At 39.0% G+C, this 143,679-nt stretch overlaps 8 protein-coding genes and 6 long non-coding RNA genes across 18 annotated transcripts in view; 5 read left to right on the forward strand and 9 right to left on the reverse strand.

Moving 5' to 3' along the window:
• Window positions 1-10,772: 10,772 nt before the first annotated feature.
• On the reverse strand, window positions 10,773-16,465 carry LOC131319335 (uncharacterized). The gene is made up of 7 exons (XM_058349541.1): window positions 16,388-16,465; window positions 16,282-16,299; window positions 16,083-16,196; window positions 15,951-15,981; window positions 14,172-14,484; window positions 11,224-11,596; window positions 10,773-11,147 (listed from the first exon to the last, which is right to left on the reverse strand). The coding sequence occupies exons 1-7, from the start codon at window positions 16,463-16,465 to the stop codon at window positions 11,136-11,138; spliced, it is 939 nt and encodes a 312-aa protein (XP_058205524.1). The 3' UTR covers window positions 10,773-11,135.
• A 1,331-nt stretch (window positions 16,466-17,796) lies between these two features.
• On the reverse strand, window positions 17,797-20,040 carry LOC131320758 (uncharacterized). The gene is made up of 2 exons (XR_009198334.1): window positions 18,245-20,040; window positions 17,797-18,084 (listed from the first exon to the last, which is right to left on the reverse strand). It is a non-coding gene; the product is annotated as an uncharacterized LOC131320758 (long non-coding RNA).
• A 13,951-nt stretch (window positions 20,041-33,991) lies between these two features.
• Window positions 33,992-55,916, forward strand: LOC131320759 (early nodule-specific protein 2-like). Its single transcript, XM_058351607.1, has 21 exons — window positions 33,992-34,080; window positions 35,421-35,485; window positions 35,640-35,738; window positions 36,828-36,944; window positions 38,276-38,374; window positions 40,255-40,371; window positions 42,173-42,275; window positions 44,072-44,166; window positions 45,977-46,075; window positions 47,867-47,965; window positions 52,174-52,247; window positions 52,480-52,549; window positions 53,505-53,557; window positions 53,664-53,721; window positions 53,810-53,861; window positions 54,498-54,546; window positions 54,653-54,710; window positions 54,800-54,854; window positions 55,335-55,383; window positions 55,485-55,536; window positions 55,652-55,916. Exons 2-21 carry the CDS (start codon window positions 35,453-35,455, stop codon window positions 55,754-55,756), a joined length of 1,536 nt encoding a protein of 511 aa, XP_058207590.1. The 5' UTR covers window positions 33,992-34,080; window positions 35,421-35,452; the 3' UTR covers window positions 55,757-55,916.
• Window positions 55,917-62,731: 6,815 nt separating this feature from the next.
• LOC131320760 (PKS-NRPS hybrid synthetase cheA-like) lies at window positions 62,732-63,923 on the forward strand. The gene is made up of 2 exons (XM_058351608.1): window positions 62,732-62,975; window positions 63,054-63,923. Exons 1-2 carry the CDS (start codon window positions 62,973-62,975, stop codon window positions 63,615-63,617), a joined length of 567 nt encoding a protein of 188 aa, XP_058207591.1. The 5' UTR covers window positions 62,732-62,972; the 3' UTR covers window positions 63,618-63,923.
• On the forward strand, window positions 63,711-65,081 carry LOC131319346 (PKS-NRPS hybrid synthetase cheA-like). Its single transcript, XM_058349552.1, has 2 exons — window positions 63,711-64,240; window positions 64,364-65,081. Exons 1-2 carry the CDS (start codon window positions 63,711-63,713, stop codon window positions 65,079-65,081), a joined length of 1,248 nt encoding a protein of 415 aa, XP_058205535.1.
• A 94-nt stretch (window positions 65,082-65,175) lies between these two features.
• LOC131320762 (uncharacterized) lies at window positions 65,176-69,146 on the reverse strand. The gene is made up of 2 exons (XR_009198336.1): window positions 68,111-69,146; window positions 65,176-65,443 (listed from the first exon to the last, which is right to left on the reverse strand). It is a non-coding gene; the product is annotated as an uncharacterized LOC131320762 (long non-coding RNA).
• An 857-nt stretch (window positions 69,147-70,003) lies between these two features.
• On the reverse strand, window positions 70,004-73,351 carry LOC131320761 (uncharacterized). The gene is made up of 2 exons (XR_009198335.1): window positions 72,936-73,351; window positions 70,004-70,268 (listed from the first exon to the last, which is right to left on the reverse strand). It is a non-coding gene; the product is annotated as an uncharacterized LOC131320761 (long non-coding RNA).
• A 2,744-nt stretch (window positions 73,352-76,095) lies between these two features.
• Window positions 76,096-76,498, reverse strand: LOC131320763 (uncharacterized). Its single transcript, XR_009198337.1, has 2 exons — window positions 76,309-76,498; window positions 76,096-76,153 (listed from the first exon to the last, which is right to left on the reverse strand). It is a non-coding gene; the product is annotated as an uncharacterized LOC131320763 (long non-coding RNA).
• A 4,517-nt stretch (window positions 76,499-81,015) lies between these two features.
• On the reverse strand, window positions 81,016-87,852 carry LOC131320764 (chaperone protein ClpB1-like). Of its 2 annotated transcripts, none has more exons than XM_058351610.1 (13): window positions 87,687-87,852; window positions 87,220-87,352; window positions 86,674-86,900; window positions 86,301-86,579; window positions 85,862-86,190; window positions 85,384-85,747; window positions 85,055-85,258; window positions 83,200-83,613; window positions 82,717-83,090; window positions 82,345-82,621; window positions 82,008-82,196; window positions 81,710-81,837; window positions 81,016-81,365 (listed from the first exon to the last, which is right to left on the reverse strand). In XM_058351610.1, exons 2-12 carry the CDS (start codon window positions 87,338-87,340, stop codon window positions 81,718-81,720), a joined length of 2,898 nt encoding a protein of 965 aa, XP_058207593.1. In that variant the 5' UTR covers window positions 87,341-87,352; window positions 87,687-87,852; the 3' UTR covers window positions 81,016-81,365; window positions 81,710-81,717. The 2 variants fall into 2 exon arrangements, with proteins under 2 accessions (XP_058207593.1, XP_058207594.1); XM_058351611.1 differs by lacking the exon at window positions 87,687-87,852 and having other exon boundaries at window positions 85,384-85,425; window positions 85,456-85,747.
• A 6,821-nt stretch (window positions 87,853-94,673) lies between these two features.
• On the forward strand, window positions 94,674-99,819 carry LOC131320765 (uncharacterized). Of its 2 annotated transcripts, XR_009198338.1 has the most exons (3): window positions 94,675-95,173; window positions 98,481-99,072; window positions 99,160-99,819. XR_009198338.1 is itself a non-coding variant. In XM_058351612.1 (2 exons), exons 1-2 carry the CDS (start codon window positions 94,804-94,806, stop codon window positions 98,846-98,848), a joined length of 738 nt encoding a protein of 245 aa, XP_058207595.1. In that variant the 5' UTR covers window positions 94,674-94,803; the 3' UTR covers window positions 98,849-99,177. The 2 variants fall into 2 exon arrangements, 1 of the variants encoding a protein (XP_058207595.1); XM_058351612.1 differs by having other exon boundaries at window positions 94,674-95,173; window positions 98,481-99,177.
• On the reverse strand, window positions 99,238-106,403 carry LOC131320767 (protein EMSY-LIKE 3-like). Its single transcript, XM_058351614.1, has 10 exons — window positions 106,169-106,403; window positions 103,912-104,114; window positions 103,722-103,831; window positions 103,399-103,642; window positions 103,131-103,325; window positions 102,597-102,665; window positions 100,650-100,850; window positions 100,014-100,082; window positions 99,871-99,934; window positions 99,238-99,488 (listed from the first exon to the last, which is right to left on the reverse strand). The coding sequence occupies exons 1-10, from the start codon at window positions 106,197-106,199 to the stop codon at window positions 99,409-99,411; spliced, it is 1,266 nt and encodes a 421-aa protein (XP_058207597.1). The 5' UTR covers window positions 106,200-106,403; the 3' UTR covers window positions 99,238-99,408.
• A 15,022-nt stretch (window positions 106,404-121,425) lies between these two features.
• LOC131320769 (uncharacterized) lies at window positions 121,426-126,862 on the reverse strand. Of its 2 annotated transcripts, none has more exons than XR_009198342.1 (4): window positions 126,362-126,862; window positions 125,611-125,855; window positions 123,550-123,670; window positions 121,426-122,357 (listed from the first exon to the last, which is right to left on the reverse strand). It is a non-coding gene; the product is annotated as an uncharacterized LOC131320769 (long non-coding RNA). The 2 variants fall into 2 exon arrangements; XR_009198341.1 differs by lacking the exon at window positions 121,426-122,357 and adding an exon at window positions 122,631-123,212 and having other exon boundaries at window positions 126,362-126,859.
• Window positions 126,863-131,747: 4,885 nt separating this feature from the next.
• On the reverse strand, window positions 131,748-138,264 carry LOC131320768 (uncharacterized). Of its 2 annotated transcripts, none has more exons than XR_009198340.1 (3): window positions 137,977-138,264; window positions 133,507-133,782; window positions 131,748-133,366 (listed from the first exon to the last, which is right to left on the reverse strand). It is a non-coding gene; the product is annotated as an uncharacterized LOC131320768 (long non-coding RNA). The 2 variants fall into 2 exon arrangements; XR_009198339.1 differs by having other exon boundaries at window positions 133,507-134,160.
• Window positions 138,265-141,880: 3,616 nt separating this feature from the next.
• The window catches only part of LOC131320766 (uncharacterized), a 5,690-nt gene continuing 3,891 nt past the window's right edge, over window positions 141,881-143,679 (forward strand). Inside the window, exon 1 of the mRNA XM_058351613.1 lies at window positions 141,881-142,055. Within this exon, the coding sequence (XP_058207596.1) occupies window positions 141,881-142,055 (175 nt within the window). The remainder of the gene's footprint in view (window positions 142,056-143,679) is intronic.

A 143,679-nucleotide genomic window follows, 5' to 3' on the forward strand; every position in this document is an offset into this window, starting at 1 on the left:
CGAAAATTGCCAAGTGCATACTGTAATCATCTTTTTTCATTTTCCAAGTACAGAATCATGTAGTTACAAGTGATGAAGTGCCATTGACTAAAATGAGACTAAAATTAGAGTGCCCAATATTACATTCCGAAATAACAAGGCAATAAGTAGATTTTCAAACAATTCCTAAAGGCCCAATCTAAAAAGTAGACTTTCAAACAATCCCTAACCCAATAGCTAGCGCCCATCGATTATGCAATCACTCATCATTGTCTTCCGGAACAAGGGTGACGTCGTGTTTGGACTCTACCCGCTGTGCACAAAGATGGTAGATGCAACGGGGCTTCTTCTTGTGGAAAAAGTGACTCATCCCACACACTTTGTGGTAAGTGTGCTTACAACCCTCCACGATCATGTAACCAGCTCCATCGAGTGGGTCAATCAAAATGTGGCAACTTGGGCACACTCCTGGGGTGGGGGGTCCTGGGGACGAGGGTTGAGGAGGTCTGGGAGGAAGGGGTGGAGGAGAGTCGATGAACCCAGGAACCAAGTCGGGAATCGTTAAGTCCTTAACATCCAAGACTCTCCCACGGCAAACAGAGCACCCATTACTGAATCCCTGTCGCCTCTCATAAGCAATGCAAGAGTGGTGAAATGAGTGAAAACAAGGAACAAGACTTGAAATTTTTTCACCAAAATCGAAGTCATCCTTGCATATGGGACATGGTGAATCAACCAAACACTGAATGTTCTGGTGGGCTCTGTGAGACGCCATACCTACATGGAAGAAAATCATCAATGGATTTTGAGCATCAAGAAAGAGAGATAGAGACAGAGATAGAGATAGAGATAGAGAGAGAGAGAGTACCTGAGCTGTAAGTGCCTGAGCTGTGAGCAATGTGAGCAAAACGCCGCTGAGCACTACAATGGCAGACTGTAAGCAAAATGCCGCTGAGCACTACAATGGCAGACTTTAAATTACAGAGATGGCAGACTTTTAGGGAGAGGAGAGAGAAAGAGCGCGAGCGAGCTCTCACAGGGGAGAAACTTTTATGTATCACCGGTATACATGGGTTTGGTATCCCTTCGGAAAGTTTCTAATTTTTTGGTCAATTTTCGATTACATTTGGATGATCGGATCCGTTCATTTTATATAATTCGGCGAGAACCTTGATCATACAAAAAATCGTGTTTATCGGATTTTCATAAATATATGATCGGCATATGTGAAAATTGAAGAGAACCAAAATTGGTTTCGATTCAGTGTGTTTTTGGACCCAATTTTGGTTTTTTTGTAATTTTCACGTGTGCTGATCAATTATTTACTAAAGTCCGATGAAAGCAATTTTTTACATGATTACGGATCTTGTCAAACTCTACATAATGAACGAAGCCGATCATCCAAATGTGATAAAAAAATGGTCAAAAAATTAAAAATTCACCGGAAGAGATACCACCCGCACTTGTATACCGGGGATACAAATATAATTATAACATGAAATTTGTTTGAGAATAAATTCCCTCCGCCCGGAAATGTGGCATTTCCTCCAAACCAATAACCCACTGCCACGTCATCAAAAGTATAAATCCAATAGAAAATGACGTGCTGTGCTTAACTTGAGCGAACCCTTGGGCTAGACTGGATGTGGTATGAGTTTTGAGTGTAGTATTTATGAAGAAGATAAGATAGTAAGGATCCGTTTGGATGCAAGGAAAGAATTGGGGTATTAGTTAATAATGAGGTAAGATAGTATGAGGTATTAGTTAATAAAGAATGACCCACAAGATAGTAGAAGTATTAAATAGTGATTGGTTCGAATGAGGTATTAGAAAATGAGGATTAAATAATACTTAGTTTTGATAAGGGATAAATTGGGGATATAAGAAATGGTAGATGATATAAAAAGCTATCAAATAACTATTTTGCCATTGTGCAGTGTTAAGTTAGATTATTCATTATGATAAATATAAAATTATAAAAATTAATTACTTTTTCATAATTAAGCAATAATAATTTAATTCAACAATAAATTAAATAATTTAATAAGTAAAAAAATTAAAATTCATTTTTGTAATTTTTTTTAATAATTTCGTGTGTTTTTAAGTGTGGATGGATGGAGTTGTATGGAACACATGGACGCAGGATTGTAGTGCCCCAAAACTGTGTTGTTTTGGGGCTGCAAGGGATTGAGAGAAAAAAAAACTGCAAGGCTTGGTTTGGGGAAAGTTGAGCAAAAAAAATTAAGTGTTTCAAATTTCAATCATTTTGAATCGGTAATAAGATTTTATTTTTTTATCATTTAATTCTAAAGGGTCATAATTAAATTTTAACTATAGGGCTCTCGTTAATGAGTCCTAAGAAAGTCGTAAGACCAAATATCTATTAGGGCTAACTAACAAGAGCTCTGGAGCCAAAAATTAATTATGACCCTTAAGAATAAAATGATCAGAGACATAGTATCTTCGTATTGGTTTAAACGGATTGAAAATTAGAACATTAATTTTTTAATTATATTTTTTAATATATAAACTCTCCTAATATATAAAATCTCTAAAGACGTTGAAAAATTAATATATAAATTGTCTAAAGAGGTTGAAAAATTAATTGTTCCAATTTTCAATCGGTTTGAATCAGTGCGAAGATACTATTTCTCTAATCATTTTATCCTAAATGATTATAATTAATTTGTGGCTTTAGGGCTCTCGTTGGTTAGCCCTAAGAGATATTTGGTTTTACGACTTTCATAGGACTAATCAACGAGACCCCTATAGTCAAAATTTAATTATGACCATTTAGGATAAAATGATCAGAAAACTAAAATCTTTCCACCGGTTCAAACGGATTGAAATTTGAAACACTTAATTTTGCGTGCGAGAAGCAATTTTCCTCCGAAACTCACATGGCAGCAATTTTCCAATAATGGGTTGTTGTGGCACGTGGGTAATTCTTGAAACCTTTTGTTTGGATTGCAATTTGAAAAGTTTTTTGAAAAAAAGTAGGGGTAATGAGTGGAGAGAGATAGAGAGAGAAATGTTAAAAGTAGGAAGAATCTAGGAGGAATCTAGGGGAAATTTTTTGAAAAATTCTTTTTAAGTTGCAATGAGAACAAGGCAGGCTTGGAGGAGTAACCCAAGTTAAGCACAGCACATGATTTTCCATTAGGTTTGTACTTTTGATGACGTGGCAGAGAGTTATTAGTTTGGAGTTATAGGCCACATTTCCTCCCCTGGCGGAGGGAATTTATTCTCAATTTGTTTACACAGGGGGTATAAATTCCATGCACCCCTATGAGTGGGTTCCATTGACAGTTTATCGCAATAATCTGAATCATACATTTTGTATGATTCGCAAAGTAGTGTATGTATGCATAAAATCAGCTTGACCCAAAATCAATAGGTATATCAAAATTTAAATTTTATAAAATCAATAGCCTGAATCATTTTAATTTAAAAACTATTGACAGAATTCAAGCCATCAATTTTGTAAAACAATATTTAATTATTGATATACCTATCTATATTGGTTCAAGTTGATTTTTTGCTTATATATATATATTCACTACTCTGCAAGTTCTACAAAATGAACGATTTAAATTATTGCGATAAATTGTTGATGGGATCCACACATTGCAGGGGTGCAAGTTTATCTCACTGTACAAAATGAGTAATATGCTACGTGATTCGTCTGTGCCGATTTTTTTTTTTTTATCCGTGCCCGTTAATAGGGCTGTAAATGAACTGCCGTTTGCGTGAACAATTCAAGACTCGGTGCGGTCAAGACTTATTCGAATTCGATTCGTCAACTAAGCAAACCGAACAGGCTCGTTTCATAATGAGCGAACATGAACCTAGAACCTCGTTTCAATGTAGAATAATGAAAATTTTAGAACTTGTACAAAAAAAAAGTTTACAACTACTAAAAACTTTTTTCTGTATATGTTTTTTTTTATCATTCTGTAGATGTATGAATTTATTTTATGTACACATATAAATTTTATTTGCAAGTTTAGATTTGTATTAAAGTATAAATATATAATATCATTGGCTCGTTAAGGATCGTGAACAAGCTTGAGTTTGACTCAAATCTAGGCAAGTTCTGTACGAGATATTAAATGGACGGACCGAAAGGACTATATAAAACCTTTGATTTTTGCATATTAACATGGTGCGTTGATCTCCTTTGATTTTTGCATATTTTATATTGACACGGTCTGTTGATCTATTTTGTGTTTAATTTTGTCGGCCCGTTCATCTATTTTGTATAATCTGAAACTTTAATATATATTTTATTACATTTAGAGAAAATGCTAGGTCGGTCCTAAATTTTGAGTTTATAGTCCACGAAATCCCATGCACTATATGTGTAATGCTTTATAGATTCCGTGGGTCCTTCCCGAAAAACACCCACGCGCTCTACCCAATCTTGCACTCATTTAATGCACACATGCATGCTGACACGAAGTTGTAACTTCTCTCTCTCTCTCTCTCTCTCTCTCATGCATGTGTCACTTCTGTCTTCTGACTACTCCTATAAAGCGTGCCCAGCCTCTGCAATGGAAAAGTGCAAAGATGGTTTAACATTTTGCGAGTTCGTTTTAACTCTCGGCACAGTTTTCAGTAATTTTTCTTTTTTAAAAAAAGAACCCACAGTACTCGGGAAAAAGGCTATTTTGATGCCTTTACACATGGGGTCTCAGGTCCCGTTCCAGAACACCTTCTTAAAAAATAAGTATTTGTTTCACATTTTCAAACTCAAAAATAATGTACATGAAAAATAATTTTTCAATATTTTTTACACCGTATTAAAGATCTCAATGAGATCTATCAAACAAGATTCATATTCATAGGAAAATAATTTGAGTAAGCACATAATTTTTGAATTTGAAATTACCTTCTTAAAAAATAAATAATTATTTTACTTTCCGGAACGGAGCCTCAGTTAGCTGTGGTGGGGATGACCTAGTGGGGCCCTATTTCAGTGTAAACAAAAACAAGTTTCAAAGAGAGGACAGAGAGAGGGTGACGTGTAGAGAGAGAGAGAGAGAGTGAGTTACGGGGAGGGGAGGGGGTCAAAAACAGAAAGTCTGAGCATCTCGACCGAATTCCCGATGCTGTGCCGGGGCCACTCCGGCCTCAAGACGGCTGATCGGATCCGACCAAAAATTCTAAAAAAAAACCCCTCGATTTTTGTATACAAATGTATTTTTTTGTATACAAATGTTTACAAAAAAAATGGAGTGTTTGGATCGGTCACTTATACACATCGGATGCTATTTATTCTCACGTAAGCCCATTTGTTTTTTTTTTATAGAATTTTTGGTCCGATCCGATCAGACGTCCGATAACTGGAGTGGCCCTCGCGTGGCGTCGAAAATTCGGTCGGGAATTCCCCGGTCAGGAACTGTAGTCTGACTCGGTCAAAAAAGAGAGAAATGGATAGAAGGGAGAGTGGAATGACGCGCCAAGAGTGGGAAAGAGAGGCGCGTGTTCCAAAGGACCTAGTCAGCTATGAAAATTTGGGATTATGCGCCTAGGACTCCACTCGGCTACAATTCTGTTAGGGGGGACCGGCTGGGAACACGCGCCTCTCTTTCCCACAATTCTGTGATTCAATCCCAAATTTTCATAGCTGATTAGGTTCTTTGGAACACGCGCCTCTTTTTTCCACTCTTAGCGCGTCATTCCACTCTCCCTTCTATCCATTTCTCTCTTTTTTTACCCCCTCTCCCTCCCTGTCTCCCTCTCTCTCTCTCTACACGTCACCCTCTCTCTGTCCTCTCTTTTTTTTTTATTTTGATCCGCCTCTCTGTCCTCTCTTTGAAACTTGTTTTTGTTTACACTGAAATAGGGCCCCAGTGTAAAGGCATCAAAATAGCCTTTTTACCCGAGCACTGTGGGTTCTTTGTTTTTTTTGCACCACAGACCTTAAAATGCATTATGAAATGAACAATATTAAATTGGGAATTTACATTATTAAATACTGTTAATTAGCACTGATTTGATTAACATTGTTAATTAACAGTGCTAATTTTTTTTTTACACATAATTTTTTATTTAATATTAGTCTTATTTGATACATCTTGCCGAGTATATTAAAAATATAAATTTTATAAAAGCAGATGTTTTATAAAAAAAGTTAAAAGACATTATTAGATTCAAAAATTCTAACTCCACACCCACACTTACAATAGGAATGGGTCTCACACACATTAAATGTATAGCATGTGTGGGTAACATTTCTATTACGAGTGAGGATGTGTGAAGGTAGTGATTGTATTACAGTAGAATTTAAAAGAGAGATAGAGGGGGAAAATGACGCATGAAAGAGAGAAAGTAGTCGCAGACATTTCTTAATGATAGGTGTTTTTTGCTTTGTTTAGTTTACATTTTAGAATTATTTTTGAGAGTTAGAATCACAATGAATGAAAAGAGATAGAGAGAAAAATTTTGATAAAAATTGTGCCCAGAATTAAAAGAACTCGGAAAATGTTAAACCATCTTTGCACTTTTCCATTGCAGAGGCTGGGCACGCTTTATAAAAGTAGTCAGAAGACAGAAGTAACACATGCATGAGAGAGAGAGAGTAGTCAGAAGACAGAAGTAACACATGCATGAGAGAGAGAGAGAGAGAGAGAGAGAGAAGTTACAACTTTGTGTCAGCATGCATGTGTGCATTAAATGAGTGCAAGATTGGGTAGAGCGCGTGGGTGTTTTTCGCGAAGGACCCACAGGATCTATAAAGCATTACACATACGGTCTCGTATGTCCGGCTAATGGGTGTTATATTGCACCCCTTAACCTCGTAATCAGATTTGTACTTTAGTCCTTATGTGGGATCATTGGCTTTGCTGGCACGTTCTTTCTTTGTGCGTACCAATGCAAGTGTCAGTCGGAAATGAGTGTATAGCAAACATATATAAAAAGACAATACTGCCCCTAGATTCTTTTTAAAGTAAATTTTGCTCGGCAAATAGTTTTTACGGTTCTACCGATGTAACTGACAACTGTATGTGTTACCTCCTTCTTTACTTTCTTTTTCTTTTCTTTTTGCTTTTTTGTTTTTTCTGAAGGGGTTAGAAGTTAAGGTAAAAAAAAATTATATTTGATTTTTTTTCTGAAAGGGCTGTTTTGGGTTGTTTCAAAAGGATACTATGGGAAATGATTTTGCCACTCCCCTTTCCGTTAACACCACTCTTGTAAGTATATTTCTGCACCAAAAATACACTTGTAAAGAAGTGACGTTAACAAAGAAGAGAGTGGCAAAATCAGCAACCTATACTATTTGACAAATTCTGAAACAACCATTTTAGAAAAAGCAAAAAAAATTCATTTGTCAGTTACATAGGTCAAGGAAATAATATTTTTGTCGATTACATGGGTAGAGTAAAAAGCCAAAAATAATTTTTTTTACGGTCCAACTATCTAGCGCCACCATGCGCTGGTTAATTATGCAACACTCTAGACTTTTTTTTATTCTTCAGATACAAGACAATCATCAAAGGAGATGTACTTTCCAGTCCCCAACTTTGTGTAAAAAAGATTTTTTAAATTTTTTTGTCTTTCTTCAAAATAATGAGTTTCGATCGTAACTTTTTACTTTTTCAATTTCTCTCATCAAGATGAATTAATAAGTCAAAAAAATTTGATACAAAACTAACTAATGTGAATTTTTTTTGAATAAAGACACAAAAGAAGAAGTCATCTTTACTTTTTATATATAGACAATTAACAATTGAAATATGCAAAAATTTAGAGTGTAAAACTCTAGAAATGATTTTCACACTGTTTATATTTTCTTTTTTCTTCTTTTAGCAAAAAAATACATGCACTTTTAACAATAAAAAAATAATAAAAGTTTGAATATCAAAAATAGGGATGTGAAAATCATCACACCCCTAAAATTCAGTCACAATTATATAAAATTCACATTGAAAAATTAAAATTTTAGTTTTAAATAATTTTATATTCAATATAGATCTCATTTAGAAGATTTATACGAGTAGAGTTGAGTATATAATTTGTGTAAAAAATGAATATGTCTAATAGTTATAAACATTTTTAGAACAAAAATAAAAAATGAGATACACAAAAGTGAGGAAGAGAGAGAAACGGAAAGGGGAGAGAGAGAGAGTGAGTAAAAGTAATGAGGTGGGAATTGGGAATAAGAAGAAGGGTACAAATGTCATTTCGGTGCACATGGTAAAAGTAATGCTGCACACTCTGCCAAGTTGACTTTCTTAGCAAAAAGGTCGCAAAGCTAGCGCGTGAGGTACACAAACCGGTGCCATATTGCGGTAGTTAGCATTTGCTTTACACATATAGCGCATGGAATTTCCTGGACTATAAACTCAAAATTTAGGACCGGCCTGGCATTTTCTCTATTTTATTTGAATTGTAAGGATTTGGGCGCATTGGCTGCGAAGTTTTAAAAATGGGCTCTACGGCTCTTTTCAGGCAGACCAAAATCCCCCAATCGAACCGGGTACAAGATTGTGTCTTTATTCTACAAACCATCCCGTTCTTATGAATTGTCATATACGTGACCGAATCAAATACGAGAGAAGGATTAGGTGGAACATCAGCTATGGTTGATCGGAGCCCGTTTTCAGATGCTTTAGACCGACTGCCAAAGAAGAAAGAGTACTGAGGTTTTTATTTATTTATTTATTTGCAAAGAGAACTGAGGTTGAGAGGAGTTGAGGGAGAACGAGAAAAATGAGTTGCAGTGGAAAGGGATCTAATATTATGTACTGGGAATCCAATTTATATTTTGGGACTTTTCCGAGTACATTACGAACGATCCAATCAATTAATGTTTTAGAGTTCATTGAGAATATCAATCACGGCCACGGTCACGTTCATGGCATATCACTTTGATATCATTTCGGATTGCATATATCTCAAAACAAATTAGTTCACCAGATTTCAGTCATTATGTTTCAAAATAATAGTACTCCGTATCAAGTCTAGTACATGAAAATGGGTTATTCTCAAGAGGGTCCCTTCCATAATTTGTTAGCAGTCAATGGTTGAAGGGAGTGAGAGAGTATGAAAAGTGAATTGTTAAATTAGAGAGAACGTCAGAGCTAGCTCTTGAGGGTAAAACTGACTTGGTGACATATTTGTCGCGTCCCTACAAAAACCAATCGTGACATTAGCGCCTCCCTTAATTTAAAGGTCCGTTATTTCCGAGTACATTACGAACGATCCAATCAATTAATGTTTTAGAGTTCATTGAGAACATCAATCACGGCCACGGTCACCTTCATGGCATATCAGGTTGACATCATTTCGGATTGCATATATCTCAAAACAAATTAGTTCACCAGATTTCAGTCATTATGTTTCAAAATAATAGTACTCCGTATCAAGTCTAGAACATGAAAATGGGTTATTCTCAAGAGGGTCCCTTCCATAATTTGTTAGCAGTCGATGGTTGAATGGAGTGAGAGAGTATGAAAAGTGAATTGTTAAATTAGAGAGAACGTCAGAGCTAGCTCTTGAGGGTAAAACTGACCTTCAAAAACCAATCGTGACATTAGCGCCTCCCTTAATTTAAAGGTCCGTTATTTCCGAGTACATTACGAACGATCCAATCAATTAATGTTTTAGAGTTTATTGAGAACATCAATCACGGCCACGGTCACCTTCATGGCATATCAGGTTGACATCATTTCGGATTGCATATATCTCAAAACAAATTAGTTCACCAGATTTCAGTCATTATGTTTCAAAATAATAGTACTCCGTATCAAGTCTAGAACATGAAAATGGGTTATTCTCAAGAGGGTCCCTTCCATAATTTGTTAGCAGTCGATGGTTGAATGGAGTGAGAGAGTATGAAAAGTGAATTGTTAAATTAGAGAGAACATCAGAGCTAGCTCTTGAGGGTAAAACTGACCTGGTGACATATTTGTCGCGTCCCTTCAAAAACCAATCGTGACATTAGCGCCTCCCTTAATTTAAAGGTCCTTAACGGATGTATATATGTCATGTTTATATATGTGCCTCACATAGAATACATTTATGTATACATATCAATCGCAATTACGTATTTGTCTATGTATACCTAGTACGTACATAAGTATTATTTTCAGCAGGGCCCATTCGTTTTAACCACGGATTAGTTAACAATGGAATCCATAATAGATTTGCTAATGAACACATGCCGATATATTCCAAGAAAATATAACAGTAGTTAAACACAATATATTCAAGCTATGCAAGCTGCGCATTCAACATAAGAAACAAAAATAAGGTACAAATTAGAGAATAGAAGACGAGAGGAATGTAAGCAATCAGAAAGCATGCATTCATAACAACTCTTCTTCTCCGAAGGAATGCCTTCTTCTAGTACCAGGGCGGTTAGGAAATCTGGAAGATGGTGAGGTTTTTGCTGAGACCAAGATTAACTTTGTCAGCCGTTGTATTCTGCCCAACAAAGCAGCTTTTGCTTCTTCTTCCTGCTCCAACATCAATTGCAGCTTGACTTGACCATCTTCTAGCTTTAGAGATACTAGGCTTTTAGAAACGTGCGTCGGTCATGTTCGTTGGTCTAATAATTGAATGTATCTAGCGTTGTAATACATGTATCTAATATTTGTATTAAGCTATATGCCTGAGAACAAGAACCTTTTCTAGCACAAATGAGGACATAATCAACACCCACCCGAGTGGCGTTACAACTTTCTCAATAAAACTACTGAAGAGTACATAATCCAAAAGTATGCTCATGTCCTGCTGAAAGGTGTGTGCCGTCTTGCTCACACAAGGATTTCGTGCCTGTGAGTCTGTTGAAAATTACTACATATATTTGACAAGGTTTAAACATTCACCTAAACTACCAAACACCATTTCAATTCCCAATAAATTAAATGTGAGTTTCAGGTAAAATTATGTGAATTGGAATACTTCCGCGCAAAGTTGTGTAAACACCAAAAGAATCAGGGCCCCAATTGGCTCTACAGTTGCACTACACACAACACGAAACCACAACGGCAAGTAGAACCATCTCTATAACTTCAACGTCCATCAATATAGCTCTCTCGGGACCATGTCTATAGCCCCTTGCATAAATTCAACATACAGATGTGTAGAACAGCAGAGCAAGTTTTCAAAGCCTAGAATAGTATTTTCCATGTCTCTATCTCTGTGATTCAACACGTCAACTGACAAAAACACAATTTTGAATCTCAAAAGGCAGTAACTACAACGTGATAAAAGTAGTGGAAAAAGTCATCTTACACTTTCCAAGAACAAACCATTTAACTGATCAGTTGCAGTGCAATTATTCATTTGATCAGCAAATACACATGCAATCATGTGCCAACGCATGCAGACAATACTGTGATTCAAGGAAATGAGTAACATACTTATCACGGCTGAACAACCGGAGAAGAAAGAAAATGAATTACAAGAACAAGAACACAGTACTGCAGTGGGTACCTTCAGTAGAGGAAATTTTAAGGATAATACATCGATCATCATCCTGGTTTCATTTGTATTCGGTGCAAAAGCCAAATACTCATTCTTGACCGCCAATAACTCCAAAACTTGAACTAAAGTAGAGGAAATTTCAACTTGTCCCACCTCAACAAACATCTCCTTTTGAATGTAACTGCCCATAATTTTCGTAAGACAACTATGTTAATCACTTACCACAGAGCCATAAAAGCAGGAAATTTACATATTGATTCAAATAAATGGTCTGTTCCCTAATACCTAAAGGTTTTAGAGTAAATACAGAATACTTTTCAAACATTCTCAGACATTAAGGCCTGAGGCTCAAATTGACACCTCTTTAACAGATACGGAGTAAAACAAATTCACAAACATAGAAGTGTCACTACACACAAGCCATATATAATAGCTTAAGCTTTAGGTGTGCACTTTTTAAGACCGCATTTAGAAAGCAATTATGTTGATATTCTTCTTCTATCCTTTTCTTTCACCCAAATCCTTAATTTGGTGGCTTAGCAAAACCCAGGAAAAAAATTCAATGGAAATCTCTTACATCCTAGTTCTGCAACTTCGGATGTCCCGAAATGCATATCCACTTTGAAAAGTCAAAGCACAAAACTCCTTTACTTTTGCACCGTTCTCTCTTACAAATGGTCATGAATAATTTATATGAGGGGACAAAGGGGAGATATCAGAAATCAATACCTTCTAATTTGAGTTACAGTGCAATAAATTCATGTCCCCTTAAAAAAATGAACAGACATAATAACATTCTGGGACAAAGCGAATGCAATATACATATATACATATCAATTTCTGGGCCAGAAAACAAAAGCCTCCATAAATCTCGACCAAAGACAAGTAGGAAAGTTTGCATTTCTCTCATTAACTTCATCATTAAAGCAACAACTGCTTAAGAAATCTGAAGGAAAAAAAAATCAACAACATGGACTTTTGAAATAGGGCAATAGATACATACGGCTGTGCTGGATGAAGTTGTGTATTAACTTGGGTCCTTACAACAATTAGCATGAGCATTACAACAGTTGGAAGCACTATCTGCCAGCACAGAAACAAATAGAACAATTTGGTGCCATAGCATCTAAGAAAACTGACATATAAAAAATTACAATTCATCAACCAACTTCCATGTAAAATCATCTAACATGACACAAGAAACAAGAAGTTGGTGCAGGAGATGTGATGATCAAATCAAGTAAATATACTCTAGCAGTTTTTCTTTTCATAAGTAGCACAATAAACAACACATACGCATTTTTTAAATATCTCAATCAAACCCAAATATAAAGAGAGAGAAAAATCGACGAGTGTAATTGCCTGGCCACATAGTAACTTGTTTGGTTTATTGATGACAATAGTTTAAGGGAAGTAACCATTTTCTTTGGCAAGTTTTCATGTTCTTTTGCTTCCTGGTTATACTATTGTCAAGTCCAATTGTACAAAGCCTGTAAATATAACTACAAACTAATCTAGGATCAAGCTGGAAGACAATTGCAACTACTAAATGACACAAACCATAAGTCTCGGCCAAGCCTTTAGGGCGGCAATGGGTGCGCAGAGAAAACCTAGAATAGATAATATCGAGTCCTCTAACTGAGAATGGCTAGGCCAGGAACTTGATTGTCAGTCAAACAATTTCTCTATTAAGACATGGATAATGCATAGTGTGTTAGTTGCAGGATCCTCCTAGTGACATGATTCTCTGTTAAGATATTATCGTGGTCCAAACGCGTTGTACAATAAAATTTCGTGATCCAAACAATTTCTCTATTAAGATATTATCATGATCCAAACGCCTCCTAAGAAAATGCAAAACTAAGATGTAGACAACCACATAAGAATGGAACCCAATACAATGCATAGCATCATTAAACGAATGCAATAATAAAATAGACTCTGCTAATACCTTCCTCGCTGTACCGGACAAACGATGGTGCACAATGTCATCCAACCATGCACTCAGCTGGAAATTATAATTCCACTCCACGACATAACCCAAGGATAAAATATCTTGACTCCAGCATATTTGTGAACGAAACTTCTTCTTTTTTTCAGTTTTTTTTTTTTTTTTTTGTATTGTATTCAAGATGGCATGTTCCCCTACTTTCTGAGAAGGCTACATCCTCTGCATTCCCATTTGCATCAAGAATTGAATAGACTCTACCATGGGTATTGAAATGGTCATCTTCTTCCTTGCCGAAAACCTTACAAATGGTGTAGAAAGAACCATGAATCTATCAGTACAAAAATCACATTATTTGTAACTGTGCAAAATAAATTCAATCAATTAAAAGATCACTCACTATCTTCAGACAACCATAAGAATGAGAAGGTGTTTGTACCTCGCCATCGGAATGATACAAACGAAAAATGAGACCCAACCGTGAATCCACACAAAAATAGAATCAGGAAACACAGAACTGATAAAACAACAGATGCAAAGAGAACAGAATTAGCAAACACAGAACTGATAAAAAAAAAAAACACATCAAAACCTTTGTCCACTTATAATACACGAACACATCAAAACTCTAAAAGAATTCCTGGTTTCACATCACTAAAAGAAACGAAATCTCATTAGGGCACCAAAATAGGGCAAACCCCTGTGGGGATTTGAAGTTTTAGATCTACAAATCTATGAAACCACACTTTTTACAGATGCATATAATATATATATTATCTATATATTGAAGAGTAAACGATTATTATACCTTTCGTCGCCGAGGAACAAGGCCCTGTCTCCATTTTCAGTATCCCAGCACCGAACGACCCTGAGGTTTCGCGGGGGCCACAGTAACGCAACCAGCCGGTCATCGCCGATGAGCGGGCGGAAGCGGACATTTAGTTTCTTAGCTTTCCGATTGGCAGCCTCCTCCTCTTTCTTTTTTCCTTCTCTTCGTTTCAGGAGTTGAACAATGAAGGTGGAGAGAGAGAGAAGGAGGAGACGAACAGCTGTTGGGAGACAGCTACACGCGACCTGCCATAGATGAGAAGGTAGAAAGACAAAAATGACCCCAGACAAAACTTAAAATACCGGACGGATAAAGACAAAATAGTGTAGCTTTATTGGGGACACATACGGAATTGTTGAAAAGTCCGAAAACCCAAATTAGTAATTTGGAAATTCACCAAACAGTGTCCTGTCCCTACCACAAAACAGGCGAAAAGACACAAATGCCCCTGTCCATTTTACTGGAGCCTCTCCCACCCAGGGACCCAATTGGAAAATCATGCAAAAATTGGCCCGCCAGGAAATTGAATTCTTCCCTCTATTACTCCGGAGGTTGAAAAGGAACATACAGGGTCAACTCATGCATTTCTATCAGGTAACCAAGAGGGAAGAAGCATGCACAAATGTACAGTTTACAGTTTACAGAGTACAGTCTACTTATTCAAATCACATGATATAATTGACAATAGAGAGGGAAATATTGAGGCAAACAAACGCTAAACACGTGAAAGCAAATGTTAATAACATAGGCTAGCTGAAAATCAAGGATCTACCTCATCTAAGCTATCAAAACCACAAGTGAAAAGAACTGCATGAAATAAATAAATAAGAAGTGGCTAAACTAAAGAAAGAAAAAACCAATGCACATTCCTAATTGGTTAATGATTAGAAAGAATCCTACAGAAAAAGGTAAACATCAGCACGGTATGGGGAGGAAGGTTCAACAGCTAACAAAGTAGCTGGGCAGTCAGAGACTCAGAATTGGTTTAGTCAAGAGGATTTATACCATGATTCTTTATATATTTAACCACCAGTTTGGCAGGCAAAAAAATGATTGCCAAATCTAGAATCCCTTGTTTAGTGTACACCACGGGATTGCAAAACTAAATGCTAAGATTAAAGAATCTTCCCACCCAAGAACTTCAGATTAAATTTGACAAAGAAAGTATGGAGACCACATCTTGTGAGATCAAGATAAAAGATCCGTCTATTGCGCCACTTTATTAGAAGGCTGCCGAGGTTGGGTAGAATGTGTGAAACAGGAAACTAAAGTGAACTATCACCTTATGCAAAAGAACTATAGCAGAGAAGCAGCATTTTCCAACCACAGTGATGGCTAGAGATCTGCATTGACTAATTACTTGCATTATTTCTATTTAGCCAAGAATAGAATCAAGACATTCTCCTTTTCAGGGCTTTCACTCCTCCATCTAGATCCCAGACTTGTGGAAAGTTAAAGGTGCCTTTCCTAAGAATATACTTCAGGCCCTGTTACCTCTATCTTCACAAAGAAAGAGAGGCAGTAATCACTTGTAACTGAAGTCTTACTTACAATATTATATCCATTTTCCCACTTCTTTGGTTATTAGCTAATTTTATAATTTTTCTCCAAGGGCAGCCGCGAGCCATTCAAGCATGAATATATGTTGCCACAGACTCATTCAAAAACAAAAGAACAAAGCTCAAGCTTATTATAAGATATTACAAGGGTATATCAAGATGATGTATCAACATCAGGAGTTGAGTACCTAAATGGTACCTGCCAAAGAGAGAGAGTACCTAAATGGTACCTGCCAAAGAGAGGGAGAGGGAGAGGGCTTACTGATACACGTCGATGACCACTTAACGAAGATTGCATTAGCCTAGTCAATTTAGAGTCCCTCTATGGTACATGAGTAGCCCTCCTGTCTGTCAACTTTGATATAACCTGAGCCAACATCAGTTCACTGAGTCCGGTCTGCGAAATGCAAATACAGAAACCACTAGAAATCACATGGTTCTGCCTCTGCAAAGGCATTTAATGACATAGAACTGATAGAAGTCACAAGTCACCAATGATCATGTAAAAAAAATGTAGAGTCGTAGACTACAACATTGGGCGGGATAATCTGTTGCAGTCATTCATGTAAAAGATATTCAAACAAAAACAGAAGTAATAGGGCCGAGATACATTGATCAGACAACTCAACTGAATACGACGCCCCAATATAGTTTCAATTTCATAATCTCGCACTTGACGAAATGAAGTCTTACACCTTGATGGTAGTCACTCATTGAGACAACAAAAGGGTTCCATTTGAAATAACTTCAATACGAATCCAGGGAAAAAAAAAAAAAAAAAAAGACTTCTGAGTTCTAATTTTACAGGTAGAAAATAATAGGACAAAAATAGTCATCATTCTTGATAGTAGATCCAAAATAATAGTTCTTTCCAGACAATTAAAACATGCACAAAATGGCATATATAGGATCCAAAGAAAAGTATGCATCTGTTTTCTGAATCAAATCTCACAATTCATAAAGAAGATAAGAGACATGGATGTTTTTTTTTATTATTGAACTTCTTGACTCAGAAAACCAGACTAATTTTGGTGAACAAGTAAACTACCCAGACCTTTTGCTATTGTTATGTCACCAATTGTCTAAGAAGCTTAAGCTATTAGCAAAGGGCCCAAAATTGCATGGTAAGCTCTCCAACAACTTCCCTGAGTCCCTCATGTGTAATTGCATCTTGCGCTTGGAGATGCAAATGTCCATACAAAGAGAGAAGCAAAGTGCAATTAGGAAACAAGCGAAGAAAGTGGGCGGCAATACCACCAACCTAAGCTCGGATACCATGTTAAGTCCCAAATGATCCCAAAAGGTTAAGACGTTAAAACATGGGCCCAACGGAGGATATCAATCTCTCAAACAGCTGTTACATCCCTAGTCATGTAACATCAGTGTTCTAAAAGTCATCCGCCTTGGCCGACTAGTCCCCGCCTAGGCACTAGGCGGTGGTCCAACACCCAGATTAGGCAGCCGACAAGTCGGCTCCATCGGCTGCCTAGTCCCCGCCTAGGCGCTAGGCAGCCAACTAGTGGGTGCCTAGGCACCAAGACTAGCACCTAGAGATTTTTAGATCATTGTGTAACATAGAGAAAATACAATAATAGATCCCATTCTTTCTCACTAGCTTAAGGCTTCCCAACCTCTTTTTTTCTTTTTTCTAGCTTAATGAGAACAAAGAAAATTTCTAAGAGAGGAAAAGTTAAAAGGGGCAAGGGCCTCCACCAAAAAGAAAAACACAAAAGATATTAGAAGCTACATAAGGCTTTCTAATCCCTAGAACTCTAAGATAAACAATTTAAAAAATCAAGAGGCCAAAATGAATCCAAATAATACATTTTGTCTAAGAAACCCCATTAAATACGATTTATCGTCAAAAAACTCCTATCCAACCATATAACCCCCAAAACTGTCGGCAAAGCCGATGCACAACATGTGAACTGAAGAAAGTATCTAGTGCAGAGAGGTAAAGCATACCCCTAATGAAACAAACTGTCAAAGATCGTGACAAGAGTCCAATTTATGGCCACCTTGAGCTTGCAATAGCAAAATGTCTGTCTTTCAATACGTAATACTTATTTCCCTTTAATAGATATATCCCACGATGATAGTCATGCATTACGCATGCAGTAAGAAAGATTAGTTACATGGAATGAACTATAATTTGACAACATTAATAAGACAGTCGTAGACCAAACTACTATGCTAATGAAATAATAAAAATTGAATCCTCACGGTTCCAAGAGTTAGTAGGCTTTTATTGATATAGGATCCTTCTTTTTGACCCACACCAGTAGTTTCGGCCTTCGGGTCGAGCTTTCAGAACCTGCCAGATCGATAAGGTTCTGCACGCATAGCAAGACATAGATCAACTTCACAAAACAATGTTAGCATCATAGAAAAGCCTAAAAGAAGATACTTAGGACCCAAGCTAAACAAATAGCCTACAGATGTAGGCAGAGTGAATAAAAAAGAAGACCAGAAATAAAAGACTCTGAAATATACCAGCTGCGACAAGTTTACTGCCCCACCTTCACAATTATCACCACAAGGGCTACTCTCTATTGTCTGTTAACAAAGCAACGGGGTTCATCAGAAAGGAAACAATGAAAAAACAAAGGACGACAAACAGCTACTAGTATTTGATCGTAGATAAGAAATATCAAATGAAGATCTTCTTCGCAGCAACTTGGTGTGGAACCCCCATTTAACCAAAGCCAAATTTCCTCAAGTCCTTGTTTCAACCTTCTACTTTGAAATGCTCATATATGTGGATCCTTCGAGTGTGCCCAATTTGTTTTAACCTTCTACTTTGAAATGCTCACATATGTGGATCCTTCGAGTGTGCCCAATTTGTTTCAACCTTCTACTTTGAAATGCTCACATATGTGGATCCTTCGAGTGTGCCCAATTTCATGAAATACTCTAGCACACTCTCTTTTCTATATTACGAAAGGATAGTCTTTTTTTCCTTAGTTGCCAATTAAAAAGTACATAACTTCCTCAAGAAAGATGATTCTGGAGGGAAATTTTAGTCAGAACTGGAATGCACTTGCTATTCACATTAAATTGGAAAAATACACTTTTTAACCACAGGTTAACCATCATTCTAATTGGGCCTAGACTCTGGGAAGTTCAGCTAAACCAAGTGAAATTTGAGATAAGTTCAAAATAAATGTACGAATAGATAAAAAGAGCCAAGCAATATCCCTATGTTCATTGGTGTCATGATAGGCATAACCCCACACAAAAGCTATCTAATCTGAAAACGATATAATTTTTTAACTTACAAATAGCTAAAGAAAAGCAACTGAAATGTGATGACTAATGAATCATATTGGACACATAGCCCTACGTTAAGGTTAAAATGAAGCTCACTAATACATAGTTACATACCGGTGTAAGTATCGTATGGCTTCTGCTACTGAGTGTTTGAGTCAATTAAAGTTTGTGGAACCAACGTGTCTGCTCGGTTGTCAGCAAATAAATTTTATCAAGAACTCTGAAAAGAAATTAAGCTATGGCAACAAGGTACATATGTGGAAGAATCACACCCATAAGAACTGAAAATACTAGCAATGTAAAGGAAACCAATCAGAAAACAGATCTACAAATTTTGAAATAGTTCAAAGAATTTTCCTGGTGCTGTTTACAGTATGGAAAATGAATGCAAAACGTTAGTTATGATGGGACTGTAGGGAGGTATTCCCGAACAAGCTCAGATAGAGCCCAAATAGGTGGTACGTGGGACGACGGAATAAGTTAGGATAAGTCGCCGTGGAAGACGGTGGTCGGCAATGAGAACCAATGACATGAGAAGTCATTGGTCCAAGCAGTCAATAGGAACCGATGACATGGGAAGTCATTGGTCCAATAAGCCTGTTCGGCAATGAGAAGGCCAAACAGAGCAAGATTTCCTAAGAAAGCAGCTTTGAGTGTTAAAACAAAAGGAATAATCTAGAAGGATGCAAAACAGTAGTATTCTGTAAGGAATAAGATCCCATGAAAATAGGATCCAGGGAAGAGACCCAACGGGAATAGGATGTTCGGCCAACCATGGAAAGGAGTCCTAAAAGGACTAAGGAAATAAATAGATAAGGGAACGAGAATCCAAAGGATCCTAAGTTTCCTATACGTGATAGGAAACCTAGGGCAACAAGGATGCTTGGGCAGCAAGCATCGTATGCCTATATAAACAGGGTTGACCTAGAAGTAAAACGTAAGCAATAAATTGCATTCAAGCTATTCTCCTACTGATAATTAGGGTTTTCTCCAGTACGTGAAACTAACTGAGGCATCGGAGGACCTTTGCCACGAGAGGCAAAAGTGCGCTCACCCCTTGTCTCTGTTTTGCAGATTAGGGTTCCGACGACGAACTAGGGTTCCGGTCAAGAGGCACAAGAAGCCGTTACAATCTTGTGTTGTTCTAAGCGCCATTCATTTTTGTCCACTTACATTTGGTGCACCCTGTGGGAAACGAAAGAGTTCTCTTTAAAAAACGACCATGGTGGGAGAAGATCCAAAAACGCCGCTTGACCCAAAGAATCTGCTAGGTGGGGGAGGAGATCAACCCCCACCAGGCGCTCCGAGAGAAAGCCTGATGGTGGACATGGGAAGAAGACAACCAGCAAGGGCAACCCCCTGACCGTCTTGGATGATTCCAAGAACATGGAGGGCAGGACGGCCACAGGGTCCACACGGAGGAGTAAATCCCACAGTGAAGGGTTTGCTCGTTTGATCCAAGAGCACCCTGAGAACTTTGGACTTCCACGAAGGAATTCCAGAGAAGATAGGCGGGCCACGGTGGAGTACAAGAAGACTCCTTCACGAAGAAGGGGGAGCAGGAGCCCCACTCCAGGGCGAAAGAGAGCTTCTCCACGAAAACGCAGGAGCAGAAGTCAAAGCCGAACATCGGAGCGGCGAAGGGCTTCTTCAAGAAAAAGGAGCAGAAGCCGAAGTCCCACCCCCGAAGAGGAAGGGACCAGGAAGCACCATAGGGACAGGTACGAGAGACCTGATTCCGATTGGGAAAAGAATGGGGCCAATAAGACGAAAGGACGGAACTATGACTGCATGAGAAGCAGCGCGGAAGGCCCTCAGCAACATAGCATCCTCCCCCTTTGCAAGAAAGTTGCAAGAGGTTGCAAGAGGCAAGGTTGCCGAACAGGGTGAAACATGGCACGTTCATCCCTTACGAGACAAGTGCAAATCCCGTGGCACACATACAACATTACCAGTAGGCTATATTCATGCATGACGAAGATGATGCAATTATGTGCAAGATGTTCCCATCGAGTTTGGGAAAGGTAGCTTTGTCGTGGTTCCATAAGCTAGGTCCGCATTCCATACGAGGATGGAGGCAACTAGCTGAGGACTTCACTGCCGGTTTTTGACGAGCAAAAGGGCCCCGAAAACTTTTGAAAGCCTTCCCGCTATGAAGCAGGGAGTGAACGAACTAATCAGAGATTATGCAAAGAAGTATTGGGAGACTTTCAACGAGATTGAAAGTTGTAGCGAGGAATATGCAATAGCCACATTCAAAATTGGGTTGCTAGTTCGGGGGGAATTATGCCGTTCATTGAACATGAGTTCGGTTGGCACGCTGGCAAAATAAATGGAGCGGATAGAGCAACATGCCAGAATGGAGGATGACATACTCCGCGAGGACGGCAAGGTAGTTACCGGCAGGCCAAGGGGCCCGTCAAGAAGGCGGACAAGCCAGAGCCCAAGACTTATAGGGAAAGAAAGGATTATGGACAGGCTAAGAAAGAACCGTACAGAGAGAAGCAAGCTCTGGACCCTAAGTCTTTCTTTTCAGTAACCATGGTTTGGAAAGAACCAATTTACATGATTTTTTATCGAATAAAGAATCGCCCCTACTTCAAGTGGCCCCCGAGATTGGAAGGAGATAGAGATGCAAAACGAGCTACGAGTTAGCACTGTAGCAACCATAAAGACTGAGGTCACATGACAGAAGATTGTGAGATGTTTAAAAAGCGTCTTGATGATCTAGTGGCTCAAGGATACCTCAAGGAGTTTATCCAAGAGGGACCCAAAGAGAATGGGAGAGCGATGGAGTTGGATTACGAACAAAATCCAAGCGGAGTAATCCAAATGATACATGGATTGGCCACGCCTTATACGAGAATTGAGGTGAGGTTGCTCCAGAGGTAAATCAAGCATGACTAACATGTCATGCAATTGGGAAAGAAAAGAGGACGTGAAGGCGAAGTATGCGACGAGGGCATAGTCTTTACGGATGAGGACCTGGAAGGAGTTCAGGTACCGCATAATGACGCCTTGGTCATAACCCTACGAATTAGGGAATATGACATTGAAAGAATTCTGGTGGATTCAGGAAGTTGCACAGAAGTGCTATATTACGACGCATTTAAAAAGTTAGGACTGACACAGGCGGATTTGGTGCAGTCAATAACCCCTCTGGTTGGATTCGGTGCAGGAGCAGTTTGGCCATTAGGCAAAATAACGTTGCCTGTTTGGGCAGAAACAGTAGTGCTACAAACTGACTTCCTAGTGGTAGATGTTCCATCTTTCTATAACGCAATTATAGAAAGAACGTGGTTGCACAAAATGAGGACGATTTCCTCCACCTACCACCAAATGGTAAAATTTCGGGGGTCTAATGGAGTTGAGAAAATTAGGGGCAACCAGAAAGTGGCACAGCAGTGCTTGATTTCCATAATCAAAAAAGCACCAAAGGCTAAATTGGCCCAAGTTGTGGAGATAGCGTATCAGCTGACCATTGAGGATGTTTGAGGGAACTGCGCCAAGAAGGTGGTCGAAGGTTTGAAGAAGATACAGATCAGTGATCCAAAAAGGTATTTCCTGATTGGGAAAAATTTGAGCAAAAAAGAGGAAGAAGAATTGGTAGGGTTCCTAAAGGAGCACATTGATGTGTTTGCTTGGGTCCCCGAGTAAATGCCTGGGGTGAACGGAAACGTGATTTGTCACCACTTGAATGTGGATCCACAGCACAAACCTGTAATGCAGAAAAAAAGAAGATCAGCCGTATAGCACGTGGATTCTGTTATCGAGGAGATTGACCGCTTGCTAGAAGCCAAAGCCATACGAGAAGTTTACTACCTGGAGTGGTTGTCTTAACATTGTGGTGGTAAAAAAGAACGGCGGAAAGTGCCATGTCTGTGTGGACTTCACTGATTTGAACAAGACATGTCCAAAAGACAGTTTCTCTCTCCCAAGAATTGATCAGTTGGTTGATGCGATTGCACGGTATGGACGGATGAGTTTCCTTGACGCATATTGAGGGTACCACCAAATTGCCATGTTTGAGCCCGATCAGGAGAAGACTTCCTTTATTACATCAAAAGGGCTATACTGCTATAGCGTCATGCCCTTTGGTTTAAGGAATGCCGGAGCAACAGGTTGGCAACGATTATGCTCAAGAAGCTGCTCGGGAAAACTATAGATCTGTACATAGATGATATGGTGATCAAAAGCAAAGATAAGTAGGACCACATAGCCGATCTAAAAGAGGCGTTCAAAATTCTGAGAAAGTACAAACTGAAACTCAACGCCTCAAAATGCGAGTTTGGAGTTAGTTCAGGTAAATTCTTGGGCCACCTAGTGACCATAAGGGGGATAGAGGTGAATCCCGATCAAATAACGGCTTTGTAAAGGCTTCAAAGTCCCAGAACCATGAAGGAGATCCAAAGACTAACAGGAGTGGCCGCAACTCTTAACAGATTTATCAGCCGGTCAAGTGAAAAGTGTAGGCCTTTCTTTCAATTGTTAAAGAAGAGGGAAAGATACGAATGGGGAGCAAAATGCAAACAGGCATTCCAAGACCTGAAGAAGTACTTGGCAGCAGCCTCACTCTTGTCCACTCCTGATCCGGATGAGTCTTTGATTTTGTATTTAGCAGTTTCTGAGCATGCTGTAAGTGTAGTATTATTGAGGAACAAGGGGTCCGAGCAAATCCCCGTGTATTATGTGAGCAAGACATTGCTAGATGCAGAAACGAGATATCTGCCTCTCGAGAAATTGGTCCTGGCACTAAGAATAGTGGCAAGGAAGTTGCCACATTATTTCCAGAGTTATAAGATTGTGGTTTAAACCGAATTTCCGTTGAAGTCATTGCTATGAAAGGCATATATCTCCAGACAAATCTCAACTTGGTCGGTGGAACTTAGTCAATATACTATTGACTATCAGCCGCGCACTGCAATCAAAGGACAGTTGTTGGCGGACTTTGTAGCAAAATTCTCTCCCGCAGTGACTCCCCAACCTCCTACGAGAAAGGAGCAAGCAACTGGGCCACCAGTCAAGAAGGGTAAGGTACCGGCCGAGCAAGATCCCTTGGAATGGAAATTGTTCGTTGACGATTCAACATGTAATACTGGTTCAGGGATTGGGGTTGTGCTTTTTTCTCCTGAAGGAGTAAGGTTGGAATTGTCTGTTCGGCTGGGTTTCAATGCATCGAATAATGTGGCAGAGTACGAGGCACTCTTAGCAGGCTTAAGGAGTGCAAGGACCCTAAAAGTGAAAAGGATAAGGGTGTACTATGATTCATAGCTCGTGGTGAACCAATTGTCCAGGGAATACGAAGCCCAGAATGAAAAGATGGCAGCCTACATGGAGGCCGTCAAGGATCTGCTTGATACTTTTGAGAAGGTTTACATTGAGCAAATCAATTCAGGAGAGAACGCTCACGCGGATTTACTAGCTTGGTTGGCCGCAGCGGTGCCAACCGAGTTCAAGAGAAAGGTGGCAATCGATTACCTTAGTGAGCCTAGTATTGGAAGGAGTATAGAGTTGGTCTTGGACGTGAACCAAAGACCAAGTTGGATGGATCCAATTGTAGAGTTCCTACGAGATGGGACACTCCCCAATGACAAAAAGGAGGCTCATAAGATAAAAACAAAGTCTACACGGTTTTGGCTATCCCATGTAGGAAAGTTGTACAGAAAATCCTTCACACGTTCGTACTACACCCCGAGATGTTGCAGAAGTTCCTCCACGAGATTCATGAGGGAACATGTGGGAGCCATGCTGGGGTAGGTCCATTGCCCACCGAGCAATAACCCAAGGTTATTGGTGGCCACGTATGCAGAGGATGCGGTATACGTGAATCTGTAAAAAGTGTCAAAAGTTTTCACCTATGATTAGAACACTAGCTGAAGATCTGGTGCCATTGACAAGCCCTTGGCCATTTGCACAATGGGGGATGGACATCGTGGATCCACTCCACAAAGCAACTGGAAATCGAAAATTCCTATTGGTAGCAACAAATTATTTCACGAAGTGGATTGAGGCAGAACCCCTGGCCAAAATCACAGAGCCTATGATAGAAAGGTTCATCTGAAAGAGTATTATTACTCGGTTTGGAATCCCCTACTCGTTGATTACCAATAACGGGTCACAATTCCAGAAGAAATTCAAAGCTTTCTTTTCCTAGTACAGGATAAGGAACTAGTACTCTACCCCAGCTTACCCGCAAAGTAATGGGCAAGCAGAGGCATCTAACAAAACCATCCTTGATGGGATCAAGAAAATGTTAGATAAGGCAAAGGGGAAATGGCTTAATGAGCTACCACTGGTCCTGTGGGCACACCGAACAACGCCTAGGAGGTCTACGGGAGAAAATTCTTTGTTTAAAGGACTTCCTTTATTTTCATTCTGTTTTAGGATGCATATGTGATAGTGTGGGAGTTATGAATAAAATTCCTTATTTTTTATTTTGTTAGTTGCAAGGGGTACGAATAACGCCCCTTGAGTTCAAAGATTATGAATAAAATCCTCCTTTGGCAGTACATATGTATTTGAGAAATTTTTTGATCCTTTTGCTCTTGGTGTTTCTTTTTTATTTTCTGTCCATATGAATACGAAGCTTGAATATGCTCACATCTCTTTCTTCCTTTGTATTGGGGAGCAGGGTATGGGCACGAATGCCCTGGCACGTACGAATAAACATATAAATTGGCTAAGTACGAAAACTTAGATTTATCCAAGAATGAAAACTCTTGGGGTGCATACGTGAACATGCACAGTTATCTAAGTATGAATAAACTTAGGAACGTGTCCAAGTATGAACAAACTTGGAGTGCATACGTAAACATGCATAGTTCAGCTAAGTATGAAAACACTTATGCTTTTTTCTAAGTATGGGAAACTTAGAGGCATATGGGCATAATATATCTTAAGTACGAAAACACTTTGATGCATACATGAATATGCACTGATGTCAGAGTATGACAACACTTATGCGTCTGTCTAAGCACGACAAACTTATTGCCAAGAGATAACCTGGAACTAAAAGGTTGGAATACTGCAAAGGCCACGAAGGGCCACCGACAATACTGAAAGGCCAAGAAGGGCCAAGTGAACAATATCTAGGCCAAGCAAGGCCGCGAGACAACTACCAAGTGTTGTGCCACGAAGGGCCAAATACATGTGTTAACAAAACTTATAAAGTACTTGTGCCACTCAGGGCAAAGACCACGGCCACACAGGGCCTGCAAACTGTCTTAAGAAATGAAACTGTCTTAGGGAGATGGTATCATACTTACTCATCAATGGTCAGGTCCAGGACAAGGGGAAGAGTGACTTGTGCAAGCGTGTCTTCCACTATAGTGCTCTCATCATTTGGACCACCACTGGCTTCCTTTTGGCCAGGGTTGGTTGTACCATCTACTTGATCAGCATCAGCAACTTGCTGCTCAGAGACACTGGCATTTAGCTCCCTATCAAGGCTATCCTCCTCCTTCTCAGCAAATTCCTCGTTTGGAATGACAACAGTGCTGGGAAGGTCGTTTTCGGTCCAGAGAGGAGATGACTCAGCTACACCAACCTTTTAGGGCATGCTGCCCAAGCAGCAACCCAGATTTCATCTTGAATTGCAAGCATTTGGGTCTTGTAGCTCTCTGTAGCCACGTTGATTCCTTCATTATAACCCTATTGGAGCGTTGCTTTGGCTTCATTTTTGCTTGACTCGAGCTCTGTGAGAGTCTGGTTCAGATTGTCCTCGGCTTCGTCCAGTTTGCCCTTCAGTTCATCCACCATTCCACGTGCTTGATCTCTCTCTTTCGAGCCTGGTGATTGTGCATTGCAACTTGGTGCTTTCACTGGCCAGCCTAGCACGCTGAGGCTCTACTTGGCCGAGTTTTTGGGCCATTGCCACCATTTTCTGAATAGACTGGACAAGCATACATGTATTAATAATAGGTATTAAGGTTCTAAGACATGGAAAGCAAGGTAAGGGGGCAAACCTTAACACTGTTGACCATGAAAGAGCTGAGGAGCTTGTCAAGAGAATTCTCCACCTCCCTCTGCCTGTCCCCGGGCAAAAGGAATGCTTGAGATAGGGCCAATACGGTGTCTTTGGACTCCGCACTGTCCCGAACACTTACGGGGCGATTTCCGTGGGACAGTCGGGGGGTGGAACAGAGGCAGAGGATCTACGAGTGGTAAGGGTTCCTTCAGGTGGAGCAGTCCCTGTTGAAGGGGAATCGAGGAGTGGACGTTTGTCACGATGACCCTCAGCAACCTCACTTGGATGAAAACCTGGTGGAACGTCAGTTTGAACTGAGGCTCGACGGCCGTGGCCTTGAGAACCATCGTGGCCATGAATAGTGCCACGACCACGACCGTGTCTAGGAAGGGTGAGTAGGTTACTAAGGTTGATCGGCTGATTCATTTCTTGTGGTGGAGGGGAAGGAGTGTAACCACTGGAAAATGAAGTGGAGGTTCCTTGGCTAGTTGGATGGGCTCGTCGGGAATTGGAGGAGTGTGAGATCGACTGTCTTCCTTGAACGGGATTTGAGGAGGAAGGGCCTAGGAGCTCTGGATTATTTGCTGCACGGGTACAACGGTCAATGAATCCGCCGTACGATGCCCTGTAGCTGAGGAGCATTTGCGCTGCTCTTGCTCAGCCCGCGAGATGTGTTCCTTGTCCGTTGAAAGCCAAGGCACAATTGATATCAGTCACGTGGACTTGCGGGGTGATAATATCATGACCCTGGTTGACATTAGTGGCTGCAAAGAAGAATGCAACAGAACAAATTAGCAAAGTATGAATAAACTTTGAGTATTGAGAACACAATAGGTAAAAGAAACTAACGTGGTCGCCCAAATCTGTGAGGGGCATGGAAACCTATCACTTAGCCATCCTCATTTCTGGGCTCGACGTTCCCCGTGATGATAAGAAAATCATCATCATCCCCCCGAACAGAGTTAGGAAGCTCAAGGACAAGTTTCTTCCTAGAATCCCTACTCTTCAGATGGTAAGTAAGGGCATCCTTGGTTCTGGAAATACTATAACAACCCTAAAGAAATTGATTGATGGAATTTATACCCATAACAACCCTAAAGAAATTGGCTGAGACATGCATTAGGGAAAGCCTGTGATGGGCCAGAACCTGGCGGAGCAAAGGAGCCAAGGGAAACCTAACCCCGCCTTCTACGATGGCGACGATTGGGATATGGAGAGTGTCGTTATTAGGACACTCACGGACGGCGTCTTCAGGAGCGAGTACAGTGGCTACATCGTCAGGAATCTCGTAGCGAGATCCAAAATTGGCCATGGCCTGAGGGGTTATTGCAATGACGCCAAGTAGAGTTTTTTTTTTTCAGATGAAAGTAGCGGGGGTGAAGAAACCCTAGACGAAGGGAAAACCCTAATCAACGAAAGAAATAGGGCAGAATGGGGAGCGATGACTTACGGATTAACAGTTGAAGTCCTTAGTGCAGAAAGGAAGGGGCCTTGAGATGGTAATCAGTGCTCCAATGGCGGTTATGCGCAACTCTTCGTTTTGCAGAGGGAGTCTAGAGAGAATGAGGTTTCAAAATGGGACGAAATCCCACATATACTCTAAGGAAAGCGGGGAGGCATATGTGAAACGTCACCCAGACGCCGTTTGGGCGTCCCGTTGCACGAAGGATGTCCATTCGCATTTAATGAGGGCGGTACGAAGCATGCCACGTGTAAAGGTAAGTGCAGGGAAAGCATGACCAGCCCAAGAGATGGGATGTTTGGCCTAGCTTAATGATGGAAGTTGCACCAACTCTATGGAACAAGGTGAAGGAGTATCATGGTTTTGCTCGGTATTTGGGAGCTTTGCCCGTCATTTGAGTTAAAATAACGAGTAAAGCTGTGGAACAATTGTAGGGAGGTATTCCCGAACAAGCTCAGATAGAGCCCAAACAGGTGGTACGTGGGACCATAGAATAAGTTAGGATAAGTCGCCGTGGAAGACGGTGGTCGGCGATCTAAGGAAGAGACCCAACAAGAATGGGATGTTCGGCCAGCCATGGAAAGGAGTCCTAAAAGGACTAAGGAAATAAATAGATAAAGGAACGAGATTCCAGATGATCTTGGTTTCCAATACGTGATAGGAAACCTAGGGCAACAAGGATGCTTGGGCAACAAGAATTGTATGCCTATATAAACAGGGTTAACCTAGAAGTAAAACGTACACAATACATTGCATTCAAGCTATTCTCCTACTGATAATTAGGGTTTTCTCCGGTACGTGAAACTTAGGCATCGGAGGGCCTTTGCCAAAAGAGGCAAAGGTGCGCTCACCCCTTGTCTGTTTTGCAGATTAGGGTTCCGATGACGAACTAGGGTTCCGGTCAAGAGGCACGAGAAGCCGTTACAATCTTGTGCTGTCCTAAGTGCCATTCGTTTTGTCCACTTACAGGGACAACCATTGACATATGAACTATTTTAGAGCGACAAAAAGTTCAAAATAATATCCTATAGGAAAAAACCCATCTTGAATCAAATAACTTTCTTCCCCTCAAGGAAGAAGATAAGCACTTTTCTTTCTTTCTTTCTTTCTTTGCTTTTGTTTCAGGATCACTAGTTTGAGACCTTCATGGGCAATTAGTTCATTAAATAAGCACTTTTCTTTCTATCTTTCTTTGTTTTTATTTCAAGTAGGGTTGGACTGGTCATATGTGGCAAGATGTGAAGATAACATCAGATACACATGAGCAGAAATGAGATAAAGTCAAAATGAGCTCTTGGTAATCTTTGAAAAGCTACAGCAGGAAGACAAAAGACTTGTAGAGTTTGAGGTGGTGAGAAATGAAAACACATTAATTAAGCATGAACTCAAACAAGAAAAAAAGTGAAAAGGAATATATGGGACTAGCACAATTTGCTGAGACACTTAAACGGCCAACATTTAAAAGACTTGAGTTGAACTTTAACAAAGGTTCCTTTCCAAATTAACGCTTGAATCAGTACTTAATGCACAAAAAAATTGCATGTTTCCATCGTAGTAGTGACTTCACTTGGAAATAACTTCAGTCAAGCTGGACTGAAGTTCATGCATTATCCCTTCCAACCATGGAGTCATATAATTTAGTCACACCCAAAGTGACTCAATTCCTCCCTCCGTTTAGTAATGAATTCACTCTAAGAAAGCTAAATTGTTACTTCAGCTATGTTCTTGTCTAGTTTGTCCCCCACTGCTGAGGTCAAGTTTGAAATAGTCAAAGGAAACCAAAATGTGTCGACCAATCCTCTTCCATGTCTAATAAATCATGGGTCTTACACCTCTAACAACAGAAACCGACATTGGGGGTGCGTGCAGGGGCAAAGTATTCTAAGTGAAGATGCTGAGCATGATTTGATTAAGGTGATTCTAGCCACAAAGAGATACAGCAATCTTCCAACGAACCTATAGGCTATAGTGCATCCCCTTTGGGGGTGGGTGCAGTGGCTTTTAGTTTTAATGTCATCTTTTGAATAAGAATTTCATGGATTTTGTTATTCGTGCTAGGTTGTCTCAATGTTTTGTTAAGAATATGGCTTAATATTGTCTTTTTAACAGGGATTTCGTTTATTCTATTATTCGGGCTTGGTTGCCTCAATTCTGTTTTGTAATGGATAGCGTCCCACATATGCACTGAAATTAGGGCTTTGGCTTTAGCATAGTCTTGTAGAATCCTAAAAGTTCATGTGACCTTTTGCTCTCCTCATTTTTTTGGTTAATTATGGTTGGATTAGTTGGCTGAAGTTTCTGTTTGGTTAGATTTGGTGAGAAACCTGAAAGCTTTCTTTTTCCCAAAACAGCGAAGGGGCTCTTATAGAAGCGACAAATACTTTGTTGTTAAGTTGTTTATGATTTGTCTTTCTTCCACTTACAAAATAAGCACAGTTACACAAGACTGAGTTAGACAAAATAATTTGCCGGGATAGGTCTTTTATTTCATCTTCCATTTTCTAAATCGAACCGGCCTGTTCTTAAAATAAAACGTAAAGGAATTACCAAGACTGTTAGCAACAATAAACAAATATGAACTTAGATTAACAAGAAGGTTAATCAAAGAGAGACAAAGAAACATTCCGTTAAAACTTTCAGCCCGAGGCCATAATAACATGATGTCAAAACGACTTGCTAATTGAAAGATGTGTTCCCCCAGAGTTAAAAGTTCATTTCCAGCGACAGAATGTACAAAGTGCCTGCAAATATGCCAAAAAACACTACCATTAATGCCTTCCATAGCACCACTGACAACATGTTGTGCAGCAACATCGTAGACATGACGTGTGGTGGTTGTAGGGCCAAACACTCCATTTGGAAGCATTAAAATGAGAAAATAATACGTAGTGTTAATCAAGTTGTTTTCATGCATTACTTGGGAAAATTGACCTGAACATAGCCAGAAAACAACAATATGAGCAAGAGCAACAATATGAATTCCTATTGGACGAGCAAAGAACTCTATAGTCATTTTCTTTCAAGCAAAAATTCTACAAATATTCCGAACACAATAAGTTACCATTTCCCTACTTATTCAAACCCTAAAACCCTTTTTAAGTATGGCTTCAAACAGATTGAGTAACTCAGGCTCAGGTTAAGCTTGGATAGCTGAGTGACTGTATGTTTATCCCTCAATTCCACACCCAAAACAACCATAAGGCTCAACCAAATAAATAAGGAAACTTATGGCCCACTGAACTATAAACGAAGGAAACTTATAGCCTTGAGCTCCTCATATTAGGTTGCCCGTTACTCTTGCTTCCCCTACTTGAGGCTGTAACCACCACTTTTCAAAATATAAAGTAAGGGTCCAACCAACAAAAGCTGCATTGTCTTCCAAATATGGCTCCTAAACAGGGATGGAGTGAAAACAGACTTAACCCGCTGCACCAATATCAAAGAAGTGGCTGCTTCAATATTGATCCTGAAAGGCTTCTAATTCTCCCAATTGTGTCAGGTCCAATTTTTAACTTACTGGCGTGACCAAGAAACCCCACGTTTTGCTTGGTGTTACCTTGCCATTATGTGATGTGCTTCCAATGCCAATAATGGAAACCGTGCCATCTTTAAGCAGAACTCTATCTACGACATACACACAGGATCATCATTAGAGACAATATACTCTGTGGTTTTTTGACATCTAGGAGGGACTCTAATAAATTCGTTGGCTTCTCATTCACTCGACTCTTCACAAACGAGTCAGAGATACTTTTCTCTATTGACAAGTTGGCGGTTCTCAAAACAAAAACAAAAAGGCAAAATTCTCTCTTTATACTATCATTTTTGTAAATAAAGAAAAAAAAATCTTCTTGAAACCAGTAAATATCACTCGCAACTCATGTCTTGACAGTTGAGAACTAAACTGTTGCTATAACCTATTGACATGGAAATCACCGGCAAGATAGTAACATCAATACGTACATATGTACAAACACCCACCTCACTTAAATAAACAATTTGATGCCCCTTAATAAACAAATTGTCACATCAAAATTAAATCGAAAGAACAAAATGCCGACAATTACAAATACCTACAATTTGGAAAAAGTACCTGAGGGGCCAAAACCGAACGGTAACGGTGATGTTCTCTCTCGATCTCTCGGAATCCACAGGAAGGCTCTCGGAGTAAAGTACTGGGGCTTACTTGTAGACGCCGGTGAAGAAACACCGTCCACTGAAGGCTCCTGAAAATGCCTCGACAACGACGACGAGGAGGTCGACGGAGAATTTGTTCCTCTGGAGCTCGGGTTCTTGGGTTTCGATCCGTGTCTCGACGCCGTGAAGATTATAGAAATGCCAAACAATTTGTACAAATCAGCTGACTATTGAAAGGAATCAGGTGAGGAGTAAACAAATGTATACACAAAAGAGAGATGTTTTTAGTGTTGAGGGATCTGAGAAGAGAGAGAGAATGGACGAAGAACATCATCGTAATGCTTAGTAGTTAGTACTCCGTAATGGTTTGAGCTTGGCTACCATGCCCCTAACATGCCCCTGTTTTATTTAAACCCTTGGATCTCCTCTTTCAATCTCAACCCTTGGATCCCTTCCCCTTTCTCTCCTGTTAACCTCCTACACCGGTTTAAATTATTTTGAAAACATCAAGAAAAACGTTGAAATACAACTTTTAGTTGTGGAAGTATGCCTTATTTTATGGTAAATATAAACATAAAATATGATAATAAGAGTCAGTGTTCATGGTAAATATAATGACTTTTTACGGCTGAAAAAACACAAAATCACCGTACTTTTTGAAGGTGGTTTTAATCCAAGAACCTAGATTAACATAAAACCTGATCTAATGATCTATATTAAATAGAGGCATGATGCCTCAATACCACGTTGGAACATCATAAATTTTTTGTAATGGTTTGCACTTTGCATTGGATTTTTGGCTCTGTTTGTAACCTAAGGTTTTTTTTTGGAACTTAAGAAAAAGAAAAGAAAATTACAAAAAATTTCTTCCTTTTGTTTGGTTGGAAGAGGAAGAGAGAAGAAAATAATAATTTTAAGTTTTGTGAATAATAAATTCTTCCTCCCTTTTTTCCTCTTATTTTTTTTTCATTTATTTTCTTTTCCAAGGTTTAAAACAGAGCCTCACGAAAAAAAAGGAAAGAAAATAAAATAAAATGAGAAGAAAATAGAAAAAAATATTTACTATTCACAAAACATAACATTGTATTTTATTCTCTCTTTATTTTTCAACCAAATAATAGGAAGGAAATTTTTTTAGTTTTTTTTTTCTTCCCCTTTTCTTTCCTTAAAGTTTCCCTCAGTTGGGAAATTGTGGGAAGAAAGAAAGAAGGAGGGGAAAAAATTAAGAAAGAAAATGGGAAAAAAGGAAAGAGAGGAAATTTTTTTTTACTTTGCCTGGTTATCTTTCTTTTTCAAAAATTTTAAAAAATTCCTCTTAAATTCTCCCTAATTTCTTCTACGAACATTTTTTTCTCTATCTCTTTACTTATTAACCCTATTATTTTTCAAAAAACTTCTCAAATACCAAACCAAGTACAGCATTTCTTTCCTGGCTTCATACTCTCGAGGGTTTTCTGTGTAATCAGCTAACCGCCCAAATCGTGAATAGAGCAGGTCTCTCTCTCTCTCTCTCGCGCGCCCGCGCGCATGCGTGCGTTCGTCTTCCTCTATCCGTTTCTACGCAGTTAGGGTTTGCTGTTTTTTAATGGGATGCTTACGCACATCGGCACAAAGCAAATGGAAGAGATCATAAATCTCGATCGATAACAGAGGAGGAAGTCTTAAGGCACAAATTTTTCCTTCCCTGCGAAAGCGACTAAATCATGGCGCCAATAATTAAGTGCTTTTTAGGACATTAGGAAAAGACTTCCCAATGAACTTTGAACGAGCCCAAGTATAGGGATGCAACAAAGCTTAGAAACATGAGACCAAACCCGAGCACAGAAAGAACAATCTAAGAACAGGTAGTCTATATTTTGATCTCGAAGATTGCATAAAGACATGGGGTTATTAAATAGTAATTACCCCCAAATATGGAGTTTATAGGCAAGTGCGCGGTGGGATTGGGCTCCGGATTAGTTAAGGTGAGCGGATTAGTTAAGGTGCGCATAAGTTGACTCAGACACCTGAGTTATAAAAAAAAAAGCATCAGAGGTGTTGGATCCTAATGGATTTCGAGTGGAACAAACTTGGTTCTTAGAGGAGAGAGAAATGGTCCAGATTACAGTCTTGAGTAGAAAACTGAGGTTGAACTGGATAAGCGGGGAGAGAGCAGAAAGGCCAAGTCCGAACATTGTTGTAGATCATACATGAGACCTTTGCTTCTATGGAAATTCCACAGTTCACTGCAATGTGATTCCAGTGGTCAGTTGAGGCCCAACTTGGTGCCAATTGTTATGCCAAAAAAAGGTAGAAGAGCCATACCAAATAATACATTTGGTAAAAGGTGTGGCGATATCCTTATGTGAAGAGTTCGTGACGTCCGACTAGGTAGAGGAAAGATTTGTTGACATATTTGTAGTTTTAACCCATGTACATTTTTGCTTAGACACAATAGCGCATAAAAGACTAAGCATAGCTGCATTGTTCCAGCTCATAATCCATATAAGATCAAAGCTATGTCTATTACCGGTCAAAGCAAAACCATCTTCGATCATTGATTCTGTTAAGAGCTGAAGATTACTGAAATGGTAAAATCTATGTCAAGGCACAAATTGAATTGGTATTTGGGGATGTATGTGGTTATGCATGTGCACATTTGGGATTTGAGGAGAGGGTTCTTGTTATGTATATTTATTTATGTGAATGAATTTTTCCTCATTAGTACACTTCACATACAAGTTCAAACAATTTTCCATAGTTTAAATTTACGTGTTTGCCTTACTGGAAAGTGCGATATTTTAGGTTATCTATTATTTGATTATGTGTTACCAAAGGTGATTGTTCTTTTGCAGTCTCACATAGTTCTAGCAGCTTATGTGCAAGGATGGACAATAATCCTCAGTCTTCTGGTTCCCAGGTCATACTTCCCTATGATTCTTTTGTTCACTATGAATACCATTGAACTTGGCTTTTTTTGTTAATCTATGAAGTGTTGGTGAAGTTCGGCGCTTCACTGACGCACCCAAATAATCATCCATATCTGTAAGCGCGTTGGTTTTTCTATTTTCTAGGATGCGACCGTAAATGTTCAACGAGACTTTCGAGAAGCATTTGACTATGATGAAGCACCAGAAGAAATCCGTCAGTGGTTGTTGACTCAACAAGAACAGGTTAGCATTCCGAATGTTGTGTGGTCTCTTCGGCGTAAGCTCTCCACCTCCAGTCCAAGGAGGCCAAGTCTTCAGAAGTTCACAACCCCTTGGGGGTAATAATAAGAATGTCTCTAGAGGTGTCCCTCTTCCTGGAAGCGCACTAGGAATGTTAGAACATAAACTGAAATACCACTAGGAACGTTAGAATTCGTAAATTCATTACCCTATTTGTACTTTCTGGTTAGAGTAAAAGACTATCATCACGTGATGAACATGTTGCTTGCCAGCGCATCCAATCACTCCCTCCGTCCCATATTGCTCATCTTGTATTCCATTTTGACTTGTTTCAAATTGCTTGTCCTTTTTGAAAAATCAAACTACAAAGGGTGTAAATTTCCAAAACTACCATTCATAATTGATTAGAAGTAGCTTTTAATGACGGCAATAGGAGGTAATCTTGGAAATGTTGCCAAACTTTTTAAGGAATGCATGTCTCCTTAAAAAGTTGGATTCCCAATACCGACTAAACAATATGGGACGGAGGGAGTACTTTATTAAAGTTTTTAAACAATGACACACGGGGACATGTCAACGACATGTGTGTTAACTACAGACGGTATTTTCTTAGGTTGGGGATTTTTCGACGTGGGTACAATACAAAAGCTAAAAGCTCGAAACCAACAACTTTGCTTCCTAGAGGACTAGTTAGACACAGATGGAGACATGAAAGGGTCAATTACAGCACATGGGGATAAAACTTGTTACGATACTTATTTTCGGGGTTAAATTAGGATACCCTAAAAAGAACTATAAGGATCACAAATATTTATTTTCATCATCACAAAACCATCAGTTCCATGTTATCAGGGAGTCATCCTTGCCCCCCGGATTTGGTTGTTGAGTTTTGGGTGGTTTGTGAGGTCATGTAGATCAGTAGCACATCCCTTGTCTCTTTTTGGTTAAACGATTTTAATTATGCTTAGGTTCTGACGATCTTAATTGATGTCAACTCTTTCTTTTTGTCTTTTGTTCTTGAGCTAAAACTTTGTTGTTCTACTTTATGATTAGCCACCTAAAGATTTATATTTATCTTTGCTCCTGTTTCAGTCTATGATGCCAACGCAGCAAGGGCAGCCGTCTATGCCTACATCTTCAGCTTCTCATGTCTGGATCCCTCCTAATCAAAGTCAACCACTGCAATATTCTCAGCCACACTCATATACAGTAAGTACCATCTTCTTTTGGCCACATTATTGATTAGAATTCAGACCAAAATTTAGAAACAAGTCATGGGGTAGACAAAAAAGTGCAGTCATGCTTTTAATTGGCTTTAAGAGCGAGGGGGAGTTTGCGTACTTGGAAAGAATGGGAAGTATCATGACAAAAGAATACCAAAGGGGAATGGAGCTGCTTTTGACTGTTTTGGGTACCCATCTCTTCAACTTCTTACCCTCGCGACTGCAAATCGATTGCCACTGGCCCAATAGCATGGCCTTCCGTCGCCAACACTTGCTCCTCCACCTTTTTGTGTCACTCCTCTCCCCTCCCCTTTCCTTCCCCACTACTGTCCCGTAGGCCCCAAACCCAAGAATCTCCTAACCCCCCGTAATTGGTAAACTAAAAGAACCAGGCTCTGCACGCATTCCCTCCCATGTCAACCACAGAAACCACTGCCCACCTCCAAGAGCGTGCCGGTCAGCGACCACAGCAGCCTGCCGCCGTTGTGGACTCTTAACTGCCTCAGTCAAGTGCTATGATGGCCACAGCTGTTGCCTCCTCTTCTCTTGGTCAACCGCTGTAGCCACTGTCTCCCATTCTCCCTTGCACTCACAAATCTCTCTCTGTCTCTCTCTCTTGCTCCCGTCATCCATCATCTCTTCCCCTTTCCGAACCAACATCACTGCTACCTCTATTTTTACTAGCAGAGTACTTGAAATTCGGAACATCATAAGTACACATGCACGAATAATAAGATGCAAAATCCTACTTTGTTGCCCAATATGAATCGTTATGTTGGAACATAAACTGAAATACCACTGGGAAGGTTAGAATTCGTAAACTCATTACTCTATTTGTACTTTCTGGTTAGAGTAAAGACTATCGTCATGTGATGCACGTGCTTCCTAAAGGACTAGTTAGACACGGATGGAGACATGCAAGGGTCAATTAATGCACATGGCGATAAAACTTGTTACATTACTTATTTTTGGGGTTAAATTAGGATACCCTTAAAAGAACTGTAAGGATCCCAAATATTTATTTTCATCCTGGTAAAACCATCGTTTCCATGTTAATAAGGAGTCATCCTTGCCCCCCGGATTTGGTTGTTGAGTTTTGGGTGGTTAGTGAGGTCATGTAGATCGGTAGCACATCCCTTGTCTCTTTTTGGTTGAACGATTTTAGTTATGCTTAGGTTCTCACGATCTTAATTTATGTTAACTCTTTCTTTGAGTCTTTTGTTCTTGAGCTACAACTTTGTTGTTCTACTTTATGATTAGCCTCCTAAAGATATATATTTATCTTTTATCCTGTTTCGGTCTATGATGCCAACGCAGCAAGGGCAGCCTTCTACGCCTACATCTTCAGCTTCTCATGTCTGGATCCCTCCTAATCAAAGTCAACCACTGCAATATTCTCAGCCACACTCATATACAGTAAGTACCATCTTCTTTTGGCCACATTATTGACTAGAATTCAGACCAAAATTTAGAAACAAGTCAATGGGTAAACAAAAAAGTGCAGTCATGCTTTTACTTGGCTTTAAGAGCAAGGGAGAGTTTGTGTACTAGTTCTTGCTACTGTATTGAATGAACGTTGTCTCTTGGTAGGTTTGTGGGGTGATTGATTGGAACTTGGAAAGAATGGGAAGTATCATGACACGAGAATACCAAAGGGGAATGAAGTTGCTTTTGCCTGTTTTGGGTCCCCATCTCTTCAACTTCTTCCCCTTGCGCCTGCAAATCGCCTGTCATCGCCAACACTTGCTCCTCCACCTTTCTGTGTCCCTCCCCTCCCCTCCCATTTCCTTCCCCACTACTGTCCCATAGGCCTTAAACCCCAGAATCTGCTAACCCCCCGTAATTGGTAAACTAAAAGAACAACGCTCTGCACACGTTCCTGATAAATGCCAAAATATACATATTTTGGCCCTCCAATCTACATTTATTAGTCTTTTATATTTGTTAACTGGTTTTTATTATGTGTTTTTATGTTTTTGGGGCAACCCATTGTTTTAGGACTAGGAATCTGTAATGGAGTTCCCTCCCATGGCCACCACGGAAACCACTGCCGACCTCCATGAGTGTGCCGGTCAGTGACCAAAGCCGCCTGCCACCGTTGTGGACTCTTAACTGCCTCAGTCAAGTGCTATGATGGCAACAGCTGTTGCCTCCTCTTCTCTTGGTCAACTTCTGTAGCCACTGTCTTCTCTTCTCCCTTGCACTCACAAATCTTTCACTTTGCCTTTCATGCTCCTGTCATCCATCATCTCTTCCCCTCTCCGAACCACCATTGCTGCCACCTCTATTTTTACTAGCACAGTACTTGAAACTCGGAACATCATAAGTACACATGCACCAATAATAATATGCGAAATCCTACTTTGTTGCCCAATATGAACCATTATGTTGGAACATAAACTGAAATACCACTAGGAAGGTTAGAATTTGTAAACTCATTACTCTATTTGTACTTTCGGGTTAGAGTAAAAGACTATCGTCTTGTGATGCACATTTTGCAAGCGCATCCAATCACTCCCTCTATCCCATATTGCTCGTCTTGTATTCCATTTTGACTTGTTTCAAAATGCTTGTCCTTTTTGAAAAATCAAACTACAAAGGGTGTAAATTTCCACAACTACCATTCATAAATGATTAGAAGTAGCTTTTAATGACGGCAATAGGAGGTAACTTGGAAATGTAGCCAAATTTTTTATGAAATGCATGTCTCCTTAAAAAGTTGGATTCCCAAAACCAACTAAGCAATATGGGATGGATCCGATGAGACACGGGGACATATCGATGACACTTGTGTTTACTGCAGACGGTATTTTCTTAGGGTGGGGATTTTTTGACGCGGGTACAATACAAAAGCTAAAAGCTCGAAACCAACAACTTTGCTTCCTTGAGGACTACTTAGACACGGATGGAGACATGCAAGGGTCAATTACAGCACATGGTGATAAAACTTGTTACGATACTTATTTTCGGGGTTAAATTAGGATACCATTAAAAGAAATGTAAGTATCACAAATATTTATTTTCATCTGGTAAAACCATCGTTTCCATGTTATCAGGGAGTCATCCTTGCCCCCCGGATTTGCTTGTTGAGTTTTGGGTGGTTTGTGAGGTCATGTAAATCAGTAGCACATCCTTTGTCTCTTTTTGGTTGAACGATTTTAATTATGCATAGGTTCTCACGATCTTAATTTATGTCAACTCTTTCTTTGAGTCTTTTGTTCTTGACCTTCAACTTTGTTGTTCTACTTTATGATTAGCCTCCTAAAGATTTATATTTATCTTTGCTCCTGTTTCAGTCTATGATGCCAATGCAGCAAGGGCAGCCGTCTACACCTACATCTTCAGCTTCTCATGTCTGGATCCCTCCTAATCAAATTCAACGACTGCAATATTCTCAGCCACACTCATATACAGTAAGTACCATATTCTTTTGGCAACATTATTGTCTAGAATTCAAACCAAAATTTAGAAACAAGTCATGGGGTAGACAAAAAAGTGCAGTCATACTTTTAATGGGCTTTAAGAGCGAGGGGGAGATTGCATACTTGTTCTTGCTAATGTATTGAATGAACGTTGTCTGGTGGTAGGTATCTGGGGTGAGTGATTGGAACTTGGAAAGAATGGGAAGTATCATGACACGAGAATACCAAAGGGGAATGGAGCTACTTTTGCCTGTTTTGGGTACCCATCTCTTCAACTTCTTCCCCTCACGACTGCAAATCGCTTACCACTGGCCCAGCAACATGGCTTACCGTCGTCAACACTTGCTCCTCCACCTTTTTGTGTCACTCCCCTCCTCTACTCTTCCCTTCCCCACTACTGTCCCGTAGGCCCTAAACCCCAGAATTTGTGAACCCTCCGTAATTGGTAAGCTAAAAGAACCACGCTCTTTACACGTTCCCTCCCATGGGAACCACGGAAACCACTGCCCACCTCCAATAGTGTGCCGGTCAGTGACCACAGCAGACTGCCGCCGTTGTGGACTCTTAACTGCCTCAGCAAATGCTATGATGGCCGCAGCTGTTGCCTCCTCTTCTCTTGGTCAACCACCGTAGCCACTGTCTCCTCTTCTCCCTTTCACTCACAAATCTTTCTCTCTCTCTCATGCTCCCATCATCCATCATCTCTTCCCCTTTCCGAACCACCATCACTGCTACCTCTATTTTTACTAGCACAGTACTTGAAATTTGGAACATCATAAGTACGCATGCACCAATAATAATATGCAAAATCCTACTTTGTTGCCCAATATGAACCAATATGTTGGAACATAAACTGAAATAACACTAGGAAGGTTAGAATTGGTAAACTCATTACTCTATTTGTACTTTCTGGTTAGAGTAAAAGACTATCGGCACGTGATACACGTGTTGCCAGCGCATCCAATCACTCCCTCCGTCCCATATTGCTCGTCTTGTATTCCATTTTGAGTTGTTTCAAAATGCTTGTCCTTTTTGAAAAATCAAACTTCAAAGGGTGTAAATTTTCACAACTACCATTCATAAATGATTAGAAGTAGCTTTTAATGATGGCAATAGGTGGTAATCTTGGAAATGTAGCCAACCTTTTTAAGGAATGAATGTCTCCTTCAAAGTTTGGATTCCCAATACTGACTACGCAATATGGGACGAAGGGAATATTTTATTAAATATTTTAAGTGAAGACACATGGGGACATGTCGACCACACGTGAGTTAACTGCAGATGGTATTTTCTTAGGGTGGGGATTTTTCGACGTGGGTTCAATACAAAAGCTAAAAGCTCGAAACCAACAACTTTGCTTCCTATAGGACTAGTTAGACACCGATGGACACATGCAAGGGTCAATTACAGCACATGGCGATAAAACATGTTACGATACTTATTTTCGGGGTTAAATTAGGATACCCTAAAAAGAACTGTAAGGATCACAAATATTTATTTTCATCCTGGTAAACCATCGTTTCCATGTTATCAGGGAGTCATCATTGCCCCCCGGATTTGGTTGTTGAGTTTTGGGTGGTTTGTGAAGTCATGTTGATCGGTAGCACATCCTTTGTCTCTTTTTGGTTGAACGATTTTGGTTATGCTTAGGTTCTGACGATATTACTTTATGTTATCTCTTTCTTTGAGTCTGTTTTTCTTGAGCTACAACTTTGTTGTTTTACTTTATGATTAGCCTCCTGAAGATTTATATTTGTCTTTGCTCCTGTTTCTTTCTATGATGCCAATGCAGCAACCGCAGCCGTCTATGCCTACATCTTCAGCTTCTCATGTCTGGATCCCTCCTAATCAAAGTCAACCACTGCAATATTCTCAGCGACACTCGTATACAGTAAGTACCATCTTATTATGGCCACATTATTGACTAGAATTCATACCAAAATCTAGAAACAAGTCATGGGGTAAACAAAAAAGTGCAGTCATGCTTTTAATTGGGTTTAAGAGCGAGAGTGAGTTTGCGTACTAGTTCTTGCTACTTTATTGAATGAACGTTGTCTGGTGGTAGTTATGTGGGGTGATTGATTGGAACTTTGGAAAGAATGGGAAGTATCATGACGCGAGAATACCAAAGGGGAATGGAGCTGCTTTTGCCTGTTTTGAGTACCTGTCTCTTCAACTTCTTCACCTCGCGACTGCAAATTGCTTGCCACTGGCCCAGCAGCATGGCCTGCCGTCGCCAACACTTGCTCCTCCACCTTTGTGTCCCTCCCCTCCCCTCCCTTTCCCTTCCCTACTACTGTCCCGTTGGCCTTAAACCCCAGAATTTGCTAACCCCCTGTAATTGGTAGACTAAAAGAACCACGCTCTCCACACGTTCCCTCCCACGGCAACCCCGGAAACCACTGCCCACCTCCAAGAGTGTGCCGGTCAGTGACCACAACAGCCTGCCGCCGTTGTGGACTCTTAACCGCCTCAGTCAAGTGCTATGATGGCCACAACTGTTGCCTCCTCTTCTCTTGGTCAACCGCTGTAGCCACTGTCTCCTCTTCTCCCTTGTACTCACAAATCTCTCTCTCTCTCATGCTCCCGTCATCCATCATCTCTTCCCGTTTCCGAACCACTATAACTGCTACCTCTATTTTTACTAGCACAATACTTGAAATTCGGAACATCATAAGTACCCATGCACCAATAATAATATGCAAAATCCTACTTTGTTGCCCAATATGAACCAATATGTTAGAACGTAAACTGAAATACCACTAGCAACGTTAGAATTCGTAAACTCATTACCCTATTTGTACTTTCTCGTTAGAGTAAAAGACTATTGTCACATGATGCACGTGTTGCCCGCGCATCCAATCAATGCCTCCGCCCATATTGCTCGTCTTGTATTCCATTTTGAGTTGTTTCAAAATGCTTGTCCTTTTTGAAAAATCAAACTACAAAGGGTGTAACTTTCCACCACTACCATTCAATAATGATTAGAAGTTGCTTTTAATGATGGCAATAGTAGGTAATCTTGGAAATGTGGCCAAACTTTTTAAGGAATGCATGTCTCCTTAAAAAGTTGGATTCCAAATACCGACTAAACAATACGGGACGGAGGGAGTACTCTATTAAAGTTTTTAAGCGATGACACACGGGGACATGTTGACGACACGTGTGTTAACTGCAGACGTTATTTTCTGAGGGTGGGGATTTTTTGACGTGGGTACACTACAAAAGCTAAAAGCTCGAAACCAACAACTTTGCTTCCTAGAGGACTAATTAGACACAGATGGAGACATCCAAGGGTCAATTACAGCACATGGGGATAAAACTTGTTAGGATACTTATTTTCGGTGTTAATTCAGGATACCCTAAAAAGAACTGTAAGGATCAAAAATATTTATTTTCATCCTGGTAGAACCATCATTTCCCTGTTATCAGGGAGTCATCCCCCCCGGATTTGGTTGTTGAGTTTTGGGAAGTTTGTGAGGTCATGTAGATTAGTAGCACATCGCTTGTTTCTTTTGGGGGTGAACGATTTTAATTACGCTTAGGTTCTGACGATCTTATTTGATGTTAACTCTTTCTTTGAGTCTTTTGTTCTTGACCAACAACTTTGTTGTTCTACTTTATGATTAGCCTCCTAAAGATTTATATTTATCTTTGCTCCTGTTTCGGTCTATGATGCCAACGCCGCAAGGGCAGCCATCTACGCCTACATCTTCAGCTTCTCATGTCTGGATCCCTCCTAATCAAAGTCAACCACTGCAATATTCTCACCCACACTCATATACAGTAAGTACCATCTTCTTTTGGCCACATTATTTTCTAGAATTCAGACCGAAATTTAGAAACAAGTCATGGGGTAGACAAAAAAGTGCAGTCATGCTTTTAATTGGCTTTAAGAGTGAGGGGGAGTTTGCATTCTTGTTCTTGCTGATGTATTGAATGAACGTTGTCTGGTGGTAGGTATCTGGGGTGAGTGATTGGAACTTGGAAAGAATGGGAAGTATCATGACACGAGAATACCAAAGGGGAATGGAGCTGCTTTTGCCTGTATTGGGTACCCATCTCTTTAACTTCTTCCCCTCGTGACTGCAAATTGCTTGCCACTGGCCCAGCAGCATGGCCTGCCGTTGTCAACACTTGCTCCTCCACCTTTTTGTGTCACTCCCCTCCTCTCCTCTTCCCTTTTCCACTACTGTCCCGTAGGCCCTAAACCCCAAAATCTGCTAACCCCCCGTGATTGGTAAACTAAAAGAACCAAGCTCTGCACGCGTTCCCTCCCATGGCAACCACGGAAACCACTGCCCACCTCTAATAGTGTGCCGGTCAGTGACCAGAGCAGACTGCCGCCGTTGTGGACTCTTAACTGCCTCAATCAAGTGCTACGATGGCCACAGCTGTTGCCTCCTCTTCTCTTGGTCAGCCGCCATGGTCACTGTCTCCTCTTCTCCCTTTCACTCACAAATCTTTCTCTCTGTCTCTGTCTCTCTCTCATGCTTCCTTCATCCATCATCTCTTCCCCTTTCCGAACCACCATCACTGCTACCTCTATTTTTACTCGCACAGTACTTGAAATTTGGAACATCATAAGTACCCATGCACCAATAATAATATGCAAAATCCTACTTTGTTGCCCAATATAAAACAATATGTTGGAACATAAACTGAAATACCACTAGGAAGGTTATAATTCGTAAACTCATTACTCTATTTGTACTTTCTGGTTAGAGTAAAAGACTATCGGCACGTGATACACGTGGTGCCAGCGCATCCAATCACTCCTTCTGTCCCATATTGCTCGTCTTGTATTCCATTTTGAGTTGTTTCAAAATGCTTGTCCTTTTTGAAAAATCAAACTACAAAGGGTGTAAATTTCCACAACTACCATTCATAAATGATTAGAAGTAGCATTTAAGGCAATAGGTGGTAATCTTGGAAATGTAGCCAACCTTTGTAAAGAATGCATGTCTCCTTAAAAAGTTGGATTCCCTATACCGACTAAGCAATATGCGATGGAGGGAGTATTTTATTAAATATTTTAAGCGAAGCCACACGGGGAAATGTCGACCACATGTGTGTTAACTGCAGACGGTATTTTCTTTGGGTGGGGATTTTTCGACTTGGGTTCAATACAAAAGCTAAAAGCTCGAAACCAACAACTTTGCTTCCTATAGGACTAGTTAGACACCGATGGACACATGCAAGGGTCAATTAAAGCACATGGCGATAAAACTTGTTACGATACTTATTTTCGGGGTTAGATTTTGATACCCTTAAAAGAATTGTAAGGATCACAAATATTTATTTTCATCCTGGCAAAACTATCGTTTCCATGTTATCAGGGAGTCATCCTTGCCCCCCGGATTTGGTTGTTGAGTTTTGGGTGGTTTGTGAGGTCATGTAGATCGGTAGCACATTCGTTGTCACTTTTTGGTTGAACGATTTTAATTATGCTTAGGTTCTGACGATCTTAATTGATGTTAACTCTTTCTTTTTGTCTTTTGTTCTTGAATTAAAACTTTGTTGTTCTACTTTATGATTAGCCACTAAAGATTTATATTTATCTTTGCTCTTGTTTCGGTCTATGATGCCAACGCAGCAAGGGCAGCCGTCTACGCCTACATCTTCAGCTTCTCATGTCTGGATCCCTCCTAATCAAAGTCAACCACTGCAATATTCTCAGCCACACTCATATACAGTAAGTACCATCTTATTATGGCCACATTATTCACTAGAATTCATACCAAAATTTAGAAACAAGTCATGGGGTAAACAAAAAAGTGCAGTCAAGCTTTTAATTGGCTTTAAGAGCGAGGGTGAGTTTGTGTACTAGTTCTTGCTACTGTATTGCATGAACGTTGTCTGGTGGTAGTTATGTGGGGTGATTAATTGGAACTTTGGAAAGAATGGGAAGTATCATGACGCGAGAATACCAAAGGGGAATGGAGCTGCTTTTGCCTGTTTTGGGTTCCCGTCTCTTCAACTTCTTCACCTCTCTACTGCAAATCGCTTTCCACTGGCCCAGCAGCATGGCCTGCTGTCGCCAACACTTGGTCCTCCACCTTTTTGTGTCACTCCCCTCCCCTTCCCCAATACTGTCCCGTAGGTCCTAAACCCCAGAATCTTCTAATCCCGTGTAATTGGTAGACTAAAAGAACCATTCTCTACACGTTTTTCCACCTACGGCAACCCCTGAACCACTGCCCACCTCCAAGAGTGTGCCGGTCAGTGACCACAGCAACCTGCCACCATCGTGGACCCTTAACTGCCTCAGTCAAGTGCTATGATGGCCACAGCTGTTGCCTCCTCTTCTCTTGGTCAACCGCCGTAGCCATTATCTCCTCTTTTCCCTTGTACTCACAAATCTCTCTCTCTCTCTCTCATGCTCCCGTCATCCATCATCTCTTCCCGTTTCCGAACCACTATAACTGCTACCTCTATTTTTACTAGCACAGTACTTGAAATTCGGAACATCATAAGTACACATGCACCAATAATAAGATGCAAAATCCTACTTTGTTGCCCAATATGAACCAATATGTTGGAACGTAACCTGAAATACCACTAGGAACGTTAGAATTCGTAAACTCATTACCCTATTTGTACTTTCTGGTTAGAGTAAAAGACTATCGTCACGTGATGCACGTGCCAGCGCATCCAATCACTGCCTCCGCCCATATTGCTCGTCTTGTATTCCATTTTGAGTTTTTTCAAAATGCTTGTCCTTTTTGAAAAATCAAACTACAAAGGGTGTAAATTTCCACAACTACGATTCATAAATGATTAGAAGTAGCTTTTAATGACAGCAATAGTAGCTAATCTTGGAAATGTTGCCAAACTTTTTAAGGAATGCATGTCTCCTTAAAAAGTTGGATTCCAAATACCGACTAAGCAATATGGAACGGAGGGAGTACTTTATTAAAGTTTTTATGCAATGACACACGGGGACATGTTGACGACACATGTGTTAACTGCAGATGGTATTTTCTGAGGGTGGGGATTTTTTGACGTGGGTACAATACAAAAGCTAAAAGCTCAAAACCAACAACTTTGCTTCCTAGAGGACTAGTTAGACACAGATGGAGACATGAAAGGGTCAATTACAGCACATGGGGATAAAACTTGTTACGATACTTATTTTCGGGGTTAAATTAGGATACCCTAAAAAGAACTGTAAGGATCACAAATATTTATTTTCATCATCACAAAACCATCAGTTCCATGTTATAAGGGAGTCATCCTTGCCCCCCGGATTTGGTTTTTAAGTTTTGGGTGGTTTGTGAGGTCATGTAGGTCAGTAGCACATCCCTTGTCTCTTTTTGGTTCAACGATTTTAATTATGCTTAGGTTCTGACAATCTTAATTGATGTTAACTCTTTCTTTTTGTCTTTTGTTCTTGAGCTAAAACTTTGTTGTTCTACTTTATGATTAGCCATCTAAAGATTTATATTTATCTTTGCTCCTGTTTCGGTCTATGATGCCAACGTAGCAAGGGCAGCCGTCTACGCCTACATCTTCAGCTTCTCATGTCTGGGTCCCTCCTAATCAAAGTCAACCACTGCAATATTCTCAGCCACACTCATATACAGTAAGTACCATCTTCTTTTGGCCACATTATTGACTAGAGTTCAGACCAAAATTTAGAAACAAGTCATGGGGTAAACAAAAAAGTGCAGTCATGCTTTTAATTGGCTTTAAGAGCGAGGGGGAGTTTGCGTACTAGTTCTTGCTACTGTATTGAATGAACGTTGTTTGGTATAGGGCTGTTACGATCCCGACCGGATCAAAAAAGAGCGAAAAAATTGACCAATCGGTTCGGTCTTCGGTCGGTCCTGGGGCGTTTTTGGTGGTTCGGGGTGGGCCGAACCGAATGCGGACCGAACCGACCGAATTATATATATATATACACACACACAGAGTCCCCTTCTCCTAAGGACCACCTTAACTTAATAAATTAAGGACCTCCCTTTCCTGATCGAATTTCGATGATCCGAGCCGCTCAATGTGTTCAGAACGTGATTTTAAGGGTACTCGTGAGAAATCAGCAAAAAAAAAAGACCGGAAAGGGCTTCATCCGAGCAGTTTTTGTTTATTTTTTATTAAACGGTTTAAATAAAAACTGCTCGGACGAAGCCCTTCCCGGTCATTTTTTTTGCCGATTTCACGCGGGTACCCTTAAAATCATGTTCTGAACACATTGAGCGGTTCGAATTATCAAAATTGGAACGGAAAATGGGAGAAATGGGGAGGTCTTTATTTTAACTAAAATAAGGACCTCCTTATTTGAAAATGACTGTATATACACATATTATATATTTTTATAAATCATTTTAATTTTGACCATCAATCAATTTGGTGTTTTAATCTACACCATCCACTCTCAATCCCTACCCTATCTTTTACTCTCCCCACTCCAGAGTCCAGACTGCGCAGCCATTCCCTTCTCTTCCCTCAGTTCTCTCCCTTCTGTCTAACCTCCAGTCCTCCACGATCTTCACTGCCTTGCGGCCTCGCCGCCCCCACCATGTACGCTGCCTCCACCGCCCCCACCACGAACGCCGCCTTCCTCCACCAGCTCCGTTCTCGCCTCCACAATCTCCATTCCGCCACCGCATCGGTAAGGAGATTTCATTCTCCATTCTGCCGCCGCCCTCATATCTACTCTCTCTCTCTCTCTCTCTCTCTCTCTCTCTCTCTCTCTCTGTGTGCGCGCGCGCAATTTCTGGTTAATTTACTGGCCGCTTGTCATTTATTCCTGTCGACAGATCTGCTTACCGAGCTTCTCACATTTCCCCTTTCCCTCCCTCTCTAATCTATACATATTACAGCCTTTCTTTGAAATTGTTGGTTATAAGCATGCATATATGTCCAAACGGCCCAACAGGTCCATTTCGGGGTGGACCGAACTCCCTAAACCCACCCCAAACCGAACTGAAATTAATACCGGTCGGGATCGGTCCTGGACTTATATACCCCGAACCTGATCGGTTTCCGGCAAATCCACCTCGAACCGAACCGACCAAATAACACCCCTAGTCTAGTAGTATGTATGTATGTGGGGTGATTGATTGGAACTTGGAAAGAATGGGAAGTATGGGAAGTATCATGACACAAGAATACCAAAGGGGAATGGAGCTGCTTTTGCCTATTTTGGGTACTCATCTCTTCAACTTCTTCCCCTCACGACTGCAAATCGCTTTCTACTGGCCCAGGAGCATGGCCTGCCGTCGCCTACACTTGCTCATCCACCTTTTTGTGTCACTCCCCTCCCCTCCCCTTCCCCACTACTGTCTCGTTGGCCCTAAACTCCAGAATCTGCAATGCCCCCGTAATTGGTAAACTAAAAGAACCACGCTCTTGCACACATTCCCTCCCATGGCAACCACGGAAACCACTGCCCACCTCCAAGAGTGTGCTGGTCAGTGACCACAGCAGCCTGCCGCCGTTGTGGACTCTTAACTGCCTCAGTCAAGTGCTATGATGGCCACAGCTATTGCCTCCTCTTCTCTTGGTCAACCGCCGTAGCCACTGTCTCCTCTTCTCCCTTGCACTCACAAATCTCTCTCACTCTCTCTCTCTCTCTCTCATGCTCCCATCATCCATCATCTCTTCCCCTTTTCAAACCACCATCACTGCTACCTCTATTTTAACTAGCACAGTTCTTGAAATTCGGAACATCATAAGTACACATGCACCAATAATAAGATGCAAAATCCTACTTTGTTGCCCAATATGAAGTTATGAACCACCAAATTTTGTGAGTCATTTTCGATTTGTATTAGTGTTATGCATGAGAAGTGACGGCTGAGGGACACACAGAGAGGTGGGGAAGGGGCAGGTAGGATGTGGCAGTGAAGGATTCTGTGACAGAAACAAACTAAGGGTAAAGTATTATGGCTGTCGGGTAATTTTAGCCTTCATTGAATGGTGTTACTTAACTGGAAAGTGCAGTGCGATTACCAATGTTGGGGCGACCTAAGTAAGAGAGATAAGCCATAATATTTTTGGGGCTGATTTTCACATAAGTAAAAGTACACTCGATTCTTCGGCGACATTGGTACGATGAACAAGAAAATGTGAGGGGAATGAAAGAACACGATGGAGTGAGTTTAAGTGAACACACTTCGAAAGAGCGTCACTTGATGACAAATCTATACTACTATATACTAAGCATATGTGTTTGTGCCTCCCTAGCCTCCAAACTCCCAATCCTAATTTTCTAGACTTTTGATATATATTTTTTATTTTGAGAGAGAGAGAGATTTAAGAGGAAATAATAAGGTAAATTTTATTAGATAGCAAAGATAAATAAATGTTACGCTTTTTAGTTATTGAATTTATCTTATTTGCGATTCAAATATATAATTCATAACAGATTTATGTTTCCCATGCATAAAATGGAAACATGATACTGTGACGGCGCTGGAAAAATATTAAACTATTTTTTGCCAATTTGCGTTGAACCCGTTCGATATGGGACCAGAAAAATCACAGAATGTTCACTATGTTGGTGATTTGGTTCCTGTATACCTCTCTGTCGAATTGAGAAGTTAACATTCTGTATGGTGTGCGATTAGCAATGTTAGGGGTGATGGTAATTTCTCTCGGGGAAAATTCTAAGGGCCCTGGTTATGGATCTGATCTAGGGTTGGGTGTAATATACACTTTTTAAAATTCCAGTATGAATGGGATTAGCCACCAATATTATTGGGGCTGATTTCCACCCGTGAGAGAGACACTTGATTCTCATACTGTGGTAATGACAAATCAGATAATGTGAGGGGAAAGAAATAAAATGACAAAGTTAATTTAAATGAACACATTTCCAAAGAGCTTCACTTGATGACTCATCATCATCGGAGTGGAAAACAAGCTTCATAACCTTACATATATGTAATCTCCAGATATTTTTGATATAAAATAGCACGGTCTGAGATGCCACATATGACCTTTGATTATGATATGCTCAACTTTGTAAGCCTCCTTTTAGATTTTCTAATTTTGTAATGTGCTTCCGGTATACCTCTGCAGAATTATGAAGTTAACAGTCTGTATGGCGTGTTCTGTGGATTCTTTCCTAATGCATGTTTGAATTAAATTTCCCCATAGCTTTTTTTCCTTCCCGCAATTAAACCTTGGAACTCTCAATCTGGAACATTTTTCTGTCAGGTATGCCAAGTTGTGTGAACACGAATCATTCAGCTTTAAAGATACTTCCTCTGTTCCTAAATGGTAGTCCACCATGAAAACACGTGCAATTTTTGAACCAAAATGTAAGGTACTTCAGTGCACAATTTTTTTAAATTTCTTGACATCAAATTAATATTTTGGTTCAAAAATTGCACGTATTTTCATGGTGGATTACCATTTAGGAATAGAGGGAGTATGTAGGTGTGTTTGTGAGCCTTATGATGCTGCACTAAAGTAGTCCACTGTGGTTTCTTCATTCTCCCCCTTAATTCATGACGTCAACATTATTTTGTGTTGCATGTCTAAAAAGGGTGAAATAGTTTATGACATCAGACCTCTATATAGGAAGTCATTTCTTTCCCCTGTTTATGTTCGAGCTTCAGTAAATAATAGGGATGTTAAAATTGATATTTCTCAAGTCAGACCGCACATAGCTGGGTCTATGATCCTTCAAAGATCTTTAGAAACCAGGTTTCTGTTGCCAATCTTAACAGTAATCAGATGACCTTGTCTATAATAAAAATCTTTCGACATTCATAATTTTGGCTACTGTTTTGTGGTAACTGACTTGTTAAGCTTTGTGTTTTCGACTTGGTGGAATTCCAGGCTGTAAATGTTCCTAGTGGTGCTCAACAATCCTCATCTGATTGGCAAGAGTATAAAATCAATGAGCAGCCTAGGTGAGATTTTATCGTGGGGCAGTTGTGAATTACAACTCTATGGCACTGCAATTGTATATTACTTCATTTCATTTCCTATGCATGCGTGGAAAATGGTGAATTTCAGAATGTCACTCTTTTCTTTTTCTGGGGTGTGCTTGTTACCTATTAGATTCCATGATTTCTTTTTTGGTCATGAAACTTCTTTAAACTTTGTTTGCTGATAATACTTTGTCTGTGCATACCTGTTCAGATATTATCGCAACAAGAAAACATCACAGTCTACTAGGGAGAAGCCTTTGGAATTAATGAACCCAATTGAGGTGTGCCATGTTACTTTCTTGTTGAGTTCTGTGAAGTCTCAGTTTTTAATGTCATCTTATCTTATCTGAGAAGCATGCTTTCAAATTGCCTTACCGTTTGTCGAAGTTTGTTCCTCTTATGGATGTTGGCAGTTGTAGCCATATTTAATTGATGAAGTTATTTATCAAAACCATAGACTGGGCAACATTGTTTCATGGGATTATCATTTTCTTTGCATGTCTTCCACTGGTCTGTGGATGTCATGGCAAATGTAAATAGCAACAATTTGCTATTTACATTTTACTTTAGTTGTTGGGAAATTGCCATGTTGAATTGGTTGCTGATTATTGCAATTTAGACGAACATAATTCCTTCTTTCACTGGCGCAAACATAAAAAAGAAGCCACTATCCATAGCTGTAGCATCCACCAAACCATCTTTCCCCCATAATCCAGTAGCACTATTAGTCTTACAATTTCTATCTCTCTCTTTTGGGCTGTACTCTCGGGCAATGAATGATTTGGAAGACAAAGGGCTACGCCCCCCTTCCAAATAACAATAAGCAACAAGCCCTTAGGGTGCAACACCTATTATTACGAAAGGCAGTTCAAGAAGAAAGTTTGTTTGACGGATTAAAAATCAAGCAGCTGACCTAGTTTCATTGGTTTCGGGGGGCCAATCGTAGATCACAGTCAAACTGAGCAGCAGCCAAGCCAAGGTCTTTCTCTCCCTCAATCTATAATTGCGAAGAGAAATCAGGGTGTTTCTTTTTTCGTATCCTCTTTTATTTCGGGTTACATGCACCGGTTATGTCTGTTAAGTTGATGGTTGCTTGCTTTTTTCTTTTCGTCTTTCCCCCCTCCTTTTCTCTAGTTTGTTGCGCTAGTTCACTGGTGTAATTTTTCTTTCCTTGTTTGTCCTTGCACTATGGGGTTTATGTTGTACATGGATAATTGGTATATTTCTGTTCAACAGAGAGCTGATGCATCAACTGTGTGGAGGGAATTGATAACTCTGGATGGTCAAAAGTGTGTTATGACTGTATTCCTTGTTGATCACAAATTTTTTCATCTGAAATATGAAACTTGAATCTTTGTCTTGAACTTTAATGGGAATTGGGATTTGCTTGGGTAGGTACTACTTCAATCTGGTTACAAGAAATTCTCAATGGCGCATTCCTGAGGAGTTAAAGGTTTGTAGCACATTGACTCATCTTTCCCATTTGAAAAATCTTTTCTGTTGCTCGTTCTGTGGTCTCATGGTCGCGTGCCTGTTAACAGGCAGCTCATGAACAAGCTGAGAGAGAAGCTTACCTACGGGCGCAAGCGGCAAGTATCGATGTCTCTTCTGCTGAACAAAATATGACTAGGACTTTGTTAGTTATGCAGCGAAGGAGCTTCTATTATGTTCTTGAAGCTGTTTTGTGTTGGCCAGTTTCTGTATTGATGACCATCCGTATTCAACAAAATCTTGTTTTGGTGGTTCCTGATGAGATAGATGATCCTGTTTGTGGGAGGACTTGGAACCAATGATTTCCCCTAGGCTTCCTCTCCTTGAACAATTTTTGCTGAAGAATTGTCTCATGTGATTTTTTTCAACCCCCTCTTGCCCAAGTGTGATTATGGCTGATATTGGGCTATCTTTCGATTCAAATAGAGAGGTTCTCATGCTAGATGAAATTCATGTTTGACTATGCGAGGAAAATAGAAAATTTAAGTTTGTTGTTCATTCATGTTGTGCTATTATATGCAGCCTAAAAACATTAGATTTCATCCTCTCTTGTGTGGGTGTGACAGGAAAGGAAGCACCTTCCTTTATTTGATCCTTATGTATGAATTCGAGCTTCAAATAATTTTAATCACGTCTTGCACTTTTCTCCATTGAAGTGATCTCTCCACAGTAAACCTGTAAGGACTCAAGGTAGTTTGGTTTTTGTTATTGACATATTTCTGTTACTTCAACAGAGAGCTGATGCATCTACTGCGTGGAGGGAATTTATAACTCAGGATGGTCAAAAGTGTGTTATAACTATATTCCTTGTTGATCACAAATTTTTTCATCTGAAATATGAGACTTGAATCTTTGTCTTGAACTTTAAAGGGAATTGGGATTTGCTTTGGTAGGTACTACAGCAATCTGGTTACAAAAAATTCTGAATGGGACATTCCTGAGGTGTTAAAGGTTCGTAGCACAACTGACTCATCTTCCCCATTTGGAAAATCTTTTCTATTGCTTGTTTTGTGGTCTCATGGTCGCGTGCCTGTTAACAGGAGGCTCGTGAACAAGCTGCTTTTAGAGAAGCTAACCTATGGGCGCAAGTGGCAAGTATCAATGTCTCTTCTGCTGAACAATCATCTGTAACTTCGGTTAGAAAATATAACTAGGACTTTGTTAGTTATGCAGCGAAGGAGCTTCTATTATGTTCTTGAAGCTGGTTTGGTGTTGGCCAGTTTCTGTATTGATGACCATCCATATTCAACAAAATCTTGTTTTGGTGGTTCCTGATGAGATAGATGATCCTGTTTGTGGGAGGACTTGGAACCAATGATTTCCCCTAGGCTTCCTTTCCTTGAACCACTTTTGTTGAAGAATTCTCTCGTGTGATTTTTTTCAACCCCCTCTTGCCTAAGTATGATTATGGCTGATATTGGACTATCTGAGGCTCTCATTGCTAGATGAAAGCCATGTTTGACCGTGCGAGGAAAATAGAAAATTTTAGTTTGTTGTTCATCCCATATGGATGGATGGGCACTGTTTAAGATTTTGAAATCTGTTAAGACATGTTTCTGTTACTTCAACAGAGAGCTGATGCATCTACTGAGTGGGCGGAATTCTGTGCTCCGGATGGTAAAAAGTGTGTTATAACTATATTCCTTGTTCTATTTTTTTCATCTGAAATATGAAGCTTGAGTCTTTGTCTTGAACTTTAATGGGAATTGGAATTTGCTTTTGTAGGTACTACTTCAATATGCGTACAAACACATCTCATTGGAGCATTCCTAAGGAGGTTCGTACTTCGTACCACAACTGACTCATCTTCCCCATTTGAAAAATCTCTTCTGTTGCTCGTTTTGGTCTCATGTTCGTGTGCCTGTTAACATTTGGCTCGTGAACAACCTTAGAGAGAAGCTAACCAAGGGACACAAGCGGCAAGTATCAAGGTCTCTTCTCCTGAAGAATCATTCTCCATCTTTTCACCGGTACCGAATACTCATCTGCTGCTGTAACTTCGGTTTACTCCCATCTTTTCAACGGTGTCTGGGTTAGCTTCAAGCCCAGTTCTAGTAACTTCAGGAAGTACCGGGTTTCCTTCTGCGTTTTAGCACTGGCACTACACCAATGTACAAACTTCATCTGCTCTAGTTTTCTACTCATTGAGCTTTGAGCTGGGATACTTACTAAGATCCTTCAGAGCATAGGACAAAGATTAAATGGGATTTACATTTACCTATAGAATGTTTCAGAAGTAGAACAAATAACAAAACACTTAGATGAGGTTCGATTCTATCATTTTCTTTCAATGAAACTCAATCGCACAATGAAAAACTGTTGGGATTTTGGGTCCCACTCGAAACAAAAAGCGCACCTGAAAAAAGTGCACAGAATTTATGTCGTTCGGTGCCGATTGGCTACGCCAACTGCCCAATGAGAATTTATTATTGGTAAAAGTTAGGGGCTTGTGTTAACAGACCCAAATCACGATATCCCTTCTCTATCTCATCATTCGAACAGACTGTCAACAACACGGAGAAGCTGTTCCTAGGCATCGTGTCTGGGTTCGTGAAACCCAGAATCAAGGAGGGGATTTTGGCGGTGGTGGAGGATGATAAGGAGGAGGAGATGGTTTGGGAGAGGGGAGAGAAGGACGTGGGGGCGGAGGAGGAGGAAAGAGGGACGAGGATTTCGGTGGTGACGACAAGTCCGGGATGAGAAGGCGGTGATTTTGGTTTTGGAATTTGGGTTTTGCTTGGGATACAGAGAGGGTGGTGGAGGGCATAAGAGCTTCCGCATTGGGCTCACCAAATTTTGGACCAAATTAATCCTCAAAATTCACTTTTTTATTTTAGCTAGTCCCTTTTACATAATTACGTGAAATCAGGCTCTTTACTCTAACTTTCTACTCAATTAAATATTGAAACCTGTCCCATTAAATATTCATATCCATCCCAAAAGAGAAGAGAGAGGGCGAGAAATAATAAAATAAAAAAAAGTGAGTGAATAGTGGCTAGTTTAATTAAACTAGTGACTGTAGGAAAGTTATAAATTTTTCTTAATAAAAAGCCAAGTATTGAGTCTGATGCAGCCATATTTATGGTGTATTGCTTGTTAAAGAGTGAAGTAGCAATCCTAGTGCGGATGCACTAATAGACTTATTTTTTATTTTTCCTTTCACACCATCCAAAATTTGGATGGCAAATAAGATTAAGGGGGGTGAGTACTGCCATGTATGGGTTTTGTGGGCTCTCATAATGGTGATTTTAACCTTTCATTATTATTAAAATAATCTTTTTTATGGAGCCATGTAAAAAATTAATTCAACTTTATATCTCTAAGGATTATTTTTTTGAATTTGTAGGAGTGAAATTGAGCAGTTAAGTAGTTTTGCTTTCATAAATTCAGAAAAAATTCTTACCGATATCGAATTAAGCTGTTTTTTAACAAAGTTTCATAAAAATATTTTAAAAATAATATGCGGTTCAAATCATCTTTGTGAGACCTGAGGTGGGCCTCACAAAACTCATTTGTAACATGGTATGTACAAACTCATTTCAGTCATTTGTACCCATAGCTTTATAGCTGTGGTTTTTTGTTCAAGAAAACAATTTCAAATAACCAAAAAGAGTTTTCTAAGTATAAGATGGTTCATTTTTGAGGATTTGGAAAATCCATACGAATCCTAGCGCGGATCGTTCATTTTTGTTGGCTTGTCGCGCATGGGCGGCTGGCTACCAAGGATAAGTTGTTTGTGATCGGAGCCCATGTTTACACTCGCTGAGTTTAGGTGCCATGACTCATTTTTATGACTTGATAGTATCTAGAACTGCTTATGCCCGTTATCTCATTGTGATGGCTTCATATTCTTTGCTTGAGATATTATTAAGCTGTCTTACAGATTTTCAGGTTTCGTGTGAAAAGAATTCATAGTGTTTGTGGGTGTTCATTGCTGAAAACCCTCACGAGACTTTACTCGTTCTACCAGGGCCGCCTAGGGGTTTAAAAGAGCTATCAGTTTTGATTTGTTTTCTTTAGTTGCATTTTACTTTCTTTGCTCGGGACTAGCAAAGTGTAAGTTGGGGAGTGTGAGAAGTGCATAAATGTTTACATTAGAGCTCCCTAATTTATCTTTGTTAAGTCCTGTTTATATTATTATTCGGAGCTTAATACTTTATTTGTGTATTGTAGGTATTTAGAGGATTTGGTACAAAAAGTGCGAAGCTAGTCCGTTTGAAGGTCATTTGGAGTTTAGCACTGAACTAATTAGTCCACGGACATTACCGAAAAATCATTTGCAATTTTTTTGCGTAGGCCCAATGCTTATTGACTAAACGGTGGGCCATAGAGTAAAAGAGGAATTATGGGCCGAGAAGGAAAAAGTTGGAAGTCAGCTTGAAATAAAAGAAAAAGAAAAGGAGTATAGGTTTTGTTTTTATGTCGGCACTTCTCAGTTATAAAAGGAAAAAAGAACGGGGCTGCGAGAGAGAGACCTTTTAGGAAAAATGAAGGTCCATGACGTATTTTGATAATTAATACTTTTTAATGACATGTTAAGAACATTTGTTAATGAACAAAATATCCTTGGTGGATATTAATTATCAAAACACGTCCTTGGCTGTTATTTTTCCTATTATTTATTTATTTATTTTAAGTAGTTTTTTTCTTTTTTTTTTACGAACGAAACAAAGAACAGATGCTGCGGTGATATCTTCTTGGGGTAACACGCACGAATCGACAGAAAACAAAGAACGGGACTGTGATTCTTTGTTCCGGGAAAAAAAAAACTATTAGGGCGAGTAGGGATTAAAAAGTAGGGAGTGATTTTTTTCGTCTTTATTCAAAAAAAATTACATTTGGTAGTTTTGCGTCAAACTTTTATAAATTATGGCTTCGTCTCGATGAGAGAAACCGAAAATCCCTCTGTCCCAATTTATTGTGCCTATTTTGACTTTCAAATGTCATGATTACATTGATTTTGTGCCAATTTTACAATTTTACCTCTTTGTAACTTATGACTTTTTTATCAACTTTCTTGTCATGTTATTAATTTGCTCCACTTTCCTTTAAAATCAAGTTCAAAATTTGAATTTGGGAGGGAGAAATGAGGGATAATATGAACATCCAAAATTGAAAAGTTTTGAAACAAGTACATCATTTTGGAATATTCCGAAAATAAGGGCACAACAAAGCAGAGATGCTACTGGTACAACAGCTGCTGTACAGTAGCCCCGCACAGACCCCTTTTGCGCCAGTCTCGGGTCCCGCAAAGATGATCGGAGCTGCTCATTTTGTTCAAAATACTTCTGTAGACACCCCATTCTGGACTGTCCAGATAACGTTATTTGTCGATCTTATATTTCCCCAATGATGATTTTAGTCGAAAACAGTTTAAGGACAAAGGTGTGGTCGAGCTTTGAGCGTCCCGAATCTCTCTCAAACACCTTTCAAAACCCTTCAAACCAGAGCCAAACAGCCCCAGCAAAACCTAATTGGCATACGCCAGTGTCCTGGAGGCGTACGCCAGTCACCTGCCACGTGTCAGTCATCGACCAGTGGCCCATCTTGTACTGGCGCACGCCAGTTACTAGTGGCGCACGCCAGTCAAACCCAGTCAAATCAACTTTATCCAGCCACTTGGGCGGGACTTTTGTGCCACCCTGACGTCGGCCACAGTGTCCCTGATGACCGCTTTCGGCCAGGCCCGCTCCCCCTCTCTCCTACACCCCCCATCAAGGCAAGTCCCATGCATTTAATGCATGGGAGGCTCCAACCTTACCTTAAACAGCCAAACAGGGCCTTAGACCAGACTGATCTCAGTCACTCCCCCCTCTATAAATACCCCCCTTGCATTCATTTGCAAGGGGTTGGCCTCATTAAGAAGCACAAAGCTTTCTTCACCTCTCTTCTTGCTCTTTATTTCTCTTCCTCCATTAAAAGAGAAAGTAGAACAACCCATCTCCATACACCCTGCTGACATACAGCCATCTTCTCAGCCTCCATCTTCAACCCATAAGCTCAATATCTCCTCCAAACCTCCATACAAAAAGGTATACCACCTTTACGTTCTTTTCTGTTTTCGATCCCTGAGGGGAGCCAGCAGGGCCCAGGCTAGTAAACAATACTAGTCCTGGCCTTGAAATGGCAAAAATGTGACAATCGTATCAGATAAAACATGGCGCACGCCAGTATGTCTATGCCGTACGCCAGTAATGGAAGTATGGGCACAACTGGCGTGGGGATCATGGATCGTCATTCCTTTTGTTTTATCTTTCTGTCGATCACCTTAGCATGCTAATAACCGGTTTACTGCTTTCCATGTTTAGAACTGTTTAGTGGTAATATCCTATCTTTTTCATCTCTGCCATGTAAAGGCCTCTGGGATCCTTCTGGTCATGTTCCAGAACCCAGATGATGCAAAGCCAAACACTGGAATCAAAGGCAAAGTGGCGTACGGCAGTCATATACTGGCGTACGGCAGTAGGCTTCTGGGTCCAGTGACTGGCCCTTGCATCTGAAGCGAAAGCTAGGCCTATCTTTTGTCCCACACTGTTTTGGGGTGTTCTGCTTTCTTTCATGGCCTAAAGCCATTCGTTTTGCCTGTGACTGTGTATACTCTGCTATATTAAACTGCGTGGTTTGCCCTGGGTGTGCGCTGGTCCTTTTCCAGAGCCCAGAGGGTTGCAAACAAAGACTGAGAGATCCAACAAGTGGAGTACGCCAGTTTATATGTGGCGTGCGCAGGTTGTATCACCATGCAGTGGCTCGACCAGTGCATGCTGGCAGAATCTGCCCACGTCACCTTGTGACAGCGTACTGCAGTTTGCTCGGGATGCTCAGTGCTTGTTCTCAATCTATACTTAGCATCGCAATCAAATCATTCATAAGCATTTTGTCACATAAACTGCAATTTGTTACCGCTTTCGTCCCCATTAACTGTTCCCCCGCCCCTAACTGGCTAAAAAATGATTAAATGAGAGAAAAGTGCAAACGCTTTATAAAAGTGCCTGAGTAGAGACCGATCTCCGGATTGGGCGAGAGGGGTGCCATAAAACCCTTCCCCTCTCGTAACATGGCTCCCGAACCTCAGATATCGAAGGTGACGACGGACCGGTCTATGCCTTTTCAAAATCAAACAAACGTGGCAAAAACGTTTTTTTCGAGTTCGGTTCCTTGGGTATTCTTACCGCTAAAACCCGAGTGGCGACTCTGAATCGAGGCGTTTCGCCGTGCTTTTTCCAAGCAAAAAGGGCCGCGCCCAATTTTACGAATAAAATTTCCGGGGGCGCGTGCCCACAACTTCGTTTAAGGTCCTTGTAAAAAATCACCTCAATCCGATATTCGGAAGGGTGTTTACGAATCATCCGACTTTGCTTCAAAATTTAGCTGTAGCAGCGTTCACAACAAAGTGGGACCGAGGGAGTAGTACTTAGAGCGTGGTAAAAAAAAACCTGAGACTGCAACTAATTAGTGAGAAATTTTTTAGTGCCGGGTGACCACAGGCCACGTGGTGCCGTGCACCATCTCGGCCGTCCAATGAAATTTTGGACGGTTCAGATCTGTTAGGCTAATTTTAAAGTGTGACATGATTAAAATACCCCTCGGCAGCCGAACAGATCTGAGCCGTCCAAAAGTTCATTGGACGGTCAAGATTGGTGCACGGCACCACGTGGCCCATGCCCACCAGGCACTGAAAAATTTCTCCTAATTAGTGCCCCCTCTGCGACTTGAGTTTTGTTCACCCTCCACTCAAGAGGGTGAACATTACCCTCCTTCCTATTGGCTGAAATGGTGTGGATTCTACCACAAAGTGATGTTATGCTTACCAAAAAGTGTATTGCATAATAAGTATGACATCACTTTATGGTAGGATCTACACCATTTTAACCAATAAGAGAAAAGGTAATGATCATCCTCTTTTAAGGAGGGTGAACAAAATTACACGCCCCCTTTTGCACCGAATTCTTGGTTTCGCCACTATGTATAAATATAGTTGTAGTCCGCATATGAACATAATGAATTGAAAAGGTTACGTTCTCTCCAACAGCTGTTCAGCGTCCAAGCTAGGCACAAGTCAAGATTTAACTTGAGTTTAAGGGGTTTCATAGATTTTCCTACCACTTTCAAGAATATGCATAGAACATCCACTGGCATGGTGGCCGCTATTTGCAACGCACTTCTTGCTACTCGCAGCCGATTAAAATTTTTATCAATAATGGACAAAAATGCCCTTATTCAGTTTGACCATTATACCCCTAAAATCTCATGTTATTTGACCATTTTATCCTCTTATAATTCATTACATACAACCACAAACCACAAAAATCATCTCCTGTCCATCCCTCCCTCCCAGAACATACAACCTCAAAAAGTCTCCCCGTCCATCCCTCCCTCCCGAAACGTCTCCTCCCTCCCCCATTCAAACTCCTCCATTTTCATCCGTACCAAGCTGCCATCACCCACCACAGGGCCCCTCCTACCAGCAGCCAAGTCTGCCTATCTTCCTCCTCTCCTTTTCCTCCTACATTGTCAATGGAAACCTCGATTGCTTCTTCTCCCTCCATTGATAAACAAGAAAAAGTTGACCCATTAATACTCCACAATTTGGAGTCGGAAGATCACACAATGGATGTTGAGAAACATGTCACAGGTGTTGTAATGATGGAGCAAAAATCGAAGCAAGAGGTAAGCCCGCCCTCCATTTTCAATTTCAGAAGCCCTCCATTTTCAATTTCAGTTCTGGCCCGACACAGTTGGACACGCAGTGCCAAAACTTTACTAACTTTTCGGACTCTAATATTTGAATTATGTATAACTATTCGGATATTAATATCCGAATATTGTCAACATTGTTGGACTCTTATATCCAAATTTAGTGTCAGTTTTCAGATATTAATCTCTGAATGAAACTGCAGAGAATCCTGTATTTACAGTTGGATACATAGTGCCAAAAATTTACTAACTTTTCGGACTCTAATATCTGAATTATGTACAACTATTCGGATATTAATATCCAAATATTGTCAACATTTTTGGACTCTTATATTCGAATTTAGTGCCAGTTTTCAGATATTAATATCTGAATAAAACTGCAGAAAATCCTACACTTACCTGGTTGGTCTTTGGGTGTTACAGGTTGACACTTCAACACTTGGTAGTTTTGTAGGGCCATCGACTATACCTATTTCAACTTGTCCTTCATACGATTATACGGAGCATTTTACAACGGAGATGGTAAGTGTTTTTTTGATAGAGTATTTATCTTGTGCAATCTTATATTACGGGCTATAATTTTTTGTTATGTGTGTGTAGGTTTTTCTATCCGATGAAGCGTTGGTAGATTGGATAAGATGCACTGGTAAACAACACGGGTTTATCATTGTGATTAAGGGTTCTGAGAAATGTATTAAGAATCGCACACCTAGGATGAGATTTTCATGTGAAAGGAGTGGTAAGTATAGGCCGTTTGTGAAGAAAGTTGATGGGAAGGAGGTAGCTGTGAAGAAGAGAGTACGGTCCACGGGCACCAAAAAATGTGAATGCCCATTTGAATTGAAAGCTGTAAAGGGCAATGATGGTTGGACTATCTCTGTCCACAATGGCACCCATAACCATCCTCCAGCGGTGTACTTGGAGGGCCATTCGTATGCCGGGAGGTTGTCGGCAGAGCAGACTAGCACGGTGGTTGATTTGTCAGTTGCTTTGGTGAAACCCAAAGAAATCTTAACCCATTTGAAGGTTCAAGATCCTGAGAACGTAACGTCTATCAAAACCGTGTACAATGTACGACACAAGTATCGAGTGATAGAGAAAGCTGGAAAATCTCAAATGCAACATTTGTTGGATCGGCTAGAAAAGTACCACTACGTTCATTGAGCCCGTGGGAATGAGACTGAGAATGTCACAGAGTTGTTTTGGTCTCCTCCATCTGCCGGGGAGATGTTACGTGCTTTTCCCCACGTTTTAATGATGGATTGCACATACAAGACGAATAAGTACAAGTTTCCTTTGCTTCAAATTGTTGGTGTAACATCGACTGAGATGACTTTTTGTGCAGCATTTGCTTTCATGGAGTGTGAAAAAACGGAAAACTACACTTGGGTCTTGGAGAAGCTAAAAGGCATGATGGATCCCAACGCGCTTCCGTCCGTTATTGTCACAGATAGAGAGTTGGCGCTTATGAATGCCATCGAACATGTTTTCCCTCAAGCTACCAACCTCCTATGTAGGTGGCATATTGGCAAGAACGTATTAGCCAAGTGTAGAAAGATGTTTGATGACAAGATGTGGGAGGAGTTTATTTGCAGTTGGGGCTTAGTCGTCCTTTTATCGAGTGTTGCACAGTATGAGGAGCACCTTTGTGTTTTGAAGCGTAATTTTGAAATGGTTCCTGTAGCACTTGAGTACGTCGAGAAAAATTGGTTGGTACCCTACAAAGAGAGGTTTGTAGGAGCTTGGACGGACAAAGTCATGCATTTCGGAAACCTAACAAGTAACAGGTAAACGCTTCATTCATAACTCTGGCATTTTCCTTAATATTCATGTTATTCACGCGTTTTTGGAAAATTTTCATTTATTCATGTTATTTGCTACGGTTAATATCTTGCCATATTTATGCATAGGGCGGAGAGTTCACATTCGAAGCTAAAAAATCATCTTGAAAACTCGCAATGCAATTTTGATACTATATGGGAGAAGATTCACAGATTGATGTTGTTACAAGTTACTGAAATCAAAGCTTCGTTTGAGAAGAGCCTTAATTCTGTGCAACATGATTTTAGGACAACTCTATTTGATAGGCTAAGGGGAGTTGTTTCGTCAAATGCCATGACACTTGTTTTAGCGGCATCCCATCAAGTCGAATGGTTTGTGAAATCGAAGCGTCAATGCGAGTGTTCTTTGAGGCACACCCATGGTTTACCTTGCGCTCATGAGATTGCTCCTTACAAGATGGAAAATATCCCTCTACCGATTGAGTTAATCTACGACCATTGGAAGAGACTTTCTTTGCTTGCACCCCAGAATGAGGGTTCGATGGAGGAGACGCTTTTGGCTCACTTTGATTGTTTTTACAACAAGTTCTTGAAAGAAGATCAATTTGATGTAAAGCTAAATTATGTTAAGAAAATGCAAGAGCTTGCTCATCCGAAAACCAGTACTCTCCTTGAACCCAAAGTGAATGCACAACCACGCGGTCGGAAGTCAACGAAAGAAAAAAATGCAGCCAAAGAACAAAATTCGATGCGTAGGGATCCCTCGGAATTTGAGCATGTTATGGCATCCCTTCAAACCCCTAAGCCGGTCAAAGAGAAACTGTCACGCCCACGATTTTTTAACTAAAATAATAATATATTTTCTACAAACCAAAGTCTTTCTCTCAATTATATTTACCCTTGAATGTCGTGTAAATCCAAACAGCAAATCAAGTCGCTTCTTCTTCTCTCTAAATTTTTTTTTTTTTTTTTTTACATAAAGTCTCCCAAACGTTTACACTTAAATGGGTTTCATAATCATCAAGGAGAGGAGTTTGTACATAGCTTTACATATGATCTAATCAAAAGATACAACCTTCAATTGCAAGTAAAGTACATGACATGAATCAAACTTGATGATAAACCACTCCTTAAAGGTTCCAATGAAGCGCTCAAGAGACGTCTCAATGTGCACTCCATGCAATCCAAGCTAAGTGTCATGACAAGTACCTGAAAGGATAGGGTGAGCTACACTAGCTCGTAGAGATATCCATACCTAAATTATATGCACAAGTGAAGACAGACATCAAGGAAAAACATTTTTTTTTTTTTTCAAAAGCATATTTGTTTTATCAAAGGTGAAACTCAAAATACTATACTCACGCTGGGAAGTATTTAACTCCATTTCTCAAACATTGACACTCTCACCTACACACACAAATATTCTTAAAATCTCAACTTACCATTACGGCGTTACCCAAATCAATCCTTGCTTTTTCATTTCCACATTTCAGAGACCTAAAGGTTAATCTGAGTTCTTTAATGGAAGCATCATTTTTCTTGTCTCAAGTAACGAGCCCACCACTCACCAAAAATACACACACTATGCATAGTTAGAGTACGAAATAACAATGACACATCGAATAGTACCGCACCTCGACAATAAGGAAACTCACCCGTAAATCCCAAATCCTTTTCATACACCACAACTCCATGTTTTAAGGTAAACAAAATATAACAACTCTAGTAGAGAATGAACATAACTCCTTTGAATTTCCTCGTAGTTACCAATAACGTCATCGGTGTTCCACATTAATTGCTCCTCATTCAAAATCATCTTTCATTCTCCAACTCTCTTTTATGTTTTCATGAGTGAATGCTCCTGCCGGGCGTTATGGGACCCGCTTCCCCTGCCCTAGCACCACACCCGTTGGTGGGCCTAGTTGGTATCATGAGCGAGTGCTCCTGCCGGGCGTTATGGGACCCGCTTCCCCTGCCAAGCACCCACCTTGAAGGTTAGGCCTTGAAAGTTCAATACGAGCGTTAGCTCCTGCCGGGCGTTATGGGACCCGCTTCCCCTGCCAAGCACCCACCTTGAAGGTTAGGCCTTGAGAGTTCAATACGAGCGTTAGCTCCTGCCGGGCGTTATGGGACCCGCTTCCCCTGCCAAGCACCCACCTTGAAGGTTAGGCCTTGAGAGTTCGCGCATCGTTCACATTCTCAATTGTATCGTTGTGCAAATGTCGTGCAAGAAACTCATACTTATCATGTCATAGTTCCACTTATTTGAACAAATTCATTAGACTTTTCCCACAATTCTCATCATTAATCTCGTCACCAACCCATTTACTCTACTACCAAGTATTTACTAATTGGTCACAAGTTCAACTTCATGCAAGTTGCTAGGCACAACGACTTCACCTTCCGATTCATAGTTCAAGAGGAAATTAATAGTTGTAACTCACATTTTCAATTCATAAATATAATCAATCATCGTCATTCAAGTATTCCCAATCCAACATTAATATACAATCAACCATCTCAACCTCATACTTTCACTAGGTGTCGACAAACATTTTTCAAGTATAATAGCCTACTACCCTAAGGCTCGGTAGACCATTCAAATAGTTAAACGCACATTTGTGTCTCACTCAAATGATTCTAAGGGCAAAGGATGCCCAATGCATATAACGTATCTACCTCGAGCACTTAGGAGTATACCAAATCACCCGTAATATTCAAATACAACATAACCTCCAAAATCGGTATGGATTCCCACAACCAACCTACCGTACTTTAACTATAACTTCTTATAGGCTTAGAATTTAATTATAAGGCTACCACCATTAGAAAGTATAGTTTTCCATACATCAACTTCGATATATAATATGCCCCAAACGGAGTACAGATGTTTAAGTTATGATCGTCCGAAGTTTTAAAAAAAACGGATTTTTCATTCCCTACCGGTAGGACACAACCTCCTACCGGTAGGAGACCAGAATTTCACAAAAGACACTACTGGACAGCACCTCTACCGGTAGAGCCAAAACTCCTACCGGTAGGACTTGGGTTTTCAGCATACGATTTATAGTTTCGACAGATTTCTCTCAACAACAAATACGGACGTTTAAACATTCTTAAACACATCAAACCAACTCATAAACGCATAAAGGAGGAGAGAAATCCCTACATGTCAAATTGGCGAAGTTAATCATTCACATTAGACTATATCCAATTAAACAACATGAATTCCAAGACGGAAACAAGTAAAATTGATTGAATAATCATAACCCTTTTATCTTAAACCCAAAAATATTGAAACCAACGCCAGAAGTTGCACAACTACAAGCCCTACGCTCAGTAAAAATCCCAGGTTCAAAAACGAGAGGAGATTAACCCAAAAATCAAAGGAAAAACAGTTTCGCAACCATTTTCGCCCTAGTCAACTAACCCTACTTTAGAAATTCACCAAAAATTGTATACTTAACCGAATCACTTGATTCCAACGCCAATCCCTTCCTAACTTAAATATGCAGCTCCTGTAAAAGACCCAAAGCCACCAAATTGTTCATCATACCCAGAAAATTAAAAGAAGACAGCCACGCACAGATTCGCGTATCCAGGGAAACAGCCGGTATTCAAAAATTCATAACTAATTGTGTGATTATCGGTTTTTCATGATCTTGGTACCGAAATGTTCGTATTGAAACGTACTTTAACTGTTATGAAAGCACCAAAAATTAATTCCTAGCAGAAAGGCTCCAAAAAGACAGATTAGCAGAACCCACGAAATTTTCAGCAAACAAGATATATTCAAGACTCAAAATAGATGATCAAACTTGATTCTTGTACATCAAACTAACACTTAGACATGTAAAGAAGGTAGGAGATCCCTACCTCGAGGGTTAGAAGCAAGCCCGAATATGGAGGAAACTTCGAAGTGCTCCGATCGTGAATTTTCTTCGATGGATAGGAAGCTCTCGTCGCGTAAAACAACTTTAGTACTTGGGATTTTTCAAAAGTCTCACTCGTGGTCGATGAAATCGAAGAGAGAAGGTGAGAGAGGTGAGAGCCGAGAGAGAGAGAGAGACGCCAAAGAAGAGAAAAAAAAAAGAAAAGGGAAAGTGAAAAAAAAATGGTTTCCTGCCCCATTTTTTTTGACTTATATAGCACAAATAACACTTACACCCTTTCACTCCTATTGTATTACGTCAACTCCCACAACTTACAAGTCATCTCACATTGACCCAACTCATATCTACATTGTTATCCCAACTTTGATAATCCAAATACATATTAAACATTTAAAATTTGAAAAACTAATTATGGGTCTCTACATCCTACCCTCCTTAAAAGAAATTTCGTCCTCGAAATTCATAACCAAGTCAACAAGTCGTGAAACAACCGAATTACACAACACAACCGTCACAACAAATAGCACAACATCAGGGAAGGTTCAATAAGTTAACCACCATGAAATCTAGATTCAAGAAACCTACACCGATCACAATAAAATCAAGTCCGAATACTTCCCTCCATTTCATCTCTCGTTATCCACATATAGAGTCCTCTTTCTCTTCCCTTGTGGCTCAAATTCTCACATTAGAACAACTCCATCATGTTTCCTCATAACCAAGCGTTCCTTTCAAGGATTAATCCTAAGTTCAACATTCTTCATAGCGTAGCGTCAACATGACATTAAACTCTATCATACTCTCACACGAGTTCTTGTTAATCAAATAACATCATCAAGCCATGTCATTGCATCTCCAAATTTCAGGAACACATATACCAAGTTACCAACTCAATCTCATGAAGGAAAGTATGGCAATTTTAAAGGATTTAATCATTTTGTTTCACTGTTCCTAATTCTCAATAGGATACAAAGACACTTACTTACAGAAGACTAGTACGTAGAGCGACTTAGACATGCATAGTCTTCACAACAGTATAAAATTGTCAGAGAGATACAAATCTTTAACTATAGTTTCACATGATCTATCCTTGTTTAGTTCCATGGCAAAAGGTAAATCCCCCTTCTTCTTCTTTTGTTCAAGAGCTTCCATTCTAGACATACAATCCTGAAATTGCGGTGGCCAGCCGTACTTCAGACTGAATATCCAGAAGTAGATCCTCAAGTCTAAGAAAATGAGTTTTACATATGCCAATTACAATCACCTTTAACAATCAAAAAGTAACTTTAACAAAAACATATGAAATGCGCTATATGATCAAGCTTTACTATTTTCGATAACACAAAACATACACCAAAATAATAGCATAAAACACAAATAACAAACAGAACACACATCAACACGTAACAATCACAAAGCCTAACAACATCGTAGCAACGCCGTCAAGACGTAACTTCATACAAATATACCTATTCGCAAAACAAGCAATTTCCAGCCACCGTAAGCTTTAAAGAAAGCAGGTAATGAACAACAATCACATCACCTACGAGGTCAAGCCCTCAATTTTCCTCTGATATGGGTCAAAACACTACACAATTCTAACACAAATGTACATGGAATGCCACGTTGACAAGTGAAACCTATTTACATTAGCACCCACACTTTCATGGCACAAATGCAATCGCTAGACCCATAAGACCTAGTGACTCCCCACGGTTCCAAGGTATTCTAAATCTATGCTCTGATACCAAGTTGTCATGCCCACGATTTTTTAACTAAAATAATAATATATTTTCTACAAACCAAAGTCTTTCTCTCAATTATATTTACCCTTGAATGTCGTGTAAATCCAAACAGCAAATCAAGTCGCTTCTTCTTCTCTCTAAATTTTTTTTTTTTTTTTTTTACATAAAGTCTCCCAAACGTTTACACTTAAATGGGTTTCATAATCATCAAGGAGAGGAGTTTGTACATAGCTTTACATATGATCTAATCAAAAGATACAACCTTCAATTGCAAGTAAAGTACATGACATGAATCAAACTTGATGATAAACCACTCCTTAAAGGTTCCAATGAAGCGCTCAAGAGACGTCTCAATGTGCACTCCATGCAATCCAAGCTAAGTGTCATGACAAGTACCTGAAAGGATAGGGTGAGCTACACTAGCTCGTAGAGATATCCATACCTAAATTATATGCACAAGTGAAGACAGACATCAAGGAAAAACATTTTTTTTTTTTTTCAAAAGCATATTTGTTTTATCAAAGGTGAAACTCAAAATACTATACTCACGCTGGGAAGTATTTAACTCCATTTCTCAAACATTGACACTCTCACCTACACACACAAATATTCTTAAAATCTCAACTTACCATTACGGCGTTACCCAAATCAATCCTTGCTTTTTCATTTCCACATTTCAGAGACCTAAAGGTTAATCTGAGTTCTTTAATGGAAGCATCATTTTTCTTGTCTCAAGTAACGAGCCCACCACTCACCAAAAATACACACACTATGCATAGTTAGAGTACGAAATAACAATGACACATCGAATAGTACCGCACCTCGACAATAAGGAAACTCACCCGTAAATCCCAAATCCTTTTCATACACCACAACTCCATGTTTTAAGGTAAACAAAATATAACAACTCTAGTAGAGAATGAACATAACTCCTTTGAATTTCCTCGTAGTTACCAATAACGTCATCGGTGTTCCACATTAATTGCTCCTCATTCAAAATCATCTTTCATTCTCCAACTCTCTTTTATGTTTTCATGAGTGAATGCTCCTGCCGGGCGTTATGGGACCCGCTTCCCCTGCCCTAGCACCACACCCGTTGGTGGGCCTAGTTGGTATCATGAGCGAGTGCTCCTGCCGGGCGTTATGGGACCCGCTTCCCCTGCCAAGCACCCACCTTGAAGGTTAGGCCTTGAAAGTTCAATACGAGCGTTAGCTCCTGCCGGGCGTTATGGGACCCGCTTCCCCTGCCAAGCACCCACCTTGAAGGTTAGGCCTTGAGAGTTCAATACGAGCGTTAGCTCCTGCCGGGCGTTATGGGACCCGCTTCCCCTGCCAAGCACCCACCTTGAAGGTTAGGCCTTGAGAGTTCGCGCATCGTTCACATTCTCAATTGTATCGTTGTGCAAATGTCGTGCAAGAAACTCATACTTATCATGTCATAGTTCCACTTATTTGAACAAATTCATTAGACTTTTCCCACAATTCTCATCATTAATCTCGTCACCAACCCATTTACTCTACTACCAAGTATTTACTAATTGGTCACAAGTTCAACTTCATGCAAGTTGCTAGGCACAACGACTTCACCTTCCGATTCATAGTTCAAGAGGAAATTAATAGTTGTAACTCACATTTTCAATTCATAAATATAATCAATCATCGTCATTCAAGTATTCCCAATCCAACATTAATATACAATCAACCATCTCAACCTCATACTTTCACTAGGTGTCGACAAACATTTTTCAAGTATAATAGCCTACTACCCTAAGGCTCGGTAGACCATTCAAATAGTTAAACGCACATTTGTGTCTCACTCAAATGATTCTAAGGGCAAAGGATGCCCAATGCATATAACGTATCTACCTCGAGCACTTAGGAGTATACCAAATCACCCGTAATATTCAAATACAACATAACCTCCAAAATCGGTATGGATTCCCACAACCAACCTACCGTACTTTAACTATAACTTCTTATAGGCTTAGAATTTAATTATAAGGCTACCACCATTAGAAAGTATAGTTTTCCATACATCAACTTCGATATATAATATGCCCCAAACGGAGTACAGATGTTTAAGTTATGATCGTCCGAAGTTTTAAAAAAAACGGATTTTTCATTCCCTACCGGTAGGACACAACCTCCTACCGGTAGGAGACCAGAATTTCACAAAAGACACTACTGGACAGCACCTCTACCGGTAGAGCCAAAACTCCTACCGGTAGGACTTGGGTTTTCAGCATACGATTTATAGTTTCGACAGATTTCTCTCAACAACAAATACGGACGTTTAAACATTCTTAAACACATCAAACCAACTCATAAACGCATAAAGGAGGAGAGAAATCCCTACATGTCAAATTGGCGAAGTTAATCATTCACATTAGACTATATCCAATTAAACAACATGAATTCCAAGACGGAAACAAGTAAAATTGATTGAATAATCATAACCCTTTTATCTTAAACCCAAAAATATTGAAACCAACGCCAGAAGTTGCACAACTACAAGCCCTACGCTCAGTAAAAATCCCAGGTTCAAAAACGAGAGGAGATTAACCCAAAAATCAAAGGAAAAACAGTTTCGCAACCATTTTCGCCCTAGTCAACTAACCCTACTTTAGAAATTCACCAAAAATTGTATACTTAACCGAATCACTTGATTCCAACGCCAATCCCTTCCTAACTTAAATATGCAGCTCCTGTAAAAGACCCAAAGCCACCAAATTGTTCATCATACCCAGAAAATTAAAAGAAGACAGCCACGCACAGATTCGCGTATCCAGGGAAACAGCCGGTATTCAAAAATTCATAACTAATTGTGTGATTATCGGTTTTTCATGATCTTGGTACCGAAATGTTCGTATTGAAACGTACTTTAACTGTTATGAAAGCACCAAAAATTAATTCCTAGCAGAAAGGCTCCAAAAAGACAGATTAGCAGAACCCACGAAATTTTCAGCAAACAAGATATATTCAAGACTCAAAATAGATGATCAAACTTGATTCTTGTACATCAAACTAACACTTAGACATGTAAAGAAGGTAGGAGATCCCTACCTCGAGGGTTAGAAGCAAGCCCGAATATGGAGGAAACTTCGAAGTGCTCCGATCGTGAATTTTCTTCGATGGATAGGAAGCTCTCGTCGCGTAGAACAACTTTAGTACTTGGGATTTTTCAAAAGTCTCACTCGTGGTCGATGAAATCGAAGAGAGAAGGTGAGAGAGGTGAGAGCCGAGAGAGAGAGAGAGACGCCAAAGAAGAGAAAAAAAAAAGAAAAGGGAAAGTGAAAAAAAAATGGTTTCCTGCCCCATTTTTTTTGACTTATATAGCACAAATAACACTTACACCCTTTCACTCCTATTGTATTACGTCAACTCCCACAACTTACAAGTCATCTCACATTGACCCAACTCATATCTACATTGTTATCCCAACTTTGATAATCCAAATACATATTAAACATTTAAAATTTGAAAAACTAATTATGGGTCTCTACAGAAACCGCGGCGTAATCTGAAAGGGAAAGCAAAAGTTCCAGCACAACTTTTTATATGCCCCTTCATCAATCAGTTACCAGAAGCAATAAGACCTTACATAGAATCGGTCAAGGATGTTGAAGATGATGGGAATTGTGGGTTTCGAGCAGTGTCGGGCTTCATGAAAGACGATGTTCATGAGTGGTTAATGGTAAGAAGTGATTTGCTGAAAGAGTTGGAAACACATTTACACCTTTATGAACAAGTGGTAGGGGGGACGCAGAGGGCTAGGGAATCACTTCACATCTTGGCATGGTATGAAAGTCCGGCGCCCCAGGAACATTGGATGACAATGCCAGACATGGGTCACATCATAGCATCTGCTTATAATTGTGTCGTCGTCCATTTATCAAATGTTCAATGTCTTACGTTCCTCCCCCTCCAATCGAAGCCTTTACCCTCCATGAAACGAAAGGTTATTACTGTCGGGTTTGTTGACGGCGGACACTTTGTACAGGTATTATTTTGGTAAATGATTTGTTGTCATCTATATAATGAATTGCGCTCTTTAAATCTATCTTAATTTATCTTTTATAAGTACGTAATGCAATTTGACAGGTATTCCTTAAAAAAGGTTCCCCTCTGCCGCCAATAGCTTGCAATTGGAAAAAATATCGTATTTCTATCGCTAAAAATTGGGATGCAGCACATGTTGCAGCCATTCAGAAGTTCAACGAAATCATCGGCGTTGACGTAGCAACAAAGGAGGTCATCCATGTCAATTAGCCATTCAGAAGATTGAGAAACGATTTAATGTGGTGTATTATATAATGTGTTCTAATGTTATGAAAATTAGATGATTACGTCTGCTTTTAGTTTTCGGATCGTCAATGAAACTCTTATATTGTATTTCTGTTTGAAAACTCATAGTTGTCAACTCTGTGACATTGTGTTCAGAAACAAGAATGGTGTCATGAATTTAACTAGTTTTCATTCTGTTCGGAAATTAAAATCCAATTAAAGGTATACAAATAAGATATTAAAGTCTAAACTTGGGGATAAATTTCGGATATTTGTTTTCGAAATTATTGGTCCAATTCGAACATTAGTATCCGAATGGTGTCGGGCTATATCTCATAGTTTTCATTCTGTTCGGAAATTAGAATCCAATTAAAGGTATGAAAATCAGATATTAAAGTCTGAACATCGGTATAAATTTAGGATATTTGTTTCCGAAATTATTGATCCAGTTCAATAATTAGTGTCCGATTGGTGTTATTCTATCTGATAGTTCGCATTCTGTTCGGAAATTAAAATCCAAGTACTGATATATAGATCAGAAATTAAAGTCCAAAAATTGTTAAATATTTTGGATATTTATTTCCGAATTGAATTTTCTCCGAATGAATGGGCTGTAATGGACGAACAAGAGGGTGGATATTAAAAGGGAAATTTGAAAATTAACTCCCTTATTTATTATTGGTGAAAATGGGATGTAATTCTTCCTCGTATAACGTGGCGACATGAAAATATACATTTGCAAGAATTTTATTCCTCGTAAAACGTGTTCGTGTAAAAAAATCCAATGATGCTGGCATTTTTCTGTAGTTAAAAATGGGTTATTTGCATCGAATTTATGCCTCAAAATACGTGCTGCTAGGATTTTGTGTAGAAATTTTTCCGACATGACTATTCAATGAAATTTTAGATTCTCTACAATAATTGCAACGGGTTAACTGGAAACCGACAAAATGGGTTTTTTGACCAAAATTCTTATGTTCACCTCATAGCATCTGTTTTTCAGGCGATGGTTGTCTTTTTATCGAATCATCAATGTCCTACGTTCACTACGATATCCGCCCCTTCCCCCTGAGAGTCGACGTTTGATTGCACTCGGACACGTTTGGTGTCCTACTTAACATTCATATTTTAACGATATCCAATTATTACAAATATCATAATACTTATCTGCAATAAAACAAAAGTCATTCCACCACGAAAAGTAGTCCATAAACCATGGTCATAAAGTGTCCAAAATAAATACAAGGCCATCAAAAACAAGCCATAAAGTCCATTAAAAACAAGTCAGAGAATACCAAGTCTCAAGTACGGTCATCGCGCCGGCACCTAGTGTAACGACTCGAGTAACGATCAGAACTAGGGCCTGATATGCTTGCTTCAGCAGCCTCCGGTCTCCTCAAAGTCATCTGCACTTCAACAAGTGCTTGTCGTAGTTCATACGGGCAAGTTGAAGTCCTAGCCCTAGTCCCACCCAAAACAGTGTCCAAAATGGCCAAAGCCGCTGCATTGCGCTCTTCCACACTCTCGGTATACGGCACCTCTACGGGACGGGGTGAGACCCTGAAGTGGGAGACCGTCAAAAACCAAGGAAGGTAGTCGGGGTGTGACTCCCACGGGACTCCAGGCTGAATCGCAACTCGTTTCTCTGCATTCATGACATGATCGCGCCAATTTTCCCATTGACCATCTGTGTACGAAGAAATAATCTGAGAAAGTGAAAACAACCCTGAACTTCTAACCCTCATAAGTAACCTCTCATTTGCCTCCGCTATTGACCACTTCTTCAAATTACGTCCGTGCGAGTGCAGTTTCAACAATGGTCGCTCCATACCGTTCCAAATATCAACAGCAACATGGTTCCTAAAATCCACTAACAAACTCCGGTCTTGTGGACCAACTGCCTCACCGTCTACCTCCTCTTGCCTCGCCTAACGCCCTCTCCCTCGTCCTCTCCCCCGTCCTTGTCCTCTCCCCCGTCCTCTGGCTTGTGTCGTTTCCTGTATATTGCAAACAATAGTTTAGTCTAATAAATGAATTATAAATGAATCATAGACGAAAAATTCTAGAGTAGTAGTAGTACTAGTAGTTGAGTGAAATATATCTATCCAATTCAAAGATAGAAACACAAAATCGTATTCTAACTTTCATGTACCTCGTCCTCTTGTTGAACGGACTCATGCTCATTCTCCCGTACATCAACATGTGGCTCATCCTCACAAATTTCAACATGTGGCTCATCTTCCCCTACATTATCATGTGGCTCATCCTCCCGTAGAACAGCATATGGCTCATCCTCTTGTACCTCCGAATGTATCTCAACCTCTACATCGTTCTCTACCTGAGCATGTTGCTGAACCTCGACATCCTTCTCTACCTCCGGATGTACCTCAACCTCTACATCGTTCTCTACCTGAGCATGTTGCTCAACCTCGACATCCTTCTCTACCTCCGGATGTACCTCAACCTCTTGTCTCTGTCCTTGTCCTCGACTTTTTCCTCGTTTCCTTTCCAAAGTTAAAGTTTGGTCAGCATTCCTCTTCCTTGCAGAAACGGTAGGAGGAACTCGTTTCATTTGCTGTACATTGTAAACAATATGTTAGAATCATAGTTGTCAAAATCGTACGATTTACGCAAAAACGATACAAATCTATAAATGAATCATGGTTTATCACATTATTGCATTTCACTAATATGAAACCACATGCAAAACTATAGTATTTATTTTCCTACTATGTACTAGATTCTACCTCACGATGTTGCTCAACCACTACATCCTCCTCACCCCCAACCTCTTGCCTCTGGCCTCGTCCTCGTGTTTTGACTCGTTTACTTTCCAAAGTTAAAGTTTGCTCAGCCTTCCTCTTCCTTATAGAAACAGTAGGAGGAACTCGTGTCATTGTATTTCCTGTACATTGCAAACAATACATTAGTCTAACGCTTGAATTAAAGGTAGGTGAATCGGATACTAATCTCTGAATAAAGATACATAAATCGGTGTCACACCCCGCATCTAGAAACACCCAAAACGAAGTTTAACAAAGAATAAACTACCGTGTCAGGTAATACCAACGACATACCACATAAACCTTGGCTATAGAATTATATCAGAATCCATCAATGGTAACATGACAAAAACTTTCCATCAATAAACTTTTACTTTCAAGGTCATAAGAGAAGCATTAAATTGGCATAAGACTTGCACATGCAATAAAAATATGAGCCAAGTGTCAAGAAAACCCCGTTAACACCTAGAACACAATTGATATCACCAAATCACCTTTACGAAAAGAAAAAATCAAGTATACTTGCACAAACCAACATATGAATGCATAAAATGCATGTCCCTCCCAAATAGAAGACTAGGAGTTGTATTTTTAAAGACTAATCCGTACAAAGTTAAGAACCGAGAATTTATAAGATCAAATTAGATATATAGAACAGCAAGTACTCAAAAAATTAGAATAATACGACCTCTTTAGGTCGCTCAATTAATTCCACAAACTCAGATCACATGCTGCAGTCAAAGTATTTCCAGCAGTGTCACACCAACTTGTAAAATCTGCTAAGATCAAAGTATACACCCAAATGACCTAGGATTTGGTATAACTCATAATAACACATCAAAGTTCATCCTTGATTTTTTCCAGAATTTTATAAGCAAGAGAACGAAGTCAAATTCAATCTCAAAGTCAGAAATTCTGTGAAGGAAACACAATTTTTCAGCAGAGCAGTCTGTGATCGAATATTCATTACAAATCGTGTTTGTCATATTTTTCGATGATTCCATTGCCAAAACAACACCAACTTAACAATCTTTAAGACTCGAAAGGACCCATAACCAATAAACTTGTCTAAGTATAACAAATTTGATGAAAAATGCAGCTTTGGATGCTGCCCAAGTTCTAAAATATCTTCACATCAATAGCAGTAAGCAACTTCAAAATTCTACAAGTTCATGGTCATAATCCATCTATATACCAACTAACATACATCAATCTTGGGTTTCCATGATCAAAATCATATTATCCACAAATTAACAATATTTGAGAATTTAAGATGAATTAGGTATAAAATCACCATGTAAGCACTATAGAACCATAATTCTTAAATCTCTTCCATGTAAGTTGATTCTATATGCACATATTCATCAATACTCGTAGTTTAAGGAAGATTTCTTACCAGAAGAAGAGAAATTTTCAGATTACATGTCAAACTCCAAGAGATTACTTCAAGTTCTTCATGCCAAACTAGGGTTTTCCTTAACTTTTTCAATGGGAAAGAAAGAACTCCGAGTGGGGTAATGTTATGAATGTTTATGGGTTCTCACAATCGGATTCTAATGACTGAAATAGAGGGAACAAATCGGACTCTAATGTCCGAATGGGGTAAAATACTTTGGATATTAAAATCCGAATGAGGCAAAACATTTCAGATATTAAATTCCGAATGACCTTACCTTACAAATTCAGCTAAATATTAAAATCCAAAAATTTTGTCAATCATTCCTAGACAATGTCAATGGTTTGTATACCAAGTTACCAATTGACTACATTAACAATCATTGGCGACTCGTTTCAAAAAAACATAGCCAATTGGACTTTGGTATCAAAATCGAAAGTAATTAATTATTTCAGAAACGGGTTTTCTTCGCATTTGTGTTAATGACACTATTTGTAGGAGTGTAATCAAAATAGACTTTTCACTAGGTTATTGTGTTACAAATTGGAAGTGTTTCTACGTGTCATGATATTGAGTTATAGTTGTGAAGCCATATCGCATCTCTATAAGCATAATAAAAGAGCTACAATTGGTGTGTTGAGCATTATTCATGCATATTGCATCTTACAAATTTAGTAACACGTGTACAGACCACAGAGCTCATCGATTTGGCTTGCTTTTACAATAAGATGCCTTCAAAAATTGGTTGAAAGAAAAGCTACAGCTCTGTCTACAACCAAGGGGTGCTAATCGAAATAGAGGGGACTAATCGGACTGTAATGTCTGAATGGGGTATAAAGATTTGGATATTAAAATCCGAATGATATAATAAATTTTGGATATTAAATTCTGAATGACCTAACAATTCAACTTTTATAATATTCAACTAGGGGGCTATTCGGAAATTAAAATCCGAATGAATTTTAAATACTATGAATTTCAGATATTAAAATCCGAATAAGGGGCAAACAATCAGACTTTAATACCCGAAACTGTGGAACACAATCGGACTCTAATGTTCGATCAAATCTGAAATATATGAAATAGTAGCGTACTCACTGTGGGTTTCTCAAAAAAAATTCAAACAAAAATCGGGAAAAAAAAACCCGCGTAATAACAAAATTCAAAATTTTACCGATGTTTAACTTCGAAATAGTTGGTGATGCCGGCGTATTGTGCTTTCTTCTCACACCTCCTTCGCCTCAAAGTTGTACTGTTATTGTGGTGTGGTGAGAGTGGTGTTGGTGGCTGTGGAGAAGAAGAAGAAACGCACGGGGACGGGGGGGGGGGAGCGAGAGAGAGAGAGAGAGAGACGGGAGGTGGGGCTGTGGCGTGGGAGTTGGTGGTGGCGGTAATGGGGTGGGAGTTGGAGCTGTCGACTGGAGAGAAGGAAGAAGGAACAGACTATGGGGAGCTCTGGAAATAAAACCTAGGTTGGAACGTCGTACTGAAGAAGGAACAGAACTGGGCTGTATGTTTTTGTTCCTTCTTCAGGGCTGTATGTTTTTTTGTACAGAAGGGTAAAAAGGGGAGTTCAAGGATAATTTTTTGGTTGTAAGTAGCAATTCCTTATAAGGTGGTGGTTTGTAGATAGCAATTGACTGCGAGTAGCAAGAACTGGGCTGCAAATAGCGGCCACCACTGGCATTTATGTACAAAACAGAAACAGAGACTTCTTGGAGAGGTCCGGAGATCTAGAGAGAGAGAGAGTCGGGGTGGATTTTCACCCCCACCCCTCTTCCTTGCTTTCCCCCTCTCTTTCTGATATCTTCCTTTCTCCTCCTCTCTCATTCAACCACCACCCACTCCTTAGTCCCTCCTCTCATCTCCTCTACTCTTCTACTTCATGGTTGCGAGGTGGTTAAGACTTTTTCTTCAGAGAGATGAGATCTCCCACTCTCTCCATCATTTTTTGACTCAAAAGCCAGATTTATGATGCTAGATCTAATTTCTTGAAACCAATTCAGTGACGACAATGGCGGCTTCTACAACCTTCACTCTGCGACAAGAATGAGCTCAAATTGGTACAGCAGATCCATCCAAGAAAGCTTGCTCTATATTCATACCTAGCCACTCTAATTCCCTTTCACGATTGTGATCGACGGATCCAATTCTAACATCTTGGTTCCAAGCGACTTACTTTTTTGTTTTATTTGTTTGTTGTAGTATTTTTTTATTTTTTTGACTAATAGTATCCACTTTTATTGTACTGTATTTTTTATTATATATAAATCGCATTTAATTATGGTCCAAAAAATAAAATGTATGTACAAAACATATAGAACATCCATCCATCTAAAAAAAACACCCCATAGTTTTCGATCAAATTTTAATAATCCGAACCGTTCAATATGATCAGAAATAGACCTAGAAGAACTTGATCTAAACAGTTTTTAACTTAGATTTAATGAATGGTTCAATTAAAAATCGCTCACAACAAACACTTTCTGGTCATTTTTTGCTAATTTCTAGCGAGCACCTTCAAAATCACATTCTGCGCACATTGAACGGTTCGGATCATGAAAATTTGATCGGAAACTATGAGATTAAGAGAGAGAGACACATTGAACGGTTCGGATCATAAAAATTTGATCAGAAACTATGAGATTAAGAGAGAGAGAGAGAGAGAGAGAGAGAGAGAGAATATAAACACAGGCTACTGCTTGATTAGGACAAAAGATTTAACTTAAGTTTCTGGTGTTTCAGAGCTTTTCCAACCATTTTTAAGAATATGAACAGAACAGAACAGAACATCCATCCGTCCCAAACATATAGAATATAAACACAGGCTACAGCTTGATTAGGACACCCTTCTTGAGAAAATTCAACTTCGGGCCATAAGACATCAAAAAGATAGTAGAGGCCTGGTGGAGTTAAAAAAGGAAGAGTGAAAACTGGTGCCACCAATTGCATGCATATACGACGGACTACAATAGGAGTAACTTTAAGCTTTTATGCTGCTGCTGCTTTTCTTCGAGATCCTTTTTCGCCCTTGCAAAATGTAGGGAAAAAAGTAGTAAGTCCAAATTCAGTAATTCGGGGCAAATGAGTTTGCAAGTCCATATTCTAGATAATTAATTCCGAAGATCATTTTTTACCCCATTTTTCACACAAGCGGAACTTAATATCTCCACATAATGCGATTAACTAACTACGTACTATTTTCACTTAAAATAGTTCCACAAAAAACAATCCCTTGTCTCCCTATTTATTTATTTACTTATTTGGCTTTTAGCTACCGGTTTTAACCCGAGGTCACACAATTGGAAGAAGGAAAAAAAGAATCCAAATTCAAAATAAGGAAAAAAAGAGAGGAAAATGTCATGTCACATTACTTTCATTTTCAGTTGGTCACCGTTTGATTGACAACGACTCTAATGCCTGTGTCACTTCCACAGTTGATGAGGCCCTTGGCAAGAAATGATACTGTATCTTCAATGGCAGAGGGAAATCTTTTGAAAACCTAAACAAGAAAATTCAATACATGAGGAAGTACGAACTCAATGGAATATTCAAGATTATGTTTGAAAAGAACTGTTTAGTTGGGCCAACTCACAAGAAAGACATGGAATTGTGACATTTTCAAAAGCGACAACAAAAAAATTCAACAATTGGCCAAACGAGTATACTTACTGGATCACCAGCTGCACAGAACAAATCCATAAGTGATGTGGATAATGTAAGAGGCCGGCCATCTACCAGGTGAGGACCATCCCTCATTGATAACCGAGCAACTTTCCTCAGTTGCTTACCAGCAAAAGGATGGAAACATACAATCTCATCTATCCGGTTCAGCAACTCAGACCTAAAGCCACTTTTCTTCTACATTAAATAAAAAAAAGCAGAGAAAAGTTATTGCACCAACATTTGGAACATGTACATATGAGGCGATAAAGAATCATAAAACCAAGTGATATCCATGTCTAGCCAAATCCAAAAATATTACCTTTTTCCGTAACAAGTTATTTACCTGTTGCATAACTTCAATAGAGGAATCGTATGGATCAGCATGTCCGACAAGTTGTGCAAGAACCTTGCTATTCCCCATATCCGAGGCAAAGATAACAACAGTGTGTCTGAAATCTACAGTATGTCCTTCCAAGTCACACAACGTACCTTGATCAAGAACCGAAAGTAACGCACTAAAAACAGAAATGTGTGCCTGCTCAACTTGTGAAAATACAAGAATGCTGTGTGGCCTCATCTGGACAAGCTCTAACAGCAGAAAACCATGTTGGCCATGGCCACTACACCAACATACCACAAAAGTACAAGTCATTGGATTAAAACTTTCATAGTAGTAAAAGTAAACAGCTAAAAAGTATGTATAAAGAGGCCATACGTTGATATCTCCAAAGGCTCATATAGAAGTCGGAAAAGTGAGTCTGAGTCACTGTACTTAGACAAGTCAACATAAATAAGTAGCTCCGTCCCATCGTCAGAGACAAAATTCTCAGCAAGACTTCTTACAAGATCAGCCAGACCAACACTAGTGAGACCCAAAAATAGGAGTGACCTAGTAGGTTGATGTGGCAGATCATGAGGAGGACGAATAGATTTCAGCAATGCCTCGGCTACAAGTTCGATTGCCTGATTTTGTCTGACCACTCTTCTGGTCAACAACATGCTAAGGCCCTGAACTTGATTCATGGGCCTCTTGCTTGGCCTCTCTTTCTCAAGAGGCTCTGTCTCCTCATTGGAACGGTTTGATGTTTCCTACAATAAGACTTTGTAAATAAGAACAAATGCAAAATTCCAGGGAATGCTTTTAAAAACAGTATTAACTATCCACTGGGAACAAATGCACAGCTGAGATAATCGGTACCAGTATAGACAGATTGAGTACAAAAAGGGCATGGACTGCATTGCTTATGAGATCATCCACTGCATTAAGCAACTTCTGCACAGTGTCAGCAACACAGCTGAAATCTACCACAGCCTTTGCATTCAGCAGATTCATCAAAGTAAAGAAGTCTTGACGCAATACGTAGATTTTATTGACTCGTTCCTTCTCTTTGCAGTACATTATTCTGAATTCCTTTAAAGATTCCTTGAAATGCTTCAAGAACAAGTCTTCCAGGTAAGTGCCACGCTTCTCGGATCTATAGGACAACACCTTTGTTCCCATCAGGGCATCTATGTAGACCACTAACATCTCATCTGTTTCATTGTTTGCAAGAATGCCAAACAGCATAGGGACCACATTCTCCTCGAGCCAAACCTTCATAGCCTGTCCACCCTTGAGACAAACATAAAACAGGTCATCTCAAGACATCACATCAAGCTTCTTGAAAAAAGGGTTTGCATACAATTTATGTACAGTACAAGCCCAAAGCAAAATATAGTTTAGAGCGGATATATAACTACCAACAAAGATGGAAGACATGTAAGTTGTATTTGTATAGTTACTAAATGAGAAGGAACATCTAAAAGTTTGCCTCAGACCCTGGGATCTGCCGCCAACGAAGAAGAATTGATTTTCCTATTTTCAGCTAAAATGAAAAAAGATAATCCTTAGAACTCAAAGGTTAGAAGAAATCTAAACCCCACTTAATAGGAGGATATAACTATGGTGAGAGCACCTTTTACACAGACTAAATGAAGTTGACATTATGCCAGTTTGAGCAGATCCTAGCTCAAAGTCAATTTGGTCCCTGCACAGATTGCAGCTTGAACGCACATGCAACCATCACTGGCAATAAAAGCCCCTACATTTCAAAGAATTGTACAAAATTGCTGTTCAAATAGACAAAGTTGTGTTTATATTTGGCCGGGCCAAAAGTACCAGAAAGATTTGGGCCCTGCACAGATTCCAAAAAGTGAGCATTTCAAAGATTTGTAAAAAGTGTAATGTACCACAATTCAGATTCTTTTATGAAAGTGCTGGTAGTGAGCAAATGATAATATATCATGGCGGTTATAGAGGTTCTCAAAGTGAAGTTAAAAAGTTGCACCTTGAATGTTTCTATTACATCTCTTCCCCATGAAAATATTCATGCTAAACCCACAAGGCCTTCAGGATAATAGCCATGGCATGGGTCAAACATATCGTTGACTGTTACTTTGACCTTACAAAATATAAACTAAAGGCTAAGTTGAGCCTGATCTATGTGGTTCTTACTGAGCTTGCATCCTCTAAATTTGGATCAACCTGACGGTGCTTGTCCAGAACTAACAAGCCTACACAGATCAGAGGAAGGCCATAACAGTCAATTACATGCCTAACTGCTGACAAAACTTTGTTCTCTGAAAAGATAACAGAATGAAAGGGAAGGCAGGAGTAAAGAGGTCAAGTACTTGTTGAAAGAATTCATTTAAATGCACCCTCCATTCCTCAAATTCCCCCAAGGAAAGAAATCCGAAAGGCCCAGATTGAAATCTTCTCTTTTCCTCTCCTTTCCATTAAAAAGCCGTAACGGCCAAGGAAATCCTATTCATCACATACTCATTCCTTCCCATCTCTTCCTTACAGCCATTTCCACCCCACCAAGAAGACTATATGTCTACAATTAAGCAAACAACCTACACACATGACCCATTACTACACTTAAATACCTCAAAATTCAAGATCACTGCAATCCACGGATCCCAAACCTTGTTCTAGATCTTGAAGTGAATGCTCAGTACACAAGTCAGCATGTAATGATTTAATAGTAATTAAATTGAGAATATAAACTTACATATGGCCTGAATGTATGCCTCACAACAAGCCCACGCAATGCAGCCTCAGATGGGTATAAGATAAGTCTTCTTGCTTTGATGGAGCTGGCAATGTCCCTCAGCTGGAGCCTACCAACAGCCATAGATTCTTCGTAGGAGAGGACATTGAAAACAATCACTTCATCCAGTTTCTCAAACAACTCAGGTTTGAAATATTTTCTTGCCTGCGTAATATATGAGCCTCAGAGAATATCAGAATAATGGTTTAAAATTAGAGATTTGCACAATTGGATAGACCCAAGATGTGCTCCTTGGGTAAAAAAAAACGTATTCTTACTAGTGAACTTACCTCCATCAAAAGAGAGATATAGGCACATCGATGTTTAGGATATGGTGGTGGATCATTACACAACTTGGGATGTGGTGGTGGATCATTATAAAACTTGTCTTTCATGAGGCCTTCTTGAGACCAACATCTGCAGCCCCACGGTTCGAACATGTAATCTACAACATTTGATGTCATGACAATCAATGTATTTGTGAAATACACAGTATTTCCTACGCCATCTAATACTCTTCCATGAATTAAAATTGTGATCAGAAGATCTATAACAGCAGGATGGGCCCTATCAACGTTGTCCAACAAGATAACCCCAAAAGGCCTCTTCTTCACAGCCTCTGTAAGTAATCCTCCAGCACCACATTCTTCACTACTATTGGACCAGAAGAACAAAACATGCTCAGGTAAAAGTTACAAAACCATTATTATCAGGAATCAAAAAAAATTGAGTAACAAGCTAAAATAGAATGAGCTAGCAGATGAAAACCTGGAGGGGGCACCAAACAGGCGTGAGGCAGAATCTGACTCCCCATAATCTAACATGTCAACTTCAGTTAGCAATTTGTCATCATCGAAAAGTTGTTTAGCAAGAGCTTTTGCCTGCTCCGTCCTTCCTCTACCAGAGCCATATAGGAAGAGAAATGAGCCTAAAGGTCCAGCGCCAGACTTCCGCCTCCTCAAGGCCCGGCTAATCAGAAAACTAACATGGTCTTGTCCAATTACCCTCTCAGCCAATCTTGATTCCAGGTCTTGCAACGGAGGATTTGAGCCGCAAAGGAGCCAGGAAGCTGGAAACCCAGTCAAAGGGCTTGCTACCTGCACAAGCAGCCATCCCCCCCAAAAGAAATGTCATTAAGAAAGAAAAATTGCCCAAAGAGCATCGCATAACACCAGGCAAACCACCAAAAAGTGCAAGTTATTTACACCTCTGCAACTAAACGTGGCGTAACAGCAAGGTTTTGTTTGTGATTCTCATGTACTAGATGAGAACTAAAACACTGAGCCATCCCAAAAATGGGTTTCAGTTCTGTCTTCTTATCCACTTCAGCCTCCTGCATAAAAGAAACAAGCCCTTGGCGCAGTTGTTCTAACATTTGTAGCTCTTCACCTCTCCTGTTGCACATATTCCTCCCCATTACTATTGGTTTTGACTTCTTCATAAACTTATCCCACTTGTCCATCAAATCTTTATATTCCCTTTCTACCTGTAAGAAAATAATTCAAAACAACATTAATCGTGCATCAAGTCTTCTTATTGGAAATGTACCAAAGTTGAAAGTTGACAAATGAACTACTCACACGAGGAATCCACAATCGTTTTCCATGATCCTTCTCTTTCTTAATTTCCTCCAATTCAACAAGCGCCCGACACAACAAGTATTCATCAGTATCCAAAGTATTCTCCTCTACATCAGTGTCGAGGTCAAGCCTCAATCTCAAACAGGCATTCTTCACCAGCCCAAACGCCTTTTTTTGGAGCAGATCCTCAAAATTGTCAGAACCCACTTCTTCATTAGCAAATAAAACTGTGAACAAACACAAATGAAAAAATAACAAACACTGGTGAGAATCTAAGTATTTGATTACAGAATTTAGAACCTGTTTTCTGAGTTCATTTTAGAGAAACATTGGATTGTTTGGTTGGTTGACGGTTTCCAAAAGATGGTTTTGGGAGAATTTTGCGTACAATAACCCTTCAAAAGTTGGTTTTGGGATAATTTTCGTAAAATAACCCTTCAAAAGATGCTTTCCAACATTGAAAAGCACAACCATTAATCACATGCAACGTGTTTTCCTTCTACAGAACATTCTCTAAAACTGAATCAAGAAATAGACAAAACAAACCATTGGAATGTCTAATGGTAATGCGACAAGCAAGATAGAGAGCCTCCGAATGAATTTCAACACCATAAGCCGTCTCCAGCTCATCCTTCTGCCTCAGAATTTCAGTAACCATTCGATCCATTGCTACAAAACCCTAGGGGAAATAACGTACAGAAATAAGTTAGCCTTCCAGAGAGAACAATCACATAATCTGGAACCTAAAATCTTTCCGTAGATACATATTGCATACGGACATATATGGAAATATACCGTCATTATTAGACTTACATCTGCATGCAAACACAATGAATCCACGAGGCATCACAATGAAACAGACAATCGAAACCCTAGTTACCGCTTAAACGAAGCATAATGACTTAAACCCTAGTTTAAAAAAAATTTAGGGCAAATCACAATGAAGCAAACGAAGAAACAGACAATCAAAATCTAAAAGTTCATAAGAACAAAACCTAGTTATCGCTTGTAACCCTAATTTACGGCTTCTGGATGTATCGATTTCTTGGGTTGGACGTGGAGAGAGGAACAGAATTTGCTTTTCCGTGATTCCCAAATACTATACTTTCTATTTCTTATGCTTTCTGCCGCTGTTATTCGGATGTATCGATTTCTTGGGTTGGACGTGCAGAGAGGAACAGAATTTGCTTTTCCGTGATTCCCAAATACTATACTTTCTATTTCTTATGCTTTCTGCCACCGTTATTCGCAACCCTTTATTTTCTCTTATAGCCCATTAAATATTTTTTAAATTATATTTGACAGTTAGTTATTGAAATTGAGATATATTTTCAGCACTCAATTATCGAAATATAATATTTTTTTCAACAGCTATTTACCGAAAATACATGTTCGGCAGTTGTTTACGGAAAGTTGAACATATTTTCGACATGTAGTTACCGAAATATAATCTTGTTTTCAACAGCTATTTACCGAAATATTATTTATGATTTTCAACAACCACATACCGAAATATAGTGGATTATGAGAGAAAATAAAGGGCTGTGAATAGCTGCGCCCTTTCTTATCGGGCGCCGCTATTCGCAGCCCTTTATTTTCTCCCGTAGCCCGTTAAAATTTTTTAATTATACTCGACAGTTAGTTACCGAAATTGAGATATATTTTCAGCATCCAATTACCGAAATATAATATTTTTTTCAACAATTATTTACCGAAAATGTATGTTCGGCAGTTGTTTACCGAAAGTTGAACATATTTTCGACATGTAGTTACCGAAATATAATCTTGTTTTCAACAACTATTTACCGAAAATATTATTTATGATTTTCAACAACCATTTACCGAAATGTAATGGACTATGAGAGAAAATAAATAGTTACAAATAGCAACGGCCTTCTTATCTATCTATGGACTCTTTATATCACGGGTTAATTACATGTTGCCCCCTTAATTTACCCGTTTTACACCATACCCCTTAATCTGTAAAACGCTACAAACTTCCCCTTTCCACAGACCGAGATAAAGGAATGAAGTTATGAAACTATGAAAGCAATTGGCGTGGGCTGCGTGGCTGTGAGATTTTAACCTGATTCTCCGTTTTCCTTAATTTTTTCCCTGATTTTTTTGGACTTTTCCCTTTTTCCTTCTTTGTTGCATCCGGCGGTTCATTCTCGTTGGGTTTTATCTCCTTGTATGGGGGCTTTCTAGTAAAATTGCTTAGTGGTGAGGATCTTCGAGAAAAGTCTGCTACACGTTTCTTTCTTCCCTCTTTCATCTGTGGGTTACTGAGAGAGAGAGGTAAACTTTAAGTCACGTGACCGGACCACATATCTGGTCCCCCAATAATGTTGCATAGGCTTTCGATTATAGGAATTAGGAAGGGTGCCCCGTAAAATGAGTGGTAAGATTAAGAGAGATAAAATAGTACAAAGTATATGAATCCATAGTATTATGCGCAGGGACTTATAATGCAATATAATCCATAGTATAGGGACTTATAATCCATAGTATTAAACTTGACAGCATTATGCGCAGGTATTAAGAAATGTATATGATGTGTAATTAAATATAGTGATTGATTCAACTCACATGCCTAGTCACATGATTTTTTCCGTGAGCTTTGGCTATGAATTCATAGTATAGGGACTTATAATGCAATAAAAACATCAATAATTTACGTACTGCGGCGAGAACATTTGGCTCCAACTTCCCAAAAACACCCTCAACAAAACACAAGGGAGGGAAATTGAAGAAAAACAGGCGCGCGAAAATTTGCTCCAACATGCTCGACTTCGCCTCCCCAACTCCAGCCATGGAAGAGAATTATCACCCAACTTCGACAAAGACGCGGGGCCATAAACATGAATCTCAGCCGTGAAGCTAGAGGTTTTAGTATCGATTTATCATCGTCGTCCGTCGTAAACATGAATCTAGGTGGCTGAGGTAGTGGTTCAACTGTAGGCGAAATCGTCAATGGATCTCGGCAAGGAGGCGCCCGCGCGCTTTCAAGTGACCGGAAGTGTGTGTGTGAGAGAAATAGTTGCTCATATCCAGATCTGCATAATGTATCGTTGTGGGTCAATGCCGATGATCGGTGGCGCTTTTACCGAGGATGGACAACTGGAAGCTCGCCAGTACTAGGGTTCCAATTCGTTTTGCCGTTGCCGGAGTTGGTAACGAGTCGAATTGAAGAGGCCATTGTTGAGCCAGTGGTCGGAGAGTTTAGTGGAGAGTCCATCATTTCCATGGGGTTGAAGACTTGAAGTGACTGATATGGCTCTAATTAGCTATTGTTGACATCTGTGGTATATGTGCCCATGAGTAGTGCTATTGTTGACATGTGGTAAATGTGGTGTTATTTCAAGTAGTGTTTGATGAAATACCTCACAGAAATGTGGTGACTTGAAATTCATTCAACAACTGTTGTTTATTGGATCAATTAGGATCCTCGAGACCAAAGACGGTAGGAACTGACAACATTTGTAAACTGAACTCTCATTTCACATTTCAATAAATCAACAGTTTCACCAATACAATTAAAGGAAGCCCTAGCTCTACTTTATATATATATAGAGATTAAGAGTTATTAATCCTTAACTAACTGCACGATTACACTAACAGAAAGTATTAACAAGCACTAATAGAAATCCTAGCTGGCACACAAATCTGAGGTCAGTTGACGTCATCTATAGTGGAAGTCGTTGTACCAATTACAGTAGCAGTTGGAGTGGTGGAGTGTAACTCACTTAACACACCTTTGCAAACTGATGCCGGAAGATCTGACAGCAGCAGTTTGGCCTTGAGAAACTGAAATCTACCAATAGTAAGTGAATTGGTAAGAATGTCTGCAACTTGATACTGAGAAAGAACATATTTGATGGCCAATTGATGATGAAGAACTTTCTCTCGGATAAAATGAAAATCAACCTCAACATGTTTTGTGCATGCATGGAAAACTGGATTTGATGCTAAGGAATAGCAGAAACATTATCACACCATATTAGAGGGGGAGGAACTGGGGAAGGCAAACGTAAATCTTGAACCAATCGCATTAACCAAACAAGCTCAGCTGCTGTATTTGCCAAGGCCTTGTATTCATCCTTTGTTGAAGATCTGGCAACAGTTGGCTGCTTTAGTAAATGCAGAAAACTGCATCAAAAAATGCAAAAAACTGCAGTGCTCCTTTAGTTAAAAGAAGACCTTGAGGAATTGTACCCTTGAGATATCTTAGTATACGTTTAACTGCTGTGAAGTGGCTTGTTAGAGGATTATGCATATGTTGGCACACAACATTCACAGAAAAGGAAATTTCTGGTCTAGTTAAAGTCAAGTACTATAGAGAACCAACCAAGGTTCTATAAAACTCTAGATTAGAAAAAGGGACATCAAGGATGACAGTGTTAGGCTTGAGAGAGGAAGGAGAGGCACAAGGCCTGCAATCTGTCATACCTGCCTTCTTAAGCAAATCAAGAGTGTACTTAGCTTGGGAGAGCATAATGCCCTGGGGCATAGGTTACACCTCTATGCCCAGAAAATAATGAAGAGAGCCAAGATCTTTGAGAGCAAAATCTGACCCCATACTCTGAATGAATTGAGCCACTCAAGAGGGACTGTTACCAGTGATCAAAATATCATCAACATATACCAATACATACACAAGATCTGATCCCTGAGAAAGAATGAACAAAGAAGAGTCTGCCAAACTGTTGTGAAACCCCTTTTTAAGTAAATTGGTAGACAACATATCATACCAAGCTCTAGGGGCTTGCTTAAGGCCATATAAAGCTTTATGAAGTTTACACACATGATGAAGAAACTGAGGGTTAACACAGCCTTGAGGTTGTCTGAGATACACATTCTCTTGAATAGATCCATGCAAAAAGGCATTGGAGACATCAAGTTGTTTTATTTCCCAGCCAAAATGAAGAGCAAGAGATAATACAAGTCTGATAGTGGGCTGTTTAACAACGGGACTAAAGGTCTCATTATAATCAATACCCTCTGTTTGCTGAAAACCCTAAGCTACAATTCCAGCTTTATACCTAGACACAGTCCCATCAGCATTCCTTTTGATTCTAAAGATCCACTTGCAACCTATAGTAGGAGTATTAGGAGGAAGAGGGACCAGAGACCATGTACCTTGTTGAATTAGAGCAAAATATTCTTCTGACATTGCCTGCTGCAATTCAGGAAAAATCATAGCCTCTTTAAAAAATAGTGGTTTAGAAACTAGAGGAGAGTGAACAGAGAGAGTAAAAGGAATTTTAGGCATAAAAATTCCAAATTTAGACATGGTGTGCATGGAATGAGGAGGAGGGACAGCCATTAGAGAAAGGCACAATCGTTGGAGAAGTAGTAGGGGGAGAAGAAACAGGAGAAGAGACAAGAGGAGATACAGAAAAGGAAGAAAACAAGGAGGTCTGAGAAGAAGAAGGAATAATAGGAACAATAAAAGATGTTGTTCTAAAGGAAGGAATACCAGAAGAAGGGAGAACAGAAGGAGATGAGGACACGGAAGAGGATGAAGTCAACTTAAGATAAAGGAAAGTCAGTTTCTATGAATTTAACATGTCTGGAAACATAGACTCTATTAGTAGTGGGATCCAAGCATCTATACCTCAAACTTGCATAGTCCATCTTGGATTTTTACTTTGAGATAGCAATAAAACATCCATTGCGGGCTTGATTTTTACACTATTGAAGAAAAAATTAGTTAATTCCTATATCTGTTACTAATTGGTCGAATAACACATGTCTTGCTTTGAAATTATGGTTTAGATTTTAGACAAAAAGATTTGTAGAATTTGCTCAAGCATTTACGCATGGGCAATTCATATGTTTTTGCCGAGGACTGATCAAAAGATTAAAGCTTACAAAATGAACAGTGTAGATTATTTGGATGGGATCCGATATAAATGCCAAATAACTAATATTCATCCTACTTCTCACTTGCTCAGAATTGCTTCCATTTGATTGCATGTAAGTAGGGGTGGCAAATTGAACCCAGACCCATTAACAACCCCAGACCCATCAACTAAAAAATAGATCCAACCCAACCTATTTATTTGTTGGGTAAGAATGGATCCAAACCCAACTAACCCATTATTAGTTGAGTCTTAATTGGGCATCAATTGGGTCAACTTAAATGACCCAATGGGTATGAAAGTAACCCATGAAAAACTTTCATCTCTTTACCAGATTCCCAATGAATGCAGCCCACCCCCTACCACGCCACCACCACGACGGCCACTGCCACCGTCGCCGCCACCACCACCATCACACCACCACCACAACCGTCGCCACCACCATCACAACGCCGCCACCACCACAATGACCACCACCACCACCACCACGACGCCACCCTCACCACCCCCACCACCACCGCTACCACCACCATAGCCACCGCCACCGCCACCACCATAGCCACCGCCACCGCCGCCGCCACCACCACAACCATGACCACCGCCGCCGCCCCCACCGCTCCACCTTCATCACCCCCACCACCACCGCTGCCACAACGCCGCCGCCGCCGCCGCCGCCACCACCACCACCACGCCACCCTCACCGCCGCCACCACCACCACCACTACGGCCACCGCCGCCGCCACGCCACCCTCACCACCATCGCCACCACCATCGCCGCCGCCACCACGGCCATCGCTGCCGCCACCGCCACCACAACGCCGCCACTAGTGGTGGTGGTGCGGTGGTGGAGGCGGCGATGGTGGCTGTAGTGGTGGTGAGGGTGGCGTGGTGGTGGCGGCGGCATTGTGGTGGTGGTGGCGTGGTGGTGAGGGTGGCGTGGCGGCGGTGGCCGTGGTGGTGGTGGCGGCGGCGGCGAGGGTGGCGTGGTGATGGTGGTGGTGGCGGCGTTGTGGTGGTGGTGGGTAATTGGGTTAATTGGCGGGTCGGGTTTGCTTTTAGTTATTTCTACACAAAATAACACTCTATACAAGCCTAAAGCTCTCCTTCATTTCTCACACTATAAGACGCAAGCCATCTTCGCATCGCTAACAACCATTTACTCATGAGTATGTAGGTTGTTGTTGGAGCTTGGCTATCGTCGAAGTTCTTGTGACATAGTGCTCCCACTAATACACTTTCCTGGCTACGCCACTGTTCTGTTTTGCCCTACCTATAAACTTTTGCATCTCCATGTTCAAAATGGAATTGCACAAGAGGAATGATGTTGAATAGCTTGATATATATTGTTAGAATCAATTTTCTCACCGCTTAACTTTTGGTGTTACTTGGAACTCTTAACAAAGCCTTCTCTAAATACTACTTAACTAATTTACTTTAAAACTCTCTGGGGTTTAATATGCTTTCTGCTCTAAACAATTGAAGAACAATTGAAGAGGACTAAAAAATTTCATATCAGACACAAGTATTCTAATCAACACCATTGTTGTAGCCTAATGTTGTGGCTCCACGTGAAGTTATTTGTGTTGTCGAAATCTTCTCAAGATTAAAATTGTGTATCTTACAATTTGATAATTTTGAAGGTAAAATTGATAAGTATCTCTAAATGTATCTTATGTTTAAAAAAATCTTACGATGCACCTATGATACGATACATAGCTCGCAACTTGGTACGTTTAGCCGTAAAATCAGTGCGTATCTCTTTAATCATCTTGCACTCTAGGTAATGCTTGTAATATGTTTGTAATACTCATATGATCTATAACACCAAAAAAAATGGCACTTCAACGATAACACATGATTGAAGACCTATTATATTCTCAAAATAGCGCAACGAGCCACAATCTGAAGAGTGGCTCATGCCTTGCCTCAAGTACGGCTCCCGGTCTCGAGTGTTGGATTCTATGTGACGGTGCCACGGTGACGACTACTCCAGACAAGGTTAGAACAATCAGTTTACAATTATGGACCCCTCAAGAGAATCCTATTAGAATATGAAACCGGGGTTTGCTTAATCAATATACTCATTTACTAGTAGGAGCAGTATTTATGCAACACGAGGCGCAAGTACTTCGCGCTCCCTGTTAGCTCGAGTGGAGAAACAGCTGAACCACTCCTCCTTTTTTAACACCCAAAACAAACGCTAATTCCATACCCCTATCTCTCTCTCTCTCTCTCTCCCCAGAACTCCCCGCCTTACCAATAAATAATGTCAAGAGAAACCCAGACAATCGAGACTGCCGATGGAATCAAACTCGACGCCAGGATCTTCAGACCACCAACACAAGCGGAAAACCCAAACCCAGAACCTGAATCAGAAGAGGAAGGCTCTTTTGCAATCGTGCTGGTCCATCCCTACTCGGTGCTGGGCGGATGCCAAGGCCTGATGAAGGGCATCGCACTTGGACTCGCCCGCAGAGGATTCCACGCCGTTACCTTCGACATGAGGGGCGTCGGTAAGTCCTCTGGTAGGCCTTCTCTCACCGGATCCTCTGAAGTGCGCGACGTCATTTCTGTGTGCAAATGGGTCGCCCAGAATTTCAGCGTGAGACGAATTTTGTTGGTGGGTTCCTCTGCAGGTACTGTTTCCTTTCTTCTATTTGTTTTTTTTTTTTTTTTTGATAATTAAAGGCCCTGTCTTTGGATTGTGAGAAGAGGGTGAGAAAAGAAAAGGGTTGTGGTGGTGAGAAATTTGATGGTAATTTTAAAGGTACTGCTTCTTTTCTTTCTTTTGTTGGTTTTGTTTTGGTAATTAAAGGCCCTTTCTTTAGATTGTGAGAAGAAAAGCGTTGTGGTGGTGAGATTTGGTGAGAAATAAATTTCGGTTTGTTTGGATATTGGGGAAAAGAAGGGAAAATCTGAAAAATCTTTTTCTTCCCTTGTCTGGTTTGAGAAGAAAGCGAGAAGAAAAATAGAAAAACGAAGGGTTGAGCATCGTACACGCTTCTCCACATTTTCCTCGCACTTTGTTCGTTAACAATTATCTCTTCCCTTCCCCCTTCTTTTTTCACATGTTCCAAACAGACTGAAAAGGAACCGATTCATTTCTTGTCCAAACAAGTGATTGATAGAATTCCCCTTTCTTTTTCTGTTTTCTTTTTCGCTCTTGGATGCAATCCATAGGGGCTGTTGATATACGCACGAAACCATGTTTTGAAGAGCAATAGGAGTGTACTGGTGGGTTCTTTTAGGATCCGTTCGGGGAGATGGGGATTTCTAAAATGAAAGAATTTGACATAAAGTTTCAGTAAGAATTGCTGGATTTAGATTTGCCAGTTTATATATGCATTTTGACATTGAGTTTGATATGGACTTGAAATGGTTACTGAGTAAGAGTGATTTGAGATTGTAGTTGTATAAGGATTCCAATATCATCATCATCTATGCTAACCCTGTTCAAAACTTTAATTTCACCACACTTGTTACTGTACTAATCATCCTGTATTTATGATAAAACTGAACGTTCAAAAGACAACTATAGCTAAGGCTCCTATATTAAACTCAACACTACGTCCCCTCATGGAGTTGATCTCTACCTGAGCTGACCTTTGGGGTAGTTTGCAAATTTCAGTTGATTTTCAGATCTGGAGAGATGATCCATGAAATCTACCCACCTTAGGCAGATATTTGTCTATGTGTGCACATATTCTGTCGAAATGGGTGTGTCTAATAATTTTGGTGGGGTTCTTTACGTGGTTCCTTTTTTGAGATAAAAGCGGGGATGACGGGAATGTATGTCTTTTTGGTTGAATTTGATTAGTAATCCTCAAGCTATGATCGACCGAAGCTATGAAGGTTTTGGTGGTTGTTAAGGTTAGCTGTGAAACATGTGAGGCATTCGAACCTAGCTTCTGGAAGTTGGTTTAATGTATGTCTGTAGGTGTACAGTGATTTGTGCTCTTTCAGGTTAGGTTTCTCTTCAGGAATTGTTTATTCTTCAGTGATTTGGCTTGTAGGAATAAGCTTGTGTTAAACTTTCTGTTCTTATTTGGCTTGTAGGAATAACCTTGTGTGAAACTTTATGTTCTTACTTAAGGCTTGTGTGGAAAATAATTTGCGTACAATTTTCGGCTTTGCTTTGGTGATTACTCTTAGTTGATCGAATAATGGATGGACTTAGGCAATTGTTTCAACGTTTGAAGGTGCCTCCACAGTCCACATCTTTGAAAGTCCCCCTCTTCAGGATTATTTTTCCGAAACCAGATTACTAGCTTTCTTAAGTTTGATGTGTGATAATTTCGAACAAAGCTCCAAGGTACAAGGTTATTGGAAGTACTTTTTCATACAGACAGTTAAACATGTTGAACCTTTGGTTTGTGGAATTGGTATACTGTCTGTTGTATGCCGTTTGTTGTGTACATTTTTTTTTTGGATTTAAAATTTGATTTGATGAAGGTTCTGATGTTAGAATTTATCAACTTCCATCCGGCCGATATGGACAGTGATTTTGTGTGGCCAATGGTTAATGTAAGGAAGAAGTAGGCATCGTGTTTTGATAGCTGTCGTCTACCCTTCTTTTGTTCTGTGTTTGTGTGCGTATGTGCGGGAGTGGAAGGAGGAGAGGGGTAGAAGGGTTGTTTTACGAACTCATCTTTGGCAAACATAAAAGATAAAAACCTTCAAATCTGGTAATGCGTGGTTATTGATTAATTGAGCCCTTGTTTCTTGACTGAGCTCATTGACTCTTTTATCTATTACTTATGTGTGCCATGCCATTCTTGTAATTTGTGGTTTGAAGTTTGAACTTCTAGACGTGGGTGGGGAAGCTATTGATTGTTAATCTTCTGACAGCGTTTGTGTATATGGTTCTCTTAGGTTTCTCACTTAGGTGCTTCAGGAGGTAGAATGCTGAGCTTGGTCGTATTAGCCAAGTTTAAGTTGCAGGACTATTTGAACACACTTTTGCCTTACTTTTGACAGAAGTCTCTTAAAAAACTTAATATGTGTGATTGCCACTGCACATCTGCATTCAATCAGGTGGTTTTACAATGTTGTCTTGCATGTAGTGAAATGCACTCAAGTCCAAACTCAATGAATTTTCAGTTAAGAGCCAATCAAGTAGTATATTGAACAATTCCCGTCTCTGTAGTGTTTGTTGTTATGTAGAACCTCAACTGAGAGCTGTATAGATAACTGTTAGCTTACGAGTAGAGGTTGGAATTATCGGAAACATAGCTGAAGGAAAAAGGAGAGAAAACCAAAATCTCATGCCTGGACACTGAATGTTGCTTGTCAACGCTAAATGCACAATTGGAAAGTGTTTGCCTCCTAATTTGTTGCCTTTTTTAGTTGTCCAAATATCTTGGAAGGTAAAACTCTTTGTACACTGAAGTGGGAAATTATTTCCACTTTAACAACTTGGTTTGGTTGCGACATCTTATTTCTCTCTTGTTCCATAAAATCATAATTTGGGATCTTCCCACTGGTTGTATCAGTGTTAGACTAATATTTCTTGATTCGGTATTTAGTGCTAGTGAAACACTTGTTCCAAATTACTTACAAGGTCAACCTGTTTCCGAAGTTTCCAATTGGTGATTTTGATTATGTAGGTTTCCCTCCATGGTTTTCATTATCTTTAAGACATACTCTTTTTTGTAAACTTCCAAAAACTATGATATGAGATGGCTTCAGGCTTGGTATGCAGTTTGATCTGTAGAACTAAAACATACTTGTGAAGGCCATCCGCTGACATATAAATACATACGCGATATGCACGACGTGATCTCATGTTCCTTAGGGTCTACTTCTGCATTGTAGCAGTTTGTACTCCATTTCCAATTTGTCATTGATTATACTGTTACAGGAGACGACAATAAAAATGTGGATTTCTACTTGATAATAATTTACAAAGACTGTTTAAATATTTACTGTTTCCCTTCCCTACAGGTGCTCCAATTGCTGGCTCAGCAGTCGACCAGTTAGACGAAGTCGTGGGTTATGTGAGTTTGGGTTATCCTTTTGGTCTCACTGCCTCCATTCTCTTTGGAGGACATCACAAAGCCATTCTACAATCTCCTAAACCAAAACTTTTTGTTATGGGTACCCGAGATGGATTCACTAGCGTTAAACAATTGCAAAACAAATTGAAATCTGCCGCAGGTCGTGTTGAAACTCATCTAATCGAAGGAGTAAGCCATTTCCAAATGGAAGGACCAGATTACGATGCTCAGATGGTCGATTTGATTGTTCGATTCATTAGGTCATTGTCCAATTTGGCTAGCCCAGTTGCTCTTGATCAGCTTGCTGATGAATGAACAATTGCATAAGTCCTAGGTGTTGAACTTTGTACTTGGCACAAGAGATGGTGACATTTGATAAACCTCATCTGGTAAAGTTCCTCCAACGGAAGGTGGGTCTCAAGTGGATGGAGACACGAGTCCTGCTTTGTCCAAGTGTCTAATCAAGAGTGTTTAAGATCAAGTGTGTCATGTTGATCTCGGGTGTGGGGATGTATGTAGCTCGGAGATGGGAGCTATCGGTTAGTCTGTTGTATCTTGTATTTTTGTGCAAGCACGAACTAGGAAGTTTACTTGTGGATTCTGTTGTATGTTTGTTTGAATTGCAGAAATGTGATTTCATTCAATCGTGGTAGCAAATCAACCAAAAAGGAGACAACGAAGCACAACTCCAGGACTACAGCATATGAAGGAATGTTGAACAGCTTTATAGCAATGACTGTCCTTCCAAGTGGGGCATGAAGACATTCAGATTAGCTACATACAAAGATAAAAAGTAAATAAATAGTCATCACATCATCGTTTGCTATGCTATCGCAGCTCCTAAACAATCACATCTATTCAACTCCGCCTTGAACTCAGGACTGAATTTCAGTGTAGTGCATGCTTCTCCATCCTCCATTCCTTGATTGTCCATGTGAAATTTGCGGCTCCCCATCTGAATTTGAAACAAAGCAAAAGAGAAAGGGAAATGGGAAAAAACAAACTAAACTTTAATTATAATTGCTCGAATCAAGAGCATCAAGATCACATTCTCAGAAAGGTATAAAGCAATGGTATCAAGTTCCATGGTATGTAATTACAGAAACAAGAAGTTTTTTTCATTTGACGACAGATGGACAGATTATGAGCCTGTTTCTGCAAAAAGTAATCTCATTTACAATTGTAATACTCCACTTGACAAGAAAAGAACAGCTAAGGTGAAAAGAAAAATAAAGGTTCCTCAAAATGTTATTTTTATCATCACCAGTAAACTTCTTTCCCAACAGATTAAAAAATTTATACATGGATTTTTGTTTATCTACACATGTTTTTATTACCACTTTCGCTGTCGGATGCATCTGCAAGCTTTTCAATCACATCGATCAGTGCTTGTTCGTGTTCCTGCATAACAAATTATGGTCAAATCCTGAGTGCAAAACAAAAAACAGCGACTTTGTGAAGGATGTATATCAGTTCATACCTTGAGCATTTTCTTTGCCTTTTCAATTTCAAGAATATCAGGCTGACTTGCACCAAATACTTTCTCAACCTGCCAATGTTAAAAGGTTACATAAACAAAGGACAGCTCAACCCCAGATAATAGTCAATAAACTTAAGGCCTGTTTGTTTGCCTAGAGTTAAGCTTGGATGATACTGTACTGTATAGATTCAAGAAAACCGCACATCTTATGTCTGGTTCAAATTTTTATAGCTAGGAATAAATATCCATTCGGTACAATATCCACAGAATATCTTGGTATACGTTAGTCCGAAGGAATTACTTATCCTGTATGATTATTTATCATTCCACTACTAATCAAGCAAACGGAACAATTGCCTAGGTGAGTTGGTATGTGGAATTACCCTCTTGCCCTCATTCAAAAAGCAAATGGAATTTCCCAAAATAATTTTGTGCTCTGGGAGCAAAGAATAATTTCCCAACTGTGCGGACTACATTTTCGTATATCCCACAATACCCACTACACCAAGGTTGAATATATGTTTTTGGAATTTGTTTGCTGGATACTCCTTTTGTGGTTAAGTCCATTCATATAGACTTATTCTAAAATGAACTTCACTAAAATAAATGGAGTATACAGAATCATACAAAATATACCTCCTTTAATAATGTTTCAGTGTGAAGTATTTCAATTTCATCTGAAACCCTTCCTAACCCATTTTGTAACCGAGGCAATTCCTTTGCTGCCCCTCTCCCTCTTCCAGCACGTGGAGTAACACCAAGGCTTAATGAATTATTCACTCCTCTATGAGGAATTCCTGGATCATCACCTACCCAACGTATATCGTCAGGGGAAATCTGCCATTAGTAAAGACAAAAGAGAAATGATTCTCATTAAATTTCAGCCTCAAGAAATTATCAGATTCACAAAGTTATATGAAGCACCACTAGTCCTCAAACATATGGAACAAAGGAACTATGCTCTCTTTAGCTTGATTACTCGCCCTAAAATTGAGAGAGACAAAGACCAAAACAACTTAACACGGATTTAGTGTACAGGGTCGTCATTTACAATTTTCCATTCAGATCATCAAATTAATGCCGAGGCAAGAGCCAATAGAGAGAAGAAGCCAATATGTTCTCCAAATACATAAACCTCTAAAGCCTTATTGTGAACATACATGCAAGTTTAGTACAATAATAACAATGAAAGAAAAACATAAATCTTTTCCATTACAGATCTTGAACCTATTTCACCAAGTAGTGCTAAATTGCTAAGTTCTGACTTTCTATAATGGCTTCAGTGGCCACATTTCTGTTAAGTCTGATAGCTCAGGCACTTTTAGAAAAATTTTCATAACCATGAAAGTAATAAAAAATGTGGAGGCATTATCCCTGAAAGTTTCCCTATGTTACCCTGGCACCTGTGAAAAGTTCCACAGTACACTGGCCCTGTTTGGTACATGGAGCTTATGGAAGAAAGGTTATGCACACGGGTTATGCACACGATTCCCCTCACAAAACCCGAGTGTTAAATAAACCTAAAACTAAAAGTTGCAAGAAAATGGTTGTACATCAGGAAAATGCATGGGAAAATCACATCTGCAATCAATAATTTATCCTTGTTTCCCTCCTATTTTCTATTTTTCCAGCTTTTGGTGGTAACAAGACAAGGAAAATACTTCCCGGTACATAGTATTTTCCCTTGCTTTCCTACCTGAAAACACAAAATGAGCTGCAACTCCCACAAGTTTCTTCTATGACCCATGAATTCTTGGCAATTTTCCTAAACAAGTTTCTGGGAAATATGACGTGGGCTTTACCCCTAACAAGATGTTTTCTGAAAAGAAGACTAGCATAACTAATCACACCTCTTTCCAACATCTGACAGTATGATGCCTCCAAGTGCATTTTATGCACAAGCCGCAAAACAACTAAACACATCACTTTAGATTTTTTTTTTTTTTTGTGATAAGTACATCACTTTAGTTGAGGCATGATAATGAAAGAGTGCAACACTTCTCTGATTTTTAGAGAAGGCCTAACAAAGAAAGATCTCAGCCATAAAGAAACCACATCATGCACAACTATTCTCTCTCCTTCGGTTAAATCTTGCACATACATAGGCAGTTACATGGTGATAGCTATTGCAGATATCCACAAATAACGAGGAATGATCACGCCACTTGTGTGTGCAATGCCTCTAGTTATCAACTATTCATTTAAGTATCCTCACTAATGGCATGACAGAGAATTGGTCCAAAGCTTTCAAACTGGATGTATTGAAAATCACGATTAAAACTGAGAAGAAGTTGGGCTGGTTTTATAGCTGACCTTATTCAACTTCAGCTCAAAAATTTATGCACTTCAGCAGGATTGAATTGAAGTTAGAAATCAGAAACCACAAGAGAATCTTAAGTGAAGACCTAAAGTAATCAAAGTTGCACAGAATATCCCATCCTGATCACCTTAGCTAGCGAGGAGTAGTTTCATACATTTGTGTCTTAACAATTTGAAGGTTATTACAACAATATGGAACATATTGCTACAGAGCAGTAGCTACAAGAAACGTGTTAACTGCTGGAAATAATGCTTGAGACTTGCCTCTTTAAGATTAACCCATTCCCATGTCTCCTTCGCTGTACGTATATCATAGACCAGAGCATGTCGACCCTGAAAGTAACAATAAAAATATAAAACAAGTTAAGCCTACAAAGTCACAATGTGAGTAGTCAAAACATGTCAAGTTTAATTAATTGAGGTCGATGTTTTAGAGATTGAAACTAGGAACCAAAGAAAAGAAATGATTGCTGGAGCAAGCATGACCAACTTTTTCCTTATAGACCAGTAAAAGTTAACATGCCTAGGTTCTAATTTACTTAAAAACAAAAGCAGCCAACTGGAGCATAAATCTCACACAAGAGACAGAAATATACAAAATGCTTACTTCACCATCACTCCAATGGATTTAAAAGCCAAAAAGGTGAATTATAACTGCCTTGTCCTAATATCACAGTTGGCCTATAAGATACTTGTTTCACCATCACTCCAATACATTTAAAAACCAAAAGGTGATTTATAACTGCTTTGTCCACAGATCATTGTTTCTAACCTTTCGTCTTAAGACCTTGAACATACCTCAATTGGGTTGTAGTTAGTTATTACAGCCTCATAGAAGTTGTCATCCTCTGGCCATCTTGTCATCACTTTCCTTCCAATTAATGGATCATTTATTGCTGCTTCTGCAGTTTCATTTGTCACGATAGCACCAGAAGAACTACGATTAGGGTACTGCATGGAATTCACCGACGATAAACCAGTAAATGGCTGACCCTGCCAATGAACGGTCCAAACAGAGGTCAAAATACAACTATATTTATGCTGATAGCACAAATAATCAACATACAGGTTTAAGCCTTTTGCCACCACTTCCAAATGGATGTCCTCGTTTTGCAGCTGCAGGTGATGGCTGCATGGATGCAGCATCACCCTGAGAATGCAAAGGCCGCAGTGGCACACCAGCTGATAGGGCACCTGATTGGGATGTTTTCTGTTTCTTGCGTGCTGTTGTTGGACTGGGTAACAGATCATGAACAGCCTGGGGTGTGCTCAGCATAGAGCCATTGTGTCCACCAGATTGTCTCCACTCCCTATTATTACCAATGATGATATCAAATCAATAAAGACCTGATAAAATCTGGTTTAGACCTAATCAATTATAGCTCAAACCTTATCCTACGGATAATGTCATCAGAATTAACCCTGGTAAGTAGTTCTCTGTGTTCATCATCCGACACCCTAAGCTCTTTCCTAAGTTCAGTAATTAATCCTTCCTTTTCCTGCCGATTGAAAATATGAACAGCATTAAAAAGGGAAGAGGAGGAATATAAAAAGCCAGAGTAAACGCAAAAATATATACCCATGTAAGGGCATCGGACTGTGCTTTAAAAGCCCGCAGGACTGAACTGTACGCTTCTTTCTCAAGTTGGTGAATTTCAGAGTCCATATCAATGTGCATCCTATTGAATGGGACAGAACCTCCAAAAGATCTTCCATTTCCTGCGACCCGGCCACCTCTTGCATGTCTGTTATGGTGCGATGGCGGAAGATCATCATCTGTACCTGGATTAATTTAAAATCCAAAAATGAAATTTCCCACAATACACTCCAAACAACTCACATATACCCTAGTATCTGCAATGGCAACCAAAAAATCAATTTTTGCATGAGCCAAATCTCAAATTAGGTAGACAAGCCACTAAGAAGGTACACAATAAAAACACCCACACCCACATGCACAGGATACATAAAACGTAGTCCAATGTTTGGCTATTTGAAGAACCAGTTATTTTATGTTCAGCTCTGGGTAACCAGCAACCACCTCAGTACCTTAATACTAATATCACAATTTACAAGACACAACTGCAGAATAACTGGAAAAGTTATCCCAACAACTCACTTTCAAAACAAAACAAATAGGGAACATGGTGTTGCCGAACACAGAGCTAAATAGCTTCCAGATATTGGTTGGAGGGCTTCATAAGTTAGTAAATGATAACCCTAACTGAGAGATACCAACAGTACCTCCAATCATATAATCAAACATGGGAGGGGTATAATTGTATCCTTAAGTTCTTAACATCTTCATCAACTGATGTTGGTAATCTTCATAAGCGGAAAATTTATGTACAGTACTCCCTTCTAAGACTGTCCTCTTCAGAGAGCCTCATAATATATATATAATTTTTTTTGTAGAGACAACTAATGGATTCTACTCCACCGTTTACTATTAGACTTCCAATGATAGCACATGCTTAAACCTCATCGAGTTGTTCACGGTTCAACTTTCAAGCACTAATTCAAACTACACGATGAGGTCTATTTTAGTGAACTAAAAAAATTCTTGTTTAAATGTTCCTGATGTAAGGAAAATAAGAATGAGACGGTAAAATAAGGAAAGGAGAGCAGTCAGGGCAGGACGGAAGCATTATTGTATACATATGTTGAGGTATAGATTCTATTAGCAAACATATAAATCTTCTTATCCACATGATATGTGCAGGTAAATAATGCAATGCAATCCATCACAATAAGACACATATTATCAAGCATCCAATTGAAACTGAAATTTAATCATGTATGCATATAAGTGCCTGCAGTAGTGCATGTATCTGATGAAACCGGCACTAATAAACTTGTAACCTTGGACAGTCAGCACTAATGGCGTTCTCCTCTTCACAGCCTAGCCGGGTTCCGGAGGTGCTCAAAGCCTCAAACGGCGTTCTCCTCTTCACAGCCTAGCTGGGTTCCGGAGGTGCTCAAAGTGTCAAACCATCAAGTTGCAAATTCATGAAACCAGCACTACATTTAAATTTAAGTACACGACACCCATAGACAATCCCATACGCTGACAAAGAGATTACAGTCAGAAGATTCCACAGCCAAAAATTACCACAACCCGAAAACAGAGTACGAGAATCTCCACAAGTCTACAACCTAATCAACCTGCAAGCCGCTTTAATAGTCTCCACAAAATTTCACGCACAATGCACTATGGGGTATGAGGGACCTTAGTCACATACTCTTGAGTCACCAACACCTACACTAACAATTTTACAAATTCACTAATCTGGGATATGTGGGACCTTAGTCAAATAATCCTTCAGTAGTGCTATCCGCTCCTGCTCTCAATTCTCACCCTGCGCTCGCACTATCGATCCTCCCTCTCGCTAATTTTAGCTTTCACGCTCGTGGTCCCAATAACGCATGGTGGGACCAATAAACTCCACGTGAGATAGTTCGTACTATTGTTGGTATATACAACAAATGAGTTGATAAAACTCATTCTAATTTGAAACCCTAAAACCAACCAACCGCTGTGGGTTTTTTCCACAACCGGATAAAAAGAATACGAAAATCTCCACACAGACTACAACTTTAATCAAGCTGTAAGCCCCTTAAAATTCTCAACAAAACCCTGAAAGACTGACAGACGACATTCTCTACGAAATACCAAACGCTTCAATGAAATTCACTCATATTTCAAACCCTAAATCACGAAAACAAACCGCTGTGACCTTTTTCCAAAAGCTTCAAATCAATTAACCGTTTCCACATAAGAGCAATGCATAAACATATACACTCCATAATCCACTGAACGTAGTGATTTCACTCACCGCTGGTGTCGTCGACGTGAACATAATCCATGACAAGATTGTAACAGGGGATCGTGTTCACAGAATATAGCAAACCCTAGAAATCACAGACGGTAGCTTGTTCAGCTGTTTGAAATGCGAATGAGTCTCCGAACGAGTCTTCCAATGAAGTAGTAATCGAAAGGAAAGAGAAAATCGTCAATGGAGCCTTCGCGCTTTGAGCATCGAAGAGAGAGAGAGAGAGTTTTTTAATTCCGGGTAAAATATGCAGAGAGGACGGGTATATATAGATGGATATTGGGCTGGTCGTACGGCTGGTATTCGGGCTGGATAAAGGAGTTATGGGCCGACTAAAATAGCCCACTGGCAAAACCGGAAATAGAGAAGAGAAATTGACCCACTATATTCTGTTTGGCCCGTTTGTTTGGCGGAACTACAAAAATGATACCCACGCAACAATTTAAACACAACCTCTCACATACATATGGGCTCCACAAACACTATTATGTATGGGTATGTGAGGTTGTATAAGCGGCTGTGTTCGGTTCCCTTTTGAAAAAAAAATTCCCAACTTCAACACCAATGATTACCTCTACTTTTATCCACTCATTAACCGTATTTTCAATCATTACTCTCATTTTTCTTTCTATCTCTTTCCAATTATTATCCATATTTTCAATCATTACCTCTATTTTTCTTTCCACTCATTACCCAAAAAAATTTCTCAAAAAAACTCCCAAAAGGGATCCGAACAAAGCAGTTGTGTTTGGATTATTGTGTGAATAGTATTGTTTGCGGAACTAATAGCGTAGAAATGTACAAACTACAAACTCATAAGAGCTTCTACTGCTCGTTTGTTTGTGGTTAAAATTTCAGAGGGGATAAGGGAGATAGTATAGTATAATAAAAAGGGGATAAGCAGGTGGGTATAATTGACGGGGCAAAAAAGCAGTGAATCCACCCGAATTTCTGTATATACGGGTAATGGACATATCCGCTCCCATTTACCTCTGCCAAAATAGGCAGCTATAGTAATGCATATGGAACACTTTTTGTTTTCTGGAATCATATTTCGGATGCATATGTAGTTCGTTTGAATATACAGCCCAATCAGATGAAGCGAGCCTTCGTCCTCACAAGTTTTACAAAATTGTGACAACCAGATGGATTATATATATTAAGATACATTTATTTGCAATATGAATATACTCTCGCTCTCAAGATAGTTTCGCCATGCTCTCTCTTTGCTGAGAATTCGATACTTAAGTTGTAAGAACCCACCTCCTCAAGCACACATGAATTATGTGACTCAGTGTGGGACCCATATATGGATGGTGGACCAATAACTCCATGTGAGAGAGTTCGTACTATTGTTGGTATATACAAAAAATTAGTTGATAAAACTCATTCTGATTTGAAACCCTAAAACCAACAAACCGCTGTGGCCTTTTTCCACAACCGGATAAAAAGAATACGAAAATCTCCACACTGACTACCACTTAATCAAGCTGTAAGCCCCTTAAAATTCTCAACAAAACCCTAAAAAGCTGACAGACGACATTCTCTACGAAACAGTAAACGCTTCAATAAAATTCACTCATATTTCAAAACCCTAAATCACGAAAACAAACCGCTTTGACCTTTTTTCAAAAGCTTGAAATCAATTAACCGTTTCAACATAAGAGCAAGGCATAAGCATATAGACTCCATAATCCACTAAACGTAGTGATTTCACTTACCGCTGGTGTCGTCGACGTGAACATAATCCATGACAAGATTGTACTAGGGGATCGTGTTCGCAGAATATAGCAAACTCCAAAAATTACAGTCGGTAGCTGGGGATCGTGTTCGCAGAATATAGCAAACTCTAAAAATCACAGACGGTAGCTGGTTCAACTGTTTTGAAATGCTAATGAATCTCCGAACAAATCTTCGATGGAAGTAAATAGTAATTGAAACGAAAAAGAAATTTTAAATTCCGAGTACAATTTGCTAAGGGGACGGGTATATATTAGAGCTACACAAAAAATCCGGTCAACCGCGAAACCGGTCCAGACCAAATTGATCCGTACTTTTTGGAATTTGTCCGTGGATTAATGGTTCAGACACGGATTCGAAAATTAAAAAACCTTGAGATACGGATTAAGATTGGATTTTCATTTGAAAACCATGAAGGATTATCTGAACCGGACCGTGAGATATTTAAAAAATTGCTAAGTGCTTACTGCAATCATCTTTTTTCATTATCCAAGTACAGAATCATGTATTTACAAGTGATGAAGTACTTGATTGATGTAATCCGTGGATAAAATCGGGACGGAACCGGGACTCATGGTTTGGATTGGAGCCGAACCGTGAGATTTTTGGTCCGGACACGAATTTCATTTCCAAAAAATCATGACTCGTGGATTAGGATTGAATTCATAGAATCCGATCCGAACCGTGGACAGCCCTACCCCTAGACTATATATATAGATGAGTATTGAGCTGGTCGTATCATACAACTGGAATTCGGGCCATAACACCTTCTTAAAAACTAAGTATTTATTTCACATTTTCAAATTCAAAAATAATGTAAATAAAAAATATTTTTTAAATTTTTTTTGTACCGTATAAAAGATCTCGGTGAGATCTATCAAACAAGATCCATATTGATAGAAAAATTATTTGCGTAAACACGTGATTTTTGAGCTTGAAATTGCGTTATTAAAAAATAAGTACTTATTGGGAGTTCTAGAACGGGAACCGACTCATTCGGTTAAATAAGTCATTTGGCTTTTTTTTTTGTTCTTATTCAAAAAATTTCCGCATTTGTTAGTCTTTCATCAATTTTTTTGAGGATTATTGCTTTGTCATGACGAGAGGAATCTAAAAAGTAAAAAAATTATGATAAAAAATCTAAATTTCTTTCAATAAAGATGAAAATATGCCAATAAACCAATTTTTTCTTCTTTATTCAATAAAAATTGGATTTCAATCATAATTTTGACCTTTTTAGTTTTTTCTTGTCATGACAAAGTAATATTTCTCAAAAAATTGACGAAAAACTAACAAATGCGAAAAAAAATTTGAATCTTGTTCGGCTTAAAAAATCACGCTGGATTATTTATTGTCCTTATTCCATTTTTTTTTGCATTTGTTAGTTTTTTGTCAATTTTTTGAGGATTATTACTTCGTCATGACAACAGGAATCTAAAAAGTAAAAAATTACGATCAAAACTCAATTTTTTTTGAATAAAGATAAAATAATTGGCTTATTTTTATCTTTATTCAAACAAATTAAATTTCGGTCATTATTTTATGCTTTTTAAATTGAGTTTCGGTCATGTGACAAAACAAAACAAAAAGTAAAGTACCATTGACTAAAATTAGAGTGCCAAAATCACATTTCAAAATAAAAAGCTGAAAAATAGATTTTCAAGCAATCCCTAAAGGCCCAATAAGAACAAGCCGAAAAGTAAACTTTCAAACAATCCCTAAAGCCCAATAGCCAGCGCCCATCGATCATGCAAGGGAAAATGACGGCCAATAACGTGTTTTGATAATTAATACCCGTTAAAAATATTTTTAGTATTAATAAATGTTCTTAGCTTATTCTTGGCGGGTATTAATTATCTTTATCTTCCGAAACAAGGGTGACGTGGTGTTTGGACTCTACCCACTGTGCACAAAAACAGTAGATGCAACGGGGCTGCTTGTTCTTCTTCTTCTTCTTCTTTTGACATGGTCAGGGGCTTCTTCTTGTGGAAAAAGTGACTCATCCCACACATTTTGTGGTAAGTGTGCTTACAAGGGTGGAAGTACACCCATCATGGGTTAGGCTGATGAGCACCCAATATTGTAGATATTTGGAGCGACCAGTCCTGTTTTATGATGTTTTATCTTGCTTTTATTTAGTCTTTATAGCGATATTGCATGTAAGATGTGTTTTTAGTGTTTTTAGATAAAACGTGCAAATAAAACGCATTTCAATGCCTTGGATGACCTAAGTGCTTCCAAGTACCCGAAGACCCTGTCGGCCCCTTAAAATTTGTCTAAGTATGGAAAAATAACTTTCCGAAAAAGTATCGATTTTTGAGATTAAAAATGGCGGTAATTGATCCTTGAATTTTTCTAAGAATAACTATAAAGTTGCAAGGTTTTATTTGAAAAGTAAGGTCATGTTTTGAGCCATTTCCTCCTGTGAAAAATGTGCAGTTTTTCATTTTACATTAAAAGTGAGGGGTTGACATTTTAATTTAATTGGAATCTTAAAATTTTGGTAATGTCATTGTTTCCAAATGGGAGGTACTTTCTTATTTTTATTAAATAAATTAAAGTAAAGAAAAGGTAAAAGAAAGGTTTAAAATGTAGTCTTTACTTAAGTTTAGAGAATGAAAATAAGATGCTGAGGAGCTGTGAAGCTGTTGGAAGCTGTCTGCTGAAGCTGTGGCCAAGATGCAGGGATAACAGAACCGTATTGATACGGTTCCTGGAGTATCGATACGATTTCAAAACAGAGAGAAATCCGGCTTTCAGCGTATCGATACGCAGTTCTCCGTATCGATACGGTTCTATTTGTATCGATATGGGTCGTCTACGGGGAATCCTGAATTTCAGAACAAGACAGCACAATATCGATACAGGAGGCTATCCGACTGCTTTTTGACAGATTTCAACTTTCCATTAGTGGAAACTTTCCATTAGTAGGTACCTTTTGGGATATTTTGTCTAGAGAGAGAATGTTTCTTGTATAAATACTCCTCTTTCTCTCTCTCACTTGTAAGGAGTTAAGTAGTTAGTTTAGGTTTGTCTTTTGCTTTAAGTTCCATTGTTGTCTTCTTCAAGCTTTTCTAGTCATTTCCTTCAAGAACTACTTAAGGTATTAGTTGTTTGTTAATTTCTCAAGTATTAATGTTGTAGCTACGGTTGAGATCTTCCTTAATATCAAGTTTGTTTTTGTTTCCTACGGTTAAATCTTATGGCTCATTTTTCTAGCATGTTTTGTTCTTTAGCTATGGTTGAGTAGTTGTTTGGCTAAGTTTTGGGTTAATCTTTCCCAAAGACTTAGGTTGTTGTTTAGTTCTCGAACCTTTGGGCTTAAAATCTTGGTTTTCGGAATTAAGGTAACCTAGCCATTTTGGTCTAAGCGAGGGGTGTTAACTCCTTGATATGTCGTTTAATCAAGCGGTCTTGGCAAGCGGCCTTGGCAAGCGGTATATCGAGGGCTCGTGGCCTCCTATGCGTTAGATACATTAGCGAAAATAGGTTGGTTTGGTTCCCGTTTAATCACATCTTTTGATAAACGTAGGCTTTAAAGCTAAATCTTCCGGGCGTGAGCACGCGATCGTGACTCTCACTTGAGTTATAATTGCGAGCCGGTAATGGCCTTTGTCAAGGGTTAGACTATCCCTAGACTTGCCTCTTTTAGTTCATAAGATACATTTCTAGTATTTTTATTTAGCATTTTCACAGTTTAAAGTAAAACAAAGTTGGCCGTCTTAAACGCCGAAATCCATCTTACAAACTACAATCCGATTAAGCTATATTCGATTCTCTATGGGTACGATCCCGGACTTTCCGGTTATTATGCTACCGACGATTTAGCCCTACGCTTGGGGTTTTCAACCTTATTTGGAGGCAAGGTTGTGGTGCTAAGCATGGGCCGTAGCCCAGGTTAACTTTAGAAACCCTTCAATTTTTTTTTATAAATTTCTAGTTTTACTAGTAGCAGAGTCGCGATTGTGATCTGAAGGGGACCGGCTTAATAGTTATAACTTTTTTACCGGAACGATACTTATTATACTATCATAAAGTGTTTGCTTTCCAACACATCAAATTTGTACATTGAAATAATTTTAGCCTAATGTAGTTAAAGTATACCAATCATTTTGCTTTTTTCTTTAAGCTATTTCAACAGTCACGTGTTTATTTTTCGTTTATGAAAAATTGAGAATGTAAAATAACCGATTTTTTATCAAATTAAATAAAAATTATTAAGATTATACCTACCTACATGAATAATTATCGATAATATTCAAAATCAAGTATATATATAAAATATAAAAAATTTAAAACTCTAGGTCGGGACCCCGAGCCCCAACATAGCTTCGCCCCTGATTTTTGGAAGCTCTAGAATATCCTTGTGAAGTATGTAGAGTTTTTTATGAGAATTAATTCTAGAATTATCTCTGAAAATATCTTTGTACTAGAGCTTTCCATGAAGTAGTATAAATAGGGATATGTTCTAACCATTTTGTACCAAGCCAAAAAAAATTTGAGTTCAAATATAATACAAACACTCTCCTTCCCCACTATTGTCTTTAATATTTTCCCTCCTCCAAAAATCCTGAACATATCTTAAGATACACGATACATATTCGATACGATTTATACAATTGAAAAAAAATTTGCCGACCCAAATTATTATTTTATTATTTTTGATTAGCCCAGGATAAAATCAATTCCTGGTTTCACCATTGTGTGCTTACAACCCTCCACGATTATGCAATCGGTTCTATCAAGTGGGTCAATCAAATGGCGGCAACTTGGGCACACTCCTAGGGACGGCAAAGGAGGGGTGGAGGAGGTATGGGAGGAAATGGTGGAGGAGAGTCAGCAAAGGAGGGGGTGGAGGAGGTCTGGGAGGAAGGGGTAGAGGAGAGTCGGCAAAGGAGGGGGGGTGGGGGGTGGAGGAGAGTCGATGAACCCAGGAACCAAGTCGGGAATCGTTATGTCCTTAACAACCCAAGAACCAAGTCCGGAATTGTTACGTACTTAACATCCAAGGTTCTCCCGCAGCAAATAGGGCACACATTACTGAATCCCTGTCGCCCGGCATCAGCAATGCAAGAAAGCAATGCAAGAGTGGTGAAATGAGTGAAAACAATGAACAATACTCGAAATTTTGTCGCTGAAATCGAAGTTATCCTTGCATATGGGACATGGTGAATCAACCAAACACTGAACGTTCCGGTGGGCTTTGTGAGACGCCATACCTATATGGTAACATCAGATCTATCATTTCCATGGTACTTTTTAGTTTCGTTCTTCAGAGAGAAAAATTCAACGACCAAAAAGACTACAACAAATACAATGAGAAAAACCTAGAAATCAAACACTGTAGCTTGTTTGAAATGCGATTATGCGAAGGAGTCTTAGTACAGTAATTCAACAAAAAAAAAAAAAAATTCATCAATGGATTTTGAGCATAGAGAGAGAGCAACGCCGCTGAGCACTACCAGAATGAGCAAGCGAGCAGAAGGAATGTTTAGGCGGCGTTTGAACAAGACGACAAATATAGTTATTACATGAAATTTGTTTACATAGGGGTATAAATTCCATGCACCCCATGTGTGAGTTCCATCGAAAATTTATTGCAATAATCTGAATCGTACATTTTGTAGGATTTGCAGAGTAGTGTATGTATGCATAAAATTAGCTTGACCCAAAATCAATAGGTATATCAAAATTTAAATTTTGATTTATAAAATCAACAACCTGAATGAAAACTATTGACAGAATTTAGGCCATCAATTTTGTAAAACAATATTTAATTATTGATATACCTATTGATGTTGGGTCAAGCTGATTTTTTGATATGTATATATATATATATATATATATATATATTACTCTGCAAGTTTTACAAAATAAACGATTCAGATTATTGCGATAAATTGTCGATGGGATCCACACATGGCGGGAGTGCAAACTTGGAGTTTACACCCCTCCGTAAACAAGTTTATCTCACTGTACAACTATGCTCCGTGATTCGTCTGTGGCTGTTTTTTTTTTTATCCGTGCCCGTTAATAGGGCTGTAAATGAACTGCCGTTCACGCAAACAATTCGAGACTCAGTGCGGTGAAGACTTATTCGAATTTGATTCGTCAACTAAACACGAATAGGCTCGTTTCATAATGAGCAAACATGAACCTAGCACCTCGTTTCAATATTGAATAATGAAAATTTTAGACCTTGTAAAAAAAAAAATTTGCAACTACTAAAAACTTTTTTCTGTATATGTTTTTTTTTTTTTTATCATTCTACAGATGTATGAATTTATTTTATGTGCACATTTAAATTTCATTTGCAACTTTAGATTTGTATTAAAATATAAATATATGATATCATTGGCTCGTTAAGGCTCGTGAACAAGCTCGAGTTTGACTCAAACCTAGGCAAGTTCGGTTCGAGATATTAAATGGACGGACCAAAGGGACTATATAAAACCTTTGATTTTTGCATATTTTATATTAACATGGTGCGTTGATCACTTTTGATTTTTGCTTATTTTATATTAGCATGGTCCGTTGATCTATTTTGTGTTTAATTTTGACGGTTCGTTCATCTATTTTGTGTAATCTGGAACTTTAATATATTTTATTACATTTATCCGGAATTTTAATTAGAAAATTAGAAGCCGGTCCTTCTTTTTAGGCTTGATTTGATCCCAACCCTAAATATTTTTTCCAAACCTATATAGGCTTGGTAATTTTACGTAATGACTTTTCTACCCAAATGGATCAAATCAGACCCCCTCTCCCTCTCTCTCCTCTGAAATACTCCCTCCCCGTCACCGATTTCCCAAACCCAACCACACACGTCTTCAACCGAGCCCCAACCAATTCAATTCTCGAGAAGACGACGACGTGGCCGTGGCCGACTAACAGTCGCAGATGTCGTGGCCGTCGTCGGAGACTTGGACGAGTTTGAGGCCGTTGACAGAGGTGGAGCCGGCGTCGACAAACCCATCGACGCCATCAACGTGGCACGCGAGCCCGAGTTCTCTGACTGGCCGATATCTCGTCACGACTTGTGGCGAATCGCCGAGAGCCCGACCCCTCGCGGCAGCGGCTCTGCAAGGGTTTCGTTCGGCGAATCAAACAATAATAGCATACCCGAACTGGTCCACCGCGGGTCCAATTTCACCGGTGGCGACGGAGGCGAGGTGTTGGTTTGCACGTCCAACTCGCTAGGGCGTAATTCGAGCTTGTTGATGACGGAGACCAAATCGAGACTGCTACACCCAACGAAGCAAGATAACAGATCACAGAGGATAATAAAGTTCAATGATTTACCAGACGAGTGTAGAACGATGAAGTAAAATACACTTTCTGCTCTCTCTTTTTTTTGGTCTGTGGTTGTAATTAGGAAATGTTATGTGGTGATTGTTTGTGGTCTTCACTCTTGACTCTTCGACGATAAAGAAGACAAATTGGATGAATTGTAGTTTCATTGGACCATAGTTTGTCAGGCCAAAAACTAATACGAGTGCCAAAATATCAGAAAGTAAAATTTTGACTATGAGAATTGATAGTTCACATAGCCAGTTCTCATAGCTCAATTCAAATAGTCAGTTATGAGACTTGGAAGTTAAAAATTCAATTCTAAATCCATTTATTTCCTATGTGAACTATTACTTTTTTTATTTTGATTACTTTTTGAAGACATGACAGTGAGAACATTTATAATTATATTTGATTTGATTACCATTTTATTTTTGTTCAATTTTTATTCGTGTGTATTTTCTATGAGAATTGTGCATTTTTCTATGAGAACTGTGTGTTGTTCATGAGAACTGACAATGAGAACTGTGTATTTTTCTATGAGGACTGCGTATTTTTCTATGAGAACTGTGTATTGTCCATGAGAATTGTCTATTAGAACTGTGTATTTTCTATGAAAACTATATATTTTTTATGAGAACTGTGTATTTTAGTGTATGATAAGACTATGTGAAGTATGTATTTTTTAGTTCACATAGCCTAATTCTCATAACTAGTTTACAAAGCTAATTCTCTATGAGAACAATTACTTCTCATAACCAATTCTCATATAACTGACTATGAGAATTGGCAGTTCACATAGCCAGTTCTCATAGCTCAGTTCACAAAGTCTGTTCTCTATGAGAACTGACTATGAGACTTGGCAATTCTCATAACCAGTTCACATATCCAATGGTATTTTTGTCCGAAACAATATGATTCAGGAATTGATTCTAAAAATATAGCTCTTATAGCCTTAGTTCTCATAACCATAGTTTAGGGGTACTTTCTAGGAGATTTGTGTATTTGTCCATGAGAACTGTGTATTATACATGAGAATTATGTATTTTCTACAGGAACTGTGTATTTTTCTATGAGAATTGTATATTTTTCTATGAGAACTATCTATAAGAACCGTGTATTTTTCTAAGAGAACTGTGTATTTTTTATGAGAACTGTGTATTGTCCATGACAACTATCTATGAGAACTGTGTATTTTCTATGAAAATTGAGTATTATCCATGAGAACTGTATATTTTCTATGACAATTACGTATTTTCTATAAGAACTGTGTATTTTAGTATGTGCTGAGATTATTTGAACTGTGTATTTTTCATTCACATAGCCATTTCACATAGTTCTCGTAGAACTAACTATGAGAATTGACAGTTCTCATAGCTAGTTCACATAGCTAAGGATATTTTTGTCCGAAATAGTTCTTATAAAGACAGTTCTCATAGGGACAGTTCTCATAGAAATTGTTATCAAAGACACTTCTTATAAAGAGTTCTCATAGCAAATGATATTTTTTTAATTTTACATAATTTCATATGCAATATGGATCTTGTTTAGTAGATATCGTCGAGTACGTTCCAAAAATATAATTTTTTTAAAAAATAAATATCTACAACAAAAGATATGACTTTTTGAAATTTAAACGATGTTTTAATGGTGCACCAATGTTCATGGAGCATTGGATAATTTTTCTATACTAGATACTTCCTAGTTCCGTGCGCTAATACTCGTGAAGGGGCATGATTGGAATAAAAAATAGAAAAAAAACTGTAATAGTCCTTGTAGTTAAGTGTTCGTGTCAATTTGGTCCCTGTAGTTATAATTGACTCGATTTACACTCTGTACTTTCCATTTTGTTTCAATTCGGTCAAATTACTAACTTCCGTTAGTCCGCCGTTAGTCCTTTAAATTTCAAAATTATATGGCCCCCTTTTTTGGGGTTAAAACAGACCCGTTTGGCTAAATAAGCCAACTTCCTTATTTTTTGTCCTTATTCAAATTTTTTTTCGTATTTGTTAGTTTTTCGTCAATTTTCTGGGGGTTATTGCATCGTCATGACGAGAAGAATCTAAAAAATAAAAAATTATTATCGAAATTCAATTTTTTTTAATAAAGACGAAAAAATTGGCTTAGGTTTATTTTTCAACATTCCTAGTCAGGAATCAGTGCATGGGCCAAGTGTAGGAAAATTAATGGAATGACAGGGCACTATTTTTTGTAACCACTTGGGCTGTTAAGTTAGGTTTATTGTAACCTAGTTGAGTTAGGTTTATTGTAACCTAGTTGAGTGGTTTGTTATGTCTATGTATTAGGTTATGACATGGTAAATTTGGAACTGAGTTTATATAATATTCTGACTTTTGGACATGGTTATTTATCATGTTGTGACTTTTGGATCTATATCATGTTGTGACTTTTGGACATGGTTCTATGTGCATTTTCAGTACTATGCAGAAAATAAGGCATCTCAGTATTTGTCCATAAGTTGAACATGTAGACAATATCAGTGGTTATGATGCCTCATGACTGATCATGAAAATGCTGAATTCGATGGCTACTTTTTGTAGAAAATTATAACCAAATTTCTTCCCAAGTGCCTCCTTATCAATGGAGAATGGAAGAATGAGCTGTGTTTTGGTTCAGAGGTATATTAGGGCAAGAGGGGAGTGAGTAACCCTATTCAGCTAAATAAGTCAACTGGCTTATTTTTTTTGTCCTTATTCAAATTTTTTTCATATTTGTTAGTTTTTCGTCATTTTTTTGGAAATTATTGCATCGTCGTAACGAGAGAAATCTAGAAAGTAAAAAATTACGATCGAAACCTCATTTTTTTGAATAAAGACAAAAATAAGTCAATAAGCCAATTTTTTTGATTTTTATTCAAAAAAAATTGAATTTCGATCATAATTTTTTACTTTTTAGATTTATCTTGTCATGACGATGTAATCACCCCAAAAAAATTGACGAAAAACTAACAAATATGAAAAAAAATTCAATAAGGATAAAAAAAATAAGCCAGTTGGCTTATTTAGTCGAACGAGTCTATTTTAACCCTAAAAAAGGGGGCCATATGATTTTGTTGTTTAAAGGACTAACGGCGGACTAACGGAAGTTAGTAATTGGACCAAATTGAAACAAAATGAAAAGCACAGAGTGTAAATCGAGCCAATTACAACTACAGGGACCAAATTGACACAAATACTTAACTATAGGGACTATTTCAGTTTTTTTCCCTAAAAAATATAAACAATTGTGCAGGACTAAATTAAGTCCGAACCTAATTTTTTGGGCCGGCCTAAAAATTTCCCAATTTTAATTGGGATTGGGCCATTTGGCCCACTGTCCAAATGGCATGGGTTTGGGGCATTATGGGAGAGGTTTATTATTTGAATTGTATGGGTTTGGGCGCATTGGTTGTGAAGTTTTAAAAATAGGTTCTAAGGCCCATTTCGGACGGACCAAAATCCCCAAACTGAACCGGGTACAAGATTGTGTCTTTATGCTGCAAAGTGCAAACCATCCCCTTCTTATGAATTGTCATATATGTGACCGAATCAAATACGAGAGAAGGATTAGGTGGAACATCAGCTATGGTCGATCGGAGCCCGTTTTCAGATGCTTTCGACCGACGGCCAAAGAAGAAAGAGAACTGAGGGTTTTTGTTTTTTTTGTTTTTATCCGCAAAGAGAACTGAGGTTGAGAGGAGTTGAGGAGGGAGAACGAGAAAAATGAGTTGCAGTGGAAAGGGATCCAATATTATGTACTGGGAATCCAATTTATACCTAGTTTTCGAACTTTTTCGAGTACATTACGAACGATCCAATCAATTAATATTTTAGAGTTCATTAAGAACATCAATCACGGCCACGGTCACGTTCATGACATATCAGGTTGATATCATTTCGGATTGCATATATCTCGAAACAAATTAGTACACCAGATTTCGGTCATGTTTCAAAATAACAGCACTCCGTATCAAGTCTAGAACATGAAAATGGGTTATTCTCAAGATGGTCCCTTCCATAATTTGTTAGCAGTCGGTGGTTGAATGGAGTGAGAGAGTTTGAAAAGTGAATTGTTAAATTAGAGAGAGAACGTCAGAGCTAGCTCTTGAGGGTAAAACTGACCTGGTGACATATTTGTCGTGTTCCTACAAAAACCAATCGTGGCATTAGCGCCTCCCTTAATTTAAAGGTCCTTAACCGATGTATATATACGAAAAATCTATGAGTACCGACCATTGGGGGAGAGAAAACGTACCGACGGCCGCCGGCGGGCCGTCTCCGGCCACCGGACGGCCGATCCGAGCCGTTCAAAAATTCTAAAAAATAAAACCGAGGGGGTCTACGCGGGAATCAAGGGCATCCGAGGTGTTTAGGGTGCTTGATCAAAGCACCCTTTTTTCGTGTATATATGTACACACACATATATACACGAAAAAAGGGTGCTTTGATCAAGCACCCTAAACACCTCGGATGCCCTTGATTCCCGCGTAGACCCCCTCGGTTTTATTTTTTAGAATTTTTGAACGGCTCGGATCGGCCGTCCGGTGGCCGGAGATGGCCCGCCGGCGGCCGTCGGTACGTTTTCCCTCCCCGTGGTCGGTACATATAGCAACACCCGTATATATATCATATGTTTATATATGTGCCTCACATATAATACATTTATGTATACATATCAATCGCAATTACGTATTTGTCTGTGTATACCTAGTACATTCATAAGTATTATTTTCAGCAGGGTCCATTTGTGTCAAAATACTAAATTTAATTTATGCTTCAACCACATTAATCATAATTAATATACTCCAACAAATTATGCTTACATTTAAAAAAAAATTTAGATGCAAAATTTCAAGTCTCTCAACTAGGACTTATTATATTAAGACTTTATGTTCCCTTTGTTAGGGAAAGAAAAGTCAAGCGAAACACAATCAAAGTAGGATTCTTTGTTCTATACAAGCTCTACATTGAGGTTGAATTTCTATTGAATGGTTTAAAATATGTCATAATTTTAAGGAGGCAACCGTTTCTTGCAATCCTTCACATTCTCGGATTTGGTGGAATGTCATGTAACGCCGACGGATATCGCGATTTAAAACCATGAGTAATACCAAATGACACCTCACACCTGATACGGGAGCGTCTCATCCATCAGACCAACTCCTTAGTCGATAGCTTACCTTATTAAACTTGACAGATTATGGGCAGGTATTAAGAAATGTATGATCGGTAATTAAATATAGTGATTGATTTCAACTCACATGCCTAGTCACATGATTTTTTCCCTAGTTTAATCAATGTTTTGAGGAGGGTATTTAGTATTGAAGTCAGGACAACCAGGAATAGTCAATTCAGCATCACATGATCAGCCGCTGTTTTCCAAGTTCTGATCTCCTAGACCATATGGACAACACAATCAATTCATTTTTGATAACTCGGGTGTTTGGACTAGCTTACGCACACCTCGAGTACTTCTGGGAGCCTAATCCCACCGTTCGCTTCCGGAGAGCTCAATTAAAGCTGGAGCAAAGCTTCGAATGGACTGACTTTAAAGGACTTGATAGCACATGAAATATTACGAACCTGAAACTTTAGGTGAGAGCAAATCTCTAAGTCGCTGACCAATTAATTCATAGTAGTCTATGTTTTCAAATTAATGTCAACATTATTGACATTAACATGCAATCGCCGGTCAAATGTTAACCCAAGACATTGTTTTTTCCCTTGTGTAGGAGAGTGGAGGGAAGATGCTCATGACTAGACCTAAATGGTGATGTAAATTGAATTAAAAAATGCAGATCTTTTGCGAACTAATTTCTCTGTTGTTGATTTGGGAATTTGGTCAAAAATCTGTTCTTTTTTATGAGAAGAATTGGGGAAAAAATATGAACCCAAAAAGCTCAAAAAATATATGATATTTGAGAAGCTGCGTCCATATGGGGAGATAAGTAAACATTAGGGAGACTTAACATTAACAGTAGTTGGTTAATTGGAACGTATATTTGTCTTTAACAAAATAGACGAACCATTAAGATTAACGAGTTGAATCATTGAGCTAGCTAGAACCTTAGTGGTTCCACATGCATCTTGATATTGCAACCAAAAATAAACTGGGGAGAAGCTACCTCCATTTTTAAATCTGTACACATAACCAAGTAACCAAGTTCCGGACAGTAACCAAGTTCCAGACATGTATACCCTAGTTGAAAAACATGATGGGAATATAAAAAGTCCCAGACAGTAGCCAAGTTCTTATTAAGTATTATTGCTTTTTTTAAACATATTTTATCATAAGGTTGTGACAGAACCATGTGTACTAACAACCAAGCAAACATGCTTCTGCCCATATATGTATATAACCTTGATCCAAGCTCTTCCTCTCTTCCATCATTTGATTCCAACATTTATGGTTGGTTCTCTCTCTCTCTCTCGATCTCTCTGTGAGTTACCCTTATGAAGTCCAAGTGGAGAGCTTTGGCAACTCTGTGTGCCTTGATACTAATATTCCACATCTTCATGGCGTCTTCACTTCATCTCCCCTATGAAAAGGAGATTAATCCTAGAGAAAGAAGGCAGGTATCAAGGAAACTGTTTTCCTCTGGGAGTCCAATTTCTGAGAATCAAAACGAGTTGAATACTGGAGGAGAAGGAAGAGAGACCAAGAAAGCTGTGGGTGCAAGCAAGAAGCAGATACCACCAACTGGTTCAAATCCTTGCCAAAACAAGTAGCTGAATTAATTTTGTTGGCATATTTTCATCTAGATGTCAGAAAAGGAAAGATGAATCCTTTCCTTTGCTTAATTTTGTTTCTTTTTTCTTTTTGTAATAGCCAGTTGATCAGCTAGAGTCTTATGTTGATATATTTGATATTTCCTTCAAGATCTAGCTTTAATGTAGTATGTCGGATAAGCTTTAATGTAGTACGATTTGGGAAGGATATATCAAGAAATTGTGTACATAAAAGAGAAACAAAGAATGTTTTAGTAACATTCATGGTTGTACCTTTTGCTCATCCATTCCGCTGCCTCATAAATAGTTTCATAAAAGAGTATGCTAAGAGTAATAATTTAGTTCGTTCTTTTTCTTTTATGAAAGATTTCTCCTCGAAAAAGTAAAGTCCTCTCTTTCCCAACCAAATAAGCACTTTTGCAAAGTTCATCTTTCTGCGATCAAAACAAGACATGCATCTAACAATAAGACCTTATCAGAGACAAAGAACAAACTAGAGAGCATAATATAAAAAAATGGATGGAGAGAGAAGAAAAAGCTATACGTGCAGATTTAACGACACTCTCTCATCGAAGCATGTTATTATGTCATTTGAATTCTCTCCATTTCATAGGTGGAAACTTCCATTTCATGACCAACACCACAATGCCAATGATTTCATGACCAACACCACAATGCCAATGAAAAAGCTACGTACAAATTTACTCCAAATTTGAAGATAGCTAAGGCTTTAACATTCCTAACAACGTAGGGATTACGAATTGTAAACTTTGACTTTTGGTGATTAACTTGGTGGTGGTGGAATTCGAACTTCTGATTTACAACCGTTTTGTAGTACTTTTCTACCAACTGCATGTATTCTGGATCCCAAGACACAAGATTGCTACAGCCACCAATTGCTTGTAGTATGGACTCTCATACTTCCATTGGTAGGTTGGCGTTCGAAACCTTCCAAGTTCAAGCTGGGTAGTGCCTCATTAGCTAGTATATAAACCCTCTTTGCGAGTTTGCCTGCTTGATGGCTTAGCGCGCGGTACCCCTTTTCTTTCAGAATAGGCTAGAAACTACAAGCCGTTGTTTGATGTAATAAGAAAAATGGCTACAACTTGGATTGAAACCTGATCTCCATTCCCTATTGTGGTCAACGGATGAGGAGATCAGATCTTTGGAAAGGTGCAGTCAACAAATCAAACTTTAATAGCACAGCCATAGCATTTTCTTGGCTTACATCTACTTCACATGCCATTGAGTGGCCAATGATTTGATTTTGGAGCTCATTTTCAGCTGCACTAACATGTGAACAAATAGAAAAAAGAGCTCTTGTCAGATGCTCAGACAAGGAGGCTAGCCATAGTAGTACATATAATTTTGGATGAGATAGAACTGCAATGGGTGTTGTTTTGAAGGGTTGCATTAGGACTGGTTCAAGATAAGATAACATAGTAACATGACATACAATGCTGGCACGAGCGGAACCGGAATTTTTGTTCAATGCGCACAAACCTTTATCAGAAAATATACATGGAAAGTTCTTCTATTTTAAAATTGAGGAAGATCAATTTCCTACCGGGAAAAAGTGAAGGAAAATGAAAGGAAAATTACATTTATATGTGAAATTATACTTACATTAGTTTAGCAATGCAACGAAAGTTGGCCTCGTCCTAGTCTATATCATCTTTATCCTCCTTTCCCAAAGCATCCTCTTTAATGTTTGACTCATTAACCCTGCATCTTTTGCTTCTATTACCTGTCATAACAAGACAAATGCATATAGGAAAGGAAAGGTAAGACACAAGTATGCCAATCTCTATCACTATAGACAATAGCTAATGATCACCAGAACCAAATCAAAGCACATTAAAAAAACACACATTATACACAAAAAGGAAGCCTCTCAAAAAAATTCAACACAGAACACCTCCTTTTGATTTGTAGAAACATGCATCCTTTTCCCACCTTTAGTATAAAAAAAAGCCATAGGTTGACAAATTAAATGCAGGAGGTACACTTGCGGAGAAGGAAGGGAAAGTAAAGGAGAGGGAAAATGTAGGGAAAGTGGTCATGAACAGAAAATATAGATTTTATTAATCAATTGTAATAATTACAAAGATTAAACGGGGCAAGAGAAAGCAAGCACCACAGCAAGGGGATGACATCCCAACAAGGTTGGGACCCACCCCCACGACAATCATATGACTCGAGACCCAAAAGATTACAAGGTTGGGAAGAGCTCAACCAACGAATCCAAACAAACAAACAAGCTCACTAAAGAGCAATAAGAGTCGTAGCATCGTGTTTGACAACAGCTCCTATCAAAGTGAAAAACGAAACCAAAGTAAAGCCCCCTTGCATGCCCAAAGCTGGATTTTGGCAGGCATGACATAGAAGTTAACCCGCCCAAGAGACAGATCAATTGCAGAACAACTGAAATGGTTGACCTTTATTTGGCTTAGCATTACCATCTTGAGAAGAGGCCAAGACCCCATTTTGTCACTCCACATATGCAGCATTTGACATGCTCCCTTTGTCTTTGCAGTTACAATATAATAGGAAAAACGGCCCTTGAGATGTACACCATCCCTTCTTTGCTAAATTAGACAAACTCGAAGAGAAAAGGTTGGCATTGCATTTGGCACACCATCACCGACATGAGAAAAGACCGAGACCCCAAAGATGACCACAACAACAGTTGACATGCTCCCATTGGCTTAGCAGATCCAATACATATAGACAAACTGACCCTTGAAATATACACCACCTATGCTATGCAGAATTAGACACCCACCTGCAGGTACGGACCATAATCCAAAATGCCCCATGGCATGATATACAGAGTCGGAAGCAGCATCCCTTGACAGTAACACTCCTTGTCATTGAGCAAATATTGTGTACCTAAATACTCCTTTACAATTACGCCCTCATTTCACTTACCAAAGACTTGACACGTGACATAACTCAATGACCAAAGACAATACCCACGATGGTTCACCCTGCAGAACTTACACCGCCTCAATTGAACCACAATAAAACTCAAATTCATTACTCAAAACACCGCCCTTATGAAAAGAATCCTAGCTTTGAACCCACCCCCTATGTCAAATTCAATTTCCCAATGACACCCCTTTGGAGCAGGATACCAACATTGAAGCTACACCGTATGACATATATGATCCCGCGACATCCCTCCCAAATAAGATTCACCCACATGACACAAACATAATGAAGATAATTCTCATGACACAACAGACACACCCAACATTGAAACCACCCCATGACACATTGATACATTTTGCCTTTGCTTGATTCTGTAAACTTAGGGGGAAAAAGTGAAGAAAATTGATCTATTATGTTTGATTTCGGAAAGAAGAGTAAGCCAATAATATTAATGAGAGTGAGAAAATAAGAGGAAAAATAAGTGACAGAAAATTGTTTTTTCTCTACTTCTTTTCTTTTTCACCGCTACTAAGAACCAAATAGAGTAGGAAAAATAACTATTTAAAATTCATTTTTCCTTCTTTCCTCGAGTTCTAAGCAAAGTGCAGGATTTGATGAACCTTCCTCGTATCCACGAAAAACAAAACCCACGAAAACGATTGACAAATTAATATGAACTTAAAACTCACAAACAACAACAAAAGAAAAACTTCATATGATTAAAAAACTTAGGGAAAAGATGCCGATATACACCTACTGTTGCAGGAGGAGCCTCATCCCATCCATCACTAATTCACTATCATCTCCTTCATCCGCCATATCCCCCGTTGGACTTCAAGAAACCTGTAGTCTACGAAGCATGTGCACTTTGGTTACTCAATCTCTAGCTAAGTCCCACAACTTCTTTGCCAGTTCCATATCATTTGATTGCAAGCTCGCTTCTGCTAAGTTACAATCTCCAAATTATTTGCCACTCATCGCCACGTAGCTGCTGCGCCCTACAAGCAACTCCATTTACATACTTACTACATTAGGTAAGGTTCTTTCTCAACTGAATGCGATACCACGTACTTATGAATACATACTTTTTCGCTAACTCATTACTGAGAAAAGAAAAAAAAAAGGACCATTTATTCAAGTCCGAGCAGGCGAGCATGGACAAATACTTTCAGGAAAATTCTCGGACAAACTAAGAAATCAGGGTATTCCCCTCGGTTTTGGGTAACTCAAAATGAAGAACAATTGTACACTGACTGTTTCATAAATCCAATCTGATAGCGATCATTTCCGTTCTAAGAACCTATTTAATCTCTAGCAAAAACCAGGGCTCGCAATTGCTCGTACGGTAATCCATTTCTACTTGGCAATTGCTTAAAATTAATATAGGCTTAAAAAGATCATCAAGAGATTATGGTGAAAGTCAAGTGGCCATAATCTCTAATGGAGTGAGAATCCTATTCTAATTCGAGATTATGGTGAAATTCAAGTGATCATTAAGAGTTACCTTTTACAACGGAGTGAGAATCCTTTTCTGCTGAACAACCTCTCCGTCGGGGACCAAAAACCTCTCCATCGGCGACGGCCCTTCGCCGGAATGAATATACTCTTTGACAGAACGGTTTGATACAGTGTATCCAAATCTATTTTCACAAAAACATATTCGATTTGATCATCTCCGATTGTGTACCAATAAACATTCAATTCAAAAGATCTTTGACACTGCTTATCTTCTCGATAGTATCTACTGCTTGAACGATTTCGATCATGGAGTTAAATCGAAATGAGATCAAAATTTGATGAATTCACTTTGCAGTTCCTAAAAGGCTTTCCAAAAAATAAATTGGGTTAGATCCAGTATGGCGAGACCTATTTTCATAAAAACAAATTCACTTTCATCCTCTTTGATTATGTATCAGTTAGAATTATGTTGATAAGATCTTCAATGTAGTTTATCTTCTTGAAAATATCTACAACATGAACTGTTTAGATCATAGAGATAAGTCGTAATGAGATAGAAATTTGACTCAAATGATCTTTAAAAGATTTTCTAATGAATTCGCAGGGTCAAATGAGAAGTATGAATGGGTATGGGCGACATCGTTTTGATTAAACCTCCCGTGTTCAAGATGCGAGCTTTAAAGAAAACCCAGTCCACGCCGTTTTGATTAAGGCTCGCGTTTGTTATATGCGAGTTTCTTTTGAGTGCCAGTACGTGCTCCTACCTCGAATACCAGTCGTCGTCCCCATTTGATTCTCTCTCTCTCTCTCTCTCTGTATACATGTGGGGTAGTCCTATGGTACACACCCCTTATTAAGGGGTGTACCGTACGCATCATGATTTTAAACCCTTGGATTTCAAAGTAAATAATCCGGACCACCCATTTATTTAACCAATTAATAAAATAAAAAAATGGCTTAGCAGGTAACAGGTTGTTCTCTCTTCGTTGACTTTCTCTCCCTCTCCCTCATGTGTAAAATACTACAAATTATATAACATAACCACAATTGTTATGACAACACAAAAAATTGACACTTTCTTACCACAATGTGTCGTACCAAAAGAAATCGATCAAAAAATACTAGATACAAGACCAAAATATATCGTTGCACAATCAATAATTATTATACCCAAACAAAATACATGTCTAAAATATCACAAATTAAATATTGTATAACTTAACAACCTAACAGTCCTGATCGATCATTTTAAAAATACACTCACTAACGACATTTAGATTGTACAGTCAATTTATATTTGGTATGAAACCTAGTCCTCTATTGTAGTTGAATGTAATGTAGTCATGCGACTGTGACACAATAATGACGATCAAATCCGTTGAATTTTTTATGTTTGTTGATTAAGTCACCTACGTAATTTTTTGTCTCAATCAAGTTTAGGAAACTCCATCATCGGCACGCAAATTGAATAATAGAATGATATTTTCCATCCAATTAAGTGTCTAGCTATAAGCCATCAACTTCATTCTTGATACGAATGACCTAATTAATATTATGTAAAAGATAGACGATTTTGATAAAATAAAATAAAAAATAAAATAAACACCTTACGTGGGGTTCAGATGGTGCATTATTATATTTTAATGTTGTATTGAAATTGAACGATGAGATTTGTTGAATTATGAAACTTCAAGGACTAACTATGTGATTTATTCTAAAAAATAATAACATTCTTTTAAAAAAAAATAGGAACGAAGGGTTTAAGACTTGAACCCCAGATCTTTTAGATAAATGTCAAACTCCAACACCTTATCACTATGGTACACAATTGAGAATTTGTAACTCTAAAGGCTATTGATTATATAATATTTTCTTGTATGTAAGGGCGTTATTTTCAGGCTAAAAATTTGAGAAGATAGAGGCCTCAAATGCCTCCGTCCTAGTGATGGGCCTGCACTTATAGATCATATTATAGTTATGTCATTGGTGTAAATCAAAATGTCGATTATAATAATTTTTTTTGAAAGAAAATACAGTGACAATAAATTTACAAAATTATTTAGATTTTACTTCTACGGCCTAATTTCAAGGACCACCATTAAATTTGGATTGGTACGCATGGGGTGAAGGTTTGACACCGATCTATGTGTTAAATATATAGTGCCAATTGTTAAGTGCACCGCCCTAAATATTGATAAGATTGGGTATTAATATAATTAATTTCACCAATTACAAAAAGGAGAGTAATTTTCACACTCTATTTTTTGATATTCACACTTATTTTTTTGTACTCCATTTTAGTGTTGAAAGTGTATGCATTTGAGACAGTTGGATAATTATTTTTTCGTGACCTCTCATTTTTCCACAAAGGAATTTTGATTTTTTGAATTAAATTTTGTAGAAAAAGAATTTGATTTAGACTAATATTTTGAGAGGAAATTGTAGTTGTATTCGAAAATTTGGGTATAGTACTTACTTTTTGGTGAATTTCTTGGATGAAAATTTTGTGCAAAAATTTCATTTTTAGTTTAAATTATTGAGGTATTGTGTAGGGACAAATAAGAATTTGAAAAATTAGTGTAGAGGGAATCGAAAATTAAGATAATATGGTGAAAATTTTAAAATTTGAAAAAATAATGTGGCGGGAATTGAAAATAATTAGTGGTATTGTATTTTGTCAATTACTATCGTTTACTGAACATTCCGATTGAATTTTTTTTATACGACATGTTGTGGGTATGAAAACGCCAATTTATGGTGTTGTCATAACAAATTTGGTTATATTACTAAATTTGCGGTATGATATTTTGCTAATAATAACTATCGTTAACTGAGCATTTCAATTGAATTTTTTTATACGATATGTTGTGGGTATGAAAACGTTAATTTATGGTGTTGTTATAAAAAATTTGGTTATATTACTGAATTTGAGGTATGATATGTTGTTGATTATAACTACCGTTAATTGAACATTCTGATTGAATTTTTTTATACGACACGTTGTGGATATAAAAACGTCAATTTATGGTGTTGTCATAACAAATTTGGTTATATTACTAAATTTGTGGTATTTTAGACATGTGTTATTACGGAATATTTTAATTAATTTCCTTTGGTACGACACATTGTGGTAAGAAAACGTCAATTTATGGTATTGTCGTAATAATTATGGTTTATTATAAAATTTGTGGTATTTAAATATGTTTTCTTTTGATATGACACATTGTGTTAAGAAAATGACAATTTTAGGTGTTGTCATAATAATTGTGGTTATTTTTTAAAATTTGTGGCATTGTACAAATATTTTTGACTTGGGTATAACAATTGTTGATTCTGGTATGACATATTTTGATTTTGTTACGGAATATCATACGAGTCAAAAAAATTTGGTACGATTTATTGTGGTAAGATAATGCCAATTTATGGTGTTGTTATAACATTTGTGGTAACATTATTTAATTTTTGATATTGTACGCATATATTTGGTTAGGGTACAAGTATTATGGATTTCAGTACGAATAATTATGGTTATATAATAACAATATTTTTTAATTATGGGTAACCTGCTAATGACCTGTTCAACAGGTAAATTTTAATGTATAAGTCGTAACTAGAATCATAAATATGCATTAGAAAACCAAAAATTGGCATAATGAAAATCACAAATTGTCATAATTGAGACATACGGTATACCCTGTGTACCATAGCTTCCTCCATACATGTGACTCATATACGATTCAAATTGCGCCTGGCCGCATCCATGTATTGTGAAATGCGACTCATACGCACTAAAATTGCGCCCGAGGCACATCCATGTATTACCAAATGTGAACGCGCACTCAAATTGCGCCCCGGGCACACCCATGTATTGCCAAATGCGCTTGAACTCATGTATTGCCAAATGCAACTCAAGCGCGCTCAAATTGCGCCCGGGCGTATCCATGTATTGCCAAATGCGACTGAGGCGCACTCAAATTGTGTACTGGCGCATCCTTGTATTTTTATTTTTATTTTTTGGTTGCAATTTTTGGTGAAAAGAACAAGCCCCTGGATTAAGGGAATATAGGCTGTGATAAGAATGCTGTTATGAGCAGCTAAGTAAGAAATTGCGGAGAAAGAATGGTGGAAGAGAAATGAATAGAAATGGAGAAATCAATGAATGCCCTTCACTCCTCTCACCTTCTCTTTATAATAACAGAGAAAACCACCTGACAACTTTTCCCGCCAATCCTAACTAACCGCTCCTAATTAGAGTGCGTATCAACCTGTCTCTAGGAGAATTCTTGTAACGCACCACCACAAAAGCATAGAACGTTTTTATGATCAGCTGCCGGAATTTCAACAGCAAGAACAATCCTTTGAGCAGACCAAGAGACTGCAGACACTAAGAGCACCTGAGGGTCCCATCCCACAATTACTCTTGTAACATGGGAATGTCCCAAATTATGAACAGACGGCCAATGGATTGGGAAACACCTAGCAGTCCATTTGGTTAAAATTTTCAACCCAACTTTAGTCTGAAGCACACCAAAAAGAACAAACCTCCCTTTGTTTTAAGGGATCATCTAGATCCCTTAGACTCCATATACCAATCTTAGTCATTTAACCTTGGAGGCCTTCCTACGAATCCTACCTGAAGAAACAAAGTGCCCAACAAAAGTGAGAACATCTTCACAGAAACCAGGATTGGCTCCACTTGAACTGTGCTTCCAGAGTGTCCCACCGTTCTGGCACTCGCTGGTGTGTCCTCTTTCCCCTAGTGTGTGTTGGCACTTGTGGCTAAAACCAAACCGAAAAATCTTCAACAGCCCTTCCATCACAAACACCTCCCTACAGGATACCGTAATTGCAAAGGCTTTCGAATGGCAATACATCGTCCAACCTGCTTAGCAACCAAATACTACCCCACCTCATCGAATATTAAAACTCAAATCTGGTGGCTGTGGAAGTTCAGCCACCTATGAAGCTACTGCTGGTGGGATTGTGCGTGACTCAAACGGCGCATGGATAATGGGCTTCTTTCGTAAATTGGGCCTCATGTCCACTCAGTCAGCAGAGATTTACGTGCTGCGAGAAGGACTCCAACTACTCACTCGCTAACAACCTCAGGGATACAAAGATTGAAGAGGATGCTTCAGTCATTGTCGTTGTAATTCAGAATCATGCATTAATATCCGCTATATGTGATTGCAGGTCCCTCCTCCTTCAACTCGGGTCACCGCAGTTGAAGCATATCTGTAGGGAAGGAAACAAATGTGCCGACATCTTGGCACGTGAAGCCCGCACTATGGCAAAACCTTCTACTTTTTTTTCATTTGCTCCTTATTGTATTAATTGGCAACTGATAGATGAGGCGTGTTTCATACAGTACACCCGTACTGTGTACTCGTAATTCTAATATATGCTTTTTCTACCAAAAAAAAAAGAAAAGAAGAAAGAACCAATATATGCTGCTGCTTTTTTAACGGCATAAAATTTCATTAAGTACCAACCTCAGCAGAGGCATCAACTGTACAAAAAGAGGAAAACGAAAGGGGGGATTACCCACCCAGTCAGATGGTAGAACATCCCTAAGCCACGAGGTCGCCACCCAATGGGCAGCCCTATCCCAAGATAAAGAAAAATTACAAGAAGAAATTAAGTCCTTAACATCGCCTATAATGGCTGCACATTCACGTGAAGAAACGTTTTCATTGAAACAAAGTTGGATGACTGTCCTGTTATCACCTTCGACTACTGCGTTTGAAATGTTGTTAGAATGCAATAGTCTGCCCGCTAGCCTCACAGCCATAGTTTCCCCTTGAAGCAAAAATGAAGCAAACCCCACACTTGTCGCACCGTCCACCACTTTCCCCCTCCAGTCTCGTAACACTGCTGCTACAGCCATCCTTGTGCCCCCACGACTCAGCGCAATATCACAATTAACCTTAAAAACTGCCAACAGCTGGAGCTAGGAAGAGACCAATGGGACCTGTTAGCATCGTACAGAGCTGCATTCTCTCTCACGCCAGGAGAACTCATACACGCTTGGAATTCAAACCATGAGAAAGAGGCTTTGTGAATAACCTCCAAGGGATTTTAACTGGCAAAGAATTAAGACCCAATCATCGCGAGCCTTCCATATTTGCCAGCAAGAAAAGCATATTTACCCAGTAATTGATATCGATCTACTGCTGAATCCAAGTCGCATTGTCAAAATGGTCCACTTCAAGACAGACGAGATGGCTAAAGGATTCATGACATAATTCACCTCACTTCCAAACCACACCGCATTTGTCCACCCACATCCAAACAGAAGATGTTTTTGTTTATGGATCACGCCATCAGAGACCTGCCATCTGGTCCCTTGAAGGAGGAGGTCTCCCCCTTGGAGAAGACTATACCAGTCCCAAGAAGGCCTCCTCCCCTTTGAAGAACTAAGAAAAGAGGATTGGGGACTATAGATATCTTTAAGCTAATGCCCCCAGAAAGAGTGTGGATTTTGAGTTAACATCCAGCCTTGTTTAGCTAACATGGCCATATTGAAAGCTTTCAAATCGTGGAATCCCATACCACCCGAAAATTTAGACTCAGACATTCTCTGCCATGACGTCCAGTGCACTCCTCTTCCTTCAGGGTCACCTATCCACCAGAGATTAGAGACATAGTTGAGTTTATCGCAAAAGTTTTTGGCGAGACTAAAGCACGCCATTGCGTAGGACGGGATGACTTGGACCTCTGATTTGATGAAAACTTCCTTCCCCACAAAATTTAACAGCTTTTGTTTCCACCCTTGGAGTTTGAGCAGAGCTTTTTCCAGAGGAAATTATAACCGGCCGCCTTGGACCGCCCCCAAAGGGCAGGAAGACCCAGGTATCTTGCATCCCTCCCCCACACGATTCATATTCAGAAAACAGCATAGGTCCTCTTGCACTGAAAGGGCTACAGTGGATGAAAACCGTACTCCCGATTTACTGGAATTTACCAACTGCCCCGAAGCTTCATTGTAGCTGTCAAGAATATCCAGAATTTGGGCACATTCTCCCCTCTCAACTTTAAGAAACAGCATCACCTGGGGAAAATAAGTGGGATAGAGGAGGGCAATTAGAGCTGAATTTAATACCAGAAATTCTCTTATCCAAAACCGTTTTGAGATCAGCTTAGATAACACATAAATGACAATTAGATAAAGACAAGGGGAAAGGGGACCACCTTGATGGAGACCCTGAGTCGGAATGACTGATCCACGCTTGCCTCCAATCTCACTCTGCAATCACTTCCTTATTTTCTAGATGAAATCAACTCAGCTTCTCTCTCTAAATCTTACTCCAGACATGACATACAATTGGTGTTGATTAGGCATCCTTATAAATCTCACTCAGCAACGGGTGTTGTTTTGAAGGGTTTCATTAGCACTGGTTCAAGATATACATCAACTCTAACATGACATACAATTGCTGGCACGAGTGGAACTAGAATTTTTATTGACTGCCGACAAGCCTTTATCAGCAAATATACAATTACAGAAGAGAGAGAGGTAACAGATTCAGTTACCCTAAGAGCTAATCCTCAAAATGCAGCCACATCACACGAGCTACTTTCAGTCAACAACCTCTGCAGGAGTTAAGTGAAGCTCTGGTACAGGCCTAATATCTCTAACACTAAGAAAGGTTGAAAGGTACCGTTTGAACTTGGGAGCTATAAGGAACTTGAGGAGGTGCACATTCTCAAGTTGTCAGTCTGAAAGATAAATGCCTAGCATTCAACAAACTATTGCCGAATAAGATGAGGAATGGAATTGGAGGAAAGTAGATAGAAGCACATAGTTTTCTTTCTACGTCACATGCCAACTAGCTCGAATCATTACTGTAAGTCAAGGTTTTATAATACGATGACAACAAGGGTTATCCAACAAGTACATAAGAAAGGGTATATCTAACATGAGGTTATTAAGAAACATTGAGGCAGCTGAATGAGTTCTATGCATAACATTCAATACACTATGAAAGAAGATAATAAATCGCACAGGTGGACTCAGATAGGTCCATATGGATATCTTGCTGTGAAACATCTTAAGCCACATGAAGGTCTCTTTTGAGAGTTTTCTCTTGCATCAAGATAGTTTCCTTGAAATGATAGGAAGGCTTTGTAAGCTCATGAGCAAGCTTTAACCCATCTAAGTTACAAAAATCAAGCTTCAAGTACGAAGGTAAACTGAGACTACGATAGATAGAGCAATAGAGATAGGAAGAAGAAAATTAATCATTATCCCTGACATGTCTTAATCGATCCGAACACGAGCACATCTCTCAGTAGTTTGTACTTTTCATATATCATAAGCAAGACGAGCTGAGTAGTAGCTTATTCGAGCTTGGTTTGAAACTTCAACGAGCTTCAAATAGTGAAGTCTTTACTCTCCCTCTTAACTTCCGTAATTTTTTTTTTTCTGTTCATATCAATTATGTAGGTAGAAGGAAAGGGTAGTCCTATGGTACACACCCCTTATTAGGGAGTGTACCGTACGCACCGTGATTTTAAACCCTTGGATTTTAAAGGGAATAATCCAGACCACCCATTTATTAAATCAATTAATAAAATAAAAAAAGGGTTGAGCAGGTGACAGGTTGTTCTCTCCTCCTTGATTTTCTCTCCCTCTCCCTCATATGTAAAATACTACAAATTATTTAATATAACCATAATTGTTATGACAACACAAAAAATTGGCACTTTCTTTCCATAATGTGTCGTACCAAAAGAAATCGATCAAATGATACTAGATATAAGACCAAAATATGGCGTAACACAATCAATAATTATTATTCCCAAGCAAGATACAAGTCTAAAATATCACAAATTAAATATCATAGAGCTTTACATCCTAACAGCCCTGATCGATCGTTCCAAAAATAAATACACTCACTAACGACATTTAGATTGTACATTCAATTTATATATGATATGAAACCTGGTCCTCTGTTGTAGTTGAATATAAGGTAGCCATGCAACCGTGACACAATAATAACAATTAAATCCGTTGAATTTTTTTTTTTATGTTTTTTGATTAAGTCATCTATGTAAATTTTTTCCTCGATCAAGTTTAGGAAGCTCTATCATCAGCACGCAGATTGAATAATAGAATGATATTTTCCATTCAAGTAAGTGTCTAGCTATAAGCCATCAACTTCATTCTTGGTACGAATGACCTAATTGATATTATATAAATTATAAAGGATAGAAGATTTCGATAAAAAAAAACCTACGTGGGGCTCAGATGGTGCATTATTAAATTTTGATGTTGTATTGAAATTGAACGACGAGATTTGTTGAAGTATACAATTTCAATGACTAACTATGTAATTTATCCTAAAAAATAACAACATTCTTTTAAAAAAAATAGAAATGAAGGGTGCAAAACTTGAATCCAAAATATTTTAGATTTTAGATAAATGTCCAAACTCTAACACCTTATCACTATGGTACACAATTGACAATTTGTAATTCTAAAAGCTATTAGTTATATAATACTTTCTTGTTCGTAGGGGTCCTATTTTCCGTTTGAAAATTTGAAAAGACAGTGACCTCAAATGCCTCCGTCTTAGTGTTGGGCTTGCACTTGTAGATTATATTATAGCCTATGTCATTGGTGTAAATCAATATGTCAACTATAATAAATTTTTTTGAAAGAAAGTACAATGACAATAAATTTACAAAATTATTTAGATTGTACTTCCACGACCTAGTTCCAGGGACCACCATTAAATCTGGATTGATATGCATAGGGTGAAGGTTTGGCATCGATCCACGTGTCAAATATACAGTGCCAATTGTTAAGTGCACCGCCCTGAATATTGATAAGATTGGGTAGTAATATAATTAATTTTACCAATTACAAAAAGGGGAGTAATTTTCACTCTCTATTTTTTGATATTCACACTTATTTTTTTGTACTCCATTTTAGTGTCGAAAGTGTATGTATTTGAGACAGTTGGATAATTAATTTTTTTAGTGACATCTCATTTTTCACGAAGGAATTTTGATTTTTTGAATTAAATTTTGTAGAGAAAAAATCTAATATAGACTAATATTTTGAGAGGAAATTGTAGTTGTATTCGAAAATTTGGATATAGTACTTATTTTTTGGTGAATTTCTTGAATGAAAATTTTGTGCGAGAACTTCATTTTTAGTTTAAATTATTGAGGTATTGTGTAGGAAAAATTAAAATTTGAAAAAATAGTGTGGAGGGAATTGAAAATTAAGATAATATGGTGGAAATTTTCAAATTTTGAAAAAATTATGTGGTGGGAATTGAAAAAAATTAGGTTAAGTTTCGTACAACACATTGTGCTAAGGTAACGACAATCTATAGTATTGTTATAATATTTGTGATTATTTTATTCAATATTTGGTATTTAATTTACGTATATATTTTGCTTCGGTATAACTATTATGGATTTTTTGCGACATATTTTTATTTTGTTATGGAATATATCATCACAAAAAAAAAATATACGACAGGTTGTGGTAAGGTAACGTCACTTTATGATTTTTTTTTAACAATTGTGGTTATATTATTTAATTATGGTATGTTATTTTGCCGATTATAACCATCGTTAACTGAACAAGCTGATTGAATTTTTTTTATACGACACGTTGTGGGTATAAAAACATCAATTTATGGTGTTGTCATAACAAATTTGGTTATATTATTGAATTTGTGGTATTTTAGACATGTTTTATTATATTTAATCAATTTCCTTTGGTACGACACATTGTAGTAAGAAAACGTCAATTTACGGTATTGTCATAACAATTGTGGTTTGTTACATAATTTGTGGTATTTACATATATTTTATTTTGATACGACACATTGTGGTAAGAAAATGACAATATTAGGTGTTATCATAACAATTGTGGTTATTTTATAAAATTTGTGGTATTTTACAAATATTTTTGGCTTGGATGTAACAATTGTTGATTCTGGTACGACAATTTTTGATTTTGTTACGGAATATCATATGAGTCAAAAAAAATTTGGTACGACTCATTGTGGTAAGATAATGCTAATTTATGGTATTATTATAACATTTATGGGTAGTATTATTTAATTTTTGATATTGTACGCATATATTTGGTTGGGATACAAGTATTATGGATTTTGGTACGAATAATTATGGTTACATAATAACAATATTTTTTAATTATGAATAACCTGCTAATGACCTGTTCAACAGGTAAATTTTAAAATACAAGTCATAACTAGCACCATAAATATGCATTAGAAAACCAAAAATTGTCATAATGAAAATCACAAATTCTCGTAATTTAGACATACGGTATACCCTGTGTACCATAGCTTTCTCCAGAAAGAAAACTGGAAGTTCTCACAAAAAGGGTATCTTCAAGTGATGAAGTCCAAACTGCAAGCAATCATTTCCATTCTACGAACCTAATAAATCTCCAGCAAAAACCAGTTCTCCGCAACAGCTCGTACAGTAATACACACGACGTAGTCGACTATTGCCCCAATTTAAACATGCAATGGAGCAAGAAATTTCTTGTAGTCATTAACAGATTAAGGAAAAATTCAAGTCACCATGAAACCTCATATGAACACAATTGTTGTCAAAATCGAAATTATTGCCAAGAACAGTGACAGCTAAAAATAATCGAAATTAGCTTACTGGGTATCAGATTGGGTTGAAGGATGGAAGATCAGAAGTGACCTGTTAAGTGAGAGAATCCTTTTCTGCTGAACAACCTCTCCGCCTACGACGCCCCTTCGTCGGAGTGAATATATGAGTAGCTGATATGAGGCTCTGATACAGTGTAGCCAAATCTATTTTCATGAAAATAAATTCGCTTTCACCATCTTCGATTATGTATCATTCAGAATTGGATTCAAATGATCTTTGACATTGTGTATCTTCTTGACAAGCTCTACAAGTTGAGCGATTTTGATCATATAGATAAATCGATCACAATTTGATGAATTCCCGTTGGTTGACTATGCGATTTTAATAAACACAGGCGACGACGGCGTTCTGTCGAAATGGGTTTGATACAATGCGACCAAGTTCATTTTAAAAAAAACAAATTCACACTTATCGTCTTCGATCAAATACCAACCAGAATGTGATTCAAACAATATATCTTAGGGTTTATTTTGTTAGAAAGATCTTCAATATGAACATTTTCGATCATAAAAATAAACCGTAATAAGCTCACTATTTGACAAATTCTGGTTTCAATAGACTTCTCAGGTAGAACCTGCGAAGTCCTAACGAAATCAGACGATGTCGTTTTGAAACACCTCCTGTCTTCAAGATGCGATCTTTAATGAATCCCGGTGGACTAAGCGCGCGTCTGTCATAGGCGAGTTTGTTATGAGTGCCAGTACGATGTAGCTAACCGAGCACCAGTCGTCGTTTCCATTTCCCCCAAGATTTCTCTCTCTCACTCTCTCGCTCGCTGCATGCATAATTGTATATCACTATCTTTGTTCACAGACGAGGGTCAATGCTCTGCAAGCTGATTCTGGCCTCACATTTTTAGGTATGCAAAACTCAATTTTTATCCGAATTGTATTGGATTCAAATGAGGCTATCCATTTCATCATTTCCTGCTACCAAATTTAATTCAAGTTGATATTTTTTTTTAGATTCTTGGATTTTATTTCGTTTTTTGCAATTCTTGTTATTATCACCAAACTATAATTTTTCCTTTCTCTAGACGTACGATCATGTACCTCTATGGAATATCTAGAGTGTTAAGATAAGTTTCCGTAAAGGCAAATTTAGAATTGTTATTGCCCTATATTGATTAGCTGCTGGATCTTTGGTTGTGCTTGGTTCTCTCGTAACGAATCCCGATTGTGATTGCAGAAGGTTTTATTACACAAGTTGTTATACTGCATGTCATTTGAGAAGGTTGTAACGGTCTGGTTAAAAACTATGTAGTTCGTTCAAAATTGCTAGGCATACATCAAGTTTATCTCAACTTTTTGAAGCATTCACGATGTACGTAGATATCATTTCATATTGGTCTTCGTCGCGGGACTGCATTACTTTTCCATTGGTGCGCACCATCTTAGTTGTTGCTTTGTATCACTTACACACGCATTGACTTTTTTATGCGATGTGTACTTCTGTGATGCTATCTATGTAGTTACTGCAAGTAAACCGAGCCATGTGCATAGACTTGAGTGACTGTTGTTCAATTCGGAGTTAATGATTAATGACTTCTACATGGACATGTTAACCAGTTCGCATGGACAGGTAGTTTCGCTACAATACTCATAGCGTGAATTGAGAATATCTTTGTATGTTTTTCTTTTTCGTCTTCGAAATAGAAAATGCAGGTCATTGCGTGATGGGCTAAAGGATATCACCAATTTGTTGGCCGCCAGGGATAGTATAATGTAGCAGTCATAGAAATATCCACTTCAATGGAAGGGAGATTTGAAGTGATCTATCAGGATCAGGCTTTGTTGTTGATTGAAGGGATTTAAAATGAAAATCTTTGCAACTTTATATACGGAAGAGATGCTAATATCTCGTCCCAAAGCTCAATTGTAATGAGCACGTCAATTAGAATACGCACTCTATTGCACTTCGATTGAAGTACAATGCTGCTTTGATAATTCCTTCTACGGCTCACAGATATCCATCCATCATCAATGCCATTTCCTTTCCTTCTTATCTTTCCCATCTCTCTATGATTAAGGTTCAAAGCTATCATGAACTCTACTTGAGGAATATTCAGAGGTAGGAAAAGCAAGTGGATATGCTGCAACTTCAGTTGAATCAAATCCAAATCTTGGGTAAAACAGCTATGGGTGGGGGTGTGAGCAAGTGGATATGATGCAATTTCAGTTGGGATCTACTTCAAATCAGAGTTCCCCATCTGATTGTTGTGCCTTTAAGTGCAGGCGTAATGCACAATTGCATACCTCTCCTTTTGAGAGAACCTTCTCTGCTGTTGGTCCAATCTGCAGTCCAATTGGAGATGGCATGGATATGATCTTGAAAGAATAAAATAACCAACTATCTCTATCTTCTATTTTACATTTTGATGTTTTGCCTTTCATTCGGCAAGTACGGATAACAGAACTTGTTTCGGGTACTTTTACCGAGGACGTGCTTTGTCCGTCTATCTGTAGGAACAGCTTATATTTCTGAACTTGTTTAATGGAATGTAGCTCTTTTACTAGTTGGAGAATTTGTAGGAGATTAAACAGGGTTATCTCTGTACTAAGTAGCAATTCTTGCACGGGTCACTGTAAAGCGGGAGTGATATTACACAGGGCATATATCTACTTTTTTCTACTTCAGAATCTTACCTATGACAAGTACAGGGTACTTTAGCAAGACCTGATTCAGTAATTCTCATTTGTGAATTTTACCTTCACTTGGGCACATTCGCTTAGCAATTTCTTACTGCATTTCATTTTCCTAGAAGTTCGTGATATGTTGCCTATATCTACAATATATGGGTTAACCCTTCGTGTGGTTCATTGAATAGTTGAAGTTCATCATTTTCACCACCTGAAGCACTGTGCTGTTTGGGTCTTGTTTATTGTGATAAGCACCTGATATCTGTTATGCTTTAAAGCTGTTTGTTTAATTTTTCCGTCTACAGTGATATCTGTTATCTTATCTTTGGGAGCATTATCATTACTAGGATTGATTTTAAGCACTTTGCTCATGCTGTACAGATTTCCCAGAACATTTTCCAGGTTGAAGCTAATTTTATTTTCCTGAAGCTAATTTTATTTTCCAGGTTGAAGCATGCATCATTCAGGAGAGTTGAAACTTGCTTATTGAATCATTTTGTTTTAGAATTTTATTTTCTAATGCGAGTATTCCTGATGTGGTTCATCTATTATTCATGCAGGGATGGAAATTCTCCATCTGCTTGCAGTTTGCAGTTAGGGAGCAATGGTGCCCCAAGAGGGCACTCGGGGAATTTTGGAAATTCAATTGTGCATGTTAAGTTTGGGCCAGTTTTATCTGTCTCATTTGCCCCAAGATGGGGGGAAACATTCCTAGTCCTAGGAGGTTAGAGGCATTCCAAGATATGTTGAGTTCATGTGGGCTAGTGGATTTGGAATTTAAAGGTCCACGTTTTACTTGGGAAAACAACAGAGCTGGAGGAGAGTTGATTATGGAGAGAATTCACATGGCTTTTGCAAATGCGAAATGGAGAGAGGTGCATGATCAAGCTATGGTTCTAGTTGAGGCTGCTATTGGGTCTGATCATAATTCCCTAATCATAATCCCCTCTGTTCAAGGTGGGGAAACCATTCCGTTTCGAGTCTTTTTGGACTACAGAAGAAAGCTGCGAACCAGTTATAATGGAGGCATGGGCACAACAGTATGCTGGAACAGAAATGGAAAGGATTTGTAAGAAATTAAGGGGATGTAAGGAGAAGCTTAAACTGTGGCACCATCAACATTTTGGAGACCTGAGGCTTCAAATTGCAATTTTGAAGGATCAACTGGCAGACATCCAAAAGAAGCTGGACTTAGGATTTGATTCGGAGGCTATTGCATCGGATAAAGCGATTAAACAGAAACTGGAGGACTTATGGCAGAAGGATGCAATGTTCTGGCATCAAAGGTTGCGGATCAAATGTTGCAAATGGGAGATAAGAATTCAAGATTTTTCCATCTCAGTACTATTCAAAGGAGGCTAGGGAATCAAATTGTGAAGCTAAAAGACGAATTTGGCATTTGGCGATCTGAGGACAAAGAAATAGCAGGTATTATCAAAACCCATTTTCAGTCTCTGTACAGTGCTCCCCCTAGTAGGAATTTTGATGATGTTTTAGGTCTGATTGACCCCATTGTCACTCCTGAAATCAATGAGTCCCTGGTTAAAACTATTTCGTATGATGAAATTTGTTTGGCTACTTTCCAAATGGGCCCTATCAAAGCCCCTGGATCGGATGGTTTTCCTGGGCTTTTTTTCCAAAAATATTGGGAGGTGGTTGGGGACGATGTGGTGGAATCTGTTCAATCTTTTTTTCAAAAGGGTGTTCTGACTAAAGAGCTGAATCATACTAATGTTACTCTAGTCCCCGAAGTTAGATATCCTCAGGCTATGAGCCAATTCCGTCCAATCAGTTTATGCAGGTTCATATAAAAAATTATTTCTAAAGTTTTGACTAATAGACTCCAACCTTTTATCCATAGCTTAATCTCGGAACAACAGTCAGCTTTTATTCCTGGTCATCAAATTCAGGATAATATCACTGTGGCCCATGAGACCTTTCATTATTTAAAGCACAAGAAGAAGGGTCCTAGATCTTCAGTGGCTATTAAACTGGATTTGAACAAAGCATATGATTGTGTGTGCTGGGATTTCTTGTCAAGTGTTTTGGGCAGAATAGGGTTTGACAAGTTGTGGGTGCACTGGATTCAGCAGTGCGCGTGTACAGTGAAATATTCTTTTTATGCAAATGGGGGCCAAGTTTGTCAAGTGATGCCCGATCGGGGATTGAGACAGGGTGATCCTCTTTCACCATATCTCTTTTTGTCAAGTGAATTCTGTGTGGTTTTTTTTTCTTTTTTGATTGGATGAATTCTGTGTGGTTGAACAACGCAATAAGATGCCAGCTCAGATACCTATCTTAGGGCTCCTGATAGCATCAAAAGCTCATAGGACATAGGAATGCTGAAGTTTCAACCACAGAATTAGTATTACCATTCCCCTTAAAGGAAGAACCATCAGCAAGACAAGGATTATTCCCATCATCCACCCCAGCCTCTTGTGCCGTCAAGGGTGAAAATTTGTTCCTCATCAAAACTATCGCTTTTCCTTTCTTTAGATGTGACTCTATGGAATATCTTGAGTGTCTGGGTATATGGGAATTTGGAAGTGTTATTGCCCAGTATCAACTAACTGGATCTTTTGCTTCGTCCCAAACCTAACCGTTGAATTAGGTTGATTTACCCTGAGCGTAGGGCTAGGTCGTTGTCAGCATAATATCCGGAAGTCCAGTATCGTTCCCACAGAGAAAATTCTTTATGGCTTGCTAGGATTTGTAGATGTAAGGGTTTGTGGCGTTTAGACGGCCAACTTTTGGTTTTGCTTTGGTCGGTGATTAACACTTCTAACAATAACTTGAAAATGAGTTTTAACTTAATTAAACAAGCGGCAAGGCATAGAAGTTCATAACGCCCGTGACTTAGCCAACTGACCCTTCTCAACGAAAACTCGGTTGAATCGCACGGCATAGGCTATCAACCGGAAGATTTAGCTAGGAAAACTTTAAAGACTAGAAATTAAGTATGGAGAACAAGCGAGCTCTTTTATTATTCTCTTGGCAAACACGAGGCGAGACATAGCTCACGGAACCATATGTGCAAGCATATGATCTCCGG

Source organism: Rhododendron vialii, chromosome 3a (assembly GCF_030253575.1).
Source record: "Rhododendron vialii isolate Sample 1 chromosome 3a, ASM3025357v1".
In the NCBI taxonomy this organism is placed as follows: domain Eukaryota; kingdom Viridiplantae; phylum Streptophyta; class Magnoliopsida; order Ericales; family Ericaceae; genus Rhododendron; species Rhododendron vialii.

What these genes read in the sequence shown, in the direction of transcription:
- LOC131320767 (XM_058351614.1), bottom strand. Translation starts at nt 106,199, where the DNA reads ATGGATTATGTTCACGTCGACGACACCAGCG. An exon ending in GACATTATCCGTAGGATAAG is followed by an intron (nt 103,643 to 103,721) that starts GTTTGAGCTATA and finishes TGGTAATAATAG; the next exon opens with GGAGTGGAGACAATCTGGTG. An exon ending in AGGCAAAGAAAATGCTCAAG is followed by an intron (nt 99,935 to 100,013) that starts GTATGAACTGAT and finishes TTTGTTATGCAG; the next exon opens with GAACACGAACAAGCACTGAT.
- LOC131319335 (XM_058349541.1), bottom strand. Translation starts at nt 16,465, where the DNA reads ATGAGTGACTACCATCAAGGTGTAAGACTTCATTTCGTCAAGTGCGAG. An exon ending in CAGACAGGAGGGCTACTCAT is followed by an intron (nt 15,982 to 16,082) that starts GTACCATAGAGG and finishes TCTCTTTGGCAG; the next exon opens with GTACCATTTAGGTACTCTCT. An exon ending in TTGTTCCTCGGCGACGAAAG is followed by an intron (nt 11,597 to 14,171) that starts GTATAATAATCG and finishes AATTATGGGCAG; the next exon opens with TTACATTCAAAAGGAGATGT.
- LOC131320759 (XM_058351607.1), top strand. Translation starts at nt 35,453, where the DNA reads ATGGACAATAATCCTCAGTCTTCTGGTTCCCAG. An exon ending in CTCAGTCTTCTGGTTCCCAG is followed by an intron (nt 35,486 to 35,639) that starts GTCATACTTCCC and finishes TCTATTTTCTAG; the next exon opens with GATGCGACCGTAAATGTTCA. An exon ending in AAAATCAATGAGCAGCCTAG is followed by an intron (nt 52,248 to 52,479) that starts GTGAGATTTTAT and finishes ATACCTGTTCAG; the next exon opens with ATATTATCGCAACAAGAAAA.
- LOC131319346 (XM_058349552.1), top strand. Translation starts at nt 63,711, where the DNA reads ATGGATTGCACATACAAGACGAATAAGTACAAGTTTCCTTTGCTTCAA. An exon ending in GGAAACCTAACAAGTAACAG is followed by an intron (nt 64,241 to 64,363) that starts GTAAACGCTTCA and finishes ATTTATGCATAG; the next exon opens with GGCGGAGAGTTCACATTCGA.
- LOC131320765 (XM_058351612.1), top strand. Translation starts at nt 94,804, where the DNA reads ATGTCAAGAGAAACCCAGACAATCGAGACTGCCGATGGAATCAAACTC. An exon ending in GTTGGTGGGTTCCTCTGCAG is followed by an intron (nt 95,174 to 98,480) that starts GTACTGTTTCCT and finishes CCTTCCCTACAG; the next exon opens with GTGCTCCAATTGCTGGCTCA.
- LOC131320764 (XM_058351610.1), bottom strand. Translation starts at nt 87,340, where the DNA reads ATGGATCGAATGGTTACTGAAATTCTGAGGCAGAAGGATGAGCTGGAG. An exon ending in TACTCAATCTGTCTATACTG is followed by an intron (nt 83,091 to 83,199) that starts GTACCGATTATC and finishes GTCTTATTGTAG; the next exon opens with GAAACATCAAACCGTTCCAA. An exon ending in GAGCCTTTGGAGATATCAAC is followed by an intron (nt 82,622 to 82,716) that starts GTATGGCCTCTT and finishes ATGTTGGTGTAG; the next exon opens with TGGCCATGGCCAACATGGTT.